We start from the raw sequence: 144,179 nt of genomic DNA, 5'->3' as shown, positions 1-144,179 counted from the left end.
AAGTCAAAAATAGTCGTATGAAGTGAGAGTCTTCCACTCTCAAAATGCATTATGTGCAAAATAAAGCTATTTGTGAACCTTGTGATTTGTCTGGAAAAGAAAAGAATGGAAATCTGGTGTGTCAGAGCAGCTCTGTGGGGCCACGTCTGCTCCTGCTCCAGACTAAGAGGACATTTTTCATTAGAGACCGCGCTGTTGCTTCATTGTTCTGCAGCGTATCTACACTTGACATTGAAGTCTAGCCATGAATGCAGGGTGTACCTCTTAAAAAAACCTCTCAGCTGAACGCTCTCATCCTGACACACCCCTTAAAGCATAAACATTCAGAGATTCCAGCCTGATAGCTCGGCAGTCCTTCTCCTTCACAGGTCATTCATCATGTTCAGTCAGAGGTCGAAGTAAAGCCTCTGGAGGCCATTTGTAGGTCATGAAATTTAGACGTTTCATACAAGGTATCATTTAAATCCCTTTCGTAGAGGAGGTCAGTTTTATTTCCTTTTATCTTGTCTTTCACCGTCTTTTTTCTGCACCATTTTAAGAGCATGTTGTAAATTCTGTTTAGTCCAACACCACTTAGTCACATTTGTAGCCACTTTGTTGCATGAAAATAAAATATGTAATATTGACAAAAGATGCCAATTAGCAGTTGTTCTACACACTGGTTCCAATATGTAATCACAGCATCCGTGCGGAAAGTATACAAAGCATTGGCAGACCTGTTGCCCAGCCTAATATACTGTTTTCCTGACCATAAACACGATGATATGGTATGTTCTCACACAATAATCTAACGGGATCTAGCTTTACAGCATTTTTATGAGCGCAGAGCGCTGTTTGTAGCTTTTGAAACCATCTTCTCCATTTAATGGAGCTTTGTCCAAGCTTATTAAACAATCACGTATCACCTCTTGAATGCCGTTACCCAAGCTGCGCTCATCGTGCCACAGCACATAAACAAGTATAACATTTTCTTTGTGACCTCCGAGGAGAACTTTTTCGGTGTCTCTTACTGTAACTGGCGAAGAGCTCGCGCTGCCTTACCCCTAACCCCGTCCAGATGGGATGTCTGAACGCCGGTTTGGAAAAGTTAAAAATAGTCCATAAAGTAACACTTCATCTATCACTCTCAGCTCTGTGGCAACCAGCTGAAAGAGAACAAAACCACGTCACTTTTTCTCAACACCGAAGGAGATGCTGGAAGAGCTCTGACATATACAGAGATGTTGTTTTCTTTTTTGGTGGAACAAAGAAAAGACATTTTTCAAATGTTTAATTCAGACCATCCTGCTTTTAAAATGTCAAATTTAAGCCTGCACCGCACAGAAGCAATTTCTCTTGCACATTACAGCGGGCTGGTGTTACTCTTGGTTAAGCGTAGCTGCTTATACTTGCAGGAATTTGCATCATTTTTTGTCCTTAACTTTGCTTGTAATACCGATCAGACACAGTGTTTCACCGAGTCTCTGTTTCAGCTCAGGTATTATGTGCCTCGGGGTGAGAAGTATGAAGTTTTAATCATGTGCATGTTGTGACTTATTTTTGGTACAGGCATGGTTGGTGATACATACAAAACAGCTGTTGCAGGTGTGCGCGTGTGTGTGTGTTTGTGGAGGGTGTGTGGGAGAAGGGGAGAAAGAGAAAAGGAAGTGAGAGGAAAAGCGAGAGTCGGCTCGAGCTCAACATGGTTCACCACAGATGGTTATTGTTTAGAATTCCAGGGTCATGATCTCATGCTGTGCTCGCTCTCGCTATCTTCATAGACCCTGTAGGCTATGAATTAATCAAACGAAACACAAGCCTTGATATTGTAAGTACTCTCCTATCAGATTACCGACTGTCAACAGAAATCGGATTACTTCAGCAATAGGCAGAGACACTTGTGATTATAGCTGTAGCCAGCAGCGCTATTGGAGAAGAACTCTGGGCTTGCCAAAGTTCAGGAACTAATCTTTTATACATCGAAAAGCATCTGTGAGTATCTCATCTCGAGTCTCTGTGACAGAGGTAGACTTCCTTTCTCTTTCTGTCTACTGTGTTTACTTTGCTCTTAACCGGGGGGATATCCTGCCGGTGCACTCTCTCTTTCTTCTGCCCTGGTCTCCTCAGCCGGTCACACCTCTCGGCTGCGTTGAGGATGTCTGTGGGAGAAGTCTCTCATAGATAACACTCCAAAAAAGGCTCTTTGTTTGCACAAGACATCCAGCAAAAAGCCTTTGATGGGATGAAGTGTCCCGTCCATCACCCACTGCCACACACCTCCTATTATCTCTGTCTGCTCCTCCTCCTCCTTGTGTATGATCCCCACGTGCAGCCACGTAGGACTGAAGCGTTTAGCCGCCGTCAGTTAGTGAGAACAGGGCTACAGAAGAAGACGTAGAGGAACTGTCTTGGCTGACTGCTGGCAAATGAGCCACAGAGGCCCCATTACTTTCCCTAGTTGTCAGGAAGGAGTTAACCCCGAGGGGGGGGACTAAACATTGGACTCAGTGGTAACTGACTGTGTAATTAATGCCGCAATGCGTCCAGTCCCAGGGACCTTCTCAACCTCAGGACCCTTTCTCAGACTCTGGAAGAGAGAGAGAGGTCAACAGGAGAAGAGGGGGGCATCCGGGGCCCCTTATGCCATTGCATCTGTCCAGAGAGGGGATCTAGTCTCCAACTGGGCCTCAGGCGAATGACCCCTCGTCAACCATGAAGTTATGGGAGACAACAGATCGGTCTCCAATGACGGATGTGTGGAAGGAGAGAGTGTTTCATAGTCTAACGAGTTACGATGACTTCTTACAATAACCACTAATGATTGATGAAATTTAAAACAAAATAACAACAAAAACATCATAGTTTAGCCATATTAACCCAAGTAAATCACTTTGACTGTATTCTTTTTCTTGCGAACAACATTCAAATGTCAGCTGCTGATTCCCCATTGTTTAATGAGTTCAATTAAAAATGCGTTCAATTCTATTAAATTCTATTTTATTTCTACAGGCACTTCATAGTGTAAGGTATTGTAAGACCTTAAAATATAAAATTACAGTTAAAAATATGTAAGTCTCATCCTGAAAATTGCTGATTGTAGCAAATAACTTGGTTTTATATTTATATAAAATATCAGGCAGAAGCTCGCACCAGGTTTCTAAAAACCTTACTGTAAATATATTTAAACACATATTGTTTTTTTCATACTTGGCCTGGTTGATGAAGTAAACACATTTTAGCATGTTAGAATCGCCACAGATGGTTATGCCTGTCAGTGGACAGCAAACTGTGTGTAACATCTATCTAGATGCTTTAACATTCCTAAAAGTTCTTACTTCACACTTTTTGGGAAAAAAAAGTCCCCATTAGGTGAGCCTAACACTGATGTAGTTAGAGACCTTCAGAGTCGCTGGGACTGTGAGAGCATTTCTTAGTTGTATGAATAAATATAGAAAGACATTCATAGAATTACACTTGATCTGGGAAATGTAGCTGTTGGTCATGTCATTCCATGTTTGTTTCAGATCCTGGTAAGTGGTGATTAAGTGCATTTTTGGCTCTGTCAGCCAGTAAACAATAGTGTGATTGGTTGTGTTGAGTATGGAGTAAACAAATAACACGCTTTAGTAAGACTTGAGCCTAAAAGGAAACTGTCATTTGCAACCACGGCCTCAACTCTTGAAGTTAAATGGCCTCCTATGCAGCTCTCCCCACCAGGAATCTTGATGACCAAAAGCCATCCAACTCTCTTGTCAATGGTGGTGAGAGCCGCTCCACCACATGTGAGCATTCCTGGGGCACCACGGCCTCACCACAAGCTCATATTTATCGTGTGTGGTTGAAACGCCACAGAGGAGCCCAAAGCCAACACATGGCTCAAGGAACACACACACACACACACACACACACACACACACACACACACACACACACACACACACACACACACACACACACACACACACACACACAGTCTGGCCTCGTTCTGCTTTGTCTGTCCAGCTTCTCTCCTCTGTAATATAGAAAGAATCAGCAGTATTGTCAAAGTCAGCAGTTCAACTCCTGTAAAACAAGTTTGGAAAGACGTCTGGCAGCTGTGAAGTCACGATATGAGCAGCCGCCCATTAAGATCAGTGTACTGCTAACTTGCTTGAAGGGTGACCTACAAGGCTGGCACAGGGTAATTACTGCTCTTCTGAGTCTTTTGTATTTTAATTAACCCAAAGTTAATGGAGTTTAATCACTAACACAGAAAAAGTTCCTTCTCTTTACAACGCACCAAGTGTGCGTTACAGGAGATATAACGACTGTCAGATAGGTTGTGTCTGATATACTCAGCCCATTAGCAGCCAGTAAGAAGTGTGGGGAGTCCTTCATTTGGGCCCTTTGATTGTGGACTTTCTTAGTAGTTTTAGTGGTGCTCAGCTATTATCATCCTCCAAGGTAACATGCAACAGCGCTTTTATGTCTTCTCTGAACTTTGGACCCAGCTGGATGTGTTTAGAACTGTTATAATGTAAAAGAGGTTCAAAAGATTTCACTACCTTCCATTTAGCTCTCCTGCTGACACTGTTGGGCCACTTTAATATGCTTCCACACAGGGTCTGGATCTCATCAAGGCCATATGAGGCAAGGGGAGAAGGTGGGTGGGTTGACAGAGGGGTTGGCTTTACAGGGGGAATCAATGTGATAAAGTACCAATCCATTAGCCGCAGTGGTGGTGAAGCCTGACAGGTAGAAATTGGCTTGTGGGCTGATAAGCGCAAGTCGAGAGCGCGACATTACACGAGTGATATCGTGTTGTGATAACAGCAATCATATGTGATACGTGCTGTAATTTAGCAGCTTTGTTCTGCTTTTAGGGCGTGATGTTTGACTACAGTAACACTTGGAGTAAGCTGAAAGAAAAGCAATATCGAAAAACCAAACTTTCACAGTTTTCAGATACCTCAAAGCCCCCGACTGCACCAGAGTGTCAGTCCAGGCATGACTACAGAGTATTTTCCTAGGCCATGGCGTCACTTTCCCCTGGCCTCTATGGAGAGTGTGGTGGGACGCTGTAAAACTTTACTGAGGGGAGTAGTGCGACATGGGAGTGTCTCACCTCCATTAAAGTCCTTGCCAGGGTGCTGTGGCATTTAAACACTCATAAATAACGGTGAGATCCACAAACCCCAACAACGGAGTTCCGCACTTTGAGGGGAAACAGCAAAGGGGCACAACAGAAAGTGAAGGGTGAGCGAAGGCATACTGGTCAGATACCAAACTAAATGACTCCCAAAAAAGCTTTACAGTAACCGCTAATACCCTCTGGCCCTCTGTAGTCGCACAGAACTTCAGCCAAGCCTCTGCTCCCTGGGAGAACAAGGCCACCAATATAGCCATCATAACCAGGGTGTTTTTCTTACTCTTGTTTTACAGGCGAGGGGTTAAGTCACCAGCATCTGGAAGCCCATGCTGCAGTTGAGGGAAGGTCAGTGGAGGAGCAGTCTTTTTCAATACTGCGAAATAAATAGCTGAACCAAATGGCCATGATGGAGTGGGCGAGGGCAGCTTACACAATGTAAATTTCAGTCAGGTGTGACATTAATAGGCTATATTCTTGGTCTTGGCAGCCTGAGTTTGTACATGCAGTTGAGAAAGTGATGAGTGTGCGGTGGAGAGCCACGGATTAATCCGCTGGCAGCACTGATACACAGAGTGAAAGGAGGAATTGGGAGAGAGTGGCATAAAGCTGTTAGCAGCAGAGCGGGCTGACATCACCCGAGCTGATACAATCAAAGATCTGGTTTTAAACTAGCCCTCCAGTCCAGAGCGGAGGGGCTGGCCTATGTCTGCCTCCTGAGGTAATTCACACTGCTGTGAGTCCTGCTTGCTCTGCATGAGGAGGATTTGCAGGGATTTCGGGTGGGCCTTTTGTTGTGGCACCCCTCTCGTGTCCACAGTGACAGTGCTGGTGAATTGAGATTGATCTGCGGTTGGAGCCAAGCCCCGTCTGTGTGACAGTGAGCAGAATGAAGACAAAACGAAGGTCCCCGCAGCAGCCAGTGGTCCTCGTTGGTTACGCAGAGAGACAGAGAACGAGCAGGACAAGAGCTAGATCCTAGTGTGTTTATCCAGGTGTGTGTCGTAGCTTGCCAGCTGCTGTAGTACTGGAAGCAGACTGAAAGCTTAGCTGTATGTATAAACTTGTGCAAAAAGAGTGTATCCTTTAAAGAAGTGACTCGATTTCATTATTTTCTCAAAGAGCTGAAGTGCATTTCCACACTCACGTCCTTCTTTATCTCAGTAAGGGGAATTTTCTGCAGTTAGCAGAGATCAGTACTGCAAAAAGAACAAGTCTTATTTAAGTGCACAAAACTGAGAACAGGCTGCTTTCAAAGAATTCACGAGAGAGCCATAACTAAATTTGTAATTTCAATTAATTCAAGCAGTTTGGCAGCTTATTTTAAAAATGCTCCAGCTGTGCTATACTTTTCCACAGAACATGAATTAACACTCAGTGCTGTTCAGTGAGTCTAACGGCACCAGAAAAGCAGAGGTGGTTTTGCAGAGAAGTTTCTGGCCTGCCTGTGTAGCGTATATCTGTAACACTGTGGATTCATATTCCCAACCCCAAATTTTCACTCTGCATGAGAGAAGGATTGCAACAGCCATTGGCAACAGAGATTGGCTACAAGCTCTTTTTTTCACTTCAGTGTATAAAAGTATTAGTGTGGTGGTCATGCCAGGAAAAGTAAATCCTCCAAAGCTCTGTGCATGCACATATAAGTCTATGCATGTATACTGTACATGCACAAGTGTGTACTCAAAGGTGTGTGTGTGTGAGACAAAATCAATCATCAATTCAGCGGGGTATTTCCAGCAAGCACACTGCTTGTAATTACAATAGACCTTGCAGTCATTGTCTATTTTCTCTTTCTTTCATTTGTCTGCCATCAGCTTCATATGGTTGCAGTTTGCATTAATTCATATGTGGTCCACATTTGTGTTTGTAGCCTCAGTAGTTTAATCTCAGCCAAATCACAACAGAAAGGTATGTTCCGGATGCTTCTAAGAGCGATTCCATCTCTGCCCTCCGGATACATCACACACACACACAGACACACACACAGACACACACACACACACAAACATGCACGCACACACGCACTTGCAAAAGACAACATTGCAACGTAAAATTGTATAGGACAAAAATGAAAACTCGAAACGAGAGCAGTTATGGTTTCCAACGTGAAGCATATCCATATGGCAGAGGGATAGATTCATCATGTTACAGAAAACAATGAACAGAACCGCCAGGGGGTTTCAGTGCAGCACACATGGAAACGTGGAAGGAGGTCATGGTATCTGCATCTGCCAGAGAACTTATAAATTTAAAACAAACAGTACAGAAAGAAAAAAAAAAACAACAAAAGAAAAAAAATTAAGCGCTCTGTATATGCATACATGATACTCACTTGCGTTTTAGGGACTTTAGATCTTTACATCGTTGTGCATTGTGCAGCACTGCCAAGAACCCATCCGATTTAGTCTCAAATACACTCTGCTGCATGGCAGCGACGCCAAACATACAGCCAGTCATAAAGATCTTAAGTGACAAGAACGGGTTGTGCAACAGATGGTAGGGTCGCCACAGAGCGCCAATCTCAACATCTCTGGGTCAGGCTGGGATTACACCAAATCCTCAGAAGAAGTGCGGAAAGTTCACCACGATGCTCAACAGCAGACCTTTCAAGGAAAAACTGTGTGCAAGTATACCCGGAGCCACTAGCAGTAGAACTATTTTTATTAATTTTTTGGTTACTACTGCCCTTTGGTGTGAAGCTAATCAAAAATTAAAAACCATTGTTCTGGTTTTACTGAATGTCTGTCAGTATGTTCTGTTTCCTGTACATTTATTTGTCTTGGTAATGAACTCTGCTTTGCTTTGCCTTTTGCCATCATTTTGAGAGTGGAAGTCATTAAAGTGCAAGCCAAAAATGAAATTAATCTTCTGGCTAAAACAGTTGAATTTGACAATGAAAACAAAATGCAATATCTTTATGATTAGTGGGAGTGCAGGCAGTCAGCTCGTTTTATTTCTCTCCAAATGGGGGCCAATCAGGGCAATAACTAAACTTGCCGGAGCTGGTGTGGTGCCACATGCTGAAAATGTGACAAATTGGCTCTCATAGTCAGTGCGGTTTTCCACAGCGATGATCTGACTTGACATTTGAGAGGGTATTCCTCCTTTGGCGGTGACTGTGGAAGATAATGACTGCCATATTACATCAACAGAGTGCCATGCCAACTGTTCAACTGATGACACATCCCATGATGCAAAGCTTTAATACGTTTCCCGTCAATGGTTGTCATACGGCTCTCAATACTAGTTATTTCTCAAGCTGTGTAGCAACAGACAGTTACACAATAACAGTTTTCAAGTACATAGAGGGAGCTCCAAAGGGATTAAAGAGTCATTCATATATTTCATGTGTACTTAACTGATATGTTAAAAAAGTAACAATAATAATATGCATCAGTGTTACAAATGACATGAAGAGTTTGTCCATCCATCCATTTTCTTCTGCTTTTCCCAGTCCAGCTCTCAGAGGGGCAGTAGTCAAAGCAGTAATAGTGTAAGTGTACCCAGGGCAGGAGTCAACCCAGCACAATGTAGCAGTTTTCCAGTTTTTAAAACTTGACGTTGCTACCTTACACTCAAAGCATCTACCAATAATCACCAATCCGAACATACTGCATTTCACCAGCATCTGGCAGAATAATCTCCTACCATCTCCAAATTGCTGCTCTGCTACTTTTTAATGCATCCATGCCCAACTGCGACTAACTGCAGGGCATCTACACACCTTGCTCTGGTAACATTTACTAATTTCTAACCACAGATGCAGTCAGTTCATTTTCACGATGAACCACGCAATCTACCAAGAGCAGAATAGGTCAAACGCAAACACACCTGATATCATAATGCGTAATCTACTAACTAAAATAACACTATATGAGCAGCACGGTAATTCAGATCAATGGGAGACAGTTCACATTATATGAAACTGAAGGGAAATAAATAAAAAAAAGTTAGTTTGTGATGTTGCAGTGCTCCGTGTGTCCCCTGTGTCGATCTTTTGTGCTCATTGTGGACTGTTGTCTGTTGTCTCTGTAGAAATGTTAGTTAGAACTCTACACACTGCAAACTTCCCAAATCACTGTAAAAAGTACCTCTGCTCCTTTTTAATGCATCCATGGCTCGTGTCTTCTATTGGACAGCTACTCCGTGTCTTCCTTTTGTTACGCCACATAAATTTCTAAACGAGGACTCAGTGGAGAGCTTTGGGATGACCCCAAAGTTCCTGCACAACTTTGAGCCACCCCAAGTGTCAGTTACATCCAAATATGATTACATTTCCCCCATGGCATTCCAAATAAATGAACACTCCTTGCAGCAATTATAATAGAGACGTCAAGCATAAAATAGGAGATGCCATTTTGTGTAAAATAATTGCTTAATTTCCAGTAAATGGCCTCTGTTTTTAAGAAATAGCTTTTATTGTGTTTCAGTTGACAGGTTGTTAGATTGGTGCCTGTAGTTTTCATTGCCTGTCTCACTCCAGCTCTTATTTTGAAGATTAGCTTTCTCTTGTGCCTTATTTTGCTTTACTTCTTGCTTTTGTTTCTTTCCTTTGGAACTATCTGGCCCACCCTCATTGTCTTTGCCTGTTGTTGATTATTTTCACCTGTGCCTTGTTCACACCTCAGAAGCATTTGGGAGGCATGAAACTTAATTTTGAACACAACTGAAAAACAAATGAGTGAGTATGGCATTGTCAAGCGTGATGATTCCCTGTACTGTAATTAATTAATTTGCCTGTATCTACAACTATGCATGGTCTTGGGTAGATAAACCTTAAAATAAAGGGAAAAAAATCTCTGCTTTAGTTTCCATTTGTTTACTGTACAGTACCTGCCCTGCTGTAACGCTGGTACACAGAATCAGTCTAGAGAAAAGTTTATTCAAGGTCTTCTCCCATCTCAAAGGAACTGCAAGAAGAAGATTATTCTGTTTGCTTTTACCACATTAATCATCACCGTCTTTGTTGGATTCATTTTCCTGGAAACTGTCTTTTGATCGCCATTTTGCTTTCCTCATGAACCAGAACTGCTATATATTGTTAAGTATTATAAGAGCATAAATATACCTCACACCCTGCTGAACTGCTAAACAGCTGACCCGACATTTCAAAAGTGTGTAAATTATTATTATTATTTTTTTTAAAACCCTGTTTGATTAATGCCTGCTTTTCCTTTCCTTTCCATTTTTTTATTTTGGATATTACCCCCGGATTGTCAGGTGTGGGTGGGCTTGGCTCTTCTTCAGCCTATTAGCTTCAAGCCACAGACTCCCATCTTGCCAGTTTATAAGTCACAGCAAGCCAAGACAAGGTGGTGGTCTAGATTTCCTGAAATCAAAGCAAATTGTTGTAAATCGTGATCATCACTTCCTTTCTGCATCCAAGGAAAGCATTTTGGAGATGGTAGGCGATTATTCTACCAGACGCTGGTGAAATGCAGTATGTTTGGCTTTACCTATGCATCTGGAACACATTAACCAACACATTGTACACACTGTCATGGCAACATAGGCAACAGGGTCGTCTGACCACAGGTCACATCATTGAACTTGACTCTCAAAGAAAACAACTAATGTCATGGTGTCAAATGAAGACATCAGGTATATTTCAGATTATGCATAAATGATCCTGTCGCTATTGTTGCACTGGATGCAGGAAAGTATTGCACAGTACTGGGGTTTGCAGCGTCTTTAAGCTAAACTACTGCGGTGAGTGGACTCCCTGCTGGGTGCTGTTGGGATGGGGCCACTCTGTGGTTAATTAGCGGGTAGTGATTTGGCCCCAAGAGGGCAAGGCCAGCCCACCAATGAGCTCACTTCCCCTTGTCTTCACACTCGCATGCACGGCCGCTCCCCGGCAATGAGTCAGCCCGTGAGAGTGAGAGCACAAGAGGGAGAGCAAGAGACAGGAAGTAATTTTACCCACATTGGGCCCATCTCCAATCTTGTCGCCTGCCAACTCTAAGTAGTGTGATTACAGGCGAAACTGATTAAAACAAAACAACCCTAACCCCCCCTCCTCCCCACATGTACAGTACACATGGACTGTGACCCTCACCATCCCCTATACAGCACACACATACAAACACACACACAGTCAGCAGAAACAGGATGTTAGTAGGATCCTAGATGTGATCTTTTTAGACTCTAATGGCATCCTGATGGAACACAGGTGCCTCCTGAGAGTTGCAGCACTTAACGCTGAATACACATGAGATGACTCAGTGCCTGTTTTCCCGGTTTAATCATTTAATGATTATTATGTCTATAGGTATTTCCTCATGCTTATGCTTTGGTACTGCTTGGGAGCTTCGGTCTGGCCCTCTTTTACAGACAGAGTTAAAAGACTTGATAATAAAGTGATGAGAAAGCAGGTTTCTGTGGCAGCCACATAAACATGCGTCTGACTTTTAAAGGATTTTCCCTGAGACATCGGATGCAGGTGCTCTGCTGAGATCAAAGACTCCAAGTAAAACCTACTTAGTTTGAGAACTCCAAGAGAGCTGATTTATTCAGCCGTCCCACTGTAAAAATGCCCTGTAGTTTGGTTGAGAAGCTCCAGCTAATGATGCTGTATTCCTCCAGTTAAATAGGGTGATGCATTTTCTTTATTGGGGGAAAAAATGTTGGCACGGCTAATCTGCTTATCATCCGTGTGTGCATCAAAGTTGTGGGCATCGAGATGTGACATCTTAATGTCTACATTTTCTTTTTAACAATGTAGTGCATCATAGCACACATGGCTTTAATTGTGGGCTATGTGGTACTTAGGTACTGTAGTATTTTGATGCCTTCTCTATAACTGCCATGTGCTCAAGGCTGGCATGTAAAGTGAAAGAAATGTACTTAATTAACACAACAATGCCACACACTTGTTTTTCAGTGTGCCTCCAGTTACGCTGTCACACCAGCAACAGTTGTTTTTAATATGTAGACCAGAAAACTGGCTCACAAATGGACCAGTTCCAAAACACTGTGAACATTTACTGTTCACTCATCAAATCCACCAAACATGCAAGTCCAACCCAATGCACTGAACCATTGAGGGTGAGCAAGTCAGCCTACAAACAAATAAGGCTTTCACCCCATTGCCATGGAAACTGGGTGTTTTAGTGTGCAAGTCAAACACAATACAGTAAAAACAAGCTAGCTTAATACAAGTGAGTTGCAGCAGAGCAGAGTGTTTAATAACGGGGAGTTAAAAAGGTTCGAGACAATGACATGCGGAGCAGATTCGCTCGAACACAGGGTTCTTAACATGAAAAGCAAAGTCACAGTGAATGAGAAGTCTATCAGCAGCTAATCCCGTCCACATGTGTGGGTGCTCTGTTGAAATTCTGTATTGTGAAACTGTCCCTTTTTAAGAATGGCCAACTACAGCGATGTTGCATGAGAGTGTAACACTAAAAATATTACGTCAACACTGTAATCACGAAGAGCCTAAAGGAAATTATTCACATTATATGATCATAAGTCATTCGGTCCCAACCCTTTGGGTGATGCTGCAATGCCAAAAGTGACTTTCAATTTTGGCAATGACTGCAATTATGCTTGACCTGTCAATACATGCTTGGTTTTCAGGTTCTCAGCAAAGCTTGCTCTGCATTTACGACCGTAATGCAGAGCAAGCTTTCAGAAGAGCTTGACGGAAGACACCTGGCTATATGCTTTGTCCATTATTGCACATTTAATTAAACAAACTGTTCATTCACAGAGTTTTTGCTTGAAGCGAACATTTTGACTTCACCTACATATTACAAACTCATTCTCAGCAGAAAGAAAAATTTGCTTTGCGCTACTTTTAGGACTCTCCTCTTGGTTTGTTTTGCCAAGTACTTGAAGTCGGCTTCCGTGTGTACAGTTTCTCAATGATCATCTGTCAAAGTAGCCATAAATAACATTTATCCAGTGCTAAAGTAGCTTTTCCTCCTACGTGGTTTCAGTAGGGGATGTATGCCTTATGTAGACTTGCAACTCTGAACGTCTAGCATGCACAAACACATCTATAAATAAACACACATGCTTTACTTTTACCTGTTTGATGTCCACAAAACACTATGTAGGCAGATTTTGCTAAGAAATATGTACATGCACCTCTCATATCTGTATATTAGCATTAATGAAGCTGGACAGATTCCAGGCACTGCAACAATACTTGACATTGTACTCCACTGTACTATAGAGTGCTTCCGAGGATCACAGACCTCAACACTGCAAACACAGATCAGTCCCTATGGAGGACATGCACCCGGTCATTATGGAGCTTAAGGATCAGAGCACGGGTTTTGTTCCCTTGTCATGGCTGTTTAAGGCTGAAATCCCGTGTTTTCCCATGTGAGGTGCTCCTCACCTAAAACACCATCTAGTCCTATATCATGTCAACATACCACATGTAATGGTCACCTCAGAGATGAGTGGATTTTCTGCATGGTTTGTCCCCAATGCAGCCTCCTGTAACCGCTCGTATCCCTGCTGAGTGAATGTTTCACAGACCTCATCATAGGGAGTTGACGGAGGACAAAATAGAGCTTGTGCTACAACACCAACTACTTTGAAAGCAAGGGCAAACCAGAGGTGAAGCGCAGCTGTAAGCAATATGGGTAAATAGTATAAACAAAGCACTAAGTGCAAGTGCAAGGATTGAGTTTCTTGCTTTAACATGCATGTTACTACCTAGAAAAGAACACTGGAGACGGTGAAGGGTGGAGTGATTAAGCACCTCCATCCAGTGTGTAATCACCTGAGGAAACATGCAAAACCCTCAGCAGAGTATGCAGGGTCCCTGTATTATAATTTATTTTTTTGTTGTGTGTTCATGAACCACACAAAAATGACACGCTGCCTGTAATGATCATCTGCTACACCAAAACTCAGTATGCCAAAGTTTGCCAAACTATTTGTGAAATTTTAGCACAACTTACAGATTTATGCTCAAATTCAACACTCCACACAATGCTTTCCACACTGCCTCGCTCAGGACAATGCTGAGCGAGGCAGTGTGAGGTCAGACACACACAGAAAAGGTTAGTTTTACCATCTTTTTCCTTGTTCTTATTCCCTTTTTGTTTTCTACCGCCGTGCTTCTTTGATTTTTAATAAAAACCCCTTCAACTTATTTATCCTGACATGCATTATGTTGGGAATACGCACTCATATTTTACAAAATTTGGATACCTGTGAGCATGTGTTTCAAATGTTAGTCAAATGCTTTCATTTAATACTTGTACTAGTTGGTTGGACTTTTGTCTGGTATGATTTTGCAACTTAAACTAAAAAATGTGTACACTTTGGCAAGTGAACTACTAATTAACAATGCCCCAATAAACCATAAATAATCTAATAATACTTACCTACAGAAAACAGAAATGTAGTTATTACAGCTATATTACATTGTATAACATGGATCATTTGGGTAAAGGGCCCATTTTTTGTTATCTTTACACACCCATACATGGCTGATAAAAATCCTGCACGCAGTATTTGAATCAAGCATGTATGCACAGTGTCTCACACAGCACAATCTTGTGTACACAAATGTAACTTTCTCCCTCTCTCGAAAAGATTTAGTTTCTTTAAGAAAGCTGGAGCAATTTGATGATATTTAATTGTTATATATGAGATATACATGGGAATCTATGCAAAGCAGAACTTTAGCTCTTCTGCACCACAATAAGATTATCTTTACATGTCATTTTGTGCTGATTTCTATATAAAGCAATTAACTTCTATTATATAACTACTCAAATAGCAGCATTTAGAGTTGTATGTAAAATAAAGTGCAGTGGTGGTCACAACTATACATGCAAAATTTCATTATACATAATATTTAAGTAATTTTTGAGATGCAGTAGTTAGAACTGTTACCTCACAAGAGGAAGGTTTGGACTCCGCCTGCTGGCTGTGTCCTTGCTGTATGGAGTTTGCATGTGTGGATTCAGCTTTCCTGCCACAGTCCAAAGAAATGCATTTCAGGTTAACTGGTGATTCTGAATTGGTCAAAGCAGTGAATGTATGTGTGAATGATTGTCTGTCTCTTGTGACTTGTCCAGGGAGTAGCCCACCTGTTGCCTCATGACAGCTGGGATAGGCACCATCTAAATAAAATAAAAAACAGAGGATACCCTTAGTGATTGTTTAACAATAACTTAACCAAATTGCAGAAGCCATGTGGGAAAAAGTACACCCTTACTGCTTCCATGGTAATTAACAGAGCAAGTAGCAGCCAGGCTAATCAAATGCTAATCAGCAAGTGTGAGCGCCTCAATCAAAAGTTCTGTCAGTTTGCGGGTTTGGAGCATTCAGGTTTGTTGTAATAATGCCAAGATGGAAGTCCATCATTCTACAGTGAGAAGGTATATTCGCAAATTTACCCCAAGGTCAGACTGTGCAACACAAAAGCTAAATCACAAAGACTGAAAAGTATGCTTATTTCTTAAGGTTACCAACAGAAAGCCCCTTCTTTCTAAAATGAACATTGTTTGCACAGTTTGCAATTTGAGAAGTTATATCCGAACAAACCAGAAGACCTCTGGAATAATGTCCTTCGGACGGTGAGAAGTGGAGGTGTTTGGCGGTAATACACAGTGTCACATTTAGTGCAACTTAAACACACCACAAGCACCACATTTCAGATGTCAAGCACAGTGAGGAATGCTGATTTGGGCTTGTTTTGCAGCCACAAGACCTGGACACCTTGCATTTATTCAGTTGACCATAAACTCCTCTGTATACCAAATGTGAACCCATCTGTGTGATAGCTAGAGCTTGGCACAAACTGCAATAGGACAGTGATCCCAAGCAAAGCAGCAAGACTACAACAGAATGACTGAAAAATGTAAAGAATTAAGGTGTTGCAGTGGGCCAGTCAAAATTCAGATCACAACCCGATTGAAATGCTTTCTCGGGACCTTAAAAGTGCTCTGCATAAATGCCTGCAAACCTCAAAAAAGTGAAGCAGCATTATACCACGAGGTATAACAGATTGATACAGTCGATCAGAAAAAGCAATTAAACAATTCAAAGTTATTGCTGCTAAAAGTGGTTCTACAAGCTACTGAATCATGGGGGGCGCTTCACTTGTTTTTCACAAGAATGCATAGTCATGTCGAAACTTTGCGTTTCACATGACTCATCCATGACCAACATAAAATCACCAGTGACTCCAACATGCATGACTTTGGAATATGGGAGTAAACCTCAGCACCTGGTGGAAACCTACTCAGGCACAGAGAAAACATGCAAACTCTGCAAACTTAAAGAGGTTTTGAACCAGGAACCCACATGCTGTGAGTAGACAGTGCTAACCAATGCACCATTGTGCCACCCATACACATTTATGTCTTTGGTGATGACGTTCAATGATACCAACAAGTGACATTACTCTTGGTAAATAAAGGTGAACTTTATTGTGTTTATAACATATGTAGTTGTTTTGTAACTACATTACTGCAGTCCGGTTACACTGGCTTCTCATCTCTGAGAATAAGAAAAAAGGGGGTTTTATTGCCTGAATGACCAGTGGCCTCAAATGGGATGTAATGACAAACATTCAAGCTTATTTCTCAATTGTGAAACATATACTCAGAGTCCAGGCCTAATAGCCTAAAAGACTGGACTTGGCCACAGCCACTAATTTGTAGTATAGTGGCCATTAGTGAGAGACAGCAGCCAGCTGCGGTGAACTGCTGCTTATCTGGCGGTAATGAGAAGTAACATGGGTGTAATGCGGTTCCATGTGCACATATTTGTCTCCACATCCAGAATGTCTCTTGACTCTCCCCCTCTCTCCATTCTCCCTCTGTCAAATAAATCCTCTGTGGCTGTTTTTGAAAAATCCATCCACCTTTTTTTTCTGCCAAGCATTCTTTCTCCCTCTCTCTTTCTCCTATTCCTCATTAAAATGCTGAAAAAAAAAGAAAGCATGTTCGGTGTGAGCTAAGAGGCCCCCTCGCTCAGTTGTGGGAAGCGAACGCTTTATGTAGGGAGGTCTCACCCAGGGAGAGAAGACACCCACATTCAACGCACACATAGATCAGAGACCAACGGTGTTTTTTGTTTTTGTTTTTTCGGGTGATGCTCAAGGTGGCAGATGAACAGAGGAGCAGCGGGACTCCTGATGGGACGCTTGTGATGGAGGGGAGAAGGAGAGAGGAATAGCCCAAGGAGACACGGTGCTTGTCTGGCCTGTTTCCCGGCCTCCCGTGTTGGAGCATGAAAAGGAGCAGGTCGTTTACACCCCAGTGAAAAAGCCACCATAGCCACAGCAACACCTGGATGTTATTTAGGCTAATGGACTTGGGGCTTACTCAATAGTAATCAAGTGGAAGGGGGTGGCGGCACAGGCTTCTGGCTGCGTTTCATGAGTCACCTTTCTCCAGGAAAAACTTTTCGCAGCTATTTTCTCTCCTACCTGCGCTCCCTCCCCGTGTGTCCTTATCGCTCCTCACCCTCTCACCTCATGTGTTTATTTTATTTTGCACAGAGCTGTGTTATGACAAGGCCTTCACTCCCCGGATGTATGCAGTCAGTGCTTGTGTCATGCCCTTATGAGGTATGAGGGCCCTCACAGCTCTACCAGCCCCACCCGGCCTGCCCTTCCCAGGCAGAGAGAGCGGAGAGGAGGGGCTGGAGGAGGTTGGAGGGGGTGACTCCTGCTCATACCCTGTCCCGTTCTGCCTGGTGTTGATGGAAACTTAACACACAACCACACAAATGCTAGATTCAACTGACAAAAGCCATTTTTATAGCTTTTGTTGTCCTCACGGACAGTTGAAAATGCTTATGTGGGACTTCCTGGGTCAGTCTGTTTACCTGTCTGGCTGCCCGTCTTACCTCATTCATCCAGGCTTCAGAAGGTTTGAGGATTGCTTACCATCCATCACAGAATCCCACAAGCCTTTAGCTGAAGTCATGTAAAGCTCAATACAACCATGAAATAGTTTATCACACAGAGACTCATTTATCCTCTGCTGGCTCTTTACATTCAAACCACCAGAGGGTCATTTTTTTGTGCACTCCTCTGCTATGGAGTGTTTTCTATTAGTGAGTTTTATTCACAGTGAAAACTTTGTGTCTCTTTTTATCCTTTCTTTGTTCGCTATGAAATCCGCTTCATTTGTCATACCATGTAAGAATCTCAGGACACAAAGAGCAGATGCAAAGGGGATTTCCTTGCACACAGCATAGTCTGAGTGAATTTAAATGGAAGTTTTGAGGTGAAATAATCCCCCGGGACTGTGCTGAAAACATCTTTAGTTTTTCAGGTTTTCTTTCAGTTTTTCAGAGAGTTAACCGTTTGATCTCGAAAACAAAGATGCCACCCAAGACATGCCGCCTGGCATTGACTCTGCAAAGAGGAAATAACACGGGGCTGCACATGAAAAATAAACCCAGTACGATAAAACTTGTCAAATGTGTTTCCATCTGTCTCATCTTTTCTCCCTTTTTCTAACAGTTCAAACGTGAAAAAGCCCTAAGCAAAATGTTACATTTCAACATTTTTCCATTCTTTAATTTTCACCACAAAGCCTGACATGTTTTAAGAGGTGCAATCTAATATTGCCTGAACTCCAGGACCTACCACAAAGATCTCTGGGTAAATGGGAGGGAAGGAAGTGCACAGACAGGAGGACGGGTGTGGATGGAAAAGTGCGCAGTAACTTGGCTGCAGCACACCCTTAAGTAACAACACATGGCAGTGGAGGAATTCCACATTCATGGACACTCTACATGAGCGCGGATGCGACGGGCTGACCAGGCTGCTTGCAGCAAGTGGCTGCCGGGTGCCGAATGGGAAGCCGATAAGGCTCTGCCGTACCTAATTCCTTTCCATGTTCTCATCCTTGGTAGGCATCACAATGGGCATGATTCATGGGGGTAATTCCGCCTGCTACTGACTTGGCTCCTGTCTGCATTTGGGAAGAATGTGACCTCACAATATATCTCTTTCAGGCCCATCCCTGTCTGAATTCGACCAGCCTCTCCTTGAAGCCCTCTTCTGTTAGAGACTGCAGAGTGAGGACAAGGGAATGCAGCAGAAAGGCGAGGAAGAGAGGCTAAACTAAGGGGGAAAAAAATTTGCAAACATACTCCTCCTTCCCCACCTTCTCTCTTCCGACATCACTCTCCTTCCCAATGTAATACCTAAATGATGTGCAGCGAGGAGGGTAATTTAAAAGTATGAAAATGAAAGTCAGCCACTGTGACAACCACAGAGACAAGCCCTGATTGCACAGGGGAAGTTGTAGGTGTGATGCCTGTTTCATGTTTCCATATATAAACCCGCAGAAACGACCACACGTCTAGCCCGGGTAATGATCAGAAGTAGAGCGTGTGATGCAACAGTGTTTTGTAACATGAGCCCTCTAGTGCTTAAGCAAACTGCAATCATCGCGGGTAATTATTTAGCTGTATTAGGTCATTTGAAGCTCAGTTAATTCCTGGTTACATTCCATCTGTCACAGACACAAAGGCTCTTGTCTTTATCTGCAGTCAGTGCTGAAATATAAATTACACTGCAGAGTGGCTCGGGCAAAAGTAAGCTTACCATGGAAGGAACATAAAAGTGTAGAATCACAGTCGTTGCCAACAGCAAGTTAAAAAACAAACATGTGGTGTGCAAATGCCTTAAAAAAAATCATAAGGATTTAAGAGTATCCTTTAATGTTCCAGCCGAGCGGGTTGTGCATTTCCAACTGGATTAATTGAGCATCCAGCAAACGAGGCACAAGTTTGTCTCCTGACTGACTCAGACAAAAAAAACACTGAAAAAAGCGTGAGCAAGAACATCTTTTAATGAGCAAATTTATCCTCTAAAGTACAATATATGGAATGTGGGAGGCATAATTTTAGTCACCAATTTCTCTGTCTGGTTGTAGCCTGCAGAAATATCAGTTATTCTACCTTTTCTTTAAAAAAAAAAGTTGGATAATGCCTCAGCGGTCCTATAAATCTCCCTTTTCTTCATACAACTTACCTCTACCCTGTTTAACTCCGCTTCAGGGGAAAATGACTTTACAGACCTGCACTGACATCAAACGGCTGTACGGTACAATCTGGCACAAGTAACGGCACGCACACACTGTCGCACGTGTAAAAAGGGCGTTGACACCTACATACACGTTCATAAGCAGAGGTGGTTTTGTCATGTCACCCTCCTTAACATCTTGCTACAGGCTGCCTCATAGGAGGAGAAAATATGGTGTGATGTCACTTCTGGCATGGCCCCGGTGTCTGAAAGCTTTTTATGCGCCGCCCCAGTGAATGAGAGGCAGACATTACTCAGAATAAGAGTGGAGACTATCTGTTCTCCACAGTTAAAGCTGCTATTTGTTAGCGTGGACCTCTGCCAGAGTCGGGCCACTGTCTGTTGACTGCTGATCAACACAATGCAGATCAGATCACCGAGACTCCATAAAACATCTTTAGCATTTAACTCTGCCATACATTCAAACGTCTTCCTTGTCGCTCTCATTGGCAGGGCCGTGCTCGCTCCACCAGCACCACTGGCACTCTCAAAGCAGCCTGGCGGCACCCCCTTAAAGCCACCAAGGGGGTTAGTCATAATAGAGTTTCATCTGGCCATCAATCTTCATTCTCTCTCCCTGTGAGCAGCACAGGACCACGTCTTGTGTTGCAGTTAAAAGCCTTGGAACCGCTGTTCCAGCCCTGCGAATGCTAGGAGATCCTGATCCATACTTGCAGTTTGTCACTGTGCATTAGGAACAGGCGAGGGGATTCCCAAAGCCTGACTCATAAGGCAAGCACCTTTCAAATAGAATTTAGCAAAAGACAGTCAAGTGGAAATGTAAATTGCACACTCATTTAAAACGTTTGGGATTTTTGCATTTATGTTTGAGAGGAAAAACAAAAGCCAGAGGCATTTCAAGCAAACAACGTGACAGCAGTTAAAAGAAATAGACTGCTGAAGGACCAGTGAAATAATAGATTTTGGGCAGTTCATCAAACGCACGCACTCCCTGCTTTTCATCACTGTGAGCAGCAAAGGGAAACTCTCACCCAATTCTACTCCTTTTTCATGTTACTTCCAACTTTTTCCCCCTCAATTATGTTTTTTTTTTTTTAAATATTCACAAAAATGCACTAAAGTTATTACCCATTACAACTGTCGCAATTATGATTCTTATGCACATAGGACCCTTTTTTTTGTGCTGACATGCACTTTTTCCTTGCTCAAACATTTCACTTTAAATCAGCATTACCTTATCATGCAAAATAGTGCAGCGGCCTTCAACTTTAGACCAGATATCCTTGTTGCATCTCATAGATCCTCAGCATCCCATCCCAATTGCCAGCACTACTGAAGGGCGTGCTTACTTCCACTCATGAGAAAGTGAAGAGAAGCACAGAGTTGACATTCGGCTAAATCCATTCACTGTTTCTATTTCTGTGCAACGTCTAGACATAAAAACATTTTGCTAGGAACCAAAAGCCACAGCTGGGTTATGCAAAGCTGGACTAGACTCAGATCCTTCAAAAACACTGCACTACATGTTAAATTAAAGCAAGTGTCTGTTATTGATTTTCCTGTCAAGCACCTTGCTGGGTGTATATTTTAACTCCCCAGATAAAATGTAGTTGATGAAGTCATGTGTTTACCTCCTATAATGTCTTTGTACTAGGGAAAAAGATTGTCTGCCGTCATAAAATGTTTATATTAGTGTCTTTTATTGGATGTTCCTTGTATACATAATTGTTCGCAGCATCATAAAAAACATGGCCAACAAAGTGCAAATTACAGGGTTTGTGGGGGTACTGACCACCTATTTTCCACACTCCAAGTCACAGCATCTGTAAACAAAGTAAATGTGTTGAGCCATCAACACACACCCAAAAGGGTGACCGCACATGATGTCATTCCAAGGCTAATGAACATTTGGAGCTGAGGGCCAAGCTGTGCATTCAATTAAAAACGAGGTTCTTGTTATTATTTGAATATAAAGCTGTTGTGTTTTTGGCACAATTAACAGAGTGCACGAACACAAAGAATCAAAATTAAGCGAAACAGAGCACAAAATTCCATTTCATGGAAAGCATGTTTAATACTTGCCTATCTTTACTAATCTCGTTTGCATCTGCTCAAACCAGCTATTACCATGAAAGGAAAGCTTTCTAGTACGAAAAGCTAATGTCTCAGTCACAATGAAATAATTTGGGTTATTTTTAAAGAAGCCTGTGTGATTCATCAATGTGATGATGCATCACTTCCCTTTGGGGACTTCCTCAGCTTCCTACATCTGCTGAGTGAATCTCAAATGTCAGCATTGTCAACTCTGTGCTTCCCCATGTTTGTGTTCATGTGTAGCACAGTGGGTGCCTGATATATTTCAGGAGAGAAGGACTGTCATTGGACACGTCAGCACCTCAGTATGCTGCAAAAGGAGCGCTTGCGTGATTGACAAACGGCATCTGAAATAATCCTCCCCCGGAGCTTTTGCTGGAATTCAGGGGAGTGTGTCACAGAATGCTGGAAATCAATCGAATAACAGGACTCATACTTTATGGAGAGACTTGCAAGGTGTACCGAGGTGAGAAAAACAGCAGGACTTTAAACAGCTAGCTGTATCGGTTGCGTCAAGTGCAACATTATGAATGCTTTTGCAAGTATAAGTCGTCGAGTGTGGAATATAAAGGATGCTTTCTCCCATGGAAAAGCCATAGCTATCATGATGTCACTCACTGGATTGTGAAGTCCTGATCTGAATATGTTTTTGCTCATAAATGTCGTAACAGTTTATGAAATACTCATACGTGTTTATATGCTTACGTGTTCACAGAAAAAGTATTTCACAATTAGGGCTATGATTCAGCAGCTCCAACATTAAGACACTTAACATCAGATCTTTGAACTTAATTAAGCAGGCAGATGTTCAATAGATATTATTTACCATGGCCCCTGTTATAATGTAGGCCTGACCCGGGAATTTTATGGTGCTGTACAACCTGGGCATTAAAGGCTACTGCTATATTTTTAAACTGTATGTACATACATGTGTGCGAGAGAATGCTGTTTTACTGTAAATGTGTTTTACAGACATTTATGAGAAATGTGAAGTTGCCTGCACTGAACAAAAGAGATGGACATATATTTTGGACATGGCATGGACTTCTAAGTATTTATTGACTGAAGTCCGAGGTAAGACCACGTGCTTAGTTTGTGGAGAGCAGATTGCTGTTTAGAAGGATTACAGTATGAATCGCCATTAGGCATAAAAGATGCAGGGAAATGCAAGAACTTGACTGATGCAGAGCTGGAACGGATATCTGAACCTTTGCAATAAAAGCTTTAAAGCTTGTAAAGCTTTTTTTTTTTTTTAAATGAAGCTTCACACATCCATGGATCAATCAAGAATAGCTTTATGAATTCCCAAAGAATGCCACCCTGATATATTTCCTTAAAAAAAAAGAAAAAGAAAATGGGCCACTCTCCTAACGAATCATAACAAGACTGATCAATGACACTGCAAATAATCTGACAATAAATTTGAACTTTTTCCTCCTTGGCTCTGGATTACCGCGTTGATGTTCGCGTCTCAGGCCAGTAGCTAATTTTTGAACGTGAGATAGCAAAAGAATTTGAGATTATTGAGGAGCTGGCAGCAATGAAAGGGACTAAGATGGGAAATGACTTGTTCGTGGATGTAAGTGCATACTTTGAGGCAGAAATAGGACTAAACTGGCAGGTGTTACAACTGATGGCTGTCTAAATCTGGCAGGGAAAAATATCTGACTTCTGAAGTGGTTGCAGTACAAAATGACTGAAATGATCCCAGAACTGAAACTGGTATTTTTGTATTGTATTATGCACCAGGTGGTCCTGTGTAAGCTAAATAGCTGCTAAATAGGGATGATGGCAGAGGTTGCTTCCTGTTAAAAGGGAATTGTTAGGGTTTCTAATATTGTAGGGTTTACCTTACAATATAAAGTACCTCGAGGCACAACTGTTGTTATGAATTGGTGCCATATAAACAAAAAGAAACTGAATCTAATTTAATTAAAGCATAATCTACTCTTTGTAGTAGCTTTTTCATGTGGCCCACCACAGCAATCCCAGCTTGTCAATTCTGTGTGCTTTGGATTAATTGCTCGCCCTTGTCTGGAAAGACAATTAGTACAGAAATGCCTAACAAATAATTTTATTATGATGGCATAAAAATAAAGGCCAAAGGATAACAAAAAACATTTAACCACTTAACTAAAAGGTTGGGGACTAGCCAATATGAAACTGCCATTGCTAACAGAAGCTTTCTGTTAAAAATATATTCCAAAATCCTAAAATAAAGAAACGTTTAAAAGGTCTGTCATTGTTTCTGTTCAAAGTCACAACTGAAAAATAAGCAAACAAATCATTTGCAGGTAAACTGCTGTATTTGACATTAAACAGATACTCTATTATGACGAATGTCTTTGCTCCAACAGAGAAAATTCTTTTTCCTCTAAAAAGGAAACATACTGATGCAAACAACCTGTTTCAGCACACCAGTAATGACTGAGAGTTTAGTCTTGATTAAAATAAGTCTAAATTGGTCCAGTCTCTGATACCACAAATGGGAACAAAATACACAAAGCGTAAGCAGGAAGAAAAAGCCTCCATTAGCCTTCGCTGCAGCCACTGATGATTGATATGATAGCAAGCCCATTCAAACTGCAAATTTTACACATGATTGAGGCTCTATTGGATGTAATGAAATGGCCTTCCTGAATATTGCACTTGAGTGACTGTGTTACCACCAGTACAATAGCTGCTATTATAGTTTTGGGTCTTCAACCCATTTTTCATTGTACCAGGTCCAGTGTGTTATTAGCGCAGAACTCAGAGTGAACCCGCGCGGCTTTGGTTTCTTGCTGTTACGGATGTGACCGTTCTCTCCACTGGGAGCAATTCATAGTGTTAATTGACCACCGCAATCACTCAGCAGATTTATGGAAAGTCTGAAGGGTCACAGGAGACTTCCAGGGGAGACTATCCAGGGAGCAGGGCTAGCCTCTGAGCTGCAGCTGGGGGAATTTCTAGGCTTTCTAAGTACATTCATAAACTCCCTGCCTTTCTTCAGTGACCCCGGAGGAAATTTACATTATATAGAAGAACTGTATTTAAACAGGCCATAAAAGAAATGAAATAATCTTGTGGGTGTCCTTGTGTGGGAATGTTGCATTATAGCAACACTTTAATAATGGCGCAGCAGCAGTTATGATGAAGAAATCTGAAAAACAAACACAAAATCTATTATCTTCAAATACAGACATGACCCAGTTTGTTTCTATTTTTCATCCGCTCATCCAGATGTGCATAATTCACTGGGGGGGAGGAGCTGTAACACTGACAGACTGGGTGTGGGCATTGGGGCCCATCTGGCCGACTATAATCAGCTTTAAAACAAAAAAACAAAAAACGGTGCTACAGACAAATGAAGGATACAAGGCGCATGTAGAAAACCAAGGTTTCAAGCTACAGTAGCCAACATCCTCTTGAATCTGGATTCAAGATCCAATGTGCAATGTTGACACGGGGCAGTGAAAGGATGGGCCCTGGTTTTGAGTACTGAAACAATAGAAATGGTTTTGTTCATTGTTTATTCTCCAGTGCAGTGTGTCAGTATGTCAGCGTATTAGTTTGAACAAATGCATCTGGACACTCTTAATACTGTTTAATCCCCTCTGTCAGCCGGCCAGGGTTGTCCTCGTGCAAACACACCATCTCCAGTGTGTCTCTTGTCTTAAAACAGAGATAGTAAGCATCCAATAACATATTCCTCGTGTTCCACAGCTGAACTTCACACTCGTGGAATAGCTGTTTTTGTTCATATTAAGGTAAGAGTGAACCTTCCGTTTCATTTTAATGCACTCGTCTTTCGTTTCTTGACTCAGGGCTTGTGTAGAGTGTTCAGAAGGAGCGCTTCTCCTTCTAAAAGGCTACTAATGCTGGCTTAATTTTGAATTTACTGGGTTGTTTTTGTGGACTGAATGGTTAGGAAATTGCTCCTACAGTTTAACATGGAGCAGTTAAGATTAATTGCCTTAGGCGTGCCAATAATTTTACAGTTATTATGTGATAAGCTCTATCACTTCTTCTGATGAAATGTGTTACAGCTTTTTTTGGTGAGAGTTGCCCAGCCATGATGATTTACAAGAGCTAGAAGTCTGTGTTTTGCTGTGTGGAGTCTAAACGCCATGCTCGCTTGCAGAAAAAGGCAGTACTAATGGGTTTGTGTTACATTACTAAATCAACTCGAGCTGTGAAGCGGCTCCCAGCAAACCTTTATGATCCATTAACCACCAGGGACGGTTTTGCCAGGGCCTCGGTGCCAGCTGGCAGAAACTGATGGGCCCATATCATAAGCAACCCCTGCCAGCGATAGCTTTACTGAGGTTTGCAGAACTCCCCCCACCGTTCTCTCGAGCTGATTACATACATGTTGTTTTCTCATTAGCCAAGGCTCCACGTGGTCCTGTCTCATGGAAATGTTTGATGGAACGAAGGTAAATGCGCTGTGTACAATGTGTTAGACTTGATGTCTGCAGACAGCTCGGGAAGGGAGACAAGTCTGTGGAGTGGTTTGAGTTTGGGTGGAGACAGCAGCATTTACTGTAGAACTGCAGACAAATATGCATGGACCCCACCCTAGGCTAGTGATCAACTCCTCTGTCATCAGTGTCTTTATCATGCAGACAGAGATTGATATCCAAGGATCAGATTCCCTGGGATTCCTCCTGCAAAAGAAAGTCCCATTTTTCAAACATTTGGAAACATGAAAGGTTTCTGTAGCACCGCTCGACTGTTTTATTGTGTTACCCGTGAAAGCTGGCAGCGCTCTGCAATATCTACACACAAATGAACGCCTCGTTTTCCAAGTTGCTTTTTGACATTTATCAGTGCACGGCTCCTTTCTGAATATCCTTAATGAAATCTTTATGACTTTTTTTTTTTTTTAAGTTATGAGGCTGTTACAGTTAAATGCTGAAATCTTTTGAATTTGCAAAGCCTTTTCTCCCGAGTACACTTGTATCTTAGGGGTTTGTGGATGACTAATCGTCTAATGTTTCATGGCTCATGTTTTTAATGGGTGAGTAAAGGCAAGAACAAAAGAGAGCAGAACTATGCAAAAAAATAAAATAAATAAACTCGACTAAAGGATGACAAAAGCGTGGGATTTTCTTTACATTGTAAAAGGTAATCATATGGATTGCATGTAATCCCACTGCATGTAATATCTCTATTTTTTTCAAAATCGTACTCTTTGCTCGGAAGTGAATGTGATCTACCTACACGCCCATGGTTTCCAAACTGCATTTGTTTTATGACTCTTCAGTCAGATGGATGCAGGGGAATTCCAGGAAACAGAACTTTTATCAGAGTTTTAAAACATTAGCAAGCCAGAGCGAAGGCTGTTAAACTAACATGCATTCATTGAGTAGACACTGTTATCTAGGTCACAGGTAAATGAGATAGGCAAATCAGAGATCCCCTCCTCCTTTAGAATGAGGCACTTTCACTGGGTTGGCTACCGAGCAAGGAGAGGTGGAGCAGAGGGTCATGGTGGGCATGAGCAATAGAGACTAACAACAATACTTCAAAGCCTCTTTGTATTTTGGTTTGTATTTGATCCATTGTCTCTGATGCTCTTTAGGGACCACCGCTAACAAGGCATCGTCTTACTCGGGTTGACAGAGTTTTGTATAGCTAAGATTCCCTGAGAGATTAGGTTCAGGTGAACCTCGGGGTTAGAACAGAGTGGGCAGAAAAGGGAGTTCATCATTGTTGTAGGCTGTGTCTGCCAGAATAGAGGACAGTTTGATACCAATGTTTAAATGGCAGCTTCAGAGTTTTATACGCATTAGAAGTTGTAATTGATGAACACTTTTGAACACTTTTGTTCAAGTACGAAAAATGTGCAACGCGGAAACCCCCCCCCCCATAGATAAGCAAAATGACTGTTTCTTTATCTCGTAGGGATTGTAAATCCCTTTTAGAGGATTATCACAACGGCCCATTTTATTCCTCACCAGATTTTCCCTCCTCCATAATTGCCATTTGCGTCTATCTCTCTTTCTCCCTCTCTCTCTCAGTGGCAAAATTGATGGGTGGAATATCTTGAGAAATATGCGAATAAAAGCCAAAGAAGGAAACATCTCAGAGGCACACCACAATGAATGAGAATTTGAAGGATGCTAATTAAACAATGTCATGATTTATTGTCAGTAACAAAACATTTACTGTTTCAATCCCAAAGGCTTGGCTTCCTGGAAAATGTAGCATTTGGTCACAGCTTTGTTAACTTATTCGCTTCAGTTTGGGTTGCACTGAGGGTTTCGGGAAAAAAAAACCCTCCTGACAGCCAGTATAATATGACCTAGATTATAGCCTCTGTGCCTGCTTTTGCCATTTTTACATCAATAAAGTTTTATTACGCTGTATTTGGATTTATACAAACATTCAAGGTAAGTGATTAATTAGCAACCCCCGAACACCAAACGAGTTTAATCATGCAGCGAGTTTTAGCCATTACAAGCTGTCAGAGTTTTCTTATCTTGACAACAACTCTAAACTGTTTACTGCTTGTAAAACTGTTGTGTAGCCTCACACGTTTTAATTGAAAAGGCTTCCTAGAAAGCCTCCCTACATCGACATGTGCAGCTCCCCGGGTTCAGAGCGCAGGCTTTTGGCTGGCTCGTGAATGGACAGGACAGAGATGTTATCTGGCCTTAGGGAGGATGTTTGCGGAGTGGGAGTGGAAGGGCTGTGGGGCTTCAGTGTGCTAATGCAACTAAGAGCCAGGAAGGCAGAGTGTTGACTCTGCAGATTTCAGCCAGCTACTGATGGCTACGGGGCTAAATACTGACCCCATGGACTAATAAAGAAAATCACCTCGGGCACGAGCCGCAGGGGTCAGAGGTAATGGCGTGGCTGCGAAAAACAGAGGCCGCAGCTTTCGATGACGACTCTGCCTAATTGAAATGACAGTTGAAGACCAGTGGGGGTAACAGTGTTTATTTACGTCTTTGTTACGCGGTGAGCAAGCACAAAGATATGCCGGGCCTGGCCATCGATGACATCGCTCCTGTATGCTGTCTGGCTCCGGGATCTCTGTGCTAGTACAATAAGGACTTCCTGTCTGCCATCAGATTCCCCGGCATTCGACCCAGGCCCCGGAATGAGGCGAGGCGGAGCCGTGGATGTGGTTTTGTGAAAGAATATAAGTCCTAATCAGACTGACACCATGGGCCTGTTCCATTCTTTTGACCTACCAGCTGACCCTCAATCTGATCTGCTGTCTATTTCAGAGCCACAGCGGTCTGCTATTTGCTAAAGTTGTATGGATTTTAGCTTCCTGTGCTCCAACAGCCTTAGGGAGACGTTGAGCCTGGCTGTCAAGACCCTGTTTCACACTGCTGATGTCAGCATTTCTCTTAAAGCTCTACCGCAAGTCTGGTGACAAACTAGTTGCTGTATAGCTAGAAATGTGTTCTGCTTGTCATAGAAAAAAAGGTTGGAGGCAATAAGCGCATGTTCCCAGCAGCAATATTGCTGAAACAACAAACAGTGGAATATAAGAGGCCAGAGGCTTAATCCTTTATTCCATTCAGTAACAACAAGGGGACCTAGAGAGAAAAAGACAGAAAAGGAGCCGCAGAACAACATACACTCGAAAATGTAAAGAATATAGCACGTAAAAAAACCCCCTGATATTGCTATCTGAAGAAACAGAGGAAGGCAGCATTCATGGTCTCCTGTTTCACTGAGGTCAAGGTGAAAGAGCAACCTTCAGCAACCCGAGTACTAAAACAGCCTGCTGCTGTCTAGCATGACTAGACATTCAGCATTAATGGCCTCCTGAGAGGACCTTCAGCACAGGAGGAAAAGAACACAAATACTCCTCTCTCACACCCGAGGAGCTTATACGAGTGGCAGCGTAGAGCACTGACACCAAATTGATCCAAGTTTCCAGAGCATGCCAGGTGACTGAACAATGGACACGGTAGATGTAGTGGAAATGACAAACGTATGCATCTTGATGATATCTGAGACAAATGATAGTTTTTTTCTCCCTCTAAACAGTTTTTTTATAGCAGATAAACCACCACACATGTAATTTTCCAACATGTCATTTCCTGTGCAAGGATGACATAAATAACATTTTTGATAATAGGACGCTGCGAGTTCTGAAGAAAAAAAGCTGCCTTGTGTCATGTAAATTCTGATCGCCGCAACAAGTTTGCGCTTGTGGTCATTTGAAAAGCAGGAAGCAGGAAATGAGCAACTATTGTGCTGCCTCCTCTTTAATTCAGCCGAAGGTTCAGGTTTCTGTCGTCACTTCAGTCCATGAAGACTAAAACGATCACAGCCCTGCTTCCTCAAATGTTGGCAAATGTGCGTGAACACGGGGTGCCTGCCATAGGTGATTTATACGTACACAGTACATTTGATCTCATTGTGTTTCCAGGGTTTTGCTAAAGTCATTAATTCTAATATTGTGCTCTCAAAGGCGGCCTTTGTGGCGCTTTTGTAGCTTTTTTGTTAGACTGACATAGAAAAAAAAGTGTTCAAGTGCCCTTCCCTTTGCTTCCTTAACATCTTGGACAAAGATTTTGTGCAGTCTTTTGTTTGTTTTCCAGTGTTCAGTGGGCTTCTCCTCAGCCTGAGATATATCCAGCTAAATATGCACCCACATGCACACACGCAATAAAAAAACAAGTTAAAAACATGACGAACGGACTACAAGTCCTGAAGGGAAATGTGCCAGAGAAGGGAAAATAACATATCAGATGTAACAGCACATGCTTTATTGATTCTTTGTAGCATAGGACATGCTGTACTAATCAGACAGGTTGGCACAGTAAAGTGGATAAACAAGCTCAAAAGTCTTCCATGACAGGCTGCATTTATTTTTAGATTTGCTCCGAGCAAAACATACATATAGAAAAATCCGCCTATAGTTCAATTTTGACCTTAAACTCAAATTACTGTTCTCTTGTACTGATGTGAACCACACCCTCCCAGACACCTATGCAAGATGAAACAGAGCAGAGACTTGCAAGTAATGGAGCTTTTTTCATTAACTGGAACTATCTATGGACATACGGCAAAAAAATGAAAACATGTAGACAATAACAATTATAATAATACACAATAAGAATTACACTGAAAACTGGCTGCTGTTTATATTTCAGCCCTTGTTAAGACAAACCAAAGACAGATATACTTCTACAGTATACAGTACGACTACACACAGTATAATAGTGTGGTGTATACACACTTGTAACGCACTTTACGGCCTTTCACATAACTTGTCTGTTAGAGCTCACTGAATCTTTCTTTACTCTTTGTTAGTCTTTAAAAGTTGCAGGATTTCTCTCTGGTCCCATTTGTTTTATTCACGGCTATTTCCAAAAAGTAAACACATTCCCGTCTCATTCATCCATGACATGAATTTAATTAGAAGTTTCGCCTGTAGCTCTCTCAGAGGGGTCAGTGCCTTTCGAAAAAAAAAGAAAGAAAAAGATCTGATTTATGTGTCCTTAAAAGGAGGAAATTTATCTGTGTGAAAAAAAACTTGATCAGCATTCAAATATCTTTCTTAATCTGCTCCGATAGCTTAAGTCAGCAGACAAATTCAGACTTGCCTTCAAGCCTTTTTGTTCAGAACTTTCTCCCATGAACTATATAAACTATAAATTTGTCAACTCAGTCAAAACCAATAACAAATCCTTGGCTAACTAGAATTTATATTATTTTCGATGACTCATAGCATTAAGAAGGATAACTTTTCTCACTCGACCACATGCTGACAATTTGTCCCCCCCTCCGAAAAAAAAAAAATCAGGCTAACAAAACGCGAACAGACAAAGCCAATCTTTCATAGAAAACGCACACGGTGTCTGAAAGGGTTATTTAAAATTATTCTGAAGCTTCGGACCTCTGTCATATCTATAATGCCATTGACCTGTTGGCAAGCTTCACCTCCTAGTGCTAACACTTCAATGAAAACCTCATGAGGCCACGGTAAATTTGTTGCAAAGAAAAGACGTCCACGAACAGCGCTGATCGGGCTGAGGCCCGTGACTATTGTTGCCATCTGCTCACCATTTCCTCCTGCAAAGAAGATAATTGAATCTGAAATCACTTCTCTCTCTTGGTTTAAGAGCGAGGGTCGTGTCTGTGACTAAAGTCTCCACCACAATAGTTCGGGCTCTTGTTTGCATTCTTTATGAAGCTATTTCACCCCGTGGTCGTCTCTTGCAACATCTGCCCCTCGCCTTCCAGATAAATATGGACCATCTAATCACCTGCCACACTTAATTAAAACCCCCATCAGTGGCTTTACGAGAGCCATCGAAGGGCACGGTGCCCGAAGGGGGTCGTGCAGATAAGACTTCAGCGTGTGCTTTGCAAGGTCTTTGCACAATAGAGGATGCTAAAAATCTTTAAGCTGGTTTGGTGAAAATAGGTCAACGCTGGCAGCTGTGGGTAACATGTCCCTCGCCTGGCCTGTGGTCCAGCACGCCCCTCGTCGTCTTTAACACCCTTTGTGCCACCATCTCGGCACTAATCTGTCTTTTCACTGAGTGTTAAAATTAATTTGCAGTGATTTCTATGAGGGCAGAGACGTCGTTAGGAAACCTCAAAGGGAGAACAAATGGACAAGTTGCCAATAGTGGGCCTTTGTCCTCAGCCTGCCCCTTTCTAAATACCCATGACAGCAGCTTTGAAATGCCTGCCTGATGAGGCTCAGATGCTCTGGCTGGGGACATCACAGTGACCGTACTTGTCCGGCTGTGAAAAACATCTCATGACAGAGACAAAGTCAGCACAGCATACAATGAAAAGGACCAGATTCCAGAACTGCCAGTCAGAGTCCAGACTGCACTGCCCCGGTGATGTATCTCAATCTGAACTTACAGATAAAGCTTAATTTTATTTCTTGCTTTATTTCCTCCGCGCTATCTCGACAGCGTAGCTCCCGCCGGACCACATCAGTGAAAAGAGATAACTGTATTGCTTCAGAGAGCTTGGCTTCAACACAAAATGGTGTTCCCATGGGAAAATCAGAGACACAACTGTTTAGCTGAGCTTTCCAGTACTGCTCATAATGCCATTAATTGTGTGCAGGGAGAGTTGGAGAAAGAGGTTGGCCGCAGAGAGCTCCAGAGGAAGCCACATTGTGTAAAGCAGGTTTGTGTGAGACCGCTGCAATCTGCTGAGTTACAACCCCGATTCTCCTGCTCACGTCTTCTATCTTTTATCCCTTTTTTTTCCTTTCTTATCTTTCCCTATTTAATCTTTCTCTGTTTATATCTCTCATCCACCCCTACTCCTGACACATAAACGCTCTCTCACTGTTTTAGATTAATGACACAAACATTTTTGCAGTTTACAGCCGTGTGAGCCAGTTTTTCTCCTTCAGCCTTACCTTCGCCCTATAAAAATGGATAAACCTATAAATGCACAGGGGAGACACGGCAGGATTAAAGTGAGAAATCGAGAGCAAATGAGTAAAAGTGTGAGGAGGGCAGTTGTGGGTGGGTATGGTGGGAGAGTTCCTCTCATCAAATTAAACTTCAATCACCGTCAAAGACACACTCAGATTCCAGACAGCCAATCAGCCAATCTAAGACAAATGATTTTGTTAAGCTTTCCTGCCACACTGGGCGTGGGAACGGCGCAGATTCTCATAAAAAAAAGGAGCCTGTAAATTATTTCCCTCCTGCTTCAAAGACCTGAACAACTGAAAAGAAAAAGATATGTGTTTACATGTGGTGTTTCTCTGTTGTTGTCTTGGGTCTGTCAGTCTCAGCTGAGTGGATGGGAGTGCAAACAATATCGGGGATCTACAACCGTCTGCTCACGTGCAACTGACTGAGACACGGGACACAAAAGGATGTCATCTTTCATTCTCGTGGATAAATAAAGCTCTTCAAGCATCATTTAAACCAGGGGGTGTGCATTACGCTTTATTTGAGGCAGCATTTTGATCAAAGCTGCTCGGAGGAAGTTTTTTCTCTTCCCCCCTCCACCCACCCCCACATGCCACTCTCCCAGCCTCACACATCCCGCAATCCACTCCCCCCACCCCGCCAAACCCCGTCTGCCTTGCTGTTGCTAATCACTGGTGGTCTCCTGACTGCCAACGGTAATTGATTAGAGAGAGGAGCGCTGGTTGGCGAGGAGGGGGGAATGGAGGGGAAAGTTCAGCCCAGAAGTTCTCAAGGTCACTGCCCTTTTCTTCCCCCGTCTGAACTTCTTTTCTCATGCTATTAGGTATCAGCCACAGGGGAAACTGCAAATATTTGGCTCACTCTGTATGACTTCCAAGAGGTTTGGTGGTGGCGAGCACAAACAGGATGGTTTACGTAAGCAAAATGGATGCATCTGCTGAAGAGAAACACGATGGCGAAAAGGCTCAGAGTTTGCAATGTGTTGATTTAGGAACTCAACATCCTTGAATGAATAGGATTATTTTTGTAGACCTCCCCCAACATCGATGGTTCCCGAATGCCGCCACATTGTTTGGCCTCTGTGTGGCCACTCAGCATCCTTCACAATATAAAGACAGCTCAGTGGATGTTATTCTGATGAAATAACTCACTCCGTTCATCCTGATTTTACAGGAAGATGTGACATTCTTTGCCCCTGGAAAGTGACTCACACTGCCGTTTTGTTTAGTAAATGCAATTATGGACCGGTTGAACCGTTCTCCTTTTCTTTGAAAAAGAGTCACGAAAAATACTCTTTCTCTTTCCTTTTTTTGTGCGTGTGAGTGCTCTGTATGACCAAACAGGGTCATGTTCACAGTATGGACACAGGGCCTACGTGTATGGAAACATGACTGTCACAGGAAATGTTCAACATGTTTCACAGAAACGCAGCCGAGCAAGAGGTGAGGGCGTTTTAGAGAGGCGCCCTCCCAGTGCTGCGGGCTAGTGTTGATGTTGGCTTCACGGTTGTCTCGGGGATGCCCAGAGTTTACCACTCTCTGGTTGCGAGGCCAGTAAAAAAACACTCAGAGCATGCTCAGATGCTCACAGACCTATGTCTGGACATGTAGGCTAACTCACAGAGAGCGATGAGGACTAAGTGATGTAACTTTATGAATGTAAGGAAAACGTCAAACAAACCCAAGAGGCAAAGTTAAAGACAAATAATTAGAGTAGCTCGGAATTTATATCATCACTCAGGGAGTGCAGACTGTTGGGTTTCCATATTTGTCTCAGTCATCTCTCCCACTTTTTTGCCCCAGGCTGTAGCAGCTGTAAAGCATTCATCTTTGTCTGCTCTGTCACTTACACTGTCTCTCAGCATTCATCATAAGGAACTCATTTTTCATAAATCTGCCAGTAAGGTCGCAGATTTTCAGCTAATTTCAAACACAACCCATATAAAGGAGACGGAACATTAATCCTACATATATCTTTTCGTTCCCCTACTGCTTAGGTATATTCAAACAACATGTAAAAAGGATTATGACAAAACTTGATATTCTTGCAAATACCAGATCAAGATATCATAAAAGCCAGCCGCACTAGGCTGCGAATGAAAAGCACTTGTGTGGTTTAACTTTATCCAGACTTGTGAATGCCAGTGGAGGTCCTTTTTAAGAAGTGGTGGGCTCTGTTTTCTGTCCTGTCAGCGTTGTGCATCTGCTCTCCACTGCCCCCCTTTGTTGGGCTTGAAGTATTGATAGTGATTATGTCAGAGACCCTATTTTCTAGTTCCCCTCATAAAAGCACTGCATATTTCTGATGATGCACACCAATTTGTGCCATTTTATATTGATTTTAGATTATTTTCTCGTAAATCTTTAACCCCCAAAACAGTGGAAAGTATGTCATTTTGTCTAATGTCTATAGAGCCAGTAGCTCTCAGCTTGGTTCTGTGCTGTATAGCTTTGCTGTCATATTCATGTCTGAGGAAAACTAACCATATACGTTCTCATCTGCAGCTAAAAGCAAAAGTCAGGGTGCTTATTTTAGATTACCTTTCTTCCAGTAGAAACTACCATGCAGGTCTTTGAGTGATGCAATATAAAAGCACCAGAAAGCAACAAAGAGTCTTCAACTTGGCGCTAAGCCTATCAATAGTCAACTGGCTTCACACTGAAATCATTTCAAACTTCTGTTATTTATGTTAAAAAAATAATAATTTCTGGAATATTACCAAAAGCAAAAATCCAGTTTTATTGGAGCTTTACTGGGTTGAACCTGTTATTTGAATATGGTCGACACAATTAATTTTATCACAGATAAAAAAAAAGAATATTAAACTGGGATTTCATTAATTGTAGGTGAATAAACACCTTGAAACTTGAAAGGTGAGACGCAAACAGAAACAGCGTCAAAGAAACAAACAGCAGTGGCTTCCTTTCGCTCCAGGAAAGGTGAGAGGTGGGTACTCAGGGAGGAGTAATTATTCCCATCACTCTACCGTCACTGTATGGGCGTGAGAAAAAAAGCACGCATATCATCTTTTCATACAAGCCTTCGATGTGGGTGGTGTGGTAAAATGGTTTTAAGCTGATGCTGGATGATTTATCAAGTAGCAGAGAACAGGACTGGGCCTGTGGAATGAAGGAAATGTCATCTGATGCCATACGGGTTGTATGAGCCAAGCATCCGCAAGCCCATATTCTCACCTGTGTCCAAACACGCTGACTGATGACCTCCAGAGAAACTGAACACTGCCTCATATTAATATAACAATCTGCACTAGACACACACACACACATATACATATATATATATATACATGCATATATGTACACATACATTTACAACATATTTAAAGACATACTAAACCATTAAAAAAAAGTTATCATCTCATCACCTTGGGTCATGGCCAATGTGGATATTACTTTGATATGTTTCACTAACACCCCTATATACTGCTCTAAACATGACAAAACTGCCCCAAGATCCGATCTGATGTATCAGGTATCAAGATCACGGTGCCAGGCACCACTGGAGGTTACGAGGCTGTGACGAGCACCGCTGTAATACCGAGGTCCTCTGAAACAAGAGTGTATCTGAACTGCTTATCATATCAAAGCATGCTGATTAAGGCAAGCATTCATTTCAAGTGTTCACCTAAGCTGAGGAGCATGAATTGGTGGCTAAGCAACATATGTTGTAGCCGGGTGTTTGTGCTGAGTGCAGGCACTATGGCTTTTATCACACAGCAGCATTTTATGCCAAAGGACGGGATGGTTTCTTGTCTTATTTCAGTCCACAGAAGCTGAGCTGGTTATTGTGAAATAAGTGTGCTTAGTAGTATAATCAGCAGCCAGTCACAGGCATGGCAAAAGCAAATGCAGTAAAACAACGAGCTCGGAGGTGCCCGTGGAGAAAGAGCCCTCAATGTTTTTCGGGCAGGCTGTTCTGTTGCTCGTGTTTGCGTGGTGAAAAGGATCCTCTGAGGAAGCAGGAGAAAAAGATTAATGGGGCCCCTCTGCATGCACACTCGGATCAACGGGGATCAGGTGAGAAGGAGACTATCCAGATTACAGTGGAGGATCTGGGAATAGTTAACACTAACTTCAGCCTGTTTGATGAGGACTCTCTGACCCCGAGGAACAGCATGTCTCGCTCAGCAAGCTCTGTGTATGCCTGCTCAAGAGCTCTGAAAAAGAAAAGGCTGAAGCCTCTGTCTTCACTCTCTGTACAGCCCCAGGCTGAAGCAGCAGTCACTTCTAGCAATGGAGAAGATGATGAGCAAGAGGATGAAGTGTTGTCTGGAAGCAAGTTGGATCCTGAAAACTTTTTGACACCACCTGTCATCAATCTGATTCCACCTACGCCCTCTGACTTTGCAGAGATTGATAAATTCTTTGAAATGAATTCAGAGGAAAGTGTGACACACACAACTGGCATTGACGGAAGCGTTGCTGCGTGTGACCAGGACGAGGATAAAACAAAGAGTGTGGAGACTGAGCAGCCAAAAAAAGTATGTGTACTGGCTGAGAGTACGGCCAATAGTGAAGTCGAACCTGAGAGGGGCCTTAGGGATGAGCTTGGAGAACAAAGAGAGGCTGTGTCAATTAAAAATAAAGAGAAAACTAAGGGTGAGCTCTTCCGAACCACCTTCCAGGTGGCTCCTCTCCCTGAGCTTCAGGAAAAAAGTGAGTCTAACAGTTCTATTTAAATGTACACTACAGTTAGTCCTTTTCTGCCAGGAGCTAGTTGGATGAGAAGATAAATATCAAAGGATTTTTTTTTTTTTTGGTTTTCAGTGGTGAGGTAGCACAGCCCAGCCTGGCCAAAACACTGAGACCACCTAGCTTAGCTTTGAATAGTGTCCCTTCAAAAACTCCAAAGCAGTCCTGTTTCCATGTTGCATACTCCAAAGTCAAAATATCTCGTGTTTTTGCATTAAACTCTGTCCAGGTAAGACTTTCAATGCACTGCAGACTGATCTCATAAAACACATTTGATGCATCACAGAAGGAAAGGCACAGATGCAAATAATAAATGTCAGAGTTGCATCAGCGGCCTCGTGCTCTGCATCCGCTCCATCCTGCAACGTAACGAGCTGACACAGCTAAATAGAGCACAGCTAAATATAAAGTTGGCAATGAGGCAAAAGAGAAAGAAAGAACAAAAGAAAAGTATGTGTTTCCTTTATCGTGTTTTATTTCAAGCAGATTTAAGTTGTTGTTTCCTTCTCTATCACAGGGAGCTTCAACACTGGAATAAATCTGTTACCATTTACTGAGCACAACTTGGGTGAGTTTTGATGACATGAACTTGCAAGTGGTTGTGTTTAAACCTTTTTTGTAAGCTTTAGGAAAAAAAAACTTAGGTGTGAGGTAAATGACACCAGATGATGATTCTCTTCATCCAACCATTAAAGCTCCTGTGCTGCCTCGTGGTTTTGATCTTAGCTCCCTGTTCACATTAAAATTGCAGGCATTATTTGACACGGTTACAGTACCTCGAAAGCCTCCTTGGGGAGTTGCAGAAGTTCCCCTTTGTTGGAATCTCTTTTTTGCCATTGTGTGTGTATTCCCAGTGTGTAACTGGTCAAGCCGTTCCCAGGTTTTGGGTTCCTGTGACTCAGCATGCTCTCCTCCCTCTCTCAAAGAGATGACTCTCTTTTCAAACCAGAGCTGGACAATAACACTGGAAACGATAAGCATCGCTTTTGCCTATCCATTACATAAATGTGCTGAAAAGTTCTGAATCTCAAGCTTTGCTTTGTCACTGACCCTGTGTGTGTGTGTTTAAACAGTTGCCAAACTCTGTCACGCACAAACTTGGAGCGTTTAGTGTGTCTGCAGGTGTGGGTGCAAGGATGCAATGTGTTTGTCTGTGCCAACCAGTCAAGGGTAAGACATCTTATTTGCGTTTTGACGTGTCCCGATGGAGCCGACTCAGACTAGGAATGAAGTTCATCGTTCCATTGTTGGAGTTTTCACCCTTTTAAGGCAACATCAGGCCGGGTCCCTCAGCCTGCACCAAATTCCCTGTCCTTTGTTTTGGTTGGCATTGAGGGGTACAGCTACCCTCCATTACCATTCTCAGACACATCTCCATCTTGTGCCCATTCTGCCATTCATGGTGAAAAGAAGTCATGGATTCAGACTGGAAGCGATTTTCTCAGCACTTCAAAGACACACTGTCATGTCTGAGGTCGGCTAGAGGATGGTGCTCCTACATGTCTTCGCATTAAGCCAAGATTCATCACTTTCCTTAGGTGGCTGTTCAAGTCAAGGCGGTTGTGTTTTGCACTGAGTGTTCTGAATCTGCTTTGCAGCAGACTAGACTTTTGATCCTTCCCAGAGTGACTCAAGAGCAGCCAGGTGATGAAGAGAGTGCCAGCTCGCTGCCCCCCCTCTATGCACTTCACTGTCTCTCCAGCTCTCAGACAAGATTCCACTGCTGACACGCATAAACCAATTACGCTGTCTTATCTGATTCTGACTCCATCTGAACCCCAATCCATGTCAAACCAGCCTTTCAGAGACAGGCCCCTGAAATGAAAAACACGCGTTAAAGATTTTTGTGTTGTTGTAATCTATTTGAACAGACTACTGTTTTTGAGTTCTCAGAGGGGTCCTGACACTTTAGTCTCAAAACATATAGTTAAGTCAGAGTAGTCACAATCACATCACTGCCTTGTGCTGCCTGAAAAAGCCAGGCTTTGATGTCATATTCTCAGCCTCATTCATCTTGCTTGTTATGATAGCAGATAATAAACATATCTGCTCGCTGACCAAGTGACATTTGGAAAATAGAAGAATATGCGCTTTCTGTGGGAAAGAACGTGGGCTGTCAGAGAAACATGTCATCAACCAGACAGACTTTACTGTGTTGCCCAGCAACTCCATCTAGCTGCGTCCAGTATCAGCACTGCAAGTAAACCTGGTGACCTGGGCGCCAAAAAAAGGACACACTTGCTTAAAAGGAAGAAAAAGGACTTGATTGAATTGCTTCTTCCTCTTCTTTTTAAAAACAAAACAAAAACACAGCTCTAATAATGAATTTTGCATTTATTGACTGACTTTTTCTTTGCAGATGACCTGACCAACAGAGACTCAAGTTTCTCAGATATTCTCAAGCATGAACTTTGCCCGCTTCCTCACACCACCATGATGGCTACATTTGCTCACCAAAAGGTAAGGCTATCAACCAAAGTTTTTTTTTTCATGATTGCTTCATACTCTGTAGTCTATAGTCTCCATCTTTGCTTAACGAGACTCAGGTAATATACAGAGCATCTACTTTAAGATATCTGACCTTTGCTCAAGAGATGCTCTGTATGAAGTCAAAATTACAGACTGTCTGTAAAGTGAATCTGCTTTTTCCTTGACAGAGGCCGATAACTCGTTCGTGCAGTCTCGAGGACAGGCTGACTAGGAGTGCCACTTTCCACGGTTTAACTCAGACCACAGATCGACGCCATGAAGAGGAGGGGTCGCCAAGACAGCGACGAATAACTGTCGGTGATTCTGGTAATATAATATGGCCAAGCAAGCTTTGTTACTACATAATACTACTATTCCAACTAATTAGAAACACAACCTTACAAGAAGCTCATCTGTTTTTCTTTGTGTATTTTGCACAGCATCCTATATGCCTCATTCTAAGGATCAGAATGGAAACTTTTCCGAGAAGGTACTGTAAATCATCAAAGCCGAGCCTTCAGGGTGGCATCAGCACACAGCCCAGAGCTGCTGCAATTATAGAATATACTCTGTTTATATTTCCCAGCTCCCTTGATCTGTCAAAGCAATGACTCAACAAATAGTCTCAGGATTTTAGTCTTTGTGTCCAGGATTTGCCAAGCAAGATTGCTTGTATCCTTAGCAATCTACGTGTTAGCCGAAACACAAGAGAGCACAATTTCTTTTCAAGGCCAATCACTCACGTCCGGTATTTGCTATCTCCAGGCATTAACAGTCATTTAAGCAATTGTGCAACTTGTATCTTAAGCAGCCACATCTCACGCTGGAGCGCCATAAAAGTGCTGATGCTATGGATTATTTGCATGGTTTAATATGTTGTTTTTGCTGTGTCATGCAACATAATGGGGAAATCCCACAGAAGAGGCAGACTTCATATATTTAATCATAGTTACTCTGTAAAGCTTTCCTTGAAGGGGACATTGTAGGTTTTTCTTCCAGGAATGTCATAAACAAAACAAAAAAAAGACAAAAAATCTGACTAAGGGAACAATTGCACAAAACCCTGTGTTTAGGGTCCCCACTTAACTAAACATTTCATTGTCTTTGACAAAAAACATGTTTACAGTTAAACACACAAATATGTCTTTTTGGTGTAATATGTCCAAACCCTTATATCCAACGTAGTCATACTAATTTCCATTAAAGCTGTGATTCAGATGAATACACGTCTGGAATTTCATTGTTATGTCTTGATGTTTTACCACCTACTGACTTGTTGTTGGGGTTTTTTGTTGTTTTTTTTGCATCCAGATGTTTGAGTCACAATCGTCTTTGTGCGTCATTTCCTGCTCTCAGGATTTTCCAACCGCTACTACTGTTTGGACTGAAAAAAGACCCCCCAAAATCCCCAAAACAGTACAGAACAACTACTCAAACAGTAATCAGATCGTTTTAGGAAGTTAAAATAAAGTGATCTGATCTGTGCAAATAAAAAACAACAACAAGAACAACAACAAACAGATAAGATCGGTACGACTGCAATTCAGTAGAAGTGGTAACTGCACGAACAAGATTACAAAAGAACGTAAAAGTATTGTAGAGTGTTAAGTTTTGGCCTGAGCTGTGCCTGATGCATCATGGCTCCTCATGGCAAAGAACTGACTGAAGCGAAAACGAATGAGCCAAAACACAGCTGCAGCAGCACTTAGATGATATCAGAGGAGTCATACTACCAATAACGCAGCCATCCTTGCAAAATTATTTCACACAGTAATGGCTGTTTATGTGAACTTGCAGCATAGCAAGAAGCCCATATGTGTGGGCAGCGCATGCTTTAGTCAGATAATATCAAAATAAAGCCGAAAGTTATGCTTTCAGTACACACCCAAGTACACACCCCAACAGTCAACATTTTTTGGGAAAAACTATTTTTCCAAAGAAGAAGGTAAAATAATAAAACTCCTACAGCAAGGAGTTGCTAAAGAGAAGTGTATGAAAATTATTACAAAATTTTTGCAACTTGCTGGAAAGCAGATTTGTGCAAGACTTATATCAGGGAGATTTAATATGAAATAATACAAAAATATGATTTCATTTTGGATAATTCACCATTCTAGTTGAAATACACAGAGATATACACATTTTTTAGTACACAGCTGTATGCCAAAACTCATAACCAATGGTTTATAGATGCTTGTGTGTATGGTGTAATGCTATACACTCAAAAAATATGAATGTCCAAAATGCTGACTTTAAGTAATTTGATTACACGTAAATTTCCCATGGAATTTGTTACATAGGTACAGTGTAAATCGTTAAATGTAATGGAATCAAGCATGGGTTTATTTTCTTAATATTTAACCATTTGAATAAATAAACCTTTGCTTTGATGTACTTCAGTTGCACTTTACTTAAAATTACTGCTTCCTGTTTATGAGGGCAAAGAGTCATTTTTTTTGAGTGTATATACTTGTGTGGTGTGTTTTCACACACTTGCTCCACGCCTTTGTATAATCTGGTACAAGTTAGCAGCTGTCTAGCCTCTCCTTCTCCCCAGGATGTAGAGAGGCAAGTGGCCAAATCTTTCAGGGATCTGAACACTGAAGAGGTGTGCCAGTGGTTTACCAGTACTGGACTACAAAAGTGTATCCCTCTCATCAAAGGTAAAACACCGTCTACTGACAATGCATATTGGTTTCTTTTTAGTGTAGATGGAATAAACTGTAATTAATGAATGCTATTAAATTGAGATGGAAAAATAGATGAGGATATAAGAGTATTAAACCTCTTAAAACTGAAACATGTCAGTGTCTAATGCATAAAAAGAGGAACGTCTTCAAGAAAGTCCTGTCGATTAAATCAAACAGCCTACTATCCATAGTATCTGCCCTCTAAAATATGATGCATGTGTTTTGATTGCATTTTGAATATTACATGTCTTAACAATACCTGATTTTCAGGTCTTGATTGTTGCCGTTTACAGTTTATTGATGGCTGTTAAAATCAGCTGATACATGAATAAATGCTTGTTGCAGAGGCAAATCTGTGTGGTGCAGACATGGCGTCTGTAGATGTGAACACTCTGGACACCCTCCACATTAGCACAGTGGAGGACAGGGAGAAGTTGCTGTCGGCCATTTATAATGAGCTTCACCCTCCCAGCACGGTGACTCAGAGAATCGACTCATTGCTCGGTATAGTTACTATGTCAAACTATGTCAAATAATAATTCATGCAATGAACAATGTAACAATGTAATTTATTGATGTTTTCCTTTTTAAACAGAATCATTGGGGCCTGGTGATGTGGAGACATTCACTGCAACGCTGGTGTCAATGACTAAGTCCAAGTCTTCTCCCCATGTGAGCTGTTTGAATACAAATCGGCGTTCCTTCAAGCTGAGGTGAAGCCACTCATGTAATGTGAATTCCAGAAATTTAAAAAAAGTAGCAAAACAAACACAAAAACAATTCATCGTTTTAACCTGGTAATCTAATTCTGCTACAGAAACAACAGCCTAAACAACGCAGGGCAGAGGAGTGCTCAACTAATAGAGATTACTATCAACGGTGAGTACTAAAGCTCAGTTTGCTAAGATCTTCAGTGTCTGCACTCTTTGCAATGAATGGATGTGAATGTTAAATATTCAATTATGTTTGCATAGGCAACAGACACTGAGGATGAAACAGGAGTCATCTTTACCTGTGATTTACTTTTGTGTTTCAGCGTCAGAGCGAATAGTTCATCTCAGAACCCCGAAGGAAACAACAGTGGGAAAGATTATGGACTCGTGCATCAAGATGCTGGGAATGACAGAAGACAAGAGTCTCTTCACACTAAAAGACAAGCAAGGTTCACTGAGCGTTATTCAAAAACACTAAGCCATACTGTTTACGCAGTAAACGTGTTAAATATATGATTTAATTTGAAGGTTCGCCGGAGGAGCTCTCACCAGATCAACAGATTGGGACTCTACTTCCATCATCATCATCATCATCTGCAGCAGCAGCAGCGAGCAGTCAGCTGGAACTGCACTTGGTTAAAAGGGTAGATTAAAAACAATCATAATAAACAGTCCAGCATAAAACTCAAAAACACCAAAACAAAGCTTTCTGTATGATTTTTTTTTTTTCAATTGTAGGATAAACCGACTGCTTCTGCATCCCAAGACAGTCCAGAGGAGAACAGCCCTGATGAAAATCACAACATTAACAATGACATCCGAGGCAAACAGCTGGCTAAAGAAGAGCGGATCAGGGAATTAAACCAACAAGTGGCCTCACTACAAAATGTCATCCGTCAGGTCCATATCTGTGTTTAAAAAATGCGTAACACTAAAATTATTGTACTAAATTAATATTAAACATCGTGATCTGGTTGATCTTTACGTCCCCAAAAGGTCCAAGAGCTCCATCATGGCCTGGTAGCTTTTTGCTCAGAGTTGAAGAGCATGGATGGAGACACGAATGTCGATGCACTTGGCTCTGCTGAGCTGAAGCAGAGACTGGAGCTGGTTAACAGAAGACTGCAAGACAAAAGGCAGAACCTGCAGACCCTCAGAGACAACATTACCGACTTCACAGCTGACAAGCAGAAGTAGGAGGACCATCACCTTTAATTAGCAACTTATTTAACGACACAAATACTTAAAAAAAAGAAGAAGCTTTTTTCACCTTCCAGAGACAAAGTACAATTTAGAAATACAAGCACCTGTTGTAGTAGTTAATGATCTGTTGAGACTGTAGTAAATGACATTTACCTGAACCACATTTGTTTCTGTGTATGTGAGCTTGAACTTCCACGAAATGTGGTTCCTTTGCTTTTCAGGCAGTTGGAGGTTCATCTCTTGGAAAAGATGAAACTGAATTGCCACGTGTTTAAGGAGGAAATCTGCATCGTGCATCTCAATCGACAGGCGGCTCAGCTCCACAGCGCTTTGCAAGAAAGCCACGTTAAGGTACTGCTGATAAAACGAACCTTTCATCGATTTATTTTTAGTGCTGCTGTAGAGTTTAACTGGCACAGCGAAGGCCTGCAGGACTTTAATCAACAGCATGTGAACTGCAGTTACACCAATATGTGGGAAAGCTCTATGGTCTGAGTCAGAGAATGTTTTGACTGCTAAAAATAAACAATGAGAAGCTGATGTTTGCACCAAAACAACTCTAAATATTGAGAAAGGCATGCGTGGTATGGGATAATAAAATGCTACTGGAGAAAAAAAAGGTCAAATTTGGAGCTTTCGGAATTTCATGCCATTGCGCATGCTGTCCCTAACCATATCAGAGCAACTCGTGTTCCTGACCTTTGCCCTAAAAATCGAAGCCAGACTTAGAGGATAAATTTACCTGCAGAACAAGTGACGTTCACACATTTGATCCGACTGGTGACTGAATTAGACAACACTGGGAGGGGTGGTCTTGGCCTCTTGAAGTGGAAGGCCAATATCTGAGACTCTTAACTTTGGTCCTCTGAGTGACACACAGTGTCTGCTCTGTTTCATTAAGCTGCGCACTTATCCCCGCTGTGAGAATGAGTACACAATGCAGAGTGAAATCCATTGTACGAACATGCACTTTTTTTTCCCCTGAGAAATGATGTTTAGCGCTGACATTCGAGAGCCTGTGACCATACCAACAATGGAATGCGTGTGACAAAAGCCACTTGGAGAGAGCAGTGGCGAAACGGGCCAGCGTGTGTAAAAGTATCTCCATCTATCCCCCGAGGTGCCCACTTTTTTTTTTTAATGTGGCCCTTTTATCCTGCTGGAGAAGCCCTAACGAGGTGCCATGAAAGGACACGCGCGGCTTCGGCTTTGAAAGGTGCCCCGTGTCACGTTGCCACCCCAAGGCAACGCTTTTTTAGGTGGTGAGTTTGTGGGAAAAGCAGCAGTGCTAATGTTTATCATATGACCTAATCAGAGTTAACACACAGGTCAGAGCTGAGGAGCAGCCTGGGAACTGATAGAGCTGCTGTTCAAATAAGGAACAGACCGCCTTGTGTTTGGTCTTGTAGACTGCCCCACATTACAGACAATAAGGAAATATTTCATCATCGGCAGTCTAATCTCCCGGATCTATTGCAACTGGAGAGCATCAATAAAGCAGCCGAAGGGGAAGGCGAAAGAGAAACAGAGGCGCGGAGCGAAGGGAGGAGGGGAACGACAACAAATGGAGGAAATGACTTTAAATAAGCAGTTTAGCTTGGACGACTCAAAAACTTCAGAGAGATTATTAAAGTGGGGAAGTTGGGAGAATTATGTTTCACCCAGGCTTGAGTCGCGCTTTGAGCGTGGGTCACGTTTTGAGAAGAATCTCCCACCTTTTATTTCTATTTTTTTGCAGTGACATGCACGAGTTTAGGAAACGGAGAGTGTGTTTCCGCTTTTTATGTAGACAAAGTCATCGTACAAGCTGCGGTTTATCAGTGTGGTCACAGTGTCTCCCAATTCTCTATCCCTCATTTTCTTTCCCATAAGACATCTGCTCTGTGCACAGCCAGGGCATCTGCATTCACAGTGACAGGACTGAATGTAGATCTACTAACACCCATCATTTCAAATGAAATATAATCCCTACTACTTAGCGTCTATGTTATTTAGCCTGTCAGAGAATCTTTTCTCACTCTGAAACAAAACTCTTTCACAGATGATGTTTTAAACGGTCGCATTTGTGCAATATACGGCAATATTTCTTGTCGCCGAGCAGACGTGTGAGTGATTCCCACCTGAATGACCTTTGTGATCTTTCTGTTTGTGTTTTAATTGCCTGCTTTTGGTCTGCTCATGTGTCTGGTGGGGGAGGAGATGTGCTCCATGTCTGGCTCAGGTAGGCTGGGATTTGATCAGCTTTTGTAGGTAAACAAGAAGAATATGAAGAGAAAATTCCTCGGGTTCTTGGCGTGCGTCCAAAACGGAGCAAGCCGAGAGGGAAAACGCTGGGCATTAGAGTCTGTTCCTCGAGGGGCTTCGGCTGCGTTTCCGTGGATATATCCTGTCTGGCCCACTTGTCTGAAGAAAAGAGAAGCCTTAGCTTTGACCCCTGACCCCGAAAAAGCGGCATCCATTGCTCCGAGGCATTCACACGCCATGCAGGGGGGGAGGGGAGTATGCCAAGAGGCTGGATAAGTGAACATTGGAATTCAGCGGTCGGACTCAAGTTATTTCGGATCCCTGCAAGCTACTTGTGGTGCGATCACTTCCCAAGCTAATCATTACATCTTGGTGGTCTCCTGGCTTTGACGCAGCCTGGGCCTTTATCTCCCGTAGATTTCCACGCATGATATCTGTAATCTTTTTAGTTTGTTTTCTAAGAAACAAAAATAATGAAGTTAAAAGTTTATCTTAAGAAAATGGTGACTGAGTTAGCTTCATGTTTCACTGGCACAGAAGCTGGTTTGGAAGTCAGTCCTTGTATAGCTGGCAACCTACACAGAGGAAGAAGAGGAAACCTGAACCCTATACTGAGAATGGTCTCTCATTATTTTGTAAAAATCTATGATGAAGCCGGAGGCCGTCTGTAAATGAGTATTACTGAGTGGTATTAATCTTCTCCGAACTTTCCTGAAAATCAGCTGTGGCTGAGACTTCACTACTCAGGGTTTGTGTATCTATTTACTGTAAGTGAGACATGGGACGCTGCAGATTTTGCAGTAAATTTGTATCACTCCACTGCAAATGCCTTCAAATCTCAACCATCTGTCTCTAAGCTGTCTCTGATTGCTTGCTTTAAGGAATACGCTCTTTTTCTGCTTTCAGGAAAAGGCTCGAAAGAAGACTTCACCCATTGGTAGCTTGAGCCAGCTGGTGTCACCGCAGCGTCCGGCCATGCTGCTGGTCGTACAGGAGAACCAGAACCCTGATGGCCGTTACGGCTTCTCCTGTCGCTATGGGGAAGGCAGCGGACTTGTGGTGGTCGAGGTGGACAACTCACAGCTCTGTGTGGATGACAGGTGACTCAAACAAAAACAAAAAACGTATTCATAAATGCACGCTAGTTAGTGAGAGCGGAGCTCAGCATCTTACTCATTTCACCCATTCTTTCATTCACTCTGTCTCTGCGCGTGGTAGCGATGGCAACCCATCAGAAAACAAGCAACATAACGCAATACTTGGATGCAGAAGAGAGTGAGAGGGAACAGATAAAAGAACTTCATGCAATTAAGAAATTATAGAATTACAGCGAGTACGAACTGTGCTTAGAGACACTGCCCATCATTTAAAACAATACTGCAGGGGAAAAAGAAGTCTGTGTGACAGAATCACAGTAGCTGAAAAGAGTCTTTCAGGCTCGCTGTTTGTCTTCCTTTATCGCAGCATTCGCGCCAATGCTCTTTACACAGCTAATGAAAAAATACAAGGAGCTGCTCTAAGTTTAACCTGGGTGTCTATAAAGAAAAACTAATAGAGGGCTTTTAACGAGCTCTGTGTAAATGTGTAGCTTTTTCAGTTTTAATGCTCTGTGATTTGAAGAGCATTTTTTGTGTGTTACATAAGCCGAGGTCTTACATTTACCTGCAAAGATGTATTTTTTCTCCATACATAACTGGAAATAAAGATCTAACACGTTATCTTTGCATGTGTGTGTTTTGCTATCAGATTGGTGGAGGTGAACGGTGTGTCGGTGGTCAACTCAACACACGGAGAGCTGACCGACCTCCTGCGGCAGGGCCCCAGCATTCAAGTCGTGGTCCTTCGTCAGCCTCCGCCTGCCCTCCCCTCCCCTCCGTCCCTGCAGCACATGGTCAGCTGTGATCTGGAGCAAACATGCTGCCCAGGGGGAGACGTGGGCAGCACAGAAACCCATCCTCAGCGCAGGGTGATAGCCATATGATGTCCAGTAATGTGAGATGCCATGTCGTCTTTTGTTGTTTTTACTGTACTGATGACACTATTCATCATAAGTTGTTGACAGCTGCCTTTTAGTTCAGAATATCAAATAGCAATACGCCTGTTTTTCACCATGTGTGCACCAGCTTGTTTTTGGTATTTATTAGCATGAAATGCATTTCAATGTATGCCTGGAGGAACAGCTATTAAAAAAAAAAGCAAGACAAGAAAAGACTACATTTCCCTGTTTTATATCCTCTTTTGTTTTCAACTAAAACGAAGAAGCACAGAGTCTGACAGTTTCACTCCACTAGATATGTGATAAGCATTTCTTTTAACATCCACCAGAGTAGTTACTGAGGGTGTCACAATGTAAGACTGATTACTGTGCATGCTTCAACTTTTTAAAAACACATGTAAGGCTGGAAATAGTCTTACAAAAGTGATCTAATTTACAGGCACATCCAAAAACATCCTGCCTGCACAGGTTTGTCTCTTAGATCGTCTGGTCAGCGTTCGGAGCAAAATATTTCTTAAAAAGATGAGTCACACCCCCCATCCCCTTTCTAACTTGTAATGTAATCCACTGTGCTGTAGGAATAAACCCTTGAGCCCGGAAATGCCTCATTTCTCAGCCTCGTTCTCCCTCGTAAAGTGGCAGTGGATCATGCAAGTCTGACAGAAAGACAGCAAAAACACTACCAAACCCTGACCCAGACCCCAAGGGTCCAAAGAGCCTGAGAGGAAGAGTGATGAGACCAGTTTGGCTTGTCAGTTGATGAGAAAGGTCACAGGTCAGTCACCGACACATTTGTGCCTTAATGGTTTTGCAATCAAAGCCAAATGAGCTCCATATAATCCAGATGATGAGAGAGATGGTATTTTCTCGTTGCCAAACAGACCCGCAGCGAGGGAGGAGCGTGATACTGGCAAGCTGGAGATTTGAAATGCTTAGTCACAGGCATGGGAAATTGAAGTCAACCGCGCCACAACATGTTCATCTACCCACTGACACATATGAACCAAAATGACATACTTTGGGAAGGATAACAATACAATGAGAAGTTATCCAAAGCCACAAAACAATGCAATAGCAGGGTGTGGACACTTATAGCTTCATAGCAAGGCTGTGGGAGACTGAAAGAACTGAGAAAGGGAGGAAGAGTGGGAGAGGAATTAAAAATCATGATCACGCTCGCTGTCAAAATAACCATGTAGCAGCAACTGAAGTCAGTCTAGCCTATTCTTCCATTCGGGGTAGAGAGACGAGGAGAGAAATTCATAGCTCAGTAAAGTTAAGCCACACAGAGACAGAAGGCAGAGGAGAGAATGTGTCATGGCTGCCTTCATGGAAATAAATTAACACTGGAGAAAATGAGGCAAAATCCTATAAACACTACTGCTGGAAAGAGAACATGGGATTCCCAGTGACCAACACACCCGAGAACACACACTCGCAGGCTTTGATACCCCGGCTATAAACTACTGCAGGCTGTCAATCTGACAAAAAAAAAAAAATTAGGAGAAATCCATCTGGGTGAGTAACTGAAGTGACAACATGAGACCTGCTAAAGTCTTCAAAGTCAAAAAGATGAGCTGCGGGAGCTTACATTCTACTGTACACTAGTCGGGAACATCTGCAGTGAGTTTGAAATGTATACTGGCCTCTTCCTATTCTGCTGAGGCGCCTCAGGTTGACCCAGGCTGTACCTGACACATAGTGGCACAGAGCAGCTTACGCTGCATCTGGTTTGCCTTAGCAGCCTCGATAAAGCTACATCCAGCACATGCTGATAAGCTCAGAGAAGAGCCCGCTGTGGCTGGATTTCTCTCTTCCACCCAGCGAGCCCGAGCTTCCCACTCCTCAATCTCCGCTCCCTCCCACCTCCGTCAACTCTCTAACCACCTCATGACATTTAAGGGTGCCTGGCATCCGTTTGAAGTGGGAGAGGGGGCATTAGCTCTGGTTTCCTGCCCAAATCCCACACAACCCAATAAAATGCATGCAGGTCTGAAGCGAACCAAAGGAATTCCTTTTCACTGAAACGTTAAACAAACAAGTTTGGCATTTAGCCTCATATTACACTTTACAGTACAGAGCATTGTTTCCTAACGCAGAAACAACTCGGCCTCCTTGTTTTCTTTGTAATAATAATGCTCTTGTGTGTTGTGTTTGTATCCGCTCCAAAGACTCCAAATTACAGTTCACTGCAAATGTTAATTACAGTACACAATAATTGTTAATTCATGTAAAACAATTCATATTCGGGCGATTATGTAGCTTTGCGGTTAAGGATTATGTGACAATTCAGCTCTGCACCATCCCGTCTCTTATATTTCAGTAATCACTCAAGTGCAGTGGGAGCTAGGAAGGTCAGCCTCAAATCCCAGGGGCTTTTGATTTCATTTTGCTGAGGTGGAAATGGGACCTCTGCCTTTTCCTCCGGCAGATCTCACACTAAGTAGCTCCACTAGGCACTTGAGAAAGTCCCCGGTCTCCTGGTGACCACTATTTTATATTATTTGACCTTTGTCTCTGGTTTATTCTCCCCTGCGTTCATTACCACAAGGAGGATGTGAGGAAATACTGCCATCTACTGGGAATCCCACAAACATCAGTGATGCTCCCACAATTGTCTTGTTGGTGCGCATGAGAAAATGCCTCTTGGGCTTGATTATGAAGTGATTCTGATTAGATCCCATTATTCATACAGAACAGGGAATGTATAACAATTATCCTCCTCGTGTGGATGAATTCTCGAGGTTGGGAAAAACACATTTTGAACAGTAATCAGTAATGTAATCTTCTGATAGATTTATTTGAATAATGCGCAAAATAGATGCACGTCTTCCTTGTCCAGGTGCTGAGCTCAAAACAAATCGACTGCAACTTCTGCACAACGGCTCATAACGCTGATATTACACAGACTTTAATAACTTCAGTGGCCTCATGATTTTTGCATATCTAATATACATATAAAAAACAATTAAGTCAAACATTTATTATCATATTTCTGAATTCTGGCTAATTTCAGCTTCGTCTGAAAAACCCTGCATGCATTGCTTCTTAAAAATATAAATAAACCCCTGTTTACTCCATCAACAATTTCTCACTCATCCAAGAACTCAAACAATCAGCATTTGCAGTGAGATCACTGAATATATTGAAACCCTGCATTTATTCGTTTTCCCCTATGCCTGCAACACGAGCACGGCTGCTATGTAAATGAGAGCTCGTCTCAGCTTATTTACTGTGCAACACAAGCATGATAAAGAACAACATGAGTAATTGATGGCTATACTTTGTGCTTAATGTTGGCTTAACTACCCCAAATGACCGTGTATAGGTTAGATATGACATAAGCTCCCGAGAGACATTTAACACTCACAGTGCAGCTTAATTAAAAGGGTAATGAAAAGGCCATTAGGATTAAGTCTAAGGTGTGTTTTGGATGAGATAAATATGTTGGGGAAATCGCTTTGTGTAGCTTTGCCAGCAGGCAGTGATTGAGAAAGGTCAGCATAAGGTGTTAAGTCATTTTCCCATCTATTCTCTAAAATATAGAGAACATAATGGTCCGTGTCTCCGTCCAGTGAAAGGTTTAATTAAAAGGAGATGAAGCTGGTGATAAGAAAAATCATTGTGGGATGAGTGGCAGGGATATTTTGAATTGTGTAGAAGAATTGTAGCACAGACTATAAAGGGGGGAAGGAAATCATATGAAAAAAATGAGGTGGATAATACATAAAAAGGGTTTTAAGCCTCTGATGATCCGTGGTTTCCTCTCTTCTTTTAGTCGCTGCTGTTGGGTTTACTTGTATAATAAAAAGGAAATATCTTCCCACACTCTGAACAACAAATAGTTCATTTATAAACCTCCGGGCAATTTCTGGCAGTGGGAACCGTTCTGGCATTACTTCTATGCTGTGAGTAGGCTCATCGAGGAAGGAAAGGAGAGGCAGTGAAAGAACAAATCCACAAAAAAACCAAACCAGGAATTGTCATGTGTTTGGCATAAATAATCCTACAATAAAGACAGAGTATCCAGTATTGAAACGATCGACACAGGGAAATGATGGGTGTCCATGTTATGACTTGTGATGTGCATAATTCAAGTAAGAGCTTGATTTCGTGTACTGCATTGCAATTCACTTTGGTGTTGTAAAGATGATTGCAAATCCTGTCTAGCCACGCAGCTCAGTCCCTCGTGATCCTCCTCTGATTATACTCTAGGTGGCAGTAGAGGTCTCAAAATCCTCCCTGTTAGCTACAAGAAATGGCAAACACTCTGAAAGTCTCTCAGTGAAACCCAACACTTGCAAACAGGGATGTTTCACAAGCATCCACGTTTGAAAGAGTGCCAGGCAAATCCTTAGCTCGAGCTGATTATTTGCTCCTCGATGGTTTGGAAAGTAGGCCAAGGCACCACTGATTCGGATTTGCAATAAAGGTTTAACACAAGCCAGAATAAAAAAAAAAAAAAAAAACCACATATCAAGCTGAAGAACCGACATTCTGATATACGAATATCAGGTTAAGGTTCTTCGTCCTCAAGTAACTGATTTTAGAGACATAGTCTTTAAATAGAGTTACTACATGCTGTTTGCATCCTAGTTTCAGAATAAATTCAACTGAACTCAAAAGGCTAAAAACAGTAGATGTGAACTTTCAACAGAAGATGTCTTTGGTGCCATACTTGTTGCTTTTAACACATTATATATGAAATATAACCCCAGCTAGTTCCTTCAAACTGACATCACACACTATCTTCACAAATGCACACTTAGACAGCGTGACGAAGCAAGCTGCATGAAACAGTGTGCTTGACTATATATTATTTAATGTGATTTTATGGGCTGCACACTGAGGCACAAACACACACACACACGAACAAATAAAAGGGTTTACGTGGAGTGGTTGATGGCGAGTGAACAGGCCAGAAGAGATGGAAGAAGCACACCGGGGGGAATGATGAGAGGAAATGATGCGCATGATGAGTGCTGAATGGTTGGCCAGTGGGACAGACCCTGTCAGACTGTCTGCTAAAGGGGTGGAAGACACAGAGAGAGAGATGGCTGCAGAGAGGACAAGAAGGAGAGACAGAGAGAGCACAAAACAGCAGGAGCAAAATGATGATCAGTGTCAAAATTCTATTACTCTGTGACAACCAACCAAGGTTTCCCCTGTCTCGTTCACGAGCACAGTGACTGTGCTCCATCTCTGTCGCGCGGCTACAGCAGACCGCCGGGCGATTACTAACTCGGAGGTTTCGCACATAGAAAAGCAGGCCAGTAAGATGTTTTATTTAACTCTTATTACATAAATTCTGCGTCGTAGTTCATATTCCTTTGCGCGGGTATTTCTGTAGCACAGAAATGTCTGCGGCTCCCGGTACTGTATTGAGCGTCATTTGCTGCTCTTGTCTTCAAGCTTTTCATCTGCAGAGCGGGCCCTCACACAGAAACAATGATGACCCAGTTCTGAGTTTGTCTCTGTCTTACAGCCAGTTCTCTTCTGTCCTAATCATAGTCCCTGAGCTCCAAGAGCTGCAGCGCTACCAAAACATGGGAGGGGAGGGGAGGGGAAGGGGGGCAAGGAGAGATAAAAAGAGAGGGAGCGGCAGAAAGAAAGTCAGCATAAGAAGGAGGGAAGAAAAACGTAATCTCCGAGGAGGAAGAAGAGAAAGGTTGACAAAATATAAGGCTGGATGGATAGATATGTTCACGTTTAGAAATAGAACGACAGAGAAGGTTAAACCACTGTACCTTCTCTGATTAGTTCCCTATGGAGAGCACATCTAAAGGCAGGATTGATGCCATGACAGGTTGGAGAAAAAGGCAAAAGGAGGCCTGATGCACCGTGCTCCTTCATCTGCACAGATGTCTCTGGAGATACAGGAAATCAGGTCATTCTGTTCCTCATCAGGTGTGACTATTCATTCGCTAGCAGGGTTGAGGAACCCTGTTGTGCTTATGTAATACATAACACAGGACCGCACTTCTCAGCAATCCACCTGAATGTACAATAAGCGCATCCAGCTATACGCTCAGATCATTTCTTTTCTTTAATAAGTTGATCTTTTGAAAAAGAAAACAAAGATGTTGGAGTGACATAAAAGCTGTAAGGCAGCTGTTTGTAATCAATGGATTTTCTTGGAATCAACAAGCCTGACAAACTGCAGCTTTTTTCACAGTGCCGTGTCCTGAAAATCTGCCTAAACGAGTTACATATACTGCAGTGACTTTTTCTGATGCTTTATTCAGGATGCATGTCTGAAGCACAACATAACCTTCCTGTATAAGTGAGGAGATGCACATATTCAGTTCACAGTTTGGTTCAAAATGTGTCTGCAGTTGCTTTTGAAATTGGTTTTAGATTTTCAGAAATGCTTTAACAGTTTGAGTTTTCACATATTTCCCCTCCTTACCGACAAGATCGATTCGACTCCTATTTCTGTCTTTTCCGCTAATGAGAAGCAACAGCAAGGAGGTAGGAAGCTTGGTCGGGAAACAGCAGGGAAACAGGCAGCTCAGCTCTCTCCAAAGGTTAAAAGCTAAAGCCCACTAATGTACAAGTTGTGTCTCTTTTATTTAACTGTACAATGAACCTGTTGTGTGCTAGCTTTTGGCATGGCTCTGGGATAATCACTGCAGCTTGTAAAGAAATAGTCCACTCTTTGCTCCACACTGTTTGGGTAAAATTCATACTTTAAACTCTGCTCCACTTTTTTGCTGAGAATCAATTTTTCCCCTCATCGTATTTCTCAGAACCGATCTCTTAAGATGCTCGAGGCTGTTTAGGCGTCTAGCTTACATGTGGAGTTGCATGTTGCATCATGGAAGCATCATATGCAGAATCTGGGAGATGATCTCCAAGTACGAGGAAAGCGGCACTACTCTGACAGTAGCTTCGTGTTAATGTCACTCAGATCTACTGTCAGTGATGCAAATGGACGGAAGAGTAAACAGTGGACAAATTGTGCATCCAGCATGAAACTCGCTCCCTCTCCCAGACACCCTTGTCACTGGGGTTAGTGCCAGATGGGGACTGTAGAGAGGGATTTGACCTTGCCCGTCTCCCTGTATCTGGCACAGTACTCAGCACAAGGATGATATTAGTTGACGATAAACATGTGGTTTATTGGGAAAAAAATATAGGCAATTCTATTAGAGAATACAAGGTGACCTCTTGCGTAGCATTTGAATGTAATGTGACCAGACAGGACAGCCAAAGTGGACCGTATGCTGTCTCTTTACATCCTTTGCGAGTGGGGGAGGGGAGGTGTGAATGAAATTGAGTGAGCGGTCAAGAGTGCCAAAGCTGGAGAGGCACAGAGTTGGCATGAAGCTGGCAACGAGCATTTTTTCTTTTTTTTTTTGGGGGGGGGGGGGTCCCTTGCCTGGCAGTGTCTTTCTACTGGAGTAGATGGGCCACATCTCAATGACTCCTAAGCTGTCTGTATTATGCTAAGACATGTATCCTTGAGGGAGCATGGATTGGAGTTGAATGTCACACAAGGACGGAGATTTAGCAGTGCCAATAAAAGGATACCAGCTACAAGTCCTGGATGACGCACAGCCCTGCATTTACATAAATTTGTGTAAAGAGCCACGTTTACATCCGTTGATATTTCTTCAGCACACAATCACCGCTAAAATCTGCCTACTTTTTATAGCGCTGCAGTGAAAAGTTTAAAGTGGAAATTTAGAGCAATAAACATTGAATTGACACTATTTAGACGCATGGCTCCAAAGGCTAATAAATATAGACATCTGTGCTGAGTTTGTGCTGGTGCTATCTGGGAGTTTAACTGTGATATATATATCTCTGACGTGAAGAGATGAATTACACCCTCAGCTCATTTCCTTCTCCTTCCCAACCTTTACACAAGGTGACCTTGCGTGAAACATAATTTACAACTGAATGACATGTTTGCCGTTCAAACGGCTGCCAAGCTGCATCAGCAGCGCTTGTGTTGTGACATGCCGCTTAGCCGATCTGTACAACTAAATTGTACAATTCAACGACGGAGCAATTGCATCCATATGCGAGCCATCTGCTTTGCTTTCGCTGATCCTTTCTTTCCACTATGAGACTGCAAACAGCTATGGCACGTATGGTGGATAAACAAAGCGCAGATGTCATTTCAGTGTGATCAACAACTTCCAGCTTATCTTCCGGTAAATTGGGAGCTAAACTGCTGCAAAAGCAGTGGTGAATGTGGACTGGGTGCTGAACCAGAAATGACTTCATGCTAGCTGGCTTGTGATTTGCCCTACTATATTTACTGCGTGTAGTGCAACTGTAACCAAGATGCAACCACTAACTGGATTCCCTTGACTTCCCTTGCGGTCTAAATCACTGACAGTATTGGGTGCACCTTGTCACCCCTCCTCCGTGCTCCACCAGCCGGTGGCTGATGTTGTGAAATATTGATTTGCATGTCACCACACCTTGGCTTCGCTGTCAGGTTTATTTAGAAGAAGCTTCTTTACTGGCCCTTCGATGCCAGTCTTGTGGCTTAAGCCAGAGCAGAGGTGCAAAAGGCGGGGTGAAAAGTCCCTCGGAGTGAAAGCCAAAATGCACACAAGAAGGCTAAAAAGCACAATGTCGTGCAGGGATTCTCATCATCTAGCAGTGCTCATAAGATCAATACTCTACTGGCTGCCATGGTGTAGGAAGCTTCACATAGGTACTGTATTTAGGGCACAAGCCTGCAGTTATTCATGCAAAGGAAGGAAGTTGCTTGGTGCCTCAAATGAGGTTGTGCACTGTATTTCCCAATTAGTCATTTCAGCATGGATACACTTTTATGCTTCGTGTAAACAGCCCACAGCCTTGCCTAAACCTAGACATACACACACACATTAGTTGATACACACAGGCACAAACTTACTGAGAGGAAGGAGTGCTAGCTTCAGAGTTGCTTCTGAGACAGGATGGCCTTTGCCAAAAACACAAGGTAAAAGGTTATTCACTTGTCACAGAGTCAGTATAACGTCCCCGGTTCAATGGTCTATAGACAGATTTCAGGCTGAACACTAATGTCACATAAGACCATGTGAGAGATAACAAGATGACCTTTTCATCTACAGTACGCAAACGACAAATTGATGTTAATGCCTTGACTCGAAAGCCTTTTAGTCTTCTTCTTAACTGCAAGGCTTTTTTTTGGTTTCGCTTAAGAAGAGAGACACTGCTGCAACCCTGGGCTGGCAGAGAAACCCAGCAGAGAAAGTGTCACGCAGATCTTTTTTCTTTGGCTGATGGTTGATGCATTTGTTTACCACCTTTTTTTTCCCCCTACAGTGAATTTTAGAAGCTGCTTCAGTCACAAGACGACAGCCCATCATGAAGCAAGAAACCAGTGGCCTTTATTTTCCCTGCCATGGTCCTTGACATCGTCTGAATGGCAGTGAAGAAGAAATCTACCGAGACAACAGAGGCAGGCAGACAGGGCGAGGGGAGAGGAGCGAAGAAGAGAGGCAGAAAAAAGAAGACAGACAGACATGATCTGGGGACAGAATAAAGGAGAAAGGCCGCATCACCGTCAATAAGAAAAAGACTCCAACAACCACCTTGTGTCAATGTCAAGTCTGTAAAAAACACACCGCATGAAAGCCAGAGAGAGGTGAGTCACAATATGCACTTGAACCATGAGAGGCCAATTCAAACACTACCACGCTGGGATGGATATTGCAGGGTGCATTGTGGGATAGCCTGATTATGGGGGAAGCAAAAGAGAGGAGGTGAGGGAATGAGTAACACAGGATTGGTCTCCATTATGCTCTCAGTGTGAAATCCAAACTCTTTATTGTTGTCATTAGCTCATCCTGTGTCCCACTTCTGAAGATTTGCATCATCCCCTCTAAACCCTGTTTATTTATTTATTTGCATGGAAAATATAGGTCATGCATTCATACAGGGCCATACATTTTTAATAGTTTTGCAGCTTTAATTCAAATGTCTGCAAGCTTCCCCGTGAGCCAATCTGCCACAGACGAACTGAGCCCAAACAACATCAACAATGCATGGAGGGGCTGGGTGTCTTTGCGAGAACCCGGGGTATTTAGAAACACCCCTGTTAATTTGTCTGTGGTGTGATAATGAATGAATCCTCTTTTCATACTGTGTGCTGTGAAAGCGAAGAACGGACAGAAATCTCTGCTTAATGCTGAAACTAACCCAGCATTGTTGTTAATGAGCATTATTTAACACGGGACCACATCAGGCAAACAGCAATGAAAAAGGTAGATGTGAAATGTCTATGCTGTGATCATCCGAGTAACCCGATCAGTTACATACTTTTGTGAGACAGCCGCAAATAATTTCATCCTTGTTTATGTTGATCAGTCTGGCTCCATTTCTAGGAGGCATGAAGGAGCCCAGAGGCTGTATGTGGCCTTTTCCTCTCCCACAGCATGCTCCATCATTTCCACTCTTATGTCCTTAAAAAGAAAATAGAGAAAGGTCACTGTGTCTGTATCTTCAGCAGCAATCATCACTTCTGTCACTGTATGAGTCTAACATGTGTGCTCGCTCAAATTATCATCCTTAACGTGATAGTTTAAAAAAAACAAAACAGTTTAGAGAAAATGGGCCCGTTCTTCGTACGTCGCTTACTACATCCAAGATCAAATGACACATCCAAGATCAAATCATCGCGCTAACTTTGAGCTCGCTATTCCGGTTCCCCGAACACACCTGTTGTTGACGATTAGTATAGCTGGATGAAGTAATGTGAGATCACTGGGTGGCCCAACAGGGGCTACGCATCGATAGTAGAAACATTGATCGGCAACCCTTTGATTGGTCGGCGAAAATGTCGAAGGAGCGCGCTCGGTATTCTTCGGCAGCAGAGCAAGAACTCTTGAGTGAGGGATTTTAGGAGTTTCAGAGTCTAATTAAAACGCAAGGGAACACTGCAAAGGCTGCAAAAGCAAGGAGAGAGGGCTGGCAGAAAGTTGCTGACAAATTAAACTCGTAAGTAATTTAATAATAACAATAATAATGGAGTGGATCTATATAGCGCTCTTCAAGGCACCCAAAGCGTTTTACAATGCCACTATTCAGTCACTCTCACATTCACACACTGGTAGCTGTCACAGCTGCCCTGGGACAGAAGCCAGGCTGCCATATCGCGCCATCGGCCCCTCTGGCCAACACCAGTAGGCGGTAGGGTAGATCTATCATATCACACTATATTATCCAATATTATATTACATTATATTATATTACATTATGTTATATTATATCCCCTTTCACATTAGAGCCACAACAGGACCCACTAGAACATGGGAACAAGTAAAAGTGAAATATAAGAATATTCTACAGAATGGTAATATTTATCACTTATATTGCTTTTCGTCTCTTGAAAAGAGACCCTGAAATAATCTGTTTGTTTGTTTATAACAGCAACCAAGAAAAGGGGCAGCGCAAAAAAAGACAGGTGGTGGTCCTGCACCCCCTCGTCAACAAGTTGGTTAAGTAAATAATACCCTCACGGGAAAATCGATATCTCTCTATGAGCACACTGTCGCGCTGAGCTAAAGGATCCTGTCTGTCCCGCAATATACGCTGAATTCTGAAAACTCTCCTTATCAATCTTGCACCTTCCGCAATGGGTTGCTCGCGTATACGGACAGGACATGGCTGCGACAGGCTTCCCAAATCCACCTTCGCTTTTATAGCCGTGGTCTCTCATCTTGATTACACGAAGTAAATTGCAATTACTACTCTGAAATCTGAATTACATCTGTAATAATCACATACATGTAATAGAATGTTAATAGTACATTTCCCTTTTTTAGGGACTGACCTGTATGTATCTGTGTGAAATCAATAAAAGGATCAAGTGCTGCATTATCTTTAGTTACATTGATGTTATTTATTTATGGTACAACAGTGGTAAAATATCGCTGTTGCTTTCGTATACATGAAGCGGAAATACCTGAGTGGCCGCGATCTAATCCTGTTTACATAAAGTAAACCTGCTCCCGAGCAGGTTTACGCTTACGGCTCTGTTGCTATGACAGCAAGTCCCGGATGAGCTTCGAAGAACCGAACGATCCAGGATCACGCGAAATCGTCAACAGTCAAATCCGGCTAACTTACTTAGCGAGGTACGAAGAACGGGCCCAATGTCCTCTTTCAGTGGGACTGCACTGTTACCAGTGGTTTGTTTACCTAGTGGTTTGGATGTTTCACCAGCACTCAAGTCCTACCGCCAAAGCGACGAGTCTCTGGTATATTGATGAAAAGAAAGAGAAAGATTGATACTGTGATTCCACTGATTCATTTTACGTCCATTAAATCTGATTAGACCGAGATCTGAAGCCCTCTGCTCGAGAACAAGGGAACGTCGGCGTCACTTTTAAACAGGGTTCCTTCTGGGTAGCAACAAAGCGGTAACTGTCTCTCGGATGATAACAGGAGATAAAATGACAATGAGGGGAAGATGTTAAGGACTATTTGATTCTTCATTTATTACCTTTCTCACATCAGCAGTTTGCCAAGTGACACCGCATTTCAATTACTATCATTTTCCCGCTATGATAGCCCGCTGCATTAAATGTGTGCCAAATTACTGACTTCTGTTTGTTGCTTTTGAGCTCAATAGAGGCGCATCTGTTTGAAACACGTTTAGTTCGGTGTCTGCTGCAATCACTAATAACAACATTTACCTGCAAATAAAGCCACGATTGTATGCGCGCTTTAAAGTGTAATCTATTAAGTAATAGGGCTGCGCACATTAACAAGTCTGCATTTTTTGTGCAGGAAAGACAGAGCCGCTTCTTTTAGACAACCGTCATCCAGCTGCGGCAACAATGATACAAATGACGGTTGTTAGTTATGCTTGATAGAACAAAAGCAGACTGTTCCTCAGCTGAGCGGAGCGGTACTGTTATATCTTGAATGCATTAGATGGAGAGAAAAAAAATCAATAAATGTCTGTTCAGCCTAGCAGAGGAAAACATATTTTTTTATTTTACGCTCTGTCTAAAAATTAATTTGCCAAGAAAACAGAATTTAACCATGGCTAAGTTGAGGCATTTTTGCATTTGTGTGGCCATCCTCCTGGCCACACAAAGCCCTATTCTAATTAATTCTACATACCATCATTGTATCGTGCAATTAAGAATTTATCTAGCTTGTCTACATATTTCTGAAAGAATAACAGTTTAATGATTAAAGTCAGGAAGTCCTCCACGCAATGTCTTAAATAACCTTCATATGAATTAATTTTGTTTGACATGAAGAAATTATATAGTTTGAGTTAGTAACCACACTTGCATTCACATCAGCAATGAAATAAACCACCTGTAGACTAATCTAAGAAGACATAAAGCTGTAACTGCTGCTTTTACAAATCAGTCTAATCAAAATCAGACTGCTGTGACCCTCTGTTCATATCGTACTACTCTTGCTTTACTGGAACACATACATAAAATATTGATTGGAGAAAATGACCATTTTTAAAAACTGTCTTCATTTTAGAATTAAATACACAAGATAATAAAGTAGACAAAATCTGCATGAGTGGGAATACTTTGTGAATTCACTGTAACAAGCTAACCTGCTATTCTAAAGTTCAGGTTATGGTAAGAATTAGTTCCTTTAACGCGCTGAAGAAAACAGGGAGTGTTTACAAAAGATGGACATAGTTGCTCTGACACTGGATGCTGCTTTCTGTACTGTCCTTTTGAAGCTTTGATTTTGGCATTTTCTCTGTTGTGCTCTTGGTTTCAGTTCTTAAACCACACGCAGGAGCAAAGGGTGGACCGGACTGAGAATACTGTCACTCTCGAGGTAGCCATGTCCACAAGCACATTCTGTTTGCTGTCTATTTAACTCCAACTCTCTCTCTCTGTTAAACAGAGCCAGAGACCATAAAATCATCAGTTTTTCCCCCTTGGGTCTCAAACAAGTAAGGAGGAAGTTTGTTTTCTCATAGACTTCAGGGGTAGCTGTAGCTCAGGAGGTAGGGCACCAGTCAGAAGGCCTGTGGTCCGAACCTTGGCTCCTCCAGCCTACAAGCTCAGGCGCATCTTTGGGCTAGGATGTTAAACTCAGAGTTTTCCCTGATGCATCCACTGGATTATGAGCGTGAGTGTGTGTGTGAATGTTAGGCAAGGCGCTTAGGCATAGAAAAAAAGCTCTTGTATAAATGTGTGTGATTGGGTGAATGTGACTAACATTAAAAAGCACTTTGAATTCTCAGTTAGAGTACAAAAGTACTATACAAGTACAAGTACATTTGTAGAATCTTTAGACTTCCTTTTGCAACCAGAGGCTGGACCTCCTGACAGCAACCTCAGACAGTGCAGCTTTGTCTGTGTTAACATGAATGCTCACACTAGCACCCTGACAATTAACCAAAACTGTACCCAAACATAGTGGACATAATGACATAAAAACAATTTCAGGACCATAATTTGCACTTTTGAAAGCAGCACGTACTAAACAGGACCGATCTGTTTTGTTTTTTCCAAACAAACGACACTGTTTAATGATTTAACAACATCGTCAATTCTCAAACTCGGCTCAAACGAAGACTTATAGCTGTGCTTGGATGTTTTCTGTTGATTTTTGCGCTTTGCACCAGCAGCGCCCGGTGCATGTAGCATCCCAGCTGTTGTAAAAGCAAAACCAGATATAGCCAGCTGGGTTCACAATTTATCAGGTTACAGTATAATGTCATTATATCACAAGTTAGTGGGAGCAGCTGGAGAGGCGGCATCAGGAAAAAGGGAAGAGAGAGAGATTGCCTAACGCTGATGCATTGTTGAGTCAGGGCTTTGATTAGGTGTGCTCTCATCCTGGAAGTAGATTGCAGCATCATTTTGGAAAATTCATTCACTTGTTCCAAGTCCCTTGACACAAGCTGCTAGCAACTATCAAGTGTAACCCACAAGAATCAAACTATGCAAGATTAAGATTCATATTAAGAAACAAGTTGTAGAATAATAAAAATATTAATAATAACGACATTATTATTATTTTTATTATTAGATGAAGAAAAATAATAAATAAAAAGACAACAAAAACAAAGCAAAGCTATTCTACAAGTGTCTGTCTGCATGATTGACTCTAGGAAAGTATCCGTGTGTGTCGACTATATATTTTTATCACAGTGAGTGCTGTGGTAATATTGCAGAGCTGCGATGAGCACCATCAGCCCTCTGTGGCACATCGGGGACAGCTGGATGTTGTCAGGCAGCTATAATGCTGATGAAAACGGGCTGATTGCAGCTCGCGGGCTCCTCCCACTTATAAATCAGCTTCACAGCACTCAGGGGTGGAATAGAGCAGCGACAAGCCGTGTCACACCTAGTGTACCGCATAGGTACTCTGCAGCAAACTGTATGTCCATATATCTGTCGTGCTGTGCTAGTGATACAGGAATATTGGCCAAAATGTAACATTTAGAATCATGACCATCACCTGCTTTTCTCACACAGTGTGCATCACTGTCATAATAAAATCAGTCACATGCATGCTTGTTATATTTTTGCTGTTTTGCAACCTTTTAAAAATCAAAAGAATGACAAGTTGATGCTGAAGGCTTTAACGCATTAAGACAAAAACGGTCTTATATCGTGTTACTCAGTGACAACGTTCAGTGATGTTCGGCCTTTTCTCTCGGCGGTGTTGAACGTGAGCTGAGAGGGATTTACACCACCCACATGGGCCGCACCACCGTCACACACATTTGAAATTAGAAAGCATAGTTGTGGCATGCAGCTCCAAAAGCAGTATCATTCTAATTAGTGAGCTTTGGCTCCGCTTCAGAAACAAATTGAGATGTAAAAGGTCTCAACATTTTTTTTTCCTCATAATGGCGTTGGACTTGATTGACGTCAGCACCTTTGAGAATGTAAATTCACAAATATGACATTGCTCAGGTGTACGACGCCTGTTATCTAATGTACCTCGAATCATTTTTGCAGTCAGCGGTATAAAAAGATGTTTAAATGTGCATCAGTGAAGTTTTATAAACCCTCAGCGGAATGATACATGCAGCGTGAGCAAATTAACCTGAACTATTTATCATTCACTGGCAGGTAGCACACACAGTAAAAAGGGCTTGTATTCGAATTCATTCGTTATCTCGTTTTCAGCGGTGTTACAGAAAAAAATATAATTAAAAACAACATAATCTATCATTCACTATTGACCTTTTAACAAAGTCTACTTGAATTAATTGTGCTGAGAAATTACCAGATGCCCAAAGGGCGAGCACACACAACAATGAAAAAAAAATATTGTTTTGAACTGTCAAGTAGAACTGACACCTTGCCTTGTTTGAGGCCTCAGAGAGGGTATTTTTTTCATTAGCACAGCTGAAACCATAATATGATAGCTATTTTGTGGCCATTATCCAAGCCGAGCTTTGATGACATTCATTTCCACTACAGCCTCGCAGCAGGGCAGATAAGGTTTTTGGTGGCAGAGCACCAAAACAACAGTCTCTTCCTCCTCCTCCTCCTCTAACCCGAGCATCTCTCAAACCCAAGAGAAACTAAAACAACTTGAAAAGTCATTGAGCTCTCACTAGTTTTTTAACATCTACCATTTTTTTGTGGTTTGAACTTTTGTGTCGCTGCTGACTTGCTGAACACTTTAAAAACCTTCCCACTAGAGATCCAGCGGATTGCTAACTGCTAACAGCTTTTCCCACAGTGACACCGATCCCGGTGTTGTTGGGTCAGATAACAAACAAACGTTGTCCAAATGTCTCAAAACAGTGCACACTAATTGGCCACTTCATTAGGCACACTTGAAAGAGTTGCCAACTGCTCTTTAGGAGAAATATCTAATTAGCCAATCACATGGCAGTAATTCGTGTATTTAAACACATAGACACGGCCAAGAAAACCTGCTGAAGTTCAAAGCGAGCATCACAATGAGGAAGAAAGGTGAATTAAGTGGCAGTAAACCTTGCCGTTGTTGTTAGTGTGAGTGTGTCAGAATCTGCTGCTCTGCTGAGGTTTTCCTACAAAACCATCTCTGGGGTTTATAAAAAACTGTCTGAAAAGAGAAAATATCCAGTGAGCAGCAGTTCTCTGGGTTTGGATGCCTTGTTGATGTCAGACGTCAGAGGAAAGTGGCCATACTGCTTTGGGCTGATAGGAAGGAAACCTGAACACACCACACATGTAACCTTGAAGCAGATGGGCTACAGCAGCAGAACACTTGTGTCAGCAAAGAACAGGAAACCAAGGCTTCAGTTCACAAAACATGAGCACATTACAACTGTGCTCGGCTCTTCATAATGGTTGCCTGTCCATTTCATTGTTGTTCTTGAAGTTTTATTGTTTGCTTTTAAAGACTTGTTTGCTTTTCAACACTTGAGGTCTTCAAATCACATTTAAAAATACACATTTTCGAGGGGGGCGCTCGTGTGCAGCTATGGAGTAGACGTGTTTTCTGTGCTCTCCGTGCCTTCTCACTCATAAAGTTGCACTTTAAGTTTATTTCTAGCTGGGTAGTTTTAAAATCTGTTTCGCGGACTGTCGGAGCCGATCTTTTGTCATCATGCCGAAGAAAGATGAGTGCCAGAGGGATACGTCCAAAGCGAGCCAGTCGGCGGCAGGTAATGATGCCATATTAGCGGCTATCGCTAACCATGGAGCTGAGCTTTCCAAAATAACCTCGCTCGTGGACGGGTTGAAGAAGTCGGTTGAGGGCCGTCTCGATGCAATTGATGCAACGCTAACTTCTCTCCAGAAGAAATATCATGAGTCTGAGCGCCGGTTTGAAGACCTTGATGAAGCTATGTCCGCTAACGATAGCCGATTAGCAGCGCTGGAAGCATCGTGCAAAGAGCTACAGGTGGTTAACACTCTCCTCAAAGCTAAAGTCAACGATCTGGAGGGGCGCTCTCGCCGACTCAACGTGAGGATTGCGGGAGTTAAGGAAGGGGATGAGAAAGGCAGCCCTACCGACTTCGTTGCTAACCTACTTCCAGAACTTTTGGGTCGTGAGAACTTCAGCAGGCCGATAAAAATAGACCGAGCCCACCGTAGCCTGAGACCGAAGCCACAGCCCAATGAACGGCCACGTGTCATCATCGCTAAAGTCCACAACGACCGTGATGTGTTTGACATACTACGACTCAGCAGGCAAAGGTCTCCTTTGCTGTACCGCGGAGACAGAGTTTCCATTTTTCCTGATTACACTGCGGAGGTCTCGGCGCAGCGGCAGGCCTTTGGTGGTGTGAGGAAGCGGCTGATCGACGCCGGTGCTAAGTGCTCTCTTCGCTTTCCCGCAAAGCTCCATGTCGAATATAACAACACATCGAAGACTTTTATGTCGCCGGAGGAAGCTGCACGGTTTGCTGACTCCATTGGCTCTGCAAATGAATAATAATTCACAAGTGACTTACTAATTTCACGACATGTTTACATATTCGCGCATTTTCTGCAGTAATGTTCTCTACCCAGCTATGTTGAATGTTTTGATCCAACATCTTTGTCCTCAGCTGATCAATGCGCAATATAAAGGTTTTTTTGGTTTGCATACTGTGATTTACATACTGTAGAGTTCATCTCTTTCCCGCACTGAAACGGTGTACAGTGCCTATTTTGCCTATTGGGTTTTGCCTCTACAGTATTTGTGTTACGTTGTGATATTGGGAATATGCACATGTTTCTGTATGCTCTGTCTCATTTCTGCATATTTGCAGTTTTGTTGCAACGGTTAAAGTTTTATATCCATCTAGATATTTGAGTTGGATCTTTCGTACTTGGTGCACAATTTTGTTTTTCATGTTTGTTAAATAGATTATATGTGGGGCGCACGGGGCTCCACGGTATTTTCTTTGAGTATTAGTGTTCAGTCAGGCTGGCCCTGGTTCCCGGCTGCCTCCCTGTTGGATATTGGGGGTGTTCCGCTCTTAAACGTGGTAAAGTATTTTCGCATTTAAAATCTCTGTCTTCTGATATAATTTTTTTACAGGAGACCCATATCCAACCTTCAGAGCAGAGGCGATTAAGATCGGTATGGGTGTCACAGGTGTACCAGTCCGCCTTTTCTTCCAGGGCGAGAGGGGTTGCCATTCTTGTTCGCAGAACTATTCCTTTTATATTCAAAACTCAGATATGTGATCCAGGTGGGAGGTTCATACTTGTTACAGGTACAGTCAACTCCACCCCTGTAGTCCTCTTGAACATCTATGCCCCTAATTTTGACAACCCTGACTTCTTTAGTAAAATATTCAATCTTGTCTCACAATACAATGACCATAATATCATTATCGGTGGTGATTTTAATTGTTATTTCGATCCATTGTTGGATAGGTCTTCTGCGTCCCTGGCCCCAACCTTGAGAGCTGTTTCTGTACTCAATACTCTTACTAAATCTTTGGACTTGGTTGACATTTGGAGGCACCAGCATCCGTTAGAAAAGCAATACTCTTTCTTCTCCCCTGTCCATGGCAGCTTCAGTAGAATTGACTATTTTCTTATTGATTCCAGGCTTATTTCGAAAGTGGTTAGTTCCACTTATCACAGTATTTTAGTTTCGGACCACGCACCTCTCTCAACGGTAATTGACTTCAACCTATATACCCCCCAATACAATTGGAAATTTAACCCCTCTTTATATCTAAATGACTCTTTTACGGTTTACCTATCTACTAAAATCGCAGAATTTTTACAATTTAATGATAATGGTGTAGTTTCAGACTGTGTTTTGTGGGAGTCCTTTAAAGTCGTTATTAGAGGCCATATTATTGCTTATCAAGCTTCTCAGAAGAGGGACAAACTCAGGCTGCGTACTAATATTGAGGCAGAGCTGTCTGTGTTGGAGGAGAAGTATCGCGATACCGGGGCTGCTGACACACTTAATACCATTCTCAAATTGAAATATGACTACAACCACATGTTGGGGGAGCAGGTCATGAATTGTATTCGTCGATTAAAACAGAAGCATTTTGAGCTTGGTGAAAAGGCTGACAAGGTGCTTTCCAGACAGCTGAAGGGCATTCAAGCTGAAAGGGCGATACACAGAATTCTCTCTGCAACTGGCCAGTTGCTGTCCGATCACAAGCAGATAAATGACAGATTTCGCAGTTTTTATTGTCAGTTATACACATCTAGTACTACGGCCACAGTTGCTGAAATCACTAATTTTCTTAATGCTTTAGACATCCCGACTCTTCCTGAGGCTGCACAGGGCTTACTCGATGCAGACTTTACGCTGGAGGAAATTAGAAATGCAATCTGCTCCTTTCCTAATGGAAAAGCATGTGGTCCGGACGGTTTCGGGATAGAGCTTTATAAGACACATATTGACGTTATCGCTCCCCTGCTACTTCGGATGGTAAATTGCGCAGTGTTAAACGGCTCATTCCCTCATTCTTTCTACGATGCCCATATATGTCTCCTCCTGAAAAAAGACAGAGACGAAACTAATGTTTCTTCCTATCGTCCCCTAAGTCTTCTCAACTCAGACCAAAAGATAATTGCTAAAGTCCTAACCAACCGGTTAAATAAGCACATAGGCTCTATAATTCATCCTGACCAATCGGGTTTTATCCCCAATAGATTCTCTTTTTCTAATACTAGATGTCTCTTAAATGCGATGTACTCAACGACACTGCCCAATTCTGCGCTGATTTCACTCGATGCCCAGCAGGCTTTCGACCAAGTGGAATGGAGTTATTTGTTTGCTACTCTTGAAAAATTTGGTTTTGGGTCGAATTTTTTGAATATGATTAAGTTGCTTTACGCTTGCCCTCGTTCCTCGGTCCTTACCAACCATGAGAGGTCGCTCCCGTTCCTCTTACACCGTGGGACAAGGCAGGGTTGTTGCCTCTCTCCAATGCTTTTTGCTTTAGCTCTTGAGCCGTTGGCCATTGCCATCAGAGCCAATTCCCATATCTCTGGTATAAATTGTGGCACATCAGAGTACACCATCGGTCTGTATGCAGATGATATCATATTGGCTCTTTCAGATTTAAAGATCTCCCTTCCTCCACTTCTTAAGCTGATTGACAGCTTTGGCCACCTATCAGGGTTCACCATAAATTGGAAGAAGTCTGTTCTTATGCCGCTGTCGTCTGGTCTGGGCCCTGATTTCCTGTCTAGTTTGCCCTTTAAGGTCTCCCAGGATTACTTTTCTTACCTGGGTATTAACATCCCTAGGAACTCAAAACTCCTCTTCAGGCTTAATTATTCGGTTCTAACTGATGAGCTCAAGTGTATGATAGATAGGTGGAAACTTCTCCCACTTTCAATGATTGGCCGTATCAATATAATCAAAATGGTTGTGCTCCCTAAATTCATGTACCTATTCCAGAACGTTCCTATTTTTCTCAGGTCTTCCTTTTTCAAAGCGTTGGATGCCATTATCATGCCTTTCGTTTGGGCCTACAAGCCCCCCCGCATCTCGAAGTCTCACTTGCAAAAGCCCTCGGACGAGGGTGGTCTGGGCCTTCCAGTTTTCAGACATTATTACTGGGCCTGTAATGCCAGAGCCTGGGTCTTCTGGAATCTGCCTATAGTTGGTGATGCTGTGGGATGCAGGTCCAGCCCTAAATGGCTCGAATTGGAGCTTAGCACTGCTATCGAGCACACTGGAGCATCCTTGCCAGCTATCTTATTTTCAAAATCGGTTATTAAAAGTGCATGTGATGACTTTATTCTTTGCAACTCCGTAAAAATATTGAATCAAATTAAGAGAATCTTGAACCTCCCGGTAGTGTCAACTTTTGCCCCGATCTGCCACAATCCTATCTTTACGCCTAGTACAATGGATGCTGCTTTCAAACAATGGCCTGTCAAAGGGTTAATTGCTATAAAGGATCTTTATATCGACAATCATTTTGCCTCTTTTGCTCAGCTTCAGACAAAGTACAATCTCCCTACAAGTCATTTTTTTCGGTACTTACAAATTAGGAATTATGTCAAGCAAGCATTCTCAAATTTAGATACCATCCCCATACAGCATGTCTTTTACAATATGATGAACGAACCTCCCACCTCAAAACACTTAATTTCTCGGCTTGTCAACCTTTTTTCTTCGGCAGCCCCCTCTTGCCATATTAAAGAGGCTTGGACAAGGGACACTGGTTTGGTTATCTCTGACGATCTATGGGCTGAAGTGTTAAGTCGGATAAAACTATGCTCTGTTAACGCCCGGCTTCAGTTAATTCAATTTAAGGTTGTCCATAGACTGCACTATTCCAAAACCAAATTGAACAAGATTTTTCCTAACGTTTCCCCCAAATGTGATAAATGTAAACTTGTGGACGGTACTCTTGGGCATCTTTTTTGGTCCTGTTCTACGCTTACAGCCTTTTGGACTAGTATTTTTAGTTTCTATAGCACTGTTTATGATAGGCAACTGTATCCTGACTGTCTTATGGTGATCCTGGGCTGCTCCGGCGACTCCTTGGCACTTCCCTTTGCTGTTCAACAGGCCCTCATGTTTGGTATGGTGATTGCCAAACGTTTGATTCTGGGGGAGTGGAAATCTGCCTCCCCTCCCTGCTTCAAGAGGTGGCTCGAGGAGATGGTCTCCTGTCTATACCTGGAAGAAATTCGGTTCTCTACGTCTGATTCCATGGAGAAGTTCAGGAAGATATGGGGGCCCTTTATAGACCACATTAAGAAGGACAGTCCACGCCCTGGGTCCTGACCACATTGTTTTAACTGCTTTCATTCTGAGCTGTTGCCCATAACTTTTTTTGGCATGATTGTTATCAGCTCCTCCTAGCGATCTTTGGATTTGATCTTGTGGATTGGACTCACTAGATTGTGAGTTGTTTGACATGTATACCACTTGCTTTGTTTGCTTCTCTGCTGTTTTTAATAAGTGCTGGCCTTGTACCCTGTTGTGTGGTTTGTTGCTCTGTTTTTTTTGTTTGTTTGTTTGTTTGTTTTTTTTGGTTGTTATTGTCTTTATTGTCTGTGTTCTTCTGTCCCGCTGTTTGTGAATGTGTAAAAAAATTTTGAAACTTGCATAAATAAATACATAAAAAAAAAAAAAATACACATTTTCTCCATGACAATTAGCTTGTAGTCAGTTTGAGTCAATATTTGGACACTTTTTAATCTTCTATTTTTAATAAAACCTTTTAAAGACTTTTTAATTGTATTTATTTTAAACTTATTGTTACTTTATTGTCTTATTTTTTATGTTTGTTTAATATGTGTTTTTTATTTTAATTCTGTCTTTTAATTGGAATTTGATCAAGTAAGCTGTTTTGTTTTAATTGGTCTATAAATAAAGCTGGATTGGATTGGATTGGATTGGAAAATTGGACAACAGAAGACTGGAAAAACGTTGGCTGGTCTGATAAATCGTGATTTCTTCACATTTGGCATAAACAACATGAAAGCATGGCTCCATCCTGCCTCGTATCAGGCCGCTGCTGGTGGTATAATGACATGGGGGATATTTTCTTGGTACACTTTAGACCCCTTAGTACCAATTGAGCGTTGTTTAAACACCACTGTGTTATCCATCCCTTTATGACCACAGTGTACCCATCCTCTGATGGTTGCTTCCAGCAGGATAATGCACCATGGTACAAAGCTCATGGACGTGCAGCCAACAAATCTCCAGAAACTGTGTGATGCTGTCATGTCAATATGGACTAAAACCTATGAGGAGTGAGGAATGAGCTAATCCAAGATGTCATACAAAATCTCGCAATCAACCGTGTTTTGGAAGTCCTGACAACAGGCACACCGGATCTGAAATTCCATTTGGTTTGGTAATGGTTATATTTTCCTACCATCCATCCTGTTTCAGAAAATATGTCTGAGATTTAAAAAAAAAATATGCAAATCATGTTTTGCAAATAAAAGCCAATCAAATATTTGGTCAGCTTCATTATTACCATCTGATGCTCCAAAATGAAATGGAATGAGATGTTTTTAAAGGTGTCATCACATTATCCTTATTAGTGTCATTTTGTTTATATTGCTGATAATAAAATTAGAAAAGGTCATTTTTCCCCCCCTGCGGGCTGCGTCAAGGCTTTGGAGAAATCATGAGAAATTAGCTGTGAGAAGGTTAAACCATCCACCTCCCACCCCAGCAGTAGGTAATTAGTATAAATGCATAAATCTAGGTGGTCGCAGCATAGGATAGATTCAAATAGCTGTGGAAAAATTTAAATGTTAATGCAGTGTCGGAGATTAAACTGAGAGAAGGAGAAGGGAGGGGGTCTGGGATAGAAGAGGATTAGGAAGCAGCTTTGAAGGGCTTTTCCCATGTGCTCCATACAACCATATCTCACTTTCTGCTTTTCTCCTGGTTTCTATAGGGACTGTTCTCACTCAGAAAACTCAATCTCCTCTCTGACCTTCTCTTGCCCAGCAATATCTGCTGTCTTCAACTTAAAATTTAATGATTTATGTTACGGGGACTTACTTTATGTCCCAATAACGATGACAAGCCTCCATAATGTGACCGTGTAAACAGATTTAGGTCCCAGTATGATAAGCACCATGTGGACCACAAACATATACACACACATAGAGTTTTATGCTGCAGTATAAAACATTGGGATTACCTGACAGCATCCATATCGCAGGAGGCTAAAATATCTGACCACACGACAACTCGATTACACTATTTTACTGTTAAGTAAATCAATTTAAAGTTTCCTCCAACCTAAAATATATCACACGGTTTAATAATCACATTGAACTGATATTAAAACACATAAATGTCTATTTTCATGTTTAGGATATGTTCACCATCCTCCCTTCGCTCTCATTCTTTTTGTATGAACATGACAGATATGATCTAGACAGCTGAGCACATCATTAATACTGTCCCACTGCTGCCTCCCTCCTGCTTTATTAAGACAGCCAGGAGACGCCCCCTTCTTCCTTAGCAAAAGGATCCTCATTACAAGCCTTCTCTTCGTCTCCTTATTCTTCCCCTCGCGCTCTCTTTGTTTTCTCCATGCCTGTATGTGCCTTGTCAGCACTCAGCTCCTTTGGTGCAGCTTGAATACATATGAAGCCTGTTTACATTAGCAAATGCACATACAGTATTTATCACCGTCTAACACAGTAGAAGTGCTAAAATAATGAGCAGTTCAAATACGTATTAGCAGACGATCCATTACGATCTGCATGATGGCTGGGCATTTTGTGTTAATACTCTGATTCCTGCATCTGCTTGGGTTGCAGACATTCTAAATCACATCACAGGATGAGCCATATGTTCAGCCTTTTCAGCGCTGATGGGACTCCCACCACCATCGTAGCAGCCTCGTCAACACATTGCTTTCCATATTTTTAGGTATCGGAGAGTCTGGTACTGTACTGCAGAAATAAGCATCTGTGTTCCACATGAGTCAGAGAGCATGCAGGCTTTACCTAAAGATCACTAAGCAGCTGATTTTATTTGACAACCACCTCCTGCCTGGTTGACATTATGCTAATCAGTGAAATCATTTGCCGATGTGAGGTTCGCTCGGAACTGCGGCCTGTTTGAGTTAAGCTGTCACTAAGTGAAATCAGAAACTGCGTGATGTGCAGGGGAGTTTGTCCAGGTGAGGTTGTGGATTAGAAATCCAATGCTGACCTACTAGAAGTCTTGGATACCGTAGTTGCCTGATAATGAGCATATGAGGTTACATTGTTTGGTAGCTTAAAATGATGAAATGAAAATACAATACAATACAATACAAATACAATACAATTCTGGGCAGTAACCTGCATGCGCGGCCATATTGGAGGCACTCGGAGGTAAACACTGCAATGGATCAATGCCCAAAACCACAGAAAAGCTCCTCAAAATGCGTTATAGATGCAAAGGCATACAGGGCAGGACTTGTTCCGCAGGAAATGGCACGATATTTGGAAAAGTTAAGGTTTATTGGTGGTGCAGATCCAAACGAGTTGGCTCCTTCATCTTGGATCAATGACGACCCGGAGAGTCTTCCGTCTATTGCGTATTCTGATATCGTCAACGACCTGGTTTTCTCGCCCAGAAGACAGCAGAAGACCTTAAATCTTATAAAGGTTTGGAGGCCTATAACCAGATGGTGTATGGATGGGTGAGGGATATGCAGTATCAAGTCATCAGCGACAGATATGTTGTGAATGCTAAAGTAAGTAATGCAATAACATCTTTAATCAACCAAACCTTAACTGTATGATATCATCCCTTATCAAAAAGTAGTGTAATTCGAGTATATTTTATTAAGTATGCTTAACTATAGAAGAGAAATGAGCAGAACAAATTCGGATGTTGTCCGAATTTTGCCTTGTAGATCCTGGTTTAGCTTCGCCAACCATAACTGCCTCCTTTCCTCTGATAACTTTCGGCATTGTTCTCCCTGATTTGTAATAACTTTTGGCAGTCTATAAAACTGCAAATGTTTTTCACGGTCTGACCGATTGGTACAGCCAAAAACACGGCAATAATTCACCATTTCCTTTTGTTCGACGTTTGGAATCTGTTTGAGTGCGCGCGCTTTGTTTACATCCAGTATCTCCAATATGCTGACTTCCGGTTTGATGACGCATGGTGAAAACCCACTATACAACTGTACTTATATAGCACATTAAAAAAAAACAGCTTTACAGTAGAAACAGGAACATTAAGACATGATTAAAGAAAAGAATATTGACAAAGTAACACATATGTCAACAGCTTGAGGGCACTAATTATACAGGAGTAAAGGGAATATAAGGATAAAGTTACTGAGAACTGATATAACTAAAAGATAAAGTACATAGATAGTTTTTAAACGAGATTTAAAAGATAAAAGGGAGTCTGACCACGGATAGTGATGGGAAGGTTATTCCACAGGTTAGGTGCAACCAGGGCAAAAGCACAGTCACCCCTAGATTTAAGTCTAGATCTAGGCTCAACCAAGAGTAATTGGGCTGAAGACCTGAGGGCTCGCCCAGGGAGATATGGACAGGAGATCAACAAGATAGCTAGGGGCTAAATTATTTATAATTTTAAAGGGGAGCAACAATATTTAAAATTCGATACGATATTTTATGGGTAACCAATGCAAATCAGCAAAAACGGGGGTGACAGAGGCATGCTTTCTAGTACCAGTGAGGAAGTATTTTAACCATTTAAAAATAACAGATATTACACTAAATGAAAGATTCATGATTTGGGAGACACCAGAAAGACAAGCAGAGGTGCGGTGAATAATTTTAATTCACCGAATCAAAAATTACATGAATAATAAACAAACAAATCCACAAACAATCATGATCATCACAGGCCAGGAATAAAAAAAAAATAATCAAAAGTCAACACTGCTTCAAGAACTACTCACAGAGATATTTTCAGAGACTGGAGGCTGCATTGCTGTCTATACAAAACTGAGTGTGGTCTGTTTGCTCTGGGCAATATCCTTCCTCCTGCCGGGTTTACCAAAACCTCTGCAGAGGTGTCCAGTGACATGAGCTGTCACTTCAGTGTTAAATTAATGCTGGGAAAAACTAAAAGTTGTGTGTGACTATCAGTGTTGGGGTAAAGATTAGATTCCTGTTAATATATTATGATTGCATCATGTAACAATTAATCACAATAAATCTTTTAAAGATATTTGCCAAGAGAAAACAGACAGCGCGTTGGGGTCTCTCCCCATCTTTGCATATTTGCGGTCAAACTGAAACAAGGTAGAAAAGGATACTTTCCAAACCGTGGCAGCGCCTGGACTTCAGCCAGTGAAAATCAATCCAAGGACCTGGCAGCTATCACTCTGAGTGTAAAAGACCTGGGTAGCTTCCTGTAGCGGCCTCAGCGCCCACACATCAGAAGCATCTCTTCATGGAGATCTTAAGGAACATCACGCTGAGAGAACATTAAGCATTTCTGCTGCAAAGCTTTCTAACAGCCTCAGTGATCTATGCAAGGCAGATAAGCTGTGTCCGGACTGGATTAGTATTGCAGGACAATCAATGTTGGTTATGTAATTTAGCACATTCCACGTCAGTGGTTTTAATGAATAATATGAGCTCATAAAGTACTGCTTTATGATTCTCATAAATTATCGAGGAAGCATATCCTTTAAGTCAGGCTCCAGAATGCTGCCAAAAGTGTTTGTAATTCAAATATTGATTTTAGGTAAACGATAGTAGAATTAGAAAGTGAATGAAAGAAATCCTGTACTTCCTGTGTGGATGTATGACCAGTGATAATCACAAATAATCTAGATCTTCACAGGACTACACTTGCTGAAAATTACCAGTGAAAGCCTTCACTGCTCCAACTGTCTGCCAGCACTAAATGCAACTGAAAGAGGGTTTTACAGAAGCGCCACACTGCAGCATCACCGACTAGACTGAGATTGCACTTTCAGGTACATTCTGCTTTTTAAAAACTTTTCCCCAGACAAATTTCAGCATGAGTAATATCCTGACTCCCACTACACTTTAACAAAAACACTTTAAGGTTTAGAAATCAGAAACTAAAAATCCTTTTCCATTACCCCCCTGAACTCTTCCTATAATGAGCTGTCACTTGTGGAACAGCCGGTCCTCTGGTTTTTGCAGCCTACCTGCTACTCTGTGTCCAATAGCTGCAAGCTTGCACTGGAAAGCCAGAATACGAGTTCCAGATGAGACATTTTGGTCAGGATGTCCCTAACTGTCGTTGCAGTCTTAAGTTAAATTGAATCGTTAGGTTTTAATTTAACACATTCATTACTATCTGAAACAACTTCTCACTGGGTCGAGTGAGAAGCGGAAAACATACCACTTGACATTCTCAGTTATTTCAGACATATTATTGTAACAAAGATATTTGCAAAGTATGTGTGAAGAGTTTTAAATCGGTGTCTCACTATGCACCTGAGTAGAGTTTTGTAAATATGTGTAAATTTGTGACTGTGTGAAGGAAAGTGCAAATGTGTTCACATTTGCAAGTACAGTGTATTAAAGAAAGTGTGAAACTGTGAAAGGGTATACAAATCTTCTGTCTTCCTGTACAGGAATATACAAATCTCCGTGTGTTGTTTTCTTTGTAGATGCTGTTTTCTTTGTGGACTGCTGACCTGTGCTGCTACTGCTGGAAAAAAATGATGCGCGTTAAGCGTGAGGATCGAACTGGGGGGTGTAATTATTTTCTGATTTATAATGTGTAAATATCTCGATGTCATCAGCTGAAAGGAACACCAGGCTGAAGCAAACAAACTCTATGTATGAATCCAATATGCTTATTAATCCAATATGCTAGATTGTTCTTTAACCTCTGTATTTACAATTATTTACATGCACTCATCACAGGCATAAATTTCATGGTAATTCGGGGCTTTTAATAGTTTCTTTGAACTGTTCTTTCTCTGGGATGGAATTATTGTACAGCATTAATTACTCTAAAAAAACAAGATTTGCACACGTTTGTATTTATTTTGGATTTTCTGTCAACCCCACAGGGTCAAACGTATAGATACGGGTGCAAATATCTACATATCATCTTTTAATAAGTGGAGCTGAAAGTTCCACAATGTATTTTAATTTGACAAGAAATTATTAACATCATGGTACTTTTTCTTTGAAAAAGATTAGTTTGACAGCACTAATTGGGTAGACTGAACTCAGTGAAGATGCACAAAGGGGAATTGTAGCTTTATATAAGTTGTGAACGTCTTGTGGCGTCATTTCTAAACAATTCTGCATGTGAATACAAGTTCAGACCTGTCACTTATTTGACTTCCATCTGCCACTGAAGGTGCTCAAGAACTTCTACTCCTGCACCATCGAGAGCGTCCTGGCGGCAAACATCTGCACCTGGTTTGGGAACAGCACCAAGCAGGACAGACGAGATCTGCAAAGAGTGGTGCGCTCAGCCAAACGCATCATTCAATCAGAGCTCCCTGACCTGCTGTCCATCTACACCAAGCGGTGCAAGTCCAAAGCTAGGAAGATTATGATGGACCTCTCCCATCCCAACAATGGACTCTTCTCACTGTTGAGGTCTGGGAAGCGCTTCTGCTCCCTTAAGGCCAAAACAGAGAGAATGAGGAGGAGCTTCTTCCCCCAGGCTATTCGGGCCCTGAACCAGGTGTAGGACTGGACTCTCCCACACACGTCACTATAAGACTGGACTCTCACACACATCACCACACGCACCACCACACATTTCCTATAATCCTATAATTCCTATAATTTATAATCTTTATAATCTCTTCTGCTATTTGCACATTCTTTACTGTAAATTCCTAAGTTAATTTGTAAATTTTGTAGTAAACTGTAAATTGTAAATATTGTAAAACGTTTTTTCTGTCATTTAATGGTCGGGCATTCTACAGCTACAAGCATTTTACCCCCATGTCATACTGTGTATGGTTGTGTGTGTGTGACAAATAAAATTTGAATTTGAGCTATTTGGTCACATCGAAGCAGTATGTTTGATAAAAGTCAGGCTTTCAAACCGAAGAACACTATATCAGCTGTCAATTATGCGTATATAGCATCATGCACTAGGGCTGTTTAGCTGGAAGTGGTAGGGTACACTGCACAAAGTGGATGGGATAATGAAGAAGGGGGACTACCTTCAAATAATTAAATTTCACATCAGATCAACAGCCAGATAGTTGAAACTTGGACACAACTGGATGTTTGATCCCAAACACACACCAAAACTGGTTTTGGAATAGCTAAAGCAGTCTAATTCTGCAAAGACGCGTAGAAAAATATCCAACCAGAATTGTGCCAGGAGCTTGTTTATGGCTACCAAAAGGGTCCAGTCGATGCACAACTTCCTCCCTATTTGACCAAATATTAGTGGGGGTGCATGGATATATTTGATCCTGTATGTATATATATTTTGACTTTGTGTGGGTTGGATAAAATCCAAAAGAGAACCACATTTCTTCATCAAATTGTCATTAAAGACCTATGCTGTACAATCTTTCCACCCTGTTCAAAGAAATAATTAAAAGATTGAAATTACTAGGACATTCATGCCCATGATTAGTTTATCTTAACTTCTGGCCACAACTGAAACTTTAAAAACAAATGTACATGTCTTTTATTATGAGTGAAAACTGAGTCACGAAAAACAGCTAATTCAAATAAACTTCAAGTACAGTAAAACAGTAGAGAAATCAGGTGGATACAACATCAGATAGTAATAAAACCCATCCTGCAGCATAGCTCGCGCACACACCAAACACCATCTATCAAGGTCTTTCAAGGTTTCCCAGTTGCTAACACAAATGTCAAGATCTTTCAGCTTAATTACCAATTTAATACATGCAGCGCCAATAAGCTGGTTTACACACACAAGCCAGTAACAGTTTCCGACAATAAGTTGCAAGGTCAATGGTCTAGACAACAAATAAAAAGTGCCGTGATTGAGCTACACTGCCAAATTACCCGAAGGGCACAATACGTAATACATCTGCGAAGACCATCTCACATCACATGCAAAACATTTAATCACAATGAAAATTATGGCTATTGGGTTTTATGTGACAGCAGCGAGAGGGTTATGAGTGAGCAATGGTGGAAAGTGTGTGGGAGTCAGCGTGTGAGCATGTGGTGGGCCAGGGTTATAAGGTCTTCTCTACACTGTCATTACTGTGTCCACGCACTCAGCAGTAGCAGCGCGTGCACATAAACACGAATAGACATGCACAGACACACAATCGCATAGCTCCGGGACAGATGCATAAGGATAGTGGAAATGTGTGGGGGAATGTATCCATGCTAAAACAGCTGTTCCTGTGCATGTGATCCAAGAGTCTTTTGGCTCCTCCAGCCCACCAACAGTTTCTGTGTATTTCTGTGCTTTCTAGGCGAGTAAAATTACCCCCATACATCTTCTGCCTGTGACATATTGATTGTGAGCCAAAGGAGAGGCTATCATCTCATCTATGGTCTTGTTGTCTTCTCTGGTGTGTTAGGCTATTTGTTAGACAGGACGTTGTTAAAAATTCCCTTTGATAATCGACGTTGATTGGTTTTTCTAAAGAAATCTTTTATGTGCCATTGTTAAAACTAATTCTGACAAGCTGATTATGCAACAGAGGCTAAATCTGGAATGACAGGCAAAATTAATCCTCTGATGCTCGATGTGAAGAAGCAGGGAAAACTGGAGAGTGCAGTATTAGAAAGAGGGTATCGATAAATGACACGTTTTAATTTCATAAACACGCATCACGTTGCGTTTTAACTTGCACGCACACACGCACACAAACTGTGTTGTGTTTGACTGCCTGCTCACTCCTGGACGCCGCCGACTAGCAGCTCTATTTTTCAGGAGCCTTAAGCCCCATCTCTGGGCAGACGCCATCATCCCCCCCCCCCAATTCCACCTGTCAGGTGCCCTTGCCTGCTTTAACAGTGGCAGCAGAAGGGGGAAGGCTACTGGGAATGTGGGGGGAGGCACTGGACGAGTTGTTGGATCCTGTCCCTGCATTCGTGTGCCAGGCGTGCATCACAGTTCATTTCGCAGCCTCCTCTTTCCTCCACTGTGCTCAGCCAAGCCTCTCAGCAGGTGTCTCTCTGCAGAAGAGTTTTGCCACTACTCGGAACAGCATCTCTGTGCTCCAGCTCACAAATGGCAAGCAGCCACTTCCGCAACATAATTAATGACCCTAGTACTCAGTGAGTTTTGAAGAAATTATACTTAGATCCTCCCACAAAACTCCATTAATATCACTCATGTTCACTAATATTTTAACACCGAAAACTTACAACTCTGGTCTCTTGCATAAGTGCATGCAGTTGTCTGGCTACATTCTGAAAATGTAGCCCTGCACATCACTTCTCGTTTATTTGTTCTGTATAGGAAACTTTTTGGAAATTTAAATAAGCTAAAGAGCAACTTTCAAATACTTAGGTATCTTCCTAACAACTGCCGTATCTGTTTCTACTTTGTCCAGCTTTTCTGGCTTGTATGCATTGCACACCGGCTGCACCGGTTACTTCTTAGAAGATGAAGGTGTCCTGGTATACCTACTTTGAAGATAAAGGTGTTGCATTGAGTACGGTCATCAAGAAGCAATCAACAAAGGCACAGGCTGGACTTCTGCTGCTTATTAACTTCGCCTTTTGAAGTTGATAAACCCGAGGTTGGAGCAACGCGGGGCCTTGAAAATATGAGGGAAATGTTTAAACCGCATACCTGCATGAAGAAAATAAGACGATTTAATACTTTAAGTGCACTGCTTTCATACTACCTCAAAAACACGCAAGAATAACACGTTTGGCACTGGCTCTATCAGTAATTATTTTTAATTATTAAAGATTAAAATATGACTTGTAGTCTCAGCCTATTCTTGAGTAAAATCATCAACATTTAATCGTCGGTGATTCAAGAACTGCTATAAATTTTTGTCCACAATGCTGATTGCTGCTCTACGTTAATGTTTTCCTTTTCTGTGAAAAAGGCTGACTGTGTGATTAGAAAGTGTGAGACAAAAAGGTGATGTTGACGCTGTGACAAACACCATCATTATTTCCTCCTCTCACTCCCAGCCTGAATGTGTGAATAACAAGATTACATTTTCTGCTGATGAATGGAGGGAAAATGTAATTAAAGAATGCAGGAAGCCATTTAAGGTGATATATAGTGACACTCTATTTATCGTGTACTGTACGGCCGCTTCACCACGATGCCAGATAAATCACAAAACTGTCAGTTTTAACATGTGTATTCTGTCACCGGTTATCCATATTGCCTCCTAAAAACACTACACAGCTTTAATGTAGCGTTTAGTGGTGACACTGGATTGCTGTGAAATATTTAAATCAAAAGATGCACAGATACATTAGACCTTTTCATTTACTGTCCCTATTGTTGGTCTGCATGTTACATTTCTGTCCTGCTGTTGCTTGTGGAAGTGGTTACCAGGGTAACATCTCTAGTGGCCTGCAATTTGAGAGTATGTTGCCCTGTAATGCTGGCTCCATGTTACCATAGCAAATTTTCTGTGTTCTACAGGGTGCACTGTAGAGGGGACTTAGTGGGCTAATGCTCCTCAGCGCAACAAACACTAAGACAGTTAATTAAGGTTTATGGAAAAATCAATACAGTGACAGTGGTTCAGGGAAGACTTTCTCTATTAAATCTATTCACCTTATCTTGTTCTTTTTGTCAGTTTTATTCTCACTCTTACAAATATAATATGTTATTTTACACCAATGAACAGCATTTAATAGCTGTGATAGCGCTGCCTAAAATAGTACTGTTATAAATGTACGTGTACACAGTAGCAGGAGTGGCAACAGCAACATGCTATGAAATAAAGGAAATTAAACGCCGGATCGCTACACAATATATGTCTGCAAGGCCATTTAAACCACCGGCAAACTACTGAATCGTCCCAGACGTTTAAACAGAATCCCTACTGTGCTCAGGATTAACTAAACAAAACCAAAAAAAGCAGGGAAAAATATGAGTCATGCATTTTAATTCATCTACTGTTTACTATTCTTTGAAGATGGCTTCTTGACAGCTACCCTTTCAATGAAATAATTTCTGATGATGCTCCATTGGATGTCTCATGTCCTGTGTCAGGTCTTTACTGGAAGGACATGATTTTCAGGCTCTATAGATGTTGTTTTTAGGACTACCATTTCTTCTTTTGTTCTCCACTAGTCCAGTTTTGTCAGATTTTCTAAGAACACATTTCACACTGTGCCAAGATATGCCAAGTTTTCTGCTAATAGTTCTCTTTTTTGTTGCAAAAACAATCTTTTATTTCTTTTAAACTGTGTTGTCTTTGGCATTTTTCATGGATTCAACCAAAGAAATGAGAAGAAATTATGTGTTTTTGTGACAGGCTGCTGGAAATAAGTCCCTAAAGGTGCAATTTAGAATAGGATCCTTTCTAAGTTGTCTGTTCTGCTTAGACACAGCACTAGTTCATCATTTGAGTTAGGTGCTTTTTTTATGCTTGAATGATTCATAGGTCAGTATTAAGTGGTTAAACAAACAAAAGAAAGATTTCTTTGAAAATGGTCAAGTACCAGGAGTGGACTGAAAAAAAGTGAACAACCAACCAACATCCAAAGAAAATCATAAGAAAGACATTCGGAAAGCCTGGAGAACTACTGCTCAAAACCACTTAAATATAAGAAAGTCTGGCTCCTTGGAAGCAAAACATGAAGAAATGATGGTTGGCTTAAGACTTTTGTATAATACTGAATGTCAGCGAAATATTTTAAACCACCACCGCCGCCAAGCGGCTAAATCCTCCCTTCAGTTTAAACAGAATCCCCACTGTGCTCAGGTCTAACTAGCGTAAAAGAGCAGAGGGGAAAATATGCATCATGTTGTACACTGTGTAGAGAGTTCAGAGATTCATGTACTCTCCTGAAGAGATGACCTAACAAGGAAGCCTAAGTGCAAGCACATATTTGCCTTTTGAGTACTTCAAAACAAAAAAGGCTCTAAGAAAAGATCTTTGTTCTTACTAAAAAGCAAAGAAAAAAAGCTATTAATTAAAACTGAAATATTAAATGCTTTGGGGATATTTACACATTGTAACATGTTACAAGATCAAATTCTACAAACAAAAATATCCTGAGTATAACTAGGTTTTTGGCATGAATGGGCATGCTGTAAATCTTTTACTGATTGAAGTCTACTAAGGTTTTGCAGAGGTAAGAAGTCTCATCAAAGCAGCCCAGGTGAAAAATGAAGTTCAAATTCAACTGTTTGTGTAAATGTACGGAAACCTCATTTAAATAACGAGTGATTGTCAGACCACTCAAGAATTAGACAAATCCTGCCCTTAAAAAGCCCCTGTAACTTTACATTGTTCTTTTGCATTATAACATAGTCTCCATTTACTGGACTCAATGCTGCTGCTTCATGTAAAGGAACCACAGACAGTAAAGCCGGAGATAAATATATCATTCTTATGGGGCATGGCTGTCACTTTAATTGAGTTTAATTGACATTCACTATTGCATATTCAAGTATGTGCTGCTATAGGCTGCATTAGCCAATCATGAATGCTGTGTGTTGCCATTGGCTGAGCTCTGGAGAGAGCCATGTACTGTGCTGAGAGAGGGTGGGGAGTGGTGGTGGTAGTGGGGGGGTCTCCTCCGCCTCCTCTTCCTCCTCCTCTCTCTCTGCACTCTCTCATTCAACCTCTGTAGTCAGCAGAATGAGAGGCTGAGCAGAGCGGAGCAACACGGCATCCACGGCTACAGCATCCTGCAGAGGACTCTTGCTCCATGGAGGAGAGGAAGGGGAAAGAGGCCGTGTTGGAGAAAAACGAGTAGATCAACACATGAAAAGAGAGCAGAGAGGGGAGGGAAAGCACAGAAGGAGTAAGAGCGCGAAATGAAAGGAACTGATTAAACAGCGTTGTTGAGGACCACTGCAGCTATACTAAATCTGGAGCTGTCAGGCCAACCCTCAGCGAAGCAGTGAGTGAGAGAGGCGAGCAGAGGAGAGAAAAAGAAGTGATTTAGAGAGCTGATCTCATCACTCTGGACTAACAGGGATGGGACCCACAAGAGCCTCTCCGTCAGCAGATCAAACTTCACACAGGAAAAGTGCCTTTCAATCACCAGTGTGAACCTGCCTCTTTAGAGGAGAGAAGGGAGTTATTCTATTAGTTCCCTAAAGGTCATACAAACCTCGCACAGGATCTTTGACTGCTGCGCTGCTGAGTGCAGCTCAAGTCTCCGCTGTCCTCGCTCCCCCATCGCACCTGCCTGCTCCCGGTGAATGTTTTCTCTGCATGCACACTCACTGCTCGGCAGTTGAACACACTCATGGTCGATGCCAAGGGAAGGAACATGAAATGTCTGACTTTCTTCTTAATGCTTCCTGAGTCAGTGAAAAGCAAGTCAAGTAAAAGCTCCAAGAAAGGGAATGCGAGTGGCAGCTCCAAGCTGCCCCCAGTCTGTTATGAGATAATCACACTTAGGAGCAAGAAAAAGAAGAAGATGGCAGCGGATATTTTCCCCACCAAAAAGCCGGCATCCACCACCACAGTGCAACAGTACCAGCAGCAGAACCTCAACAACAACAACACAATTCAGAACTGTAACTGGCAGGGACTCTACTCCACTATAAGAGAGAGGTAAGGAAAATCTGCAAGTTTTATTAACATTTAGATCAAAAAGATGAATTGGACGATTACATTTGAGAATGTCCCATAAAGTCTAATTGGTTTACTGAATTGCACCCGTCTTACGATTAAAAATGTACAACAAAACACTTCTACTAAAGTAGTAGGCGTGACGGGTGGTGCCTGTGTTTGTGAGTGCATGTAGGTTTGAGCAGGGGTGGGTGATATCTCTGCCCTGCCCTCCATCTGACAGGGGAACTCTGTTTACACCCTCTTTGCCTCCTGCAGACTTTGCCGCTCTGACACAACAGAGGGCGGACAGTCACAGCGAGTGCGTTTTTTTAATGCACAACAGGCGGAGGGCCGATCTGTACTAAAAGCAAAATATTTGCCTTGGCCTATCAGTAAAGGATCCCAGCAGTCCAGCGCAAAATGTGTGTTTTCTGACCCGGCTTTGTTGTCTCTCCAGAACATCATGGGGCTGTTTACCCACCCCTGTGACATGTTCCACTGCTCAATAATATATGAACGCAGCTTTATTGTTGGTCCCATTCTTTCACGGTGGGGATTTTCCACTGACTTCATCATCTTCTCCCTCTGTCTTTATGTGGAAAGAATGAATAAAAGAACATAAGGATAAAAATGATGAGCTTTCATTGCTCTGTGCGAGACTTAAATTTTAATTTAAGCACCTGGCACACTTTGCACACTCATAAAACTTGTGTTTAGAGTGTTTAGAATAACAGGAAAGATCAGAGTAAATGTGATGTATGATATTTGGTTTAATTTCTGCTAAAAGCTACAATCCCTATTTGGTAAAAGGTTAAATTAAACAGAAAGAAAATCCTTAATGTGCCTTAAAATCACCTAATTTTCTGTTTGTACCCTCCTCCCGCTCCCTCCTTTTTTTTTTCTTTCCCTTTGTAGAAATTCTGTGATGTTCAACAATGAGCTGATGGCAGATGTTCACTTTGTTGTGGGTCAGCCTGGAAGGACCCAGCGACTTCCGGGACACAGAGTAAGAATTTTAGCATCAAGTGAAGTTGCACTAAAAGGCTGGAAAATGAACAAACAAGCAGCCACGCAGGCTGGCCCATTGTTGCTCATATCATAGAAGCTTGAAAAAAAACATCTTTCCTCTTTGCCAGCTATAATGAAACTGATTCCTTTTGTGCTCCACCATCACTTCCGCACCATGTGTCTTTTCGAGACAGTCCTCAATTATTTATGTAAATGAGGCTGAAGGATGGAGGCACAGAGTGAGCGAAGGAGGAAGGGCTATCCTCTTCAGCGGTCGTTTCGCGCAGGATGGAGCGTCTTTGTCTCCGCTTTAGCTCAGCTTTTCATGAAAATGCTCTGCAATTACTCAACTTTTAATCAAACACCCCCAACAGCACACCGTAACAATGATCAGACGCAGAGTGAGGCACGTCCATGTGTGCGCCTCGCACCCTGCACAAACTTTTGTCTTTAACCGAGTATCCTTTAGGTTTGACGCGACAATGCAATTTCTAGTGTAAATACAGCTGTTGGACTGTTTAGTCCACCATCTGACCTCATTATTTTTTTATGATTAGCGCATAAATCATTTAAAAGTCATTTCTGCTGTTTGATTGTGATTAGAACAGTCGCATGAATTTGTAAGCGCACAAATTTCCACATCAACAGGCTCCGAATGGCTCTGCACGGGTCATTTTTAATGTTCTTTACATGGGACCAAAATGTGTAATCCATGAATGGTAGCTGCAATGCACTTTGTACACTTTAGAGCGCAGTTATGGAAGGACACTGACTCGACTGTGCTTTATGCTGAGGCATTATGGCAACGAGATATGACACTCAGTGCAACAATCTTTATCGTGTCCAGTAGGCAGGAGATTGAATATGCCTCATGATCTGCTTTTTGTTAACAGCTCTATCATAGTGGGATGGAGGGTGGAAGTAGAAACAGTCATTTATGTCGATATCTTTAAAAAAATAAAGAGCCGCAAGGTGAGAATAATATTATTCCAATATGCAGCGTATGGATTCTTGTCTCTAAACGCACATCAAAGAGCATCTGTCTTTCAGCTGACCTTGCTTAATGAAAATAAGCATGAATTTCAGAGTATGACAACAGCCACAAAAACAACGGCATTGTTTCCAAAAACCCTTAGATTTGCAAGGTTTATTTTCGACTAGTGCGCATGCAGTTCACTTTGGAGAAATTCTGTGTTCTTTATACCACCCACATATCCACCTACACACACTTGTGCCGCGCACACACACACACACGTATGCACAACACAGGCATGAACACAGAGACCTTAAACTCAGGTTTAATAACAGAATTCATAGCATTGTCTAATAAACTATTAGACACACAGTCATATTGAGTTGCATGTGATTTCATCATACATTTAGATGACTCATTAGTTTCAGAAATTGAACTTTTGCTGCACTCGGTTCAGTAGTGTCACAAGCAAATACAAGTCTTCTTCATTAGAAAATTGCATCTGTGCCCTGAGGGGACACAGTAATTGTCTAAGCAGCGCTGAGAAAATCAACAGGTGCGATTTTGCCAACGCACAAAGGGATTTGTGTTGTTACGTGAATGCACTGAGATTCCCCACTTCAAATAATCTTCCTCCATTTTCCAGATGTTAGTACATGTCACATGAATTACACTGACGTCACAGATAAACTGTTTTCATTTTGGTTTTTCCCATCCGTCACTCTGTTTTCTTTGCTTCTTTCAACAGTATGTGTTGGCTGTGGGCAGCTCGGTGTTTCATGCCATGTTTTACGGTGAACTTGCTGAGAACAAGGATGAAATCCACATACCAGATGTGGAACCGGCAGCATTTCTGGCAATGCTGAAGTAAGGATTCTCTAAATTCTTCCTTCGACTGGGCCCGTTGACCTCGTAGTGCTTTAGTTGAACAAGGGGTGCATGGGTTAAAAAAAAAGAATAATTTGATAAGACTGATCTGTATCTATTTCTCTGGCAAATCTCAGATAAAACTGTTAAGTAAGCCTTGACAGACAAATGAGATGAAGTGTTCTTTATATATCTCAGGGACAGAATCTATATCTGTCTGTTGTACTTGTTCATTTCATTATACTTTCAAATTTTCCTGTTGAATCCCAGGATATTTTTTCTACCTCCTCGTTGCCTTCCTTTCATCACTTTTATTTCTGAGTTTTGTTTCTCTGTCCTTGCAGGCAAACTGTGATAGGTGGTAGACACAGACGTAGGAGGAATACTATGATGTTGGCCAGTTTGATAAGTTTGCGCTGCGATTTTTTTTTATCTGGCGAGAATCTCGTTTCGTTCCTCTCTTAAATATTTTTGAACAGATACAGGAAAGTTTTGCTTACAGCACTTCAATGTCAATCACTTTCAGTCATAAGAAACTAAAAATAAACCTCAAATGCATTATTGTTTGAATCATGTCATCTAAATTAACGATCATAGAAAACACATTTACACCGTGCCGTTTTCTTGTCATTTCTCCGGTGTTTGCTGAGAAATTCCTATTTTATGTCAACAGGTACATTTACTGTGATGAAATTGACCTGAGTGCTGACACAGTGTTGGCCACTCTTTATGCTGCCAAGAAGTACATTGTCCCTCACCTGGCACGTGCCTGTGTCAACTTCCTGGAGACCAGCCTGAGTGCCAAGAACGCCTGCGTGTTGCTCTCTCAGAGCTGCCTGTTCGAGGAGCCAGAGCTGACGCAGCGCTGCTGGGAAGTGATTGATGCCCAGGCCGAGCTGGCGTTACGTTCAGAGGGCTTCTGCGACATTGATGCCCAAACCCTGGAGAGTATCCTACAGCGGGAAACACTCAACGCTAAAGAGATAGTGGTATTTGAGGCTGCACTTAGCTGGGCAGAGGCCGAGTGTCAGAGACAAGAGCTCACCTCATCGACTGACAACAAGCGTAAGGTTTTGGGCAAGGCCATGTACCTGATACGTATCCCTACGATGGCTCTGGATGATTTCGCCAATGGAGCAGCCCAGTCGGGCGTTCTGACGCTTAATGAGACCAATGACATCTTCCTATGGTATACAGCTGCCAAGAAGCCAGAGATGCAGTTTGTCAGTCAGCCTAGGAAGGGCCTCACCCCCCAGCGTTGCCACAGATTCCAGTCCTGTGCCTACCGAAGCAATCAGTGGCGCTATCGGGGCCGCTGTGACAGTATACAGTTTGCAGTGGATAAAAGAGTTTTCATTGCTGGGTTTGGACTGTATGGATCTAGCTGTGGCTCAGCAGAGTACAGCGCCAAGATTGAGCTGAAACGTCAAGGAGTACTGCTTGGACAAAACCTCAGCAAATACTTCTCTGACGGTTCCAGCAACACTTTCCCGGTGTGGTTTGAGTATCCGGTCCAGATTGAGCCAGATACCTTCTACACCGCCAGCGTGGTTCTCGACGGGAATGAGTTGAGCTACTTTGGACAGGAAGGAATGACAGAAGTACAGTGCGGGAAAGTAACATTTCAATTCCAGTGCTCGTCAGACAGCACTAACGGCACTGGGGTGCAAGGAGGGCAGATCCCAGAACTTATCTTCTATGCTTGACGAGACCTGGTTAACCTTCTGGCTGATTCTCAGTGCACTTTTGAAAATGGAAATGTATCACTTTGTGCATAGTGTCACCTTCTGTTATTTATTTTTGTCACTATTGTGCAGGAAAAAAAAATCAGATCTCAGACCTGTGAAAGGGTCTTATGTGTTTTGGAATTTAGCAAGTGGTCCACTTGAGTAGGACCATATATTGTATATGTTTCAAGATGTGGATTTACACAAATACACCAATGAACTGGTCTTAACCTCCCAAAAAACAACAAAAAAGCAGACATCTTGCACTAAATGTGCCTGTAGATAGTAATATATTGTACATTCTGAAATGTATATATAATTCCACAACTGTGGCCAGTGCTGCCCACAAAGAAATCATATATAATGAATACGCTACAGTATGTTTATTATTTCTATGCTTGCATAGAAGGCACATATAGAGCAGCAATACTTCACATTCTACATTGTATGATGAACATTTCATGTCACGACATCATCGGCATCACAAAGGAAGTGAAAGTGGCTGTGTGACATTCAAAACCAACACCAAATTTCAAGTCACGATTCCATCAAAAAAACAACAACAACAAAAAAAAACGCACTACTGATTCCTGTTGTATGTACGAACCATTTGAGAAGTTTCAATCTGACTCTTGATTGATTCTTTGACTGTAGTAACAGGGCACTTAATGAGGGCTTAAGGGGTCTTAGATTAGGGAGCACTAGATATAAGCCACACAACCCCTCTGTAGCATGTTGCTCTACACCTACACCCACTCCACTGAGGTTCCATTATCTTTACAGTTAACATTAGGACTTCTGGCTACTCACTACTACATGGTAGACCAAGGGATTTCTTTGATTTTCTATCTAAACCTGTCTGCACTGGAGTACTTACAGCATGGGCAAAGCGGCTCCATTTCATCTGATGTGTACTACTAATTGTTCTGGCGCCTTGGTTTTGTTTACAGTGAAAAAGATCAACATTGATTCTGTGTTAGAAGCCGTTTATGGACTTTTACTTCCCTTAAAAACCCTGCGCACTCTGAACTGCTGAGCACTCCCTCCCAATGTGATCGTACAGTATCAGTATTTGCAGAAGCATACTGTACATGCTACAGAATTGCACTGATGTTGGTTTGTAAATGAATTTGTTTTGTTTTACTCCAGCGAGGGAGTTTGTTTTGATTTTATTTTCTTATTTGCTGTGCTACTGAATATTCGCCTGCTGATGACAGTGGACGGGTAAACTGGTGTTCATGTCCTGTGTTTACGTGCTACAGTGCTGGGAGACCGACGAATGTGTATGGTTGTTGATGATGGAAATAAACAAAAAGAAGTGGTGCGTGCTGGCTGTGTAGCCCATCTGTAAAAAGTGATAAAGCTACGTACTTTGCCTGAAATTAGGAGGGGCGACAGATGATGCCCATCGGCACTGCAGTGATTTACAATGCCAAGAAGAACTCTGTTGATTGATGATGCCTGTCTTCATCCAACTTTTACATCCTGTCTGTCAAACTAACTCCGTCTCCTGATTAAACACGCAATATTACACCTCACAGCTTAGCCAATATTGTATGCCATCTTGCCTGCCATTATAAAGAATGGCTCCTTAAGGCCATCACATCTCATGATTCAAAAGATAGAAAACAAATCGAAAAACAATCTCAAAGCACCAAAGTTTTTCTTTCACAGCTTGGCTGCTTGACCCAGAGTTGATCTTGAAGCATCTGTCTCCTGAGATGAACCCAAAAATTTAATAGATGATAAAACAATAAAGTAAAGGCAGATTTTTAATTCTCTCCGATTGCCTGATATGCTATAAAACTCCCAAACAAGAGTCATTGGTGGAATATATATAAGCAAATCTTTGTGAGCTGTGCATTCAAAATGATAATCCCTCCTGGGAACTCAGGGCAGGTACTTGATTACAAAGGCACTCGATAATACCGGGACTAGGTTTGACACTGGCAATGAGCATAAGGTTCTTGATGAATTGAGCTAAATCAGTTGGGGTTGCTTGGGGCTTTAGTGCAATTTTTCATGACTGTGGCACTGATGTTGTAAGCAAAATCATTAATTGTATTAAAGGAGGTCGGGGACTAAATGTGCCAGGACTCCTGGCCTCCATTCGACACACACACACACACACACACACACACACACACACACACACACAAACTTTATAACTGTGACAGATCGGCTGATGAAAAAGACAATTCAAGTACACTTTCGATTTCGCAGAATGTTAATTAATATTTATAACACAAACAACCCCAGTGCAGGGATTACTGAATTCGTGTCACCTTCGATGCAAAAGCAAAACCCCCACATCACTGGAGAGAGCTCTCCTCACTTTGTTCTCCTGGAACAGCAGCTACTCAAGCCCATCAATTTGCTTTTTTTTTTTTTTTTCAGAGTTATTCACAGTCAGCTCAGATGGCAGGAGATCTGCCAGAGGCTACCAGCTCACTGCCAGAGCTGCGGTGGGAACACCTCTGCTCTACGTGGCGCACATTACCAAAAACGACTACTGGATCAATAACAAGACTTCAATCAGCAATTGAATCGGGGGTTCTAATTACTCACAATTGCACGCTATATATTTCAAAACCCTCAAAGATATAAATCTATCACGCACTCCTTATGCGCTTAGGCTATGTTTAATAAAAACAATATTTTTATTTTATGGGAGGTGACAATTACTATGGGAACCCATTTTAATTATAAGAATGAAATGCAATTAAATCCTACTTGGCCAAGAATAAAATGCATGGTTAGGCCTCTAATTAGGATGACTTTGTCAATAGAGGGAAACATATCACTGATAAGCAACTCAGTACTTTCATCCAAATAAGCAAACTGCTAAAAAACAATGCTGGATAAGAACTTGCTATATATATATATATATATATATATATATATATATATATATATATATATATATATATATATATATATATATATATATACACACACAGTAATATAAATGCAGAACATTGACTGTAATTTTCAAAACAAAAATTTAAAAACACGGTTCAGCGTGGGAAGGCAAAAAGGGAAAACGGGGGTTGGTGGGTATTGACTCAGACTGGGCACATATTGCCCAGGAAAACCTCCCGGGGTTTAATTACTGTTCAGTACAAATTAAGGATGAAAAGATTCGGTCTGACTTGAGGGAGAACTGTGGATTACCATTGATCAACATTCTTAATGCTCTCTAAGATTGATTGTTTCAAGTGCAGATATGCCTGAGAAACGAACCAAAAGGTCATGCAGCATTTAAGAGGGATGGTGCTGTTTTCTTACTCTTCGCTCGCTTAACATGCCTCACCAAAAAGATCTCCTCATTGACTTTTGTGAACGTTAGTGCAGTTTGTAGTGTGAAACTATATAGGAAAGAAAAGCCTCCCGAACCCACGCCGCTGGGAAAAAAAAGACAAAAATAAAGAAAAACAGCAATTCAAACATACGAGAAGGAAAGAAAATAGCAAGAGAAAGCACATTGAGTTGTGGCACCGCATCAAACATTGCTCTGTTCACTGCAGGCAATCACATATCCAATCCTCGACATCCTGATAATTTCCATCCCAGCAAAATGTCAATGAATTAATAATGGCCAAAGAGAGGAGGGAAACACAGCTGTGGGTTTAAAGAATTCATCAAAGAAAATGATTTAAAAATATGTTTTTTAATTCAACAAATCTCTCAGGAAATCCTCTTTTCCCCTACGTCCCCTTAAACCATATGTTAGACAATGTTCAAAGAGCAGGTTGTGTTTCACCACATACTGCCTGATTCTAGGTGCAAAAGCTGCCCGCTAAGTGTAATGAGAGCATTTGGCAAAGGTTACAGCGAACTGCTTGTAAACCTGACATAAAATAAGGGTATCTGAGCCCTCGACTACCCTTACTGGTCTAATCTCAAACTACTGGCAGGAAGTCAAACAAGGAGGAATGGAAAGGAGGCAACAGAGGCAAGCAGCAAACGTGGTCTGACTAGTATTCAAGTAATGTGGTCATTCCCTTGGTGATTATCACATAGATTATCAGCAAGCAGCCAAAGTCGTAATTAATCACAAGCCAGAATGGCAAAAAGTCACGAAGTTCAGATGGAGGATGCGGGTCGAGGCAGGCGTTTGACTGATGATAGTTGCTGTCACTTCGTAGCCATTCGCAACCCTGTGGTGCTGAAGACCTGCAGAAGTGTAAGGGATATCTCGCCAAATAATCTCCTGTTTCTTAGCTGTTGCTTCCCGACGCACATGGTTGGGATGCACTGCAGGGCCCCAGTGGGTTTCATTTATCTATTTATTTATTCATTGCCACCAGACAGAGCTAAATCGCTTCAACAGGCCAGGATGTGGAGAGGCCACGTTTTATGTTAGATTAGCCTGTTTATAGGGATGTTGCTCTGCTCCGGATGGATCAATACAGCTTGGATTTCTGGAGGTAAGTGCTATATGTGTATCAAGTTAATTATGATTGCTGAAAAGAGTAGAAATGTGCTTTTAGTGGACAATGGGAGACACAGAGCCTATTCAAAGTAGGCAAAAATAACAGACAACAGCGGCGAGTGTATCAGCGACACGCTGGAAGCAAATTTTATTAGTTTCCAATGGCGCGGAGGTAAATACCTGTTTATGTAATTGTGTTTCTCCTATGAAACAGGATCCCAGAAGGTATGTGAATGCTGCAGTCGGCCAAAAAAGAAAGTAGTTCTTTCACGGGCTCTGAAAGCTAAATTTGTTGGTGATGCATTATGCTAATCAAGCTATTTATTCCCTCAACTGTGGTTTCGTATACCTGTCACCCACAGCCATTACAGTAAGCCTGATCAAAACCTTGAATGTTGGCAGCTTCCCACCGAGAGAGGTGATGTGGGCTGAGCATGCTACTTTTTTGTGTGTACTCTAGAGCCTCTATTCACACTGAAGCATGTCCTCTAAGGCAGCTCCGTGGCTTTGATAGTATGGAGTGAGAGGGCCCTCCTCTCCCCAGGGTCTGATATAATGAGAGTAAGCTTACTAAACATGATCTGCAGCTCTCTCAAATAAGCTACTCGAAATGGCTCGAGTCTGAAACAGTACAACAAACAGCGCTGATTCATTTGTACACATGCTCTCGCTCTGTCTCCTGTGCGCCGCATGGGGGGTTGGGGGGGTTGGAGGGCTAATGTGTTTTAATGCGTGGCAGAGAGAGAGCAATGGAGAGATGGAGAAAGAGTGCAGAGTGGCACAGTAGTCTAGCTTCATGTGCATCCATTCAGAAGTCACACAAGAAATCTGGATTTCCAGTTTAATTATTTCCTGCATGCACAAAAAAACAACAAAAAACTCCCCAGAAAATCGTGAAGCGACAGATTTTAAATGATTGCATTCGCGGTTTGCATTTGTACACACATGAATAGAAATATTCTCTGCAGTTATTGTCAGGGTAATAGTTTAACGTTGCCATTTCTCATATTCGGTGATTATCTTGTTCCAGGATCTTATCACCTGGCAGCGGGAAGCCTGGTAATCAACAGAGACATTATACTGGCAACAAGGTATTTCTTTTGTCAAACAAATCAGAACTATCAAACCATCTGGGAGTCAGCACAATTTAACAGTATCGCTCGAATACATTTTGTATCCCTGAATATCCTTTTACAGGAGTGAATTATATCCACTGAATGCCCGTTTTTCTCACTATTCAACCTTTAAGTGACCGAACATTTTCCAACAATGGCAATTTTCATCTGAATTATTGGAAAAAGTACAATAACACCTATAGAGAAGCCTAGCCTTAACAGCCTGCTTTTGTGGCCTAATTTAAGAAGTGGAGCGCTGCTCTATCTCCTGCTCCTCTGCCCTTTCTTTATGTCCTGCTTACTGCAAGAAGCACCAGTGACTGGGACTAAAAATCTGTGCGATTAGCAGTTCAAAAAGGCATAACATAGACAAATATGGTCTAATTTCAAAATCTGGTGTCATACAATCCATTTGAAACTTTGAAGCATCCAATCAAAGAGAGGATTGGGAGCAGTACACCCGCATTCCCAGCTGCTCCACATTTACGTATTGTGTCTACACGAACATCCTCGCAGCTGCACGATTCGAGCCTTATTGTCAAGCCGGTGATGAATCCGACGTTGGCGAAGCAAAGGATCGCTTCTCGTCTTAGCGTTAACGCAGATCATTAGTCGCAGCTGCCTCGATTGCCAGGAAGAAAACCCGTTTCAAAGCTGTCATAAGTTATTTCTTTGTGTCAAGTCAGATGAAAAATGATATCAGCAAGGATTAAACGCACAGCGATATTCAATTATTGCACTTCACCAGATGTCTGTCAGAATGGCAGGTAATGGGGAAAATTCAGTGTTATACATCATTCCAGAGATTTAGAGCATCTGCCATCAGCGTACATCTGACCTAACTAAAAGTATTTTTTTTCCCAAGGTTTTTTTTTTTTTTGAGTAAAACTTGAAACTATTCCCGCTCTGCCCTCAATAATGGCCTCAATTTAAGCTTTGCTGTGCCTCACCTTCCTCCTATTTTCACTTCCCTTTGAGATACCAAAGCTTTTCTCTGTGTGAGCTGCTGGAAATAATCACAGGACATGAGATGAATGTGAGTGTTGTTTGTAGAAGTTTTCCTCCTTGACTATGTGTTTTGTATTCTCCTCCTGGCTGTCTACCCTTAGTTTAATGCGTTATTTATGCTTTGTACAAAAGAAAGGCAGGTGACAGCTCTGATAAATGCAGGCCTTCATACTGTAGGACCTACAAAGACAATGCAATTACACAGGAAAGACATATAAAGAGCATCAGACCCTGACTTGAAGTGTTCATCCCATGAATGTGAGTAATGCATGTTTACTGTATGCTGGCAGGCAATCATACATGTGCACAGAGCAGATGAACAGATGCTTTTTCACATGGTTGTAAAGGACTGAACATACTATATGTAACTGTCAGATTGTGGGCAGATGTCACTTCAGCTGCATGTCAGCTGAACCCACGATGATGTCATGCTTGTCAAGTAAAAAGTACAAGTTGGACGAAAGAAAATAAAGCAAGGAGTAAAGTGAGATCTAAATTTATGTTATGAACGTTTTTCAAACTCTCAGGTTTACAGTATCATGGTTAAAATTACTGCAAAATGATTGTTATGCCCGTCAAACTGTGCTATCACTGGCATTTATCATAGATTCAACTTGAGAAATGGCAACAAATGATGTGTTTTTGTGACAGGCTGCTAGTACCAAAGTGCCTAAAGACACAATTTAAAATTGGTTCTTTGCTAAGTTGTCTGTCATGCGTAGACAACACTTGCTCATCCCTTGAGTTAGGGGCCTTTTCAGCGATGCTTCAGTGATTCATAGGTCAGTCTTAAGTGGGTTAACAAACATTAATACAAAGCATCTCTCTGAAAGTGGTCAGGAATAAGGACCGGATTGAACTTTGAAAGACCTTTAGAAAGCCTTGAGAACTACTCATGACATTTAAAAAATATAAGAAAATCTGGCTGTTTGGAAACAAAATGTAAAGAAATAAGGGTTCAAAGGTTTTTCACAGTACTGTATACAGTATAATTACTACTTGTAGATTTGCTTCTGCTTATGGCTTCAACCTAACAGAATGAATTATTTGGATTCTCAGTATTGAAGAAGATCTTGTCCACCCAAAGGCAAGACAAAGTCAATGCAGTCATGTGTAATATCTACCAAACAGCAATGCATCTTGTTCCACCATAGTATCAATTCTTGTGTTGTCACCCAAGGCAGCACTAAAGCAAGCAGAGCAAGAACAAAACATCTGCCAGCATCTGCTGCTGAAATAGAATTGCCGATTTCAGAATTAGCATTTGTGAATAAAGGTGAAAAAAAATGTGCACAGTCCAGAAATGTGCATCGGTACAAGGAAAATGTGAGCAATTAATACTAATAAAGTACTTTTTCCCCCCTTTTTAAAATATTGGGATCATTGAAAAGGCGCATCCTGGAGTTTCTTCTCTTACACATTTTCTGTATTCTCAGTTTTCCATTACACTAAATGGGTTTTAAAGCAAGGTTGCCAGCTCTGAACATCTCCCCCCCTCAGCATCTTCCCATCTATCCCTCCAGTGCACAGAAAAGCAACATGAAATATCAAAAGGCCAAAGACGTCAGAGCTCAAGAGATTGGAGTGGAGGGGATTTTCCTCCAGTGTGCAGTGCTGCACCTCCAGCAACACCGAGGAGGAGGGGCAGCTGGAATTTCATTTCTCAAAGATGAAATCCTTTTCATCATGCCTCTTTTGCATAACAAAGGTGTATAAAATTCATTATATATAAGTGTAACTGTAAACCACCACAAGAAGATTACCCCAGAACACTCGTCTATTTTCGGGAATGGAATCAAACTCTGTTGCCATTGCCTTACTCAGGTTAAAAATATCACCACCCACGACCGCCACCAATGTGCATGAGTCACTAACCACACATTTAATGTGATTAGAGTGCTCATGTAATTTCAAAAGTAATTCATCCGGTGAAAACAATATGTGAGGATGACAGCCTACTATTTCTTGATGTTATTCATACCTATTTGAATACATCCTTTTAACATGCTATATCATTAAAGCCTGATTAACCAGTGACTTGTTTCTTTCTGCCTCACACGGAGTTTAGTCAGGCACAGAGAAGAGGCTGTAGGTTTGCAATATTTCATCAGAGGTATATTAAGTTGATAAAAGGGATGGGATGAAAAGAAGGACCATTACTGCTGAGGATGCATGCCAGGTGTCACTCTAATTTAATCGAGGCACTAAAGGCAAAGAGCGAACCTGAGGGAAGCCTCTCAATAACAGGCCTGACTGCAGATGACAAGTGGCGGGCTAACCTGTGATTGAAGGGACAGACAGTAGGATTTGGGAAAGCGTCAACCTGCAAACCATGAGAGGATTTAGGAGCGCGAAGATACGAATGTGTGTGAACAAACAGAAATTTGAAATTAATTTCTATCATTTAAAATGTAGGAAAAGAGAAGCAAGTGGACCAGTGCAGCTTCTAAAAAGAGAAGCGGCAGTTTGTTTTCATGCTAACCATTATGGTTATGAGAGGTAGAGCATATGTGCAGGCTTTGCACAGCTTTTAAGAAATGAGATATTCCAGATTCTCTGTGCCATATTGGGTTTCTTTTTTTCTCTGTTGCAGAACCAACTGTGGTCATAAGCTTTGTATGTGTAGCTGTAGCTGTGTAAAATTACTATTTAGATAAAGGTAATCCAGATAAGGTCTGAACAGTTCAGACGGCCTGGACACAATCGTCTTGACAAGCAGCAAATAAAGTCCAAAGTTTTTGTGCCACAGCCTCATTGAGTACTGCAGCTAAATCTATTCTGATGAGGTAAAGGTTGACTGAACTTGAAAAATCACCGAGAACCAGTTGGAACGAACGCAGAAACAGCAGATGTATTATATAAATTGCGTTTCGGCAATGCTATCCAAGTCACTAAGATATTCAATACACCACTTCAGGTCCTCAAGAAGATTTGCAGGATTAGAGGTTGTAAGCTGGGCCAGGTCAATATATTGATCTCCCTTCACTGAGAGCTGCATTCAATTTCCCAACAATTAGATGCACCTGAAGGTTAATATGGTGCTTTGTTAATCTCTTGCACTGTCTAAAACTAACCCTCTCTGTGGTTTTCACTATTTTTTCTTACTGCATATGCTGGCGCTGCTCTGACATAGTGGCATGTTGGAGGTTACCCACTTCTAAGGACTTAGATTCCATTTTTAATGTAGTTTTACAGTTGAGGAAACTGCTATTTTATATTTTATCACTTGTGAACAGGCAATGACTGTTAACATGTTACCACATTCACCTAAACCTTTTGTTGCTCTAAACCACCAAATATATATGAAATATATACATATGAACCTTTGCAAAGGTCAACGGTTTTGCATTCTGTTCACCTTTGCATTTTATTCTCTCCTATTTCTTAGCAGATCTGCGTAGCAGGAGATATCCAGTCCTGCGTGGAGAGTATCAGCATGCACGAGTAGCTCAGTTAGTGAGACAGTAGAAAGGACAGTCCCTTGGTCAATGAAGTATCAGTCTGCACCTCTTGAGGTGAAAAAAGAAGCCAGCGTGGAAATGCTGAACGCTTGAATGGTCACTTGAGGTTAACTAAAGAAGCAAGTCAATCCTCAAAGACTCCCATGTTAAAATGTCCAAATGTCCATCAGAACAGACTTAAAACCTGCAACAACAAAAAAACCTGTTTTGGTCTCCAGAGAGAATGTTTAATAGCAGAAGGGATTTTGTATTTTTTGTATAACATAACTGTTTAATTTGTATTAAGGCTTAACGTTAAGTCGTTTTAAGAGGATTTATTGACAGGTTGCTAACTGCAGTTAACAATAGTTATAGCTAGGCATCACCTTAGCTAATTCAAGTCCGCTGGTTTGGAGAGTCATACTTTTTCGTTGCAGTTAATCGTTAAGATGACTTGCTGTGCAGTTAACCAAGCTAAAAGCTAACTCAAGAAGTCTGGGGTATAGCTCTGGTGAGTGAATTTCTAGTATTTTTGTTAGTGTTTGCATGTGTCTGTAAACATGATGACTCAAAAAACGTTCAATGAATATTGATATTGAGCTGTAGAGTGGGGTCATGTTAACAATCCATTAAAATATGTCTTATGTCTAACAAGCTCTTCAAGGTCAACTGAATGATTTATAGGTTGAACTGGCAAAAGTGTGATGTGTATTGTCAACATATAGGAAATGCCGTATGAAGATTATGTCGTATAACATGTCACATTTGACCTCTGACTCCTGTTCAAGGTTAATAGATTGAGCTGAAGGTCAAAGTGATAATAATGCTACAGAGGTATTTAAAACGATGGTTCTTACTACTATTGTTTGAATTGTTAACATTTAGTAAATGATCCTGATATGTGTGAATTCTAAATATCACATCATATTTGCGTACAAATATCATGTCACATTTGACTTCTGATCTCACTTTTACATTTTAGATTTGTCTTTCTTTGATTATTTAAGTACACTTAAAAAGAAAAAGAATGAATATTTTTAAAATACAATACTATTAAAAGTAAACACTGCCCAGAGAGTGAGCTGCCTTGGCAGAGGCTTGCACTCTCGGAGTGCTTGTTTTATTCGTATTTATCCGTGCATGTGAACTGCACCACTTTAGTCTGTGGCTGTACCTTTCTAAATGATTATGTTTTATTTCAGCCCCTAATCTCATATGTGGTCACTTCTGGTTTCAAGAAACCAAGATGATGGTGATCATAAAGCTGAAATGGAAGCTGTGCGACGTATCTGTGACAACTCAAAGGGAAACAACCCAAATGCCTGACACTTGGAACCACAATTAAATAAAATAAATCCAAACCTTTATTTGGAAACAGGCAGAGGTCAAAACCACAAAGCTGCCAGCAAGGCAAACAATTTCAAAAGAGAAGCAGGCAAAGTCAAAGTCTGTAAAACAGTCCAAAAGGTCAAACAGAAACACATCAACAGTAACAGTGGGAACTCTAAAAGGAACTGTTGGGAACACACAGAGCGCTAGAAGGCTTGAAACAACTCAAGTGGACAATCGCCAAAGGACTGAAACTGACAGCAACAGACAAGGACCAAAGATCACAAAATAAAACAGGAAATACCTTCAGCCAGAAGATAACAATCCATAAACCATCACAGAAATCCAAAAAAGAAATGGGTAACATCATGGTGATTATATCAATATTATGAGAAGTGTTATTATTTCACATTTGTAGATAGACATTGTTGTGAAAAACAAACTGAATGTGTGTTGAGCTAGACATTTATTTTTTTAAGCTTTTAATTCTTGTAATGCAACATATTATTTTTAACATAAGAGCACCAAGCATTGCCACACTGTCTGGCTCAATTATTAGGTTCAAATCTGTAAAAGGGCATTATCCATACTGCTACCACAGAGGCCATTTAGCAGTTAGTAATGCCATGATATTCAGGTCTTAGTGGAGATGCTTTCTCTCACACTACTGAAAGGTAGGCACTGTGAGCCTGACCCTGCAGCTCATTCCAAGTCAACCTTACTACCCAGAGTAAATGAGTTTTTCCCCACCATGACCTTGTAACCACACTAACTCCTCCCATGACCACAGTATGTTTTTAACAGGACTGCCTTGGATACCCTCCTAGTGGCAATTTTGTTTCCATCCCCGGTGCCTGATTTCATATTCTGAGGACGTTGCACGACTTATGGCTGTGTGAGAATGAGATTGCTCACCTGGGATCTGGGGGATGTTGCTCCAGTGAGGTATACATTGGGCTAGGAGAAGCAGGAATGACAGCAACATTACATGGCTGAAATGAAACTTCTATAATGTTATCCATATAATTAACATTGCCTCTCTTTGGTTTCTGTTTTCGAATGCAGAGTGGCAGAGGGGATATATGTAGCAATTCTCAGGTATAAATCATGGTCAACATGGGGTAAACCGAAATTTTATAAAATGATATGGTATCTGTGGATGTGTAGCAAGCAGAGCTGGTTAGAGGGATCACACTTGTTCATTTTATACTGGAGCCACTGAAAGAGCAGTGAATTCATGCTGTAAATCCTTATCTTTGCTGGAAATGAGCTGCACAGCAAGGAAGTGGGGGATACTGCCCAACGAGGAAGAAGTGCATTAGCTACAGAGGTTATTTTAAGGCACAAACTAAAGGGCCAAACAATGACTCCAGATTTGGAGCAAAAGAACCGGATACATGTACGAATCTGTTACAGGTGAAAATGTAAGATAATGCTTAGTGCCACAAATGCTTTATTATCATTCAGCCTAGTGCACCTAACTCTTCCATCAAAGAACCATTTTCCATCCAAGCTGACACTTTAAACAGCTAGGGCTAATAGAGTGTAATAATTGGCTGTTAAAACAGTTTTTTAATTCCTTTTTTAGGCACATCCAGAATTTCCAGGCTGGACTTAAAGGCTGGGAAATGAGGGAAAGAATTGAAGATGTTGTAAAAAAAAAAAAACAAAACGTTGTATTTTGCTGTCGTGCCTTCATCCTTAATCGTTCTATTTAAAAATGAACAAAACTTCAATTGTTAGCTTTGTTAATTCCTTGATTCATAAAGAAGTGGCAGCACTGCTTAACTAGTAAATGATAAAGATTTTACTCTGAGGCTGACCACTCCAAGCACCTTTTTCTACAATCTTCAGTCACCCAATCACATTCACATTCATACAAGCACTTTTTCTTTACCTTCACACCTTGTCTAACAGTGGCACACACACACACACTCAGGGGCAACTCGAGGTTCAGTATCTCGCCCAAGGATACTTCGACACGTAGACTTTCCCTGATTGGTACACGGCCTCCTACCTTCTGAGCCACTGCTGCTCAAAGCTGGTATTCATGAGGGGTTTTTTTTTATTAGCACTTAATCCAGTAAGTGTGAAAACTACACTACACTGTCCAGGACTACATTTTCCTCTACACCATCCTCTTCTCACCACTATGATAATGTCAGCTCTACTACAGCTGATTCTGCAAAATTGAGAAATGAGACACGACGTGAGGGTGGTTCCACCTGTGTGTGTGTGTGTGTGTGTGTGTGTGTGTGTGTGTGTGTGTGTGTGTGTGTGTGTGTGTGTGTGTGTGTGTGTGTGTGTCTACCTGTGTAGTAATCTACTCCCTAAACATATGGTGGTGAGTGTTTGAAAACTCAAACCTTTCTACTCAGTGAATATAATTGAACTTACTGCTTTGCCATTTAATGACTGTTGTCCACACCGATAACCACTCATTTATTAGATAGTCAATGAGTGCTACATACAAATGAATTACCTGCATAAATGTATATCTACATTTACACAACACTACGCAACACTTAGCTGCACTTAAAGTGCAGTGCATTCAAGACGTTTCCCAGACAGCATCAAGCCATCAATGATAAAATATCTTCAAACTCTGTTACTAACTCTGCAAGTTGTATATAATAGATATCGTTAGCTTCATAGCATAAGTGCCTAAGTCATTTGACTAAGTCAATGACTTAGGCACTTATGCTATGAAGCTAACGATATCCTTCTCCTGCAGGTTTACTTTATCCTATAGAATTGCTAATTTCATCCATTAAATTGAACTCACACTGTTCCCAGAAACCCATCGTTTTCTCATCTCGTCACACACCCTTCTACTTTCCACCCTGGTGGCGGATGGAGAAATGGTTGGGGGTACTGCCTCAGTAATTGGAGAAGCCTTCTGAAAAATGCAGATGAAGCAGGGTGAGAAGAAGAGGAGTGAAAGTGGAAAAGGAATACGAACCAAATTCCTAATTATCCGCCCATTTCCTCCTATTCCCTTTTCTTGCTCTGACAGGGTTACAGTCATATGGTGAAGGCTCTGCTTCTGCTTCACATGCTGGCCTCTGCAATAATTAGGCACAATGTACATGGTTGAACAGGGATTGATGCTCACATAAAGGCCCGACTGAGGAGGAGGGGAAGAGGTTCAGGGGAAAGATGGGGTTTGATGAGATAGTTAAGAGCACCGTCAGCACTCTCACAGTTACATATGTTATAAAGAATCACAAGGTCAGCTGCAATTAAAACCTGCATACTAATCATATAGACAGACCACTTAATATGGACTGGGACAGCACATGCATTGTTGCATTAAGATATCTCAAAGTAATCAATGTCTACTGCATTTGGTGCATTTTCAAAATGAAGGGAACAGAGGGTAGTCCAAGATAGCATATAGGCATCTCAAATAAGGGCGCTAGTTTCAGTTAGTGACATTAATTTCCTAGTGGTTGGTGATAGGAAGGTGAGATAAGCAGTCTGCTTTTTTTTAATACATCTATAGCACTGTCCCCTGTAGCACATGAGGAGGTGCAGTCCACTGTATCTTTCAGGGCTTTGACAGAAATTGATGACATTTGCACAGACGTGGTCACACGCTTTGTCTTTGCTCGACCTTTTGTCTTTGTCTCACAAATTTGCTCAAAAAATATATATAAGTTGATGTTAAATACTGTTTGTTTTTTTTATTCTAAAATTATTTAGAAATATTTTTTAAAAAGTGAACGGATGCAACATTTAAAACAAGGAAGAAAATATTCTGCACTATTTTTGGAGCAGCAATCAAAAGCAGGCTTCTTATGGATTTCCTTCTTTTCTGTTACCATGGTAAATGTTCATGACCAAAGTTTCACATAATGAAGTCACTGCATGTAAAAAGACTCTCTGTAAGCAGTAGCTGGCATAATGTTATAGCTTATAAATAGATGTTGTTGTTGTCTAGCTGGCCCAGAGATGGCACGGTCGTTTGTCTAATCTGGTGACTGTAACAATATCGAGACTAAATAAGCAGGTTTACAGACATCATCGGTTCAGGAGATGAGGCTTGAGGCGGCGTTTTTACTTCTTTGGTTGGTTTTCTCAGGCACAAGGTTCTGGCTATGTACACAGCAGCCCCACCCAACCTTTTGTTTGCAAGTGACCCCTTATCAGAAGAAACCTGGCTTAAAGCCAGAAAAGACATTTAATGGCTTGTTCCCCCCCCCAAAAAAAATTGCTAAACTGCAGGGCTGTATAAAGGTCCATTATAAGATTATTTTTACCTGTGAGTCGCACAAAGCCACCCTAACAAAGTAGCAAGTGGTATGCATCCACGAGAAGAAGGACTAGAAGAGGTTAATGACCCCAAACACAATTCAAGGCACTGGAAGAACTAAGTGTCACTGGCTTTCCAGCGCACTCACCTGACCTAAAAATCATGGACTATTTATGGATACAGTAACGACCCCCAAAACCTAAGTACTCCCAAGATGTTAAGTAGCTCTTTATGAACTGTCAAATCACTCTAGGATAAAACTACTGTCAGCTTCTCCCTTTTTCACAAGTGGTTGCCACAGTGGGTACCTCTGCATGTTTGATTTGGCAGAATTTTTAAACAAAGGGATTTGTGTCTTCTCCTGGGATCAAATCGGGAATCTTTCACATTTTAGGCAAAAGAGGAAACTACTACACTTAAAATCATTCTAGGATATCATGGGTTATTAGGCTTTAACTTCTTATCCAGTCCAGCGAAAAGGAGAAAATAAGTACTATGTTCCCTTGAATCTGATGTATTTTTCATATGAAAAGTGGTCACATCATTTGCAATGAAAAATGAACTGTATTTCATTCTCTTGGATTTTTGTGCTCCACTGTATTCCTCAACCACAATGTTGCTCTATTTTTTGCAAACTGAAAAGCAATTCCACCAACATTGCTGATTCCCATCCTATTTTTATCTTTATGCTACAGATGTTTTGACAGCCGTATTCTAGTTAATTTTTCTCCACGCGGTTTCATATTTAACAAACATACGGACATCTTTGAAAAAGCTAATTCCCACTGAAAGCTCTGACGAGCATTCTTCTCATGGTTAAGCCACCTACCGCAGCTAAAGGAGGCTCAGCACTGCCACTCTTGCAGTGCACCGGGCCGTTCTTATCGCCCCACCACGAGGCCGCAGAGGGGTAATAGGATTGTGACTCACAGAGAAAGTGCCATGCTTACCATGCAGGGAAGGGCTGAGGCACAAGTGTGAACGCCTCTGCGGCTGTCCAGCATCATGAAAGCAGACAGGGGCAGGAGGGAAGGATGTGTTCTCCTCGCTCCATAAATAACTGTGCTAAATTGCAGGCTTTGGAGGGTCAGTGGGACACTGGTCTGCCAGTGTATATCTGAAGGCCTGGATATAACCTGTAATCCTGCAGCCCTGAAAACGAACAGCACAGCAGTTACAGCAAAATGTATTTTCTGTAAAATGGAAGCCTGAGCATTTATGAGCTTGGGGAAAGAGAGACAGGGAGAGGAAGAAGAGCGAGACAGAGATGAGGCGGGCGGAGTTGGTGGGGGGGTTGTAGTGTCTGCGTGGTAGAGTCCTTCCTTGGCTGGCTGGATCCCAGCAGCAGCACAGCATTCACTTTGTACTGGGAGGAAGAAGATGAAAGCAGCACTGGGTCAAATAGGGATGGAAGGGGAGAAAGAGGAAAGGGGGGAGGGTTGAGACCCAGAACCCTTTGGTTTCAGATTCTGGCTGGGTGTGACTCTCACCATTCAGCATGAACTCTTGTGGTTAAGCTTCAAAAGGTTCACTGATTCTCTGGGATGACTTGAAATCAGAATTATGGGGCAACAAAGTAAAATTGCACTTTTCAGTTCAACACATTGAACACATTATAACACAGTTTGAACAGCCATTCAATGTGATAGCCATTGGATAACTCCTGGAAAAGAAGAAGACTTTAAAATAAATGGATATGAATTCCTTCATGTAGACAGGATCAACAAGAAAGGAGGTGGGGTGGCACTTTACATTGATAAAAACCTAAAGTACAAAAGAATGGGAAGAATGACGACTGTTATTGATGGAGTGATGGAATGTTTATCAGTGGAAATAATTATAGAAAAAAGGAAAAACCTAATTGTCAGTTGTATATATAGAACACCAGGATCTAAGATTGAGATATTTAAGGATAATATGGAGGACTTATTTACAAATATAAATCAGAAAAGAATGTTTATTTGTGGGGACTTTAATATTGACTTATTGAATCCAAATCATAATAAGAGTACAGAAGAATTTATTGATTCCATGTACAGCATCGGTTTATTTCCACTGATAACAAGACCGACCAGAATAACATCTCATTGTGCAACTCTATTAGATAATATATTTACAAATATAATAGAAGGAAAGATAAAAAGTGGGCTGTTAATCAATGATATAAGTGACCATTTACCAGTCTTTGCATCGTATAATTGCCATTATAAAGTGAACAACGATGGACATAAGATTATTTACAAAAGAATAAGAACAGAGAAGACCTTAAATTGTCTTAGAAATGAACTTTTAAAGCAAGATTGGAATATTGTGTATGAACAAACAGAAGTTAATAAAGCTTACGAAGGATTTTTAAGAACAGTTAACACATTACTTGATAAAAACTGCCCAGTAATTGAAATCAATAGGAAACACAACTATGCAGGAAGACCATGGATGACAAAAGGACTACAAAATGCCAGCAAAAAAAAGAATACCTTATATCGAGAATTCATAAAAAAGAGAACAATAGAAACTGAAATGAAGTATAAAACTTACAAAAATAAATTAACTAATATAATGAGATCCTGTAAAAGAGAGTATTACATTAAAAGGTTAGAACACAATAAAGATAACACAAGAGATATATGGAATGTATTAAACAGAATAATCAAAAATGAATCAAGGAATAATGATTACCCTGGGTACTTTATAGAAGGGACAAGAAGTATTAATAACATGGAGGAGATAGTAAATGGCTTTAATGAATTCTTCGTAAACATAGGGCCAAAACTGGCAGAAGAAATAAAGGTTGATGGAATAGAAAGGGACACTGGTGAAAATATTGAAAGGAATAGTAGCTCAATGTTTTTAAGAGCAGTGGAAGAGAAAGAGATTTATGACATAGTTAGAGGACTTAAGAACAAAACCAGTACAGACTGGAATGATATTGATATGGTAACGGTAAAGACAGTTATTGATGGTATCGTAAAACCATTAAAATATATATTCAACTTGTCGTTTCAAAAAGGAGTTTTTCCACAAAAAATGAAGGTTGCTAAAGTTATTCCCATTTACAAAACCGGTGAAAGACATCATTTTACAAACTATAGACCAGTGTCAATACTCTCCCAGTTCTCTAAGATACTGGAAAAACTCTTCATAAAAAGATTTGACAGTTTTGTGGAAAAATATGAATTAATGACAGATAGTCAGTATGGGTTCAGAAACAACAGATCAACAGCTTTGGCACTGATAGATTTAATGGAAAAGATAACGGAATGTATGGATAATAAGAGGTATGCGCTCGGAGTTTTCTTAGATCTAAAGAAGGCGTTTGATACTGTTAATCATGAAATTCTATTAAAAAAACTGGAAAAGTACGGGTTTAGGGGAGTGGTTTTGGAATGGTTAAAAAGCTATGTAGAGAATAGGCAACAATATGTACAAATAAATGAATATAAATCTAATTTGATGGATATAGCTTGTGGAGTACCTCAAGGTTCAGTACTGGGTCCAAAAATGTTTATTATGTACTTAAATGATATCTGCAGAGTATCGGAGATTTTAAAGTTTGTAATATTTGCAGATGACACAAATATACTGTGTGCAGGTGGGGAATTGCCACAGGTTTTGGAAATGATCACACAGGAATTAACGATATTAAAGAAGTGGTTTGATATAAATAAATTATCATTGAATCTCGATAAAACCAAATTTATGTTGTTTGGAAACCAAAAGAAAAACATCGAAGTAGAAATATGTGTTGACAATGTATATTTAGAAAGAGTAAATGAAATAAAATTTCTTGGGGTGATCATTGACCACAAGCTCTGTTGGAAGCCACACATTACTTATGTTCGGGGGAAATTGGCACGGGGCATTGCCGTCCTGGGAAAAGCAAAGCATATGTTGGATCAGAAAGCACTGCACATTTTATACTGTGCTTTACTACTGCCATATATGAGCTACTGTGTAGAGGTCTGGGGAAACACATACAATTATTTCACCCCAAATATAAAATTTAACATACATATTATATAGAGATTGAAAATGTGACGTCATTCAGGGGTAAAACCGCAAAGGATTCTGGGAACTCGTGGCAAGAGGTACTAGCGCACGCAGGCTTTCAATTGAAATCACAGCGATAAAAAAGAAACACAAAAATGGCAAGAAGCTGTTGTATTATTAACTGCAATAGCCGGTCGCATGACAGCCACGGGAAGCCGACGGGTAAAGAGATCGGTTGTTATCGGATTACGTTGTTGAAGAGAAATTGTTCGAGCCATGTTTCCGAAGTAACAAAGAGGCAACGGGTGGCCTGGATTGCAGCCATTCAAAGACCAAATATAACGTCCCAGAACACTCCAGCTCACAGGTTAGTCTGCTCCAAGCATTCCCACAAAGGTCAGTCTGCTGTTGTAGTTAATGCGTCATTTTCATAACATAATTGGTGATATAGGTTACAAGCAAGTCTGGCGCTGAACAGAAATTGTCGCTCCTTTGTTTGTTGTGCATAAATAGTGAATTGTCCTGACACAATATTGCGTTTCGCTTCTGTTATTATGGTACATTGACAAAAACATATACTTTTATTCACAGGATAAAACAGGTTTTTTGTATCACTAATTGCCCAGTATGATTACAGCATACAGTATTATTGTCACTGCTACATTTCTGTGATGCTACCAGAAATTATTTCCACTGCTAATTAATTACCGTTGAGCTTAAAGGTCCTATTAATAAACGGTTAACGATTGTGTATTTATGAAGACGATTTGTGAGACTGGTAAACTTATGATACGTACGATGGTCTTTCGTTCTACACGGTGCATTTCAAGGTCCTGCACCCATCCGTCGGTAAACTGTACCTGGGCTTGTTGCAGTGACCTGAAGTTACTATCGTGCCAAACTAGGTATCCCCGACAGAATTTGTTTCCCCTGCGTCGGGAGCACACGCTGGACTGTCCAAATCACGGACAAACAGTATCCCACATTGTTGATTTTTAGTTTACAAACACTTCTTATAATGACTGACTACTCCTGACATTTTTGAGATCTTAGCTCTTTATACAACGAAGTTATAGTGGGATACAAATAATATCAGGCTGGTCCTGCCACAATTTGTTCCCCCTGTGTAAATCACGGACAAACAGTATCCCACATTGCTGATTTTTCGTTCACAAACACTTCTTATTATGACGCATTTCTCCTGAAACTTTGGAGGATTTAGCTCTTTATATAATAAAGTTACAGGAGAATAAAAATAGTTATTAGCCAAAATGTTTATGGTTTATTAAAATAATCCCATCTGATACCCCGTGAGCAATAAATATATAATTTTCTGTTGTAACCCTCAAACTGAATGGTAATGTAACGATACTAATTTTTCACAAAATGAAAACATCAGTACTTCCTGCATGCTCCCAGCACAGGGGAAACAAATTCTGTCGGGGATACCTACTTTGGCACGACACCGGTCCTACAACCGCATCCAAGAATAACATGCAGCTTATCTCAGAACTGTCGGTGAAAATTATTCTTGGAGCTAGGTTTAATTGAGCTGCATTTTAAAGAGGTGCAATTTCACAATTTGTGTATATTTTCTAAGTTCACTATTTTGTCATGTGTTGAGAAAAACACAGATTTAAAAATTACATGGTCTAATATTTACATTTAGCATAACTGCAACATTCTTTTTTCGTTTTTTTCTTTTTAAAGACTCGAAAGGACTTGAAATTCAAAATTTCAGACTTGTGACTTTACTCGGACTTTTACACCAGTGACTTGAGACTCGACTGTGACTTGCCTGACATTACTTGAGACTTGACTTGAGACTTGAGGATAAAGACTTGAGACTTACTTGAGACTTGCAAAACAATGACTTGGTCCCACCTCTGACAAATGGTCAGTAGGACGCAGACTGTCTGATCAGAAAGACACTGAAACACTGTTCTGTATCATTTTAGCTACACACAAAAAAGGACATTTTCATGATCTTACTTAATGTCCTCTTATCTACATGCTGTTGCTAAGAAAGTTAAAATCCATGAGTGGATATTTCGGTTCCCAGACTTATTTGTTTAGCTGGACTGAATAAAACACATTTCCCTCACAGGCTGGTCAAATAAACAACATTTGGAAATGAATAGAAGGAGAAGAAATTATTATTGTGAGTGTGGGTGACCAGGTTTACAAAGCTACAGGAACAGCTGGAAGCCAGAGTGCTGTAAGGAATCTCTACATTCACCTTCTGGTTTGAGGTTTCTTATGAATTTGCCTCCAGATGAAAATATGTTTAATAAATTAATATTCACATCATGATGGTTGTCGTGACTAAATTTAAATGCAGGTCTGCTTAGAGATCACCCAGCCTTCTAAGTCTCCAACCAAATATAGTGGAAATATAAGACATGCAGAGTCTAGGCCGTGTACACAGTTTACATAGTTAAACAATTTATATCTGCAGTAGACAGAAAAAAGTGTTCATTCAATTCATTTACACATGTGCGAAGTGCAAAAAATGTAGACAGTTGTAAGACCATAGTTAAACTGTTAGGGTTAATTAGCTTAACATGAAAACAGATATTTATTAATTTTTTTCTATAATTCTCTGTTTAATGACGCAAATCTGCTAAAGAACGTCTCGGAATAAATTTGTTGAAATTCCAGTTTAGTGATGTTGAAGTAAAAGACAGCTGGTGCTTCTGTCTATTTACTTTGAACAGCATTAGTGCTAATATAGCTAGCCAGCAATTGTAAAAGTAGTAACGGTGTACATTTTTATACTTCTCCTTTTATGCATTTGTTAAAAAAAGACTAGATGGTAATTGTTCAGCACTATTTCTGAATGTTTTTGAGAAACATGAATATCTCTAATTCCTCATAGAAAGGCTCGAGTAAGTTAGCAAGTTGCTGAAAAAGCCAGGTAGATTTCTTTAAAGTCTTTTTTTTTTCTTTGAAATACTTTTCTTTTGCCTTATTCTGTTGCAATAAGCTGTAATGATGCTCATTACAACCCAGTGAAGCCGGAGGGCAGGAAAAATACCCATACCTGATTACTCTAACGGTGCCTAATGGGCAAAAATGAGTGAACATCACACTTGATTTGCTAAATGTACGTCTCGTTAACCAGCCACACCGCTACCTGCCAAGCTCTGTTCTTCCCGTTGGTCACATTATTTCATACTATACTTTGTGAGGAATTGGAGACATAACAATAATATGTTATTTTGAAACATCTACTGTCATAGAAGTGTATTTCTTCCTATTTATTTATTAACTTTATCTGCAAGCAGTTCAAGGTGACTTTCATAACAAGGATGTAAGTTTTTTCCCATGAAATCCGCGTCCATGTATGAAAAGTGAAATTACTCACTAGATCACATCAACATAATGGAATATCATTTTTGAATAGGCAGCACCATCTCAATATCACATCCAAAGTGTGCATCCGGCTGTCAACAATCTTAAAATGCACATGCATAAAATTATTGACTTATAGCAAAACAAGACGGTCAGCCAATAACACGCGTGTCACCGAGGACACGGCTTCTGTTTCCCCCGCATTTGGTGTGTTCCCATTTATTCCTTGTCAAGCTTGATGATGATAAAGTGACATGTGGTAAAAGGAGGTTGTCAGGAGAAGACACGTTCTTTCTTCTCTGTACCTTCTGGTGGCTATCAGGGGTTCGGATCTGGCTGAGAGCAATGCTTGTCACACTGAAAGGTTCAATAGCCCTCAAACTGCAACAAAACCGGTTTTTGTTCGGTGACTGACACTGAGTCACCACATATATAGTTCCTGCTGAGTATCAATGTCTTAATGGGAAATAGGATTTGAGGATTTTTGATAGGAAAAAAACCTTTAAGGTGAAAATTGAAAATGTATTAAATATTGGATAATCTGAAAGAAACTAATCAATGTGACAGTGGTAGAAAACATTATCGTAGCACCTTAGAGCTTTCGCTCTTATCTATTAACAAACATGTATCTGGATGACAGGACCTCAATACAGCGCTAGAGAGCAGAAAACCAGCCTTTATATAATTGTACCACTATTGGTGGAATTTACTGATTCATGCAGTCTCAAGTAAACCTGCAAAAGCAAAGTGTGTGTGTGTGTGTGTGTGTGTGTGTGTGTGTGTGTGTGTGTGTGTGTGTGTGTGTGTGTGTGTGTGTGTGTGTATTTTGCATATTCTTATGATAAATAAGCTGTCAAGTGGTATCTACTACTGTATCACAATGTGTACCATCAAAGTTTGGGTGGTAAAAAGATTTCCATTTGTACATTTTTTTCCATCTTGCAGCTGTTGACGGTCACTTGGCAACCTGAGATAGTTTTTTGCCATCAAAGAATTCAACTTTGAAATGTTTTCTCTTTTCTAAAAATATGTAAGGATTTTTTTTCATTCATGTCTTTAAGCTTGTCACATGAAAGGCCATTATTTCTTCCTCTTTTGAGTTTTCTGGTGTCTATCTGAATGATCTGCTGGTCAGATCTGTGGGCTAAATGTGTCTCTTTGATATCCCTTGTATAATCCGATATTTTAATGTTATAGTAAGGGTTCTCTTAATATATGGGAGTTTATATTTATTCTCCTTCTCCCCTTCTGGTTTTTGTTTTAGCTCTCTCTCTCTCGCTCTCTCTTTCATGTGAAGAAGTAGACACACTGTACTTTGTCACTGGGTGAGCTTCTGCTTCAAAACACACAATCCTGTTAGAAATTGGCACAGCCTCGTCCATTTGATGCCAGTCAAAATATTACAGTCTGTTCACTGATATATTAAACAATGGATATTATGCTGTCCATAATGAGATTTGTTTATATGTTTGCCTGGTGGAGTATGAGTTGGAATAGTGCCACGTGGATTAAGCACCTGAATCTGTTTACCTTGTTTTACAGGTTTAAGAGTGTGTGTGTGTGTGTGCGTGTGTGTCTGTTTGCAGTTGTTGCTGTTTGAACCTCAGCAGCAAGACGCGGATGCTATCGTGACAAAGCGATAGGCTTTACTAATATGAGCCAAATGTCTGATCAGGATTCAGCAGGTGTTCTGCGTGAAGGAGACTGACGTTTGCTCGGGACCATCCATCAGAGCTAAATGGCAGATGGTCTTCTCTGTGGCCAGGGAGGAAGTGCACTAACACAATTGCTAGAGAAACACAGGGAGCACTCTACCTGCTGATAATCCACTTACGCACAGACAAAGCTGCTTTAATCTGCCCGCTCCTTCCCTGCAGCCCCCCCCCACCCCTCCCCAACCTCCACATGACAAGACCAGGCTCCGTGCTGGTGGAGAATCAGCATTGATCCACTGCACGTATGTACACAGGCTGAGCACTGACAGACCATGTTTTAATAAATCCCTAATCGGTCTCGTATGTGGCAGGAGGATCACAGACATTTAATACAAAGATCTAGAAATAATTATAACATTGCTACTTTACTTTTGCTTAATGAATGTTAAATACTGTCCTAGCATCTGGTTAAAGTGAAGCAAACACTTAAAGGTGACAAATTACATTAGTGCTGACTTCACCGTGACCTAAAAAACAGAATTAATTATCCACCTGCATTACTACCAAGGTTGTGTAATGGTGCAGAAAACTAGTCTTAAAAAGGCACCTGAACAATTTTAAGTGATTTGTTTTAAGTATTTGGAGTATATGGATAACTGTCTCACATGTTTGCTTGTTCAACAATTTTAACAGGATTTAGCTCTTGTTGTTCATTTGACTTCAGTAACAATTTTCAACTGCCATTCAAATGTTTACCTAAAAACTAAACAAAGCATACTTTGCGTGTGATTTTTGTCTGATTTAGTGCAGTTTAATGAGCACAAATTAGCGGTTCACATTTGAGTCAAGCCCTTCCTCATTAGAAAAGACAGATTTGGAGCTAGACCCATCAGGTGCATCAGGCCAGGACCTGGAAGTCCCACAGGGAGTCATTATGTAAGAAGATGAGGTTTGATTAAGATATTTTCCAGGTTTTTCCCGCTGATTGGGCTTCATTAAACAACACTGACTTATTGAGAAATCTTATGCTCATCACTCAGGCATCAGAAAGGACTGCTGCACTGAACTGCTGCCCAGATCAAAGCGGATTTATAGCAGGTTTATTTTTCTGCGTGCTAGTGTGCTGAGCTGTTTTGCCTATGAACTATTTAACAGTTTGAATAACGAGTTGTCCTCTTTTCATAAGGCGTGAGCAGTGGAGCTCTACAGGGAGGAGGTGTCAGAGCGGAATAAGTAGGAGAGAAGGAATGAACAATTAGTGTAGAGTGGTGGAACAGTTCCATGACAAGCAGAGGCGAGGGGGTAGGGAGCCCTGAAAGAGGCCAGGTGCAATATCACATCCTTCCTGTCAGTGTGCTTAAAAGGAGAGCAGAGGAAGAGCTTTTAGCTCCAAGGGACGCATGTGGAATGCTGACCATAGGCTGGAAGAATCGACTATTCAGTGTGCGTCTCATCCATGTGCCCTACTGGGTCGGGGAGGTATCTACCAAGTAAAAAGTGCTGCCAGCATCTTCTGAGGTGCTTGGAATACCGACAAGAAAAGTCAGGTCTGGAGGATGAGTACTGACCTTGATCACTGCAACTGTTATAGTCATGCATACGAGTTAAAAGAAAGAAACAACATATATTGTATCAGGAGATGCTATTTTTTGTCATGCTTTGGAGTTCTGAGGGATTTTTGAGCACGTCTTTTGTTCCCATGCATGTCTTTGCTTTAATTCATCAGCTTCTCTGAGGGAACTTTGTTCTCCTATTTTACAGATTACATAAAATGCAAATGCCAAAAAAAATGCTTTAAAAGAAGCTATAGATAACATTTAAAGTTAGAGCACATTGAGCTCAAAGTGAAGGATTTAAAGAGAAATAAAATAAAATAAGAAATCATAGACAGGAGATTGTATTTTTTTTCCTGCTGTCCACATTTGTCAGGCCTGGTATTTTTGGTTGGTAATGATCAACTTTAAATTGTATCTTTAGACACTTGGGCACCAGCATCCTGTTGCAAAAAAACAAACAAAACAAAACAAAGAAATCTGTTACCAAACAGTAGTTTTTCTCCAACTAAGCGATTCCCAAAGAACTATTAGTCAAAAACGGATATATCTCAGAGTAGGATGCAATGTGTCCTGAAAAACTTGTCCTGAAGCACATGAACAGTATCTGGTAGTCATGTCTATATAAAAAATTAAAAAAAAAACAAAGTCAAGTAATGAATCCAAATTCTAAAGTTTTCATTTAAATCATTCTCAACATGTGCAGAGAGGACCAGGAGTGCGGAGTTGCAGAGCCCGGATCTCAACATTGTTGAAGCAGTGTGGGATAATCTCTACAAGAACAGAACAAAAGGCAGTAAAGATCCAAAGAAGAGCTTCCGATGTCCTTCATGAAGCCTTAATAACTATTTCTAAAGACTACTTTCAAGAATTACAAGCTTGTCTAAGAGAGTTCATGCTGTGTTTAAGAATAAAAGTAGGTATCAAATATTCACGTTCAGGTTTCTCCGAATTTTAAAAACTCTGTTTTTGTCCTCTATGGAGGACATAAATGTTCACTCAATGTCACTAAAACACAGCGTACCCATTTTTCCCCTGTAAAGAAATGCAGGGTGGCTTTTGCACAGTACTGTATGCTTTTACTACATAGATTAAAAAGTAGATAGCGAAAAAGAAGATAAAACAGAAGAAAAAATATCCATCTTTATATAAAACTATATTCCACTGGTCAAAATTACATTTTTCTCTGATCTACTCTGTAGCAGACCGTCAGTCCATCTAAAGGCTAACATTTAATGGTTTTTTCAACTTCCAACTCCCTGTCTCTTTGATTGAGTTTAAGTGCTACCCAATCACCATTTACTGGTGATTGCTATAAAATCTTGTCAAACTAGTTAATTGGTTCTATTAGTAGAGCGTTTTTGGAAAGGGCTTCCCATTTCTCCCGAGGGTAGCAGGTGTTGAAAGAACAACAGCGCAGGCTCTTGATGCCAGGAGAACTGCTCCAAATTACATTCATTAGGGCCATTCAAATATAAGGACACTTATATAATTATGTGCTATTAAAGAATTCAAACAAGTTTGGGAATGGTTTAAAAATCAAGTCAAATTAACCATACCCCTAGAGTTTTAATTGTATTCTCGGTGTGGAGAATGATTTTAAACTGTGTTTTGAAAGGTGTCTTTTGTTTCTGTTCAGAGGGATATCACAAGATGTCTTTGCTTGGTCAAAGCCCCTGCTGGGAATTGCTGGTGTTTGTCCATCATTGATTAGGAGTGTCTGTTAACAGCATGCACTAACATCTCAATTCTCTTGTGATGAAAGTGCCAGGTTCAATAACCACCCTCTGCTCTCATGGCTAGAGTGTCTTTTTGCATGTCGCAAGCATGCAAAGCTCCTTCTTTTCATCTTGATTGACATTCTTCTTCTAAAAGTCAATATCAGCCACTTTTTCAGAGTAGACCAGAGGATAAAAAAGTAAGGCCACAGTGTTCTTTAAAAGTTTTGACTTTCAAAGCAAAAAAATAAAAGCTTTTCTTCTTCATGGGGGCTTAGAATGAAAATCAGAATCAATTTTTATTTCATGACATTAGGACATATCACAACAGACCAAAGGATTAGCAAGAAAGTATACCTACTCACACAGCTGCTCACAGAAACACAGCGAGAAAATTCTATTGATTAGTTTGCCGGCCTTTACCAGTTCACAAATGGGAGCTGACAAGGTAGAGGACTTTTTGTAAAGACACTAAGGTTGCCTGGATCTAATCCTAAAGTAGTCATTAGCCCACTATCTTGGACAAAAAATATACTGTCTGTGAAGCCTCCGGGTGCTCCTGTTTTGTCCTTGCAGGACTTTGTGCCTGCACTGTTTTGAGAGCACAACACACTGAAAACTGAATTGAGCAGGTGGGGGGAATAATAGAATAAGCAAGCCATATGAAGTGATAACAGCACTACCACAATAACAACAACAGGATAAAATCCAAAATTTCTTTTTGTTTTTCAGGTGGCGGTAATACATGATTTGGACATGATGAAAAGTAAAACACAGGAATGTATCACAATATGAAAGTCTGACACTGATACTGATGCACACAGACAATGTTGACAACGATGTTTTTCACGTCTGCATGTGTCTGTCTTTGTATGTTTGATTGTTCCTATTTTGAAGAAGGAAAACAATGAAACCTTGATTATAAAAGTAAATTATGTTTCAAAGGCTTTCAGCCTCCTCATGCTTTTATCTTCCCGCCATGAAACTTTGTTTCACCTGTTCAAAGAACGATGTTTCAGAGACAGTCTCGCTTTTTGGTTTCTTAGATGCTTTCCTGGCAGAATCTAATCCATCCTCTCTGTTCTGCATACTGGTGAATTGTTTACACCTTGTGGTCTGTTTTGGTTTGTTTGGTGTTTTTCTTTTCTCTTTTTGCTCTCATCAAGTTTTCTCTGTATGGTAAACTTTGAAAATGTTGCCTTGCTATGCAGTCTTCTTCATTCAACTGGATGTCCTGAAGCTTTGTTTGTGTTGCTCTACCATAGAAAGGATTCTGTGATCATCCACCATTGCTGTCGTTTATAGGTGCCCAGCAGTTTTACTTGCAAATGTAGCTTATGCACAAAAGAGCACTTGAAAGAGGCTTACACCACTTTGTTATGCAAAAGTTGAAAGTTTATGATAGCGATCACTACACAACTTTGCAACTGAAGAACCATTCATCACCAGCCTCACAAATCAACAAATTCTAAAGTGTAGAGGGCAGGATATAAGGCTCATTCATGTGTGCACATTTATAAATTGAACACTGCGTGCAGGTGTGTACATTCTGTGCACTCTTTTGTAGACCCCAGGCATTTTTATGATGCCAAATCTTTCTTCTTTTCCTCATAATGCACAAAACTGCACATTTGGACACTTTAACTGTTCCTGCTATTTCTCTAATTGTTTTTTTTTTTTGTGGGTTCTTTTTTTTTTTTGCAGGCTTTGACCTTTTCTCTAACAAATTGGCACACTTTGAATCATCCCCAGACCTTTCACAACCGTCATTTATGAAGAACAAATGAAGAGCACACCTGTCTATGAAATAGCTATTGGAGTGAGTGAATTGTGTGTGCATTACATTTGAGCCCCTGAAAATATTGGACTGGCTGCAACTCCCTGAGTGATTAAGAAAATGTTTTTGTTCAACCCATTGAATTAAAGTTTAAAGTCTGCCCTTTAAGCCCATATATATATATATATATATCACTGTATAACTTTAACCTTAATATATTTGGGAGCAGAGCTAAAATATTAAACATTGTGTAAGTGTCCAAGTATATTTGGACCTAGCTGTGTGCACGATTCACCAGCAACACGGCAGCATTCATGTACAGTACTGTTCTACTATTAAAGGTAAGTTATAAAAAGCCAGTGCTTGTCTATGCAATAGTTTCTATGTGAATTTCAAATGCATGACGTAACTTAAATACCATGTGGCAGTGGATTTAATGAGGGGCAAAACATAAGAGCCGCTTTTTCAACAACAGCAATTGAGGTGTTTTCTGGGTATTCTTTGGGGCCCTCTAATGAATAAATGGCCAAGCAAATGCCGCCCGACTTAAGAACATGCTGCTACCCAGCTCCAGAGCTAAAAGCCTAAAGTGAGATTAATCACTGCTGCTGAAGGGGATGATGTTCTTTGTATCTGGTAATTTATGGTCTCTTTACCACTGAGACCCTGAACCAACATCACGCCTCTCACATACTGTACATACTCTGCCACTAATCATGCGCGGCTCCTTAGGCGCCTCTTTAGCAAATGTTCTCAGCAACAAGAAGATGGGCTGGACATAAATAAGGCATAAGGGCTAATATAGTTGCTTTCATGACAGCAAAGCTTCTTACTGCTTTACAACACCCTACAATATCCAGGAATGTTCCAACACAGCCACAAGTCACTGCTGAAGTAAGATATAAGTATGATGCCTTCATAGCGTCACAGAAAGGAAGCGATGTTTAAGGAAATAGCTTAGCATGGGAAGAGACAGCTTGTAGTCTGGAGGCCTTGCAAAGGATCAAAGTGAACAGTGACTTCTCTTAGCCAGGTCTGATGTGGGAACAGGATAGTAAGCAGAGTTCTCCCTGCGGTCAGAACCTGACTCATGGTATAGTGAATATTTCATGTCAAACGTCACAGAACTGACAGCGGTGCTGGCCACAGGGCAGCTCTGATAGACAGAAGAAAGCATGTGTAGAGTGGGGTGATAGAGTGGTGGGGGGGATTAGTATTCATACAGTAGTATGGGCAGTTTATAAACAGGCATGTGCACACCATATGAAGAGTAATAAACTATCTAATGCAGAAACAAAGTCTCTGAAAAATTGTTTGGCTTCATAAGGCGGTTTGAATGTTGACCCGTCACGTCCATTTATACAAAAAGTCCCCTGCAAAGCTTCTCTCTAAAATAGTCCTCCTTATGAAGACCGAGCATACTGCTTACTGTGACTGGATCCTGTTAAATCATTTTAAAAATACAAATATTTCTCAGTTTAATAACATTGCTTGTCACCCACACATTATATAATATTAAGCCAAGCCTTTAAAGCGCTGTTGCCCCCTAACACTTTTAGGAGGCTGCATTCAGCTTCAAAAGCTCTGATGGGCCCTCTGGAGAGGCCAAATCATGTAGTCTTATTATAGAGGAGACAAATCAAGTGTACCAAAACCCTCCCCTTCAGCCCTACTTTCTCAAGGTTATTTTCAAAGATAGCTCATGTCTTAGTACAGTATGTGGGTTGGGCTTTAAGTCAGACCTGCCACTAGAGATGCAGTGTTACCCTATGCAGTAAAAAAATAAAGAGTTTCAGAGGCCAGGGGTGTAACTAATTTAAACCCTTGGGAGACTTGGCTGGGCACTGGGTTTTGTCCCAGCAGAACAAAGTCAGGCCACTTCGGTTCTGGGTGTGTTTGGCTTCACACACAGCAGAGACTGTGTCAACTTATGTCTCAGTATTACAGCACTCAAAGGTAATGAGATTTAGGCTTTCTGCATCATAAAGTATGGACACCCTTGAGGCAGTGGCGCCCTTGTTCAGCCTAGGAGCACAAATCAGGCTTACATAATATCAGAATCACCACATATTACACTGAGAAATGATTATGGACTCCAGAGAGGCATGTTCCTTCTGTCAGTGATATTTTGGCTGTCACATAGGATATCTCTCAATAGCGCACTCACTAGCTCCACTTTCCCTTGCAGGACAAAATACCACATTTGCTGCAATATTAGCTCACTGAATTAAAACAGATGAATCTCAGCAAACATCCCTTCCACGCTGATAAGCACACTGTAATTTTCTCAAGCCATATAACTTAAATTTACCTGTACCAAGTGTCACATTTTCCATTTTTTAAACGCACTGCACTGTGAACATGAAAGTGAGAGGACTGCTGCAGCATTGTATTACTCTTTGGTGGGAATCCAGGCATCACTAACATTGATTTCTTATATTTTATACTGCGGTATAATGAACTCCCTTAAGTCAAGACCCGTCACCATGCATTACTGCCTGACCACACGAAATGAAAGCTATGCTGCCTTTCAGGCACTTTAAATGAAATACAACTAGATAACTGCATGCAGGCAGCCAGGAAAACAAGAAAAATTGTGCAACAGAATTGCATATGAACATCTCCGCATTTATGTGCATGTATAAGGAACTCATTTAGAGAGGAGAATGGAGAAGAGAAAAGGAATACCAGGTGCTATGCATATAACTGTTCCATTTTTTTGAGATTGTATACAGCACTGAGTTGATTTCAGTTGTCTTGCAGCTTTATCTGAGCATAATGTCTCACCCTGAAAGAGCATCGAATGTTAAAACTTAAATTTATTAACTATTTAAGTCATTTTTAATTTGGATGCATTAATTTTTAAAGATGATCTTCTTTTTATTTGGCAAGTGAACTAATAAATCAAACCTTTGAATGGAAAAATTGCATAGATTTTACAAGCAAAAAGTACTGCTAAATGTAAAAAACGGTGTATGTATTTGCATGTCATTAAGCTTTTTAGGAGGATGAAACATTCAAGATGTGGTTCCAAAAGTGGAATCAAGAGGACCTTGAGTAAAGGTCTTATATAACTTTTACAAACCAGAACAAAACCAAGCTAGATGGTATCTATGGCTGAGCCGCCCTTCATATCGGTAAATCTTGCCTGATCAGGACCCGCCCAGCACATTTTTCTCTATTTTGTCTTCTTCTCCATGTTTGGCTCGTCACTACTCTTCACACCAACAGAACTATACCAGTAACAATGACAGAATGCTTATGTGCAACGTACCTAATAGCAGATCTGTGGTTGTTACCAGTGCTCGTGGTACACTGCTGCTGGCGTCACACAACAGATGCGCTGGCCTCTTCACGTGCACTAAGCAGGAGTACAGAATTGTCATCCAGGCAGGTAATTGGCTGATGTTTACACCACCCTTGGCATGCCCCTCCTCCCCCGCTTGACACATCTGTAGTGTTCATTAGAGCCGAGGAGCCCTGTGCTATCCTGTGTTAACAAATCTGACTTCCCAGGCTGCTCAGTATGCAAAGCAAGTTTCCAGAGCTCAGTGCTTAGATTCATGTTGGAACAAATCAAAAATTGAACTTGAATAGCCTTTAGACTAATTTTAGAAGAGAAAATGTAATGTAAATGCATTAAGATCCAGTTTACGCTTTGCTGAATCCTTTCATAAATAACTACTGATGTTCCCTGGAGAGCTCATGCTATTTTCTATAAATAAGTCATGCTTTCTCATTATATTAATATCATGGTTAAAACACACACAATAGGGTTAAGAACTACCAGAGAGTGCATAGGAACCAAATTAAAAAAACAAAAACAAAAACAGAGGGAGCGATAAGAAATATAAAGCATATAAAAACTGGTATCGGGGAAAAAAGCAGCGGAAGGCTTACCCCAGGTGCTCAAACGCCAGATGGAGAAACAGCTGAATCAAGTCCAGCAAAATAGACTCGTCATCAGCTCCAGCCTCAAAATCTTCATTAAACCCAAACTAAAGAGAGACAGACGAAGTAAGCGAGAAGGGGAGATGTAAACGCTAACAACAGCTTGTGTAAGGACAAATTAAAATTTAAAGTGGTTTCACGGCACAGCGATTTAACTCTGAAATCCAAGGCTTAATAGATTAAATCACAGAACTATGTGCATGCCAAACTTTCTATTAATTAATGATTTAAGAACACAGTAATTACACAACCACAGTCTATGACTAGTGATTTCAAGAGAAAGGAGCGAGTGCTCTTCTATCATGTTCATTATGTAAGTCGGGATGTTATTCACCAAATGCATCCTTCATTGAATTACTGGATGTATTTCATAAAATTAGAATCATCTGTCACACCATATTCCCTCGTCTCTTTGAGAATGGCGCTACTTAACGACACGAACTGAACATAACTATGAGTTATGTTTTAATCGCATTAATTTGCACACTTTGGAATCCTGACTGTTTATCGTGGGTATGAGAGTCTGACTCATCACATCGCTTCCTAACACCATTTGAAATATGAAAAACAATTTCCTAAAAAGCCTTTCATACTTACAGACTGAAATGAGATTCTCAGAGTGCTCGCTGTAATTATGATTAACACAGAAGTGGTGCAAGTTACGTAAAGCAGTAAAGCATAACAGGGCTCGTATAGAGTTACGTACTGTGTGACTAAAAGAGTAGGACATGAGATGAGATGTAAAAAGTTAACTGTGCCTATAATAAGGTCTGGATGGTTAACACCGTTTGGCTTATTCTTAATAATATGCTTGGATATATTTTGTTTATATATGTTACATTACTGTGAAACTCAAAAGACTTGATAAAAGAATATTTGCATAACAAACTGGTATAGTGTCACGGCTGGCGCGGCAGGCCGTGTGGAGATAAAGTGAGGATCCAAGTGCAGGCAGAGGTTAACTAAAATAACTAAACTGGGAAAACCTAAATACATGAAGCCAAAACTCACATAGTGGCATGCAAAGGAACACAGGAAGGAACACAGGAAGGAACACAGGAAGGAACACAGGAAGGAACACAGGAAGGAACACAGGAAGGAACACAGGAAGGAACACAGGAAGGACCACGGAGGAAACACAGGGAGACTCGGGGAAGATATCACAGACAAACCAGCAACCAGCAGGAGAAAACGCAGGGCTTATATATTCACAGAGGCAATCAGGGAACAGGAAACAGGAGGGAAACACAGCTGGGAGAAATCAGAACTGACGAGACAAGGAAGCGAAGCAGAATACACTAACACGAGACACAGACCTTCAAGGTAAAACAGGAAGTACACAGAGACAGCCTGGAGGGAGAAAGAGAACATGGAGGAGCACATGACGGGATGAGGAAACACAGAACACAAGTAGTGGGAACACGGCACCAGAACTAACACCACAGAGGTCAACTATACGAGAGGAAATTACTAAATACACAGAGAACTAAACAGAATACAGGAAACCTAAACTAGAACACTGGACACTATAAAATAAACTAAGATACAAAGAGAACCTTAAACATCAAACATAATATAAAAGACGCAAGGAACTCAAACGCTGCGTCGAGAGACCCAGGATCCTGACATACAGTCACTCTTTTCTAAAACATGATCCAGTGATTTCAACTACTTTATTTCATTTCCTTCTTCTACATATCAACCTACTATCAGCCTCCTGGAGGATCACAAAGAGGTTTTATTTCCTGCTCAAGGACACTTCAGCATGTGCAGGTGCTGAAAATCAAACAGTCAGTCTCATGGTTGCTGTAAAACTTGCTTTTCTTCTTACGTAAGCTGGGAGTTTTGCATATGAAGTTACTGATGAATCTTCAATTCAGTTACAACAATTTTTGTTTCTCATCTATTAAACTTCATTTATTATTATCATACACTGTTTTAAAGGTGCACCGTGTAGCTTTTATAACCAGTGTGGATATTAAGTCGGTGGACTAGAGGTATATAAAGACAATAATGGTTTGAATTTGCCTCATAAAGCACTTTCCCATATCTTTCAAGTCTTTTTGTGCCTTTCTCCATTTTAAGCGAAATTATAGGCAATTGGCCTCTGGGAAATCATTTCACTTGTGGTGGAGGGAACACAACAATGGACTGTAATAACACATGACCTTCAAGGTGTGAGGTGACAGCAAAACTCCTCTCCAAGATGGCCAGCCACAGCCAAATTAGTAGGTACAATGTGTCTTTGTGTGTGCCTCTGTGTGTGTGTGGGTGCGCGTGCATGTGTGTGTGCGCATTTGTGTTTGTGAGAGGGAGAAAGAGAGAGAGAGGAGCCTCAAGGCATTACCTGAAAGAGCTATATGTAAGAACAAAAATGTCTGACACAGTTGGATTGGAAATTAAGCATCATGTGTCCTGCCTCCTTCACGCTCTATCTAGGCAGCTCCCTCAATTAATTTCCAGAGGTGAGAGTGCTCCTGAAGCGTCTATCTCCTGTGTGCTGCATATAAAAGGGGAAACTTCAAACAATCTTTCAAGCTAAACGTTTTGTTTACATGAAAATACACCAGGCTGGCATAAAGCTTGCTACCCCGGTGTGTGATTTTAATTAAGATGCTGGCACTGTGGAATCAGAAAGGCATGATGCCCAACAAAAAGTAGTTCTTTCGCTTTATCCGCTGCTACCTTAAAAGGCACTCCAGCGAGTCTCCCTTCCGTTAAATGTCCATACCTTTATGAAGAACCACAAGCCGAAATAACACAGCAAAACTCACAAACTGAACAGATTGTGTGAAGAAGGGGCATGAAAGAGAAAAACGAGTAAATTTCACATTGTGTACTTAAACATGCGGAAAGCATTCCCACCCTCATAAAGGAAAGTCTTTGTTTTTTAACAGTTTTAAATTATGTATTGTTCATGCTGGCTTGTTGTCTTATTTTTTTGTTTTTTTACTGGCGTATTGGCACTTTGCCGTGCATTATTGCCACCGTTAACACCCTGTGCAGCTGGAGGAAATTAGAGTCACATTGTCTAGTGATCACGGCCTGCGTGTGCATGTTTGCAAACACACTGATAGAAGACATGGCACCAACAATAATCTGCCGCTCTCCATCCTCAGCAGTGGCAGAATTCAAATGCGGTGAGGTCAGAGTAGCTCCTGGCAGGCTAATGAAGCTGAACCATACATACACATGCACATTAAAGACTTTCAAAAAAGGAAAAAGTAAGCTATTTCAATACACACACACGCAATCACTGATAGCGCAAGCTTTCATTAAATGGTTTGATGAGAATGTAAATTACACAGGACTCTCTCTCAACATCATCACAATCAAGAAAATTTGCAGCATCTATGCCAAAGAGCACTGAAGCTGCTCTGCCAGCATGCAGCTTACCAGACTTTGTGTGTTTTTCCTCTAATGTGTTTTGGTGTAGCTGTAGTTGTTGCCTATCCAAGCCGGTCCAAATGATTTTAAATTAACCCTCGTAGTGTCTCCACAAAGACATTTCATCTGCATATTTCAAATGCAACTACGTGACTCTGAACAAACTTTAAATCTTGCGGCATTAAAATATTGTCCCTGAAAGTCAGTCCCAGTCTGACTTCATCATTACTGTGTCTGACTCGTTCTACTGCCTTTCTGATTGCCGTGGGAGATTAGCTGACCTCAGGACCTGAAAGGAGCTGGTATTACTTACCTTGACCATGCTCTATGTGTTTGAGGATTTTCAATCAGAGCTGGCACCAAGCTTCTTTTCCTCAGCAACAACACTTGGAGGTCAGTGTTCTCTATAAAATATGCTTGTGACAAATAGCTTTTAGAGGTAGATGGGTCTGCATAAAGGAGACAGGGAGGTAAAGAATGGCACAGAGCAATCTTAGGACACTTTCAAGTTTTGTAATTTTTTTATGTTTCAGACTCATTTTAAATGGATTTAATTCAGGTTTGTTTTTATCCACAACCCACAACAGTCTACAACAATAAAGAGTTTTGTATTCAAGCCATTTACTTGAATACAAAGTACCTTTGACAGGAATGAGACTCTTAAATGTTCTTGGAAATGATCCTACAAGCTTGACAAACATTATGCTCACCAGAATCACTCCAATAGGTTGATCTGAAGCACCGGGTCATGGCCATTTTTATGTCTCAGAGATGTTGTCTGAGAGATGTTCTCTTAGGTTTTGTCTCTCACAGGGCTTCTCCAACATTTTTTTTTAGCTCAAATACCAGTTATAAAATGTTCTTCACACGTGGCTGCTGTACTGCTCAAGACTGAAAGAAGCATCAAGTTTTGATTTTGCTGGTGTGACTGTTAAATGGTGAGATGGTTTTTAAAAAAATTAAACATTGAAATGAAAGGGTGTAATGGGTGTAATGGGTGTAATGCGTACAGGTCTATTTCGGTGGTCAATTTCTCCCCTATAATTTAGTATCATCTGAGGATATTTAATAGTTTCAGCAAAAGAAATAAAAGTTTCATATCAATTTTAAGCTTTGCTTTGAACCCACCTTTCATTTCATCACTTTTAAGCTCAAAGAAGCATTTCCACACCAGTGGTCTCAGAACACAAAAAACAACACCTCATATTAAATGTCCTGTATATGCATAAAAACTTATATTACAGTGTTGGAATATAAAACAAGCGGCACAGTGGTCGGCGCTGTTGCCTCACAGCAAGAAGACCTTGGGTTTAAATCTAACATCAGGCTCAGGCCTCTCTGTGTGGAATAATCATGTTTGCTCCATACCAGAGTTCTCCACAGAGTACTCTGGGTACAGTCCACCAAATACATGCAGTTAGTGGTGTTAGGTTCATTCTCTCTGTGTCATCCCTGCAAAACACTGGTGATCTTTCCAGAGTGTAACCCACCTCTCACCCTATGGCAGTTGGGAGAGGCTCCAGCCCTTCTGAAAAAATGGATGGCTGGGTGATCTTTAAAATCTATTTAAAACAGAAACTTGGATTGTCCCCTTATGTCCTTTTAATCTAATTTTTACCTTAATGAGACATTTGTAAATTTTGACTGCTAAAACACATGAATCTCATCTTATCCCTTTTTAGGCCTAGATGACATTCAAGTGTATTTTGACTTTCTTCTCTCCAGTATTCCAAATAGGTTTAATATGGGCCAGCAGTCTCAGCAACGATGAACAGAGAGGACTCTTTTCTCAGCTGAGCTCTTTGGGTTTGGAAAATTCTGGGACTAGATTTATGCTGATTTGACTATTTCAGAGCTCTGTTGTGAATGTTAATTATCAGTGGGTATGTGCCTACTTTATTATGTATCCATTTGTTAGCAGTTTTCTTTCTTTCAACCAAATGAAGCAGAGGGTGGGGTGATGATCAAATATTTTGAGAAATGTTCCTTATTATTACACCGTGTACTTACACCAGCTTCCTATTTGCTTTTTGTCCCCAACCGTACATGATACATTTGGAACAAGTAAAGTTGTTCTCACTGAGCACAGTTTTCGAAACTATGATAAGATAAGATAAGATAAGATAAAGGGTCATTTAACACTGTAATAAGTTGCTTTGTATTTTTTGTTTAATTTAACGTGTGAGAAAATGGATTAAAGAGCCAACATTGCAAGGCTGCACCTAATACAAGGATGTTAATGTTAATATTTAATGTTAAACATAGTCAGTGTACCAGGATGTAATTTGGATGAGCTGATGATCATTGCTGTAAGCAGCAATCCGCCTCTTAAGTCTAACATCATTAGCCATTACTGGGTCCAAACTCAATCAAACACTGAGAGTTAAAAACACTCCAAATGCTTTCACTTCCAATAAAATATCAGTGAATAAATAATCCAAGCATCCATGAAAAAAGAAAATTTCCGAAGTGTAACAGAGTTTGCGGTTAGCAGGAAGTTAGCTGGCTATTTTCCATCTAAACGTGATATACTATGAAATTGTATGGCAGGGAAAAGAAGCTGACAAGGGACCAAACTCAGAAGAACACCTGTGATGATCCATCCACAACATGAGGTTAGTCATTAATATACTGGTTTGGAGTATTCCTGATGGATTACTCCTAATTCTTAGCTTCATGTACCCATTCAAATTTTTGTTAGCATCAGCCTGTGAACCAGCGGTCTGTAGTTACGTTGCAAGGTTTTAATTGTTTAGATTGAGCTTAAAGATGGCATGCACATGAGTATTGCTAATAAAAAGGTAGAGAGGCCTACAATGATCACAAATTATTTTTAGGAGCTTCTTTATATTAAATATAACAAGATGCACAGCAAGACATTAAAAAGACAGCAGCCTTAATGAAAGAAGCAGGAGCTTGGACAGAGCAACAAGGTTGGTATGTCATTACTTAACAAGCAGATACCAAAAGCCAAGCACGTCCCCAAAAGGCATTTTTTTATAGGTACTCTTCTAGATTTTAATACACCCGTTTTAAGAAAAATATATATTAAATCCAATTGAAGTGAATTCTGAAATCTTGCAAATTGTGGAACACTTCAAAAGGTTTGCCAAATGCACTGTATAGATTAGAAGACACCTATTGGGTGGAAAGTCCCCAAGCAGGCAGGCAGAATGATTCTCCAAGCAGCTCATGTGCAAAGTGCTAAAACAGAGGATACACTGTCATAACTGCAGAGTAACACACTAAGCAGTGCTTAGGAGAGAAAAGCAAAACACAGGATGATAATAAAATTGTACTTTTTCCTCAATTGCTACAAGCATCAATAATTAATTTCATATTTGGGGAAAAACAACTGTAAGTTTTTATTCCTAGCTATTCTAAACAGGCCTATAATTTTAAAAACATCAACAAGCATTTTAATATCCTGAATCGCTTTGATCCTGCATGCATTACGATCTCACTCTTGAGAATTTCTGGTATAATCCTTTTTGATTAGCATCTCTTAGCTTGTCCTACCTTTTTGTTCACCTCAAAACTTAAACACACACACACACATACGAGAGAGAGAGAGAGGAAGAGAGAAGGAGCGATCAAGTCCAAAGATGTTTTAAACATGAGGGGGTTTTGTTGCCTGTGTTTTGCTCTCAGCCATAATTAAATTCTTAATTAGCGAGCCCTCATGGAAGAAATACATCAAGATAGAATTCAATTTAGAGCCCTTACTCATTTGGCCAACAGTAAAAGAAGAGAGGGGGGAAGAGACAGCGCAGAGGTAAGGAGGCAAACCTAGCAGCAATAAACGAGCACGCTGTTTTAACTTTGACTTGCTCCGTGGTAATGCTGCTCCAGCAAATATAACTGTTTCTGCTGCATCTATAAGAAAAACTCAGTGAGACACTCTTTGCTACATTTTGTCCATCAACTGTGACGTACTGAGGGGATGTCATTATTAGTTTCTTTTGTTTCTCCAGCCCTTTTATTGTAAGAACTGAGAATATGACAGTCATTTCTATGTCTACTGGATGGACTACTTACCGTGTACCAGTATGCCCTGCTGCTGCATAGACACTCCTTAGACACGGTTGAGTTTTTTTGGAAAAGTAACTTGAAGCTAAAAGAAAAAGTATTGTATGTGCAAAAAGTAACGTAACCCTGTTGTACACATTTTATGATCCTGATCATCCTTCTCCTTATCCCTCAGAGTTAACCACGCCACAGTGAACCAGGAAACCTCTACCCACAGGCTGGCCTGACAACTTCAACTCATCGAAGTGGGAAATAGAGAATCCATTTTTTAATATGCCTGCTAAGGTCTTTAGTCATGCCTGGCCTCTCCCTGCGTCTGTCTGGCCTATCCAAGAACGGCTGCGACATAGCTCTGAGGTTCCGAGGAGGAGTGTGGATTTGCTGCAGCCCTTTGATGTGTCAGCAGTGCGTTGGCGGCACACCTCTGTGAAATATTGAAATGTGATGCAATGACGATAGGTAAGGGTGAAGAACTGCCAGGGGCTAACTGAATGTGCTCTTCCCTGCATGGCATTCCTTGGCTCTAGGTCCTCAATTCCTTCCTTGAAATTGGCAGATGTGTTGTGTGGTTGTGTGTGTGTCAGTGTGTGTGAGTTTGTGTGGAAATGCGTGACTGCATTACAAATAAGCGTGTGTCAACACAATCACCTGTCGAAGTGTTCGGTAAGCTGGGGTGCAATGAGGAAAACAAAAAGCCCAAGTGTTCTCCGGTATTGGTTTTGTCTAAAAATAAAGTGATATACAAAAATAGACTGATTTGGGAGAAGAACGCTCAGCTCAGCTACACAAACTTGTGGTGTGCTACAGTGTCAGCTCCCAGAGGGTCCCAGTGTACACGGAGGCAAGATAATAAATTTACTCATAGTCCGACCTTCGCTTGCACTGCAGAACCCTACGGATTTGGAGTCTGACCGCAAGCGCTCTGCATCCTGGGAGAACGGAGGCCTCACTGCCGGTAGCTGTGAAGCTCAGGTAGTGGAGCTGGGAGTGAGGAAGATGATTGTGCAGTCAGATCGGCTCTGCGGAGGCGAGGGTTTAGAGGCTTTAACATGTACGCAGCACATGTAATCCCCAAGCTCCAGGATAGGACTGCGTGCCAGTAGGATTCTGAATATAACTTCCATTCTGATGGAGGACTGAAAAAAGATATTTTATTGTAACAACATTCACTTAGCACTTGCTGCAGCATAACAGATTTTTCATACGTGCCACAAAGTCCAACAGACTCAGGGTTCTGTGTTTATGTTTTAGCTACATAATTAAATAACTCTGGAGGCTTAGTTTGGTTGCTTGCATCTCAGCCTACAAGTGAGTTTGCCTTGATTCATCAAATAAAATCAGCAGGTTTAGTGAGTGCGTGGAGATCCTGGTATAACCTTAGTGTGCAGCTCTGCATGCTAAACCCCTTCATCTAATCAATGAAATAGAGATACTACTTAGAGCATGAGGGATAATGCTTCATTTCCCCTAAAAAGAACTGGAAATTCTCTGAACTAGAAGATGAGGGCACAGCGGTTATCAAAGTTTTCTGCCTGTGTGTTTTCCCCCTCCTCTTTCCCCTATCGTACCTTTCCCTTCCCTTGGTTCACACCTCCCAGAGGGAGGGTGAGGAAACAACACATCAGCACTGCTGCACTGTGCAGGAGAACAAAAGCAGGAATACAGCACTCTTCCAGAAGCACAAGTATAGCTAGAGTTAGTCACTAATTTATGCATTAACTGGGACTAAAAAGGCAAATCTTTTAATACCTTTGTCAACTTAAGAAATTCCACCAGTGGATGAATTTATGACACAGATGCCTATATCACAGATAAAAGTAATTAATTATTGCTATATGTTAAATTCCATACATATACGCTCATGCACAATAGCATTGGTCTGGGAACATATTTTTCTCACTGTAATAGCAAAAACTAGCAAATACAGCTTCACAGAAAACAGATAATAAAAGTCTTCTTATTGTAAATCTTTTAGATGTGCAGACGTCTGGGGACCTTTTCATTTGCTTGACACCTGCTGCTTTTAAAGCATCAGAACTTCCCTAACTTGGTATGTCTTGCTGGACAGGTCAGTACCTTTCATTACAATTTGCCACCTGATGACATTTACAGAGCTTTTTAATTCCTCGGACAATGTCTCTACCTCGGGCCCTTCACACATGGGTGGCTGCCACTCAATACAATCCCTGAAACCTTCTGACAAAGCAGCGAAGTTGCTGCTTCAGTTCTGCTAATGTGCTGCCCACATTATACCTTCTCTGTGAACACAGCTCTTCAAACCTTGCAGTAACACTTAGAAATTCTGGGCTCCTCAGACCTACTGACTCAGGACCTGCAGAGCATGGCTATAAAAACATATCAAAGGACTTCAAGTTGGCAGTTTCCAGTGACTGTAATGTCATTAAGAAATGGAAGTAAACAGGAAGTGGAGAATTCAAGATAAGATCAGGAAGACCAAGAAAATTTCCAATAAAACTGCGTGTTAGTTCAACACAGACAAAGGTTTAGCTGGCCAAGAATTGGGATACTCTTAATACAAAGATGGGGTCTACAAAAAATTGAATCAGTAAAGCTAATGCCTAAAATATACTAAATGGAAAACAGTACTGTTCCAGCTACACAGTACACTTTACAGGAGCTGCTGGGCCATGAAAACCCATGCCATGAAATGTGGAAGAATGCTATTTTTGTGCATTTGTTGATGCCAGAGGAGGTTTGGGATTTTAGAACTTACTGAGTCAGCAGAGCGTTGGTGACTTTCACGCACTCTGCGCCTCAGCGACCCCAATCTGTAACTTTACAGTACTTGGTCTGCCACTTGATGGTTGAGTTGCCACAGTTCCTGAAAGCTTCCACTTTACAATAAAAGAAACTGCAGTTCATCATGGAATATTTAGACTGTTGTAACAGTGGCATCCTATCCGGTCTTTAAGTCTGACATCATTAGCCGTTTCCAGGTCCAAACTCTGCTTCAGGTCCCAAAATCAAATGAACACTGCGGCATCACTGAGAGTTACAAACTGTCTGAATTCTTTCATCTTTAATAAAATGATAGGTGTGGCTGCTCTACCAGGTGTAACAATTAAGTATAAAATCCAGGCATCCATGAAAACAGGATTTGTGAAATTTAACGGAGTTAGAAGTTAGCTCGCTAGTTTCCACCATGTTCTGACTGTGAGATTTCTGAAAAAATTAAAACGCACAGCTCTGCTATCACTTCCAACATAAATGAAGACAAAAAAACTAAACAGTAATGACGTTTGTAGGGTTACTAAAGTTGGGCTAGCTGGTATATAATGATGTGTTACATGGTGGCTAGCTACTCAGCTATGGTTAGCATAATATAAACACATTAGCACAATGAAGCAGGAGGATGAATGCTAACTTTTTTCCATTCGATAAAAGTAAATGTGAGGGTTCCTGATGGTTAGTGACAAATGCAAGCGCATGGCAGGATGCTGTAAACGGACCAACCTTAAGTCAGGAGAACAACTGAGATAATCCATCCACAATACGAGGTTAGTCATTCATATACTGCTGCATGGGCTGGGCTGTAGTTACATGTAAGGTTTTAAAAACTGAGCTTTAAAATGAATAGTGGTAATAAAAACCGAGAGAGACCGACTGTGATCACTGACTATTTTTAGGGACTTGTTCAGATTAAATAGAACAAGATACAAAGCACTAAAACACGTTAAAAACACAACAGCCTTAATAAAGGAAGAGTAGTTTGGACCCAGAACCAGGGTTCATACGTCATCATTTAAAGACTGGATTGCAGAACTCAGTGAGCTCTTTAGAAAAACCTTGAATTCAAAGATTACGGGGTGTGGCCTGATACTTTCCTACATATAGTGTATATTAAATCACAGAATTCACAGTCATTTTGGAAGCAAGTTTGATAGATCAATGAATTTCAACTTGAGCTCTTTTGTTAGTCGAGCACAATCAGCAGCATTTAGTGAGTAACTTACCTACTTTTAGGGATTCACAAGTGAACAGAGGCTGGCAGGGCAATGATCTGAAACGCACCTCATAATCCAAACGAACTGCTAAAATTAAGATGACAGTTTTTGAACAGCATTTACTGTCACATAACTTCAACACCATTCAAATAAATCTTTGGATAGACCTTAAACATGCTGTGCATGCAAGACATCCTAAAAATATCTCAACGATTAGAGTGAGCTGCAGGGAAGAGTGGGTAAAATTTTCTACACTGACTCTTCAAAAAAAAATTTGTCCTTTTTTTATAGGTCTGCAGAGCTCATATTGTCAGTGTGGTCAGTAAATAACTGATCCATTACCTTGATGCCATCTGTTATGAAGAGATGGCCACAATCTAGTTATTAAGTTGCTGTGCCTTATTACCCAATGTTCACAACTAATGACATAATGCCCCGCATTACCGACTGGTGTCATGCAATATCTCCCGCCATTCAATACCGTGTTTTTCAAATTACTAACAGGATCTACTTTAAGATATACTATGAGAATGTGAGCAAAAATTGATCTATTTCCTAATTTACAGAATTAGATCAATGTATAAAGAAATCAATTTCATGACAATGTGAACACTAAAATGATCTGATTGGGTTATGCCAGCTATTATCACCATCTATAATACAGTCCTGCCATTTTGAAAAAAAAATTCTTTAAACACATTTATATGCATGAACAAATGATGTTATATTATTAGGTTAAAGTGGATTGTGTGCTCATTCAGCCTAAATAATGTGGTACAAGTGGCTATCTGAGCGAGAATAAATTAGATTTTATTCCCTCAAGTGACTGCGTGTCATACTACTACAGAAGCAAGTCTTGGTTCAGGGCATCCTCCCTTTATTTTCTCTAGTCAGTAAGTGATACTCATTTCAACAGAAGGAGAAGCTCTTGTTTTCTAGAAATCCCATGTTTCATTTGAAATACCTGTCAGCCGGGAGACTGCCTTTAGACAAGCTTATTCATTCCATCACATGTTTTCTCTGAGCACTTGCCCCGTGTGCTGCCATGCTGCGGGGAGTCCATAATATCACCCTCTATTAGGAACTTGACTTTAACATAGGGAGCAGCCCCATAATGACAAGCAAAGCAGATTGATGCTGGTTTGAGGGGGTTAATTATATCTAGGTCACTGTTTTTTTATGAGTTCTAAGTATGAGTAAAACACTGACACAACTGAGAAAAAAAGCTACATAGGAAGAATGCAAACACAAAGGAGAATTTGCATGTTTGTGTGCCTGTGCAGACAAGAGATATACACATGTGCACATATACACACTGCATAGTAAATCCAAAAATACTACATTTAGAAACCTCAAGAGCAACTAAGCCACTGGATGGATGCATGCCTGGAAACTGGGTCATCTAAAGCCTTAAATGCAGACTTTTTTCAGATTCCAAGTAATTCTTTTAATCTTCAACATCTTGCATTTGCATTTGCACTACATGCTGTAGAATATGGAGAGCAATGTGACAAGCAAAGGCTGTATAAGATTACAGTCTGAGCAAAACTGGTAACCATGGCCCACAACAGCTTCTTGAGAAATGGTACTTGTGAATGGAGCAGTGTACAATCCCAGTGCATGGCGAAGGTAAGTATACATCATCCTTCAATTACTGCAAAACAAGGCAAAAACATTAAAGGGAAAAACTGTTTTTATATGTTCTTTATGCTATTAAGATATTTCTAAACACCCCTAAATGGCTCAAACAGCTCTTCTCACTTGCATGCACAAGGCAAACCTGAGGTGACATTAATAGCATGACATCTCATGCTGTGGCCTAACATTTCACCCCCTCCTTGGTCAGCTAATTGGGTCATTCTCACTTGGATTTGTTAATGTAACCCTTGATGCTCTCATATGCTGTGTATTTCATATTTCCTCATTTCTGCTTGATCTGATATATCCTCTTTGGTATTCATAAGGAGCACTACGTTGCCATGAACTCTAAAACAGATTGCTAAATACATTTACATTTATACATTTGCATATCACAGCTCAGTGACCAAAAAGGCATCTAAAGACGGCCTCTGTGTTTAGGTGCTCCGCTGCTTTTCATTTTCACACTTGAGGCTTTGAGTTTGAAGATGTTAGTGTTTGCAGATTCCAATATAGTTTGATCTAATAATCATTTCATAACAGGAAGCACATCCACTGATAGCTTAAATGGGTCCAGCATCTGCCAGTAGCCACAGCTGAGACTATGGCTACATGAGGGCTGTTAATGCTACCTCTCAAAAGTTCATGCAGGGATCATGTAATTGTGGGTTAAAATAAGCGGTTTAAAGTTATCTAATATTCTGCAAATCATAGCCCGTTATCTTTATGAAGCTACTATAGTGGACAAAAGCCTTGAATAGTTTGTTGGTTCAGGCCAAAAGACTTGTCCACCACTCCAAAGGAATGAAATAGATTTTATATGACATGGTATTTCATACGAGAGATTGCCAAACAAAATGAAAAACTGAAGATTTTATGCAATACAATGTACTAGTGCCTTCGTACAAGAGTGCAAACTTGCTCTAATCAGAATAGGAAGTCAAGTGTGAGGTCCAATCACGCAACTGAGCAAGGAGCTATGGACATCAGTCGCTAGTATGAAAAACATACTTCTCACAGGTCTTGAACAGACAGCTTCATTAAATGATAGCACCAAGACACTCGTCTCAACTTCAACAATAACGAGGTGAACACAAGGATGTTGGCCTTTTGAGCAGAGTTGCAAAGAAAGCACCACTTCAGCCACTCTTCAGTGATATTTTTTTTTCTTCCATCTTTTAACCTTTTTGTTTTATTGGTCAGTCTCAGACACTTTTCAACTGCAGCTAGAAGCCAAGCATCATGATCTTTTAATACAAAACAAGTTCAACATAGCCAGGCTTTCTATGCCTGTTACATCCTGGGTTAATAAAGCCGATGTGCACTTACATGAAAGGGACATTTGATGCATCATTTAAATCTTCTTCTGCAAAAGTGTACCCAATGTGCCGGCTAATTGAGATGGACAGGTTATGGAGCGATATGGACAACGTAGTAGAGCAAGATCCAACACTGCAAACAACAGAGCAATGCTGCAGAAAATTTTAACTCTTCTGTTGTTTCAAAAAAAAAAAAGATCAGATGGAGATTTGTTAGATGTCCACTCCAAACAAACCAAACTCTTCTTGCCTGGCAACTAAAAGAAGCTTGAAAACATTGCATGGGAGACTTTGTTTAGCCTGCTGTTGGATCAGTGGAGTTTGTTAAAAGTACAGATAAAAACTAAAAAACTTTCAGAGCAAGTGAAAATGTTATGTTATGGCTTTTCTTAGACAATATACAACAATACTACAAGAGGGATTTTGAAGCACTCTGTTAATAAGCACTCACCATTTACTTTCTTAGGTACACCTGTCAGCTGCTAATTAACACAAATATCTGATCTCAGGAAGGTACACAAGTCACTATGTTTAGTAAGCGTGTAGACCTGGTGAAGACAACCTGCTTCAAATCAAGCATCAGGACGGCAAAGATAAGGAGATTTAAGTGACTTTGAATGTGGCATGATTGCTGGTCTGAGCATTTCAGAAACTGCCAACAGGGATTTTCCCACTTAGCCAACTGTGGGGTTTACAGAGAATGTTTAGAAAAAGAGAAAATATTCAATGCACTTTAGTTATCTGGATTGAAAAGTCTTGTTGATACTAGAGATCACAGGAGAATGAACAGAATGCTTTGAGCTGATAGGAAGGAAACTCAAAGTAACTTAAATTACTATTACTAGACGGGCATCTATGCACACAGAGCATGTCTAACCTTGATGCAGCTGGGCTATGGCAGCAGAAGACCATAAAGGATGCCATTCCTGTCAGCTAAGTAAAATGGTAAATGGCCTATATTTGTATAGCGCTTTACTAGTCCCTAAGGACCCCAAAGTGCTTTACACATCCACCCATTCACACACTGGTGATGGCAAGCTACATTGTGGCCACAGCCACCCTGGGGCGCACTGACAGAGGCGAGGCTGCCGGACACTGGCGCCACCGGGCCCTCTGACCACCACCAGTAGGCAATGGGTGAAGTGTCTTGCCCAAGGACACAATGACCAAGACTGTCTAAGCCGGGGCTCGAACCAGCAACCTTCCAATTACAAGGCGAACTCCCAACTCTTGGGCCACGATCGCCCCGCGATCAGGAAAGTACAGGAAACTGAGGTTAGAATTCACAATTTACATGGGCTCACCAATAATGGACAATAGAAGATTGTAAAAACTTGTCAGGTCTCATCAGTTTGAATTGCCACGATGACATTCAGAATACAGAGTCAGAATCAAAGGTTTGCGTAAAAGGTTTGGGGTGGTGGCGGTATAATGCTGTGGGGAATATTTTCCTGGCACACTTTCACCCCTCAGTGCCGACTGAGCATAGTTTAAATGTCTCTTTCCTTACTATTGCAGCTGATCATATCCATTCCCTTATAACCACAGTGTACCCATCTTCTGATGGCCGCTATACATTTTGGTATACTACGCCTGCTATCACAGTGTACCAAAAAGCATTGGCATGAAAGCCATCCATCCATCCATTCACTTCTGCTTATCCTTTTCAGGGTCGCAGGGGGCGCTGGAGCCTATCCCAGCTGTCATAGGGCGAGAGGCGGGGTACACCCTGGACAGGTCGCCAGTCTAACACACAGGGACAAACAACCGTTCGCACTCACATTCACTCGCACATTCACACCTAGTGACAATTTGGGTTATCCAATTAACCTATCCCCACAAGCTGCATGTCTTTGGACGGTGGGAGGAAGCCGGAGTACCCGGAGGGAATCCACGCAAACACGGGGAGAACATGCAAACTCCACACAGAAAGACCCCGGCCTGGTGTTGGAATCGAACTCAGGACCTTCTTGCTGTGCGGCAACAATGCTAACCACCATGCCACCGTGCCCTTCTCCGGGCATGAAAGCCGGAGATGGTAAAATGTTTGTGCATATGAATTATTTTATCCTCTCCACTCACACTTCTAAAAGTGAGAAACTAATGATAACCATGATCCAGACATTAGAGAGCTACAGCTGTAAACTCAGTCTTTTCTCTAAGAAATATCTCAGCGTATAACTTCAAAGTGGCGGTGGCCATTTTCCAAATAATCATCCAGAACTTCAACTAGAACACCATTATGCGGCTACTGTTCAAAAATTCCTATCTGCAATTTTAGCGTGCACCCCCGGAGTGCATTATTAGCTTGCCGCTCTGATTTATTCTTACAGACAATGTATATCAATCTAAACGATGTCTTTCATATCTTGGTCTGTTTGGGATGATACATGTAAGCGCTGTTTAATTGAGCTGTTCAGCTCCTCCCCAGCGTCCCTTAGTGACATTTACTGGCAGTTCCGATGAAAAAGAGAATTTGCATTTCAAACACTGGTTAAACTATTCCCAAGGGAAATGCAATTTTTTATTCATATAACATTGATCTTTTCACTGTTGTTTATTATTTTTGCACCATGATTATTTGATTATTTCAAAATGAATGTGTCAGGATTGTTTACTGCACAAGGTAAGTGACACGATCTGAGTGTTGCTCTTTTGAAGTTCAGTAGACAGCGTGGAACACACGCTGGGAAAATGTCCCTACTTTAATTCTATGTTAGAGGTAGACCTAAAAAAATACATTACATAGTAGATTACTTTTCTACATTACTACATTTCACAACATATTAAAGCCTGATGTTTTAACAGCCTGATCTTATTTGGATATCACTAGAAAGAAGTGCATGTTAGATACAGCTTTACTGGACATTGACCAGTTTTCAAGTCCATGCATTTCCAGAAGTACGAATATGCCTGAAGGGCATTGCTATAGAGCAAGTTTGGAAAATATCCCAACCTAAATTCTCCTCAAATTGCTGAAATTATGTCCAGTGGGATAAAAATGACAGCTAAAGAAGTCATTCTTTTCTCTTATAGTAAAAATGCCCCATCACATGTGGCAACATCCGCCTCTCTCCTCTCATCACCACCTCCAGCCCTCATAAATAATTAAAGATTTAATCTGTGATATTTTCAAAGGTCAGATGCACAACAAAGAGAGAGAAATGCCAGTCCTTCCTCTGCAGGAGCGCGCTTGGTAATTACTCCATACTGGGTTTATGTTTTCACCTTGAAAGCTCTATCAAGTGGGCCAACAGATACGATGCATGCGGAGAGGGGAGGGAGGCATGCTATGATGAAAAGGTGGCGAGGCCAACATTACCAAACAATACTGAATCTGCCATTGTCAAAAAAATACACCTCATGAATGTTTTATTCTTTTGTTTGGAGCTGGGCGGGACCGCCATGACCATGGGGGGGAGCCGCCACGGCCATGAGAAGTGGGCAGCTGTACTCGGTGACAACCAGAGAGGACAGTCCCACTTAACCTGGCCCCTGGTTCACAGAAAGAGGCCACGGACACTTTCATGCATAAATGTCTGCTTCATACATTTAATGGATGTGGTCCTGATGGATTTTTTTCTCCTGATGCATTATCAATGAGAGCTGCTCTCCGCATCACGGCTCCAGCACCGCCAGACGGGGCTCTATCATCTATTTCCTTCTTCAGTGCTTCTCTCAACCAATGGAAATTTAAAAATACACCTTCAGGTGAAGTTTGAATCTTTAAGTAGCAGGCTGTCTTTGAGGTAGCATGGGCACTTGTATGTCTTTTATGTTGCCAGGTAAAAACATGAGCTTATTACAATATTGGCATATTATCATTGTTATTATTATTACATGCAAAATACATCCATGAAAAATACAAAAGTAGAAGTATAAAAAATCTGATTAAAAAAACATACGTTTCCATCTGACCTTTTCAAATCCCATTCTCTTTTTATTGTTTCCCTTTCTTTAATAATTCTGCTAAAGCTGTCAGGCTGAATGACCACTCACTGAATATGTAGGAGTTCTAAAGTGGGGTTTTTACTGAAATCATATTCAAACGCTCTTCCACTCTGTTAGCGTAGCTGACTCATCTGCTTGTTCTCTCCCTCAGATTTCAGCTCAGAGTGGAAGGGTTATTTCGCATCGTGCCACCCTGGTAGTAAAATGTAGGAATATATGAAGCAAGTTTGCCTTCACTTGGAGGTAGCCTTAGTCTTGCTCTTTCCCTCTCTCTGGGTGACACACTTCACTAGTGCTCCCTTTGTGCTGTCTTGTCTGTAAAGCTGAAAAAGAAAGATGCTGTCAGACAGATGTGAAAAGTTGATTGTGTTTATCTTGCAAACAGAGAGTACAGGACTTTGATTTGATGTTTTTTTTGTTCCCCTACAGTCAAACACGACATCAACAAAGAATTGTAGGTTTTGTTGGGTTTTTTTTTTATTTGTTTGCTTTTAAATTCACTCACTGTCATATGCGTTACTGTCCACCGCCCGTACCAGTGTCTCTCCTCCACGAATTTCATTCACTCTCGAACCTAATTATTTTTCTCATCTTTTTTCAGCATTATCATCCCTTCACGCAAATTGCTTCTTGGTATTCTTATTTTTCTTGTAGTAAATCTTTTCAGTGCTTGAGAGTATGTAGAGATATGCAGGAAATAAACCTGGAAACCCAGAAACAGGAAAAGATGGCCATGAGCTATACTGTAAAGTAGAAATCCGCACAAAAGTATTTTCACTACATCCTATTTTTTCAATTGAATGAATTCCATTTTATTTATGTATATACACACACACACACATATATATATAAATACACACACACACACATATATATATATATATATACACACATATATATATACACATATATATATACACAAATATATAAATACATATATATATTGCACATTTTATATATACATTTTGATTAATCACGATTAAATATCATTCATTTTTAATATATGTTAATCGCATTTCATTTTGCATGAGCAAACAAAATCAAGAAAAAAGGGAAAATATACGCAATTAACTTGTTTACTGAACATCTTGAACATTCATGTTAACAAAAACATTCTGTAAACATTTATCCACTCTCTCTCTCTGTCACTCTTTGGGAGGCACTTCAAGTCCT

General features: G+C 41.1%; 2 protein-coding genes and 1 long non-coding RNA gene across 3 annotated transcripts; 2 read left to right on the top strand and 1 right to left on the bottom strand.

Annotated features, from left to right (window-relative positions):
* The first annotated feature begins 29,153 nt into the window (after positions 1-29,153).
* LOC101470155 (uncharacterized) lies at positions 29,154-50,145 on the top strand. Its single transcript, XM_076891987.1, has 18 exons — positions 29,154-29,186; positions 33,234-33,296; positions 37,524-38,235; positions 38,789-38,839; positions 40,631-40,731; positions 40,929-41,067; positions 41,181-41,230; positions 43,298-43,403; positions 43,776-43,934; positions 44,026-44,143; positions 44,248-44,309; positions 44,467-44,592; positions 44,672-44,787; positions 44,882-45,043; positions 45,140-45,336; positions 45,568-45,697; positions 48,497-48,690; positions 49,337-50,145. The coding sequence occupies exons 1-18, from the start codon at positions 29,154-29,156 to the stop codon at positions 49,569-49,571; spliced, it is 2,754 nt and encodes a 917-aa protein (XP_076748102.1). The 3' UTR covers positions 49,572-50,145.
* Positions 50,146-59,885: 9,740 nt separating this feature from the next.
* On the bottom strand, positions 59,886-125,774 carry LOC105941104 (uncharacterized). Its single transcript, XR_001341928.3, has 5 exons — positions 125,729-125,774; positions 124,667-124,764; positions 124,041-124,127; positions 61,755-61,810; positions 59,886-60,016 (listed from the first exon to the last, which is right to left on the bottom strand). It is a non-coding gene; the product is annotated as an uncharacterized LOC105941104 (long non-coding RNA).
* On the top strand, positions 85,567-92,461 carry btbd3b (BTB (POZ) domain containing 3b). The gene is made up of 4 exons (XM_004559768.3): positions 85,567-86,562; positions 87,478-87,568; positions 89,292-89,410; positions 90,084-92,461. Exons 1-4 carry the CDS (start codon positions 86,252-86,254, stop codon positions 91,114-91,116), a joined length of 1,554 nt encoding a protein of 517 aa, XP_004559825.1. The 5' UTR covers positions 85,567-86,251; the 3' UTR covers positions 91,117-92,461.
* Positions 125,775-144,179: the final 18,405 nt, after the last annotated feature.

Source organism: Maylandia zebra, linkage group LG13, assembly GCF_041146795.1.
Source record: "Maylandia zebra isolate NMK-2024a linkage group LG13, Mzebra_GT3a, whole genome shotgun sequence".
NCBI classification, from domain to species: Eukaryota; Metazoa; Chordata; class Actinopteri; order Cichliformes; family Cichlidae; genus Maylandia; species Maylandia zebra.
The sequence above is the reverse complement of the archived record's forward strand: the minus strand, read 5'-3'. Positions and strand labels throughout refer to the sequence as shown.

Excerpts from the sequence above, each read along its gene's own strand:
- LOC101470155 (XM_076891987.1), top strand. The coding sequence starts at position 29,154 with ATGCCGGGCCTGGCCATCGATGACATCGCTCCT. Across the intron at positions 29,187-33,233 it reads CCATCGATGACATCGCTCCT|GGAGAGTTGGAGAAAGAGGT; the intron begins GTATGCTGTCTG and ends AATTGTGTGCAG. Across the intron at positions 33,297-37,523 it reads AGCCACATTGTGTAAAGCAG|GATCCTCTGAGGAAGCAGGA; the intron begins GTTTGTGTGAGA and ends CGTGGTGAAAAG.
- btbd3b (XM_004559768.3), top strand. The coding sequence starts at position 86,252 with ATGGTCGATGCCAAGGGAAGGAACATGAAATGTCTGACTTTCTTCTTA. Across the intron at positions 86,563-87,477 it reads TACTCCACTATAAGAGAGAG|AAATTCTGTGATGTTCAACA; the intron begins GTAAGGAAAATC and ends TTCCCTTTGTAG. Across the intron at positions 87,569-89,291 it reads AGCGACTTCCGGGACACAGA|TATGTGTTGGCTGTGGGCAG; the intron begins GTAAGAATTTTA and ends TTCTTTCAACAG.